General features: G+C 40.8%; 2 protein-coding genes across 4 annotated transcripts; one reads left to right on the top strand and one right to left on the bottom strand.

Annotated features, from left to right (window-relative positions):
- The first annotated feature begins 252 nt into the window (after positions 1–252).
- On the top strand, positions 253–68,348 carry LOC124133352 (signal peptide peptidase-like 3). 2 transcript variants are annotated; one of them, XM_046497727.2, is made up of 14 exons: positions 253–708; positions 35,041–35,096; positions 42,351–42,428; positions 50,990–51,087; positions 52,165–52,284; positions 55,259–55,337; positions 56,666–56,778; positions 59,037–59,143; positions 59,746–59,817; positions 61,376–61,464; positions 61,922–61,967; positions 62,141–62,291; positions 63,205–63,314; positions 64,075–68,348. In XM_046497727.2, exons 2-14 carry the CDS (start codon positions 35,059–35,061, stop codon positions 64,141–64,143), a joined length of 1,170 nt encoding a protein of 389 aa, XP_046353683.1. In that variant the 5' UTR covers positions 253–708; positions 35,041–35,058; the 3' UTR covers positions 64,144–68,348. The 2 variants fall into 2 exon arrangements, with proteins under 2 accessions (XP_046353683.1, XP_046353682.1); XM_046497726.2 differs by lacking the exon at positions 253–708 and adding an exon at positions 30,411–30,511.
- Positions 68,349–69,043: 695 nt separating this feature from the next.
- LOC124133351 (GTPase Era, mitochondrial-like) lies at positions 69,044–90,557 on the bottom strand. 2 transcript variants are annotated; one of them, XM_048401167.1, is made up of 11 exons: positions 90,422–90,557; positions 89,119–89,337; positions 87,672–87,799; positions 83,799–83,876; positions 82,550–82,596; positions 79,992–80,053; positions 78,868–78,980; positions 76,524–76,961; positions 73,342–73,491; positions 71,685–71,765; positions 69,044–69,962 (listed from the first exon to the last, which is right to left on the bottom strand). In XM_048401167.1, the coding sequence occupies exons 1-11, from the start codon at positions 90,507–90,509 to the stop codon at positions 69,744–69,746; spliced, it is 1,623 nt and encodes a 540-aa protein (XP_048257124.1). In that variant the 5' UTR covers positions 90,510–90,557; the 3' UTR covers positions 69,044–69,743. The 2 variants fall into 2 exon arrangements, with proteins under 2 accessions (XP_048257124.1, XP_048257125.1); XM_048401168.1 differs by lacking the exons at positions 69,044–69,962; positions 71,685–71,765; positions 73,342–73,491 and adding an exon at positions 73,517–74,179.
- Between the last annotated feature and the right edge of the window lie 53,622 nt (positions 90,558–144,179).

The following is a 144,179-nucleotide window of genomic DNA, read 5'->3' on the forward strand; positions in this document are numbered from 1 at the left end:
TCTGATACACATTGTTAACGATGCATCTCAGATTATTTATGTTTCGAATTTCTGCTTAGATTTTTAAAATTTTAATCTTATACTCGATTCATCCGACTTCCACTTGATCAGACAAATCTGACACACCATTAATTTTCTTTATATGTCTAATATAAATAATCACTTGAGGTGTGATATCAACCCTGAGACTATCTCGATGATGTCATATTTTCAGGAGCCAATCAGGCTCCAGAGACAAGAATTAATGCGCATACATTGGAACCGAGCTAGCATGCGTGTGCCGACATTGCGATTTCAGACGGAAAGGGAATTATAAGTAAGCTGTTCAACCTAGGGTTTACGTGTAGAGACTATAGCACCTCAATAACTTAAACCTGGGCAATGCGTGCGACAGAACGCACTATATAACGGCGGAGGAATACAGAAACACCTGCTCACTGTGACCTCGGGGGTGATTGTAAACAAAGGTGGATATTCGTATATTGTTGTCCTTCTTTCAGCGAGTGCATATGCAGTGCACGCGACGAATGTTATGTAATTAACACAAGCTCTTGATTGAATGATAGTTGGAGCGTCATTATATTGTTACCCAATTAACCCACACGTCGGAGCACGACAGTCTAAGCATCGCCAACTCCTGGAGCATACGACCTCATAGAAGCCGAATTACAGCCCATCTTCAGTGTATCTGCCGGCTAGGCACTAAATGTAAGTACATATTTCGGTTTTACATGTCGTGCGATTCAGTTTTATAGTTTGGCTGTGTGATTATACTCTGCGACCGATATGCAGTTTAAAGGCTTTTGACATTTCCTCTCTGGCCGCCATTATTTATTGAAATGGTATGGTGCGACTGACCCCCAAAATAGCCTGTAGTAGGAAAACACCTTCTTTCATTTGGTTTGTTGACTTGTGAATCAACTGGAAATGATACTATGGTAGCATTTTGTGTTATACCCCAGAATGCATTATAAGTACTAGTAACACGGACAATACTCGTATCAGCTGTTGGGGATCTGCGTACTATAACAATATTACTGTATGACACATTGTAACAGGCAGTCGTTGTATAACAGTCTATACATCAATTTCTATACTGTTTGACACATGCTTTGAGAACATTAACCAAACAATTATGTATACATTGTATGAGAGATCATTAAAGTTTATGGTCTCTGATGGTATCAAGCATTTTATTGATGATGCAGTCTTTGTTTTATTTCCCATGGTTTTCTGTTACACAGTTATTTGTCGCACTGACACTGGTTCTGGGCAGATAAGGCCACCAATATTCCCCTTGCTTGTTTGTGTCCACTATTCAGCATTGGGTTCTTACAATGTGTGGACCGCCTCCGTGGTCAAGTGGTAGAGTGTCCGCCTGGAGAGCGGAAGGTTCGGGGTTCGATCCCCGGCCACGTCATACCAAAAGATGTTAAAAGATGGTACTTGTTGTTACCCTGTCTGGCGCTCGGCATTGAGAGGCTAAAACAAGGACTGGTCGGCTCAGAGTCAGTATACTATGTCTGAGTGGGGTATTTATGCTAAATTGCGACATGGTATCTCAGTGGGTTAGCACTATAAATCGGCATCAGTCCGGACTAGTACAAGCTGCCATACACACATGCATGCACGTCGCTATATAAGTGCAATAATCTTGGACATGACGTTAAACCTCATTTCACCTCACCTTCACCTTACATTGTGTGGCTTGGCTGATTATGTCATGATTCAGTAAAATAATGTATCGGGACCACCTCCGTGGGTAAGTGGACAGAGTGTCTGCCCGGAGAGCGGGATGTTGGTGGTTTGGTCCCTGTCATGTCAAACCAAATGTTGTTGAAAAGATGGTACTTGTTGTTTCCCTGCCTGGCACCTTACATTAAGCTGTTAAAACAAAGACTGGTCGGCTGGGAGTCAGTATGCTGTGTCTGACTGGGGATCGATGTTAAACTGTGGCATCGTATCCAGTGGTCTAGCACTATAAAACCGCTGGCCCTTGACTACCACTAACAGAAACAAAACCACACACACGTGCCTGCACATCTCTATACAAGTGGCGTCATCAATGAATAACACAATTTTGGAGAAAAAACTAGACTCGATTATATACAGGCTGTTGGTGGTGTAGCTCGAATATTGTTCACAGCAGCATAACACAACATTTGGTGTTAATTTGAGCAAAATTTAAAAAAAACCTGTTAGTTTTTTTCACAAGGTTGACTCGTTTTGAAAATCAGTAGACTGATGTCCCTGATTGATAAAAGATTATTTCCATTGTAGCTGCGAAGCCAATTAATTTAATCATTAAAACCAACTGTTGTCTATTACTTCAAGGTTTATGATGTACAGTAATCTAGCAGTCGATTACACAGAGACAATGTTACTGTTAAAACATGGCACTAATTGCAGTGTTTAGACATAGCACCAGCCTGTCATCATGGTCGGACCTGGAGGAATCTGTTTGCCAAAAGACAGTGTCCAGTTTCACAAAGGAAGGGATTATATATACAGCTGTACAGTGAAACTCCATTGTGTCAATCTGATGTGTCGAACTTACGGTTGTCGATCTCTGATGTGTCGAACTTACGGTTGTCACAAAGTAAAAGCTTGATCCCTGCATATTCCTACTTTATTCATCATTTTCAGTTGTCGACTCTCAGAAAATGCGAAGTATTTATGTAGGTCCACCATGTGTTCACATTCGACACAACATTTTTACTGTACTGCTCAACAAAAATTAAAGAACACCCATTCTTTCATTTTACTATAATTAATCTGTCATGGCATGAAGTGGGGTGGTCAGGTAGCCTAGTGGTTAAAGCATTTGCATGTCACGCCGAAGACCTGGGTTTGATTCCTGAGATGGGTATGATGTGTGAAGCCCATTTCTGGTGTCCCCTGCCGTGATAATGCTGGAATATTGCTAAAAGCAGCGTAAAACCATGCTCACTCACTCATGGCATGAAGTCTTTGATAGGCATTTGGCAGATGGAAGGACATGAAAACATGACATTTTTTACCTATAACTTATTTTTGATACCCGGTCACATCATACCAAAAGACATTAAGAGATGGTACTTGTTGTTACCCTGCCTGGTGATTGGCATTTTCAGTGGCTATAACAAGGACTGGTCGGCTCAGCGTCAGTATACTGTGTCTGAGTGGGGTATTCTTGTTAAAACTGCAGCATGGTATCTCTGTGGGCTAGCACTATAAGATCAACATTAGTCCAGACTAGTACAAGCAGCCACACACATGTGCCTCTATGTCGCTATATAAGTGCAATAATCTTGGGAGAGACGTTGAACCCAATTTCACCTCACCTCCTACAGCTGGAATGCTTTTAATTGTAGTGTGAAATCATCGTCATTATTGACTGTCAATCACGGGGTGTACCATAGTAGGTATTTACTAGAGCTCTTACAATTCACTTGCGTATTCAGTGAATCGAACCGTATCCATTCATGAATTGAATTCGCTATTCGTGGCCAATAGAATCTAATATTTATGAATATGCAATCAGGTGTATTTACATACCCTGTACCTGTATCCATAAGAACATATTATATGCATAGATTTCTTTCAAAGACAACGCTCTTATAATATTTAATATGACAGTAATGTCGTCACTGGTCAGTGTTGCTCTAGAGCAGATACTAGTACCTGGACAAGTGGAGTATATAAATGTATAATTTATCAATAATGAACAAACCATGTCAAATAATTTGTTTTGTTATTGTTTCACTGAATATAATAAATTGCACATCAACTGCTGACCTGTTATTGTATTCGTGAATTAATATTCGAATTCTTTACCCTATATTCGTGATATGAATCGTATTCGCCTCATAGTGTATTCATGGCAGCCCTAGTATTTACCATATATGCATGTGGAAGAAAGTTGAACACCACTCCTTTCTGCAGAGTGTACAAGAACACTGCCTGTTTTTCCAGAGGTACACAAGTACTGATTGAGGCATGGGTGGCCCTGTCATCTAAGGTGCCACAGTTCGCTGGAGTTGCATCCCTTGGGCACACAGAAACCTATGATTGTGGGTTCAAATCCTGGATCGACCCGATTATGTTTCTATGTTTGTCAGCACCATACCCGTGCTCGTGGGTTTCAGAAAGTGCTAAGGGTCAGAGACCTGCATCACTTAAGGCTTTTCTCCCACATTAGGCTGACACGGTATAGGTATAACCATGATAACTGAAATACTGTTAAAAGCAGAGTTAAACCTCAATCACTCATTCACTCACAGTTGGAAGGGTATTAAGATAACTATTGCATTGGAATAATTACAAAATGTCATGGGGCAGTAATTTTAATTTTTGTATTTCAAATGATTGTGATGAAAAACAAGACTTATTACCATGATTAGTTATTATAGAAATTAATGAATTTGTAAAATAAAATAAACAGTAATCAGTTCGTGAACCTTTTCCATTGTCTGATATGGTTTCTATGGTAATCTGCAGGGTATCTACCATATTGCAACGCTTCTCTGATCGTCAACTGTCACTTGGTATTGACCATATTACATGGATAAGCATCGGTAATAATTATCAACTGTTTCCTTTGTTTTTAAACCATGGCTCCTTTGTCTTTGACCATGCACTAACTAACTTAACTGTTTCTAACATGTGGAGTGAGGTCTATTGTAGTCCCTCCCAGTCTTTGCCTATACTTAGCGAAGATTGGTTGTCTGTTACAGACAGTATGCAGGTGCAATAATCAGGTAAGGTAATGACAAGTTGTGTATTACAGGTGACTTGACAGGTACAATAAACAATCAACGCCTGTGTTGAGTTGTATCAATGCAGGTGGGATTTGTTGATTGTATGTTGATGGGTAACTGTCATGTATTGATTGCCTGGCCTTTGGGCACTTTCGTTTGCCCATCACCTTGTGTCGGCACTAGGGCTGTTACGATTCACTCGCGTATTTGGTGAATCGAACTGTATCCATTCTTGAATTGAATTCGTTATTCGTGGCCACTTGAATTGAATATTTATGAACATGCAATCATGTGCATTTACATAAAAATATCCTTAAGAACATATTATATGCATAGATTTCTTCAAAAGACAACACTCTTATACTATTTAATTTGACAGTATTGTGGTCACTGGTCATTGTCGCATTTGAGCAGATACTAGCACCTGGATAAGTGCAGTATAGAAATTTATAATATATTAATAATTAACAAACCATGTCAAATATTTTGTTGTTATTGCTTCACTGAACATAACAAGCAATACATCAACTGCTGACTTGTTATTGTATTCGTGAATTAATATTCGTATTCGTTTCCCTATATTCGTGATACGAATTGTATTCGTCTCATAGTGTATTCGTTGCAGCCCTAGTAAGATGATAATTCAATAAAGTAAATTTATGATGCCTCAAATTCCATTCGCCAAGTGAATGCCCATGTCATTTCATTATTACCCGGTCAAAAGATCAGTGTTCCCCCAATTTTCATTCTCAGCTCCCTGGGGAGCTGCCTGTGAGGCCCCAGAAGGTTAACAGTAACATCTCCTCCTCCTGGAATCACCCAGGCCTTTTTCTAAAAATCAATAATAATTTATTTGGGGTGATGTGCAATATGGTTTGGATGGACTTGAATTGACATCAGGGGTGTTCAAGTACCAGATTTCCTACTTTAAAATTACAAAAAAATGTCCAGCCTGATTTTCAACTTGTCCTGCTAAATCAGAGAAAAGAAGGAAACTTTAATTTGACAAGAAAAATGAAGCAACAGCTAATGGAAGATGTGCTGAATAGAAAAATTGACTAGTCAGGTACTTCATCTGCAGTTGACAAACACACGATGCATCTTCTAAGTTTTAAAGTTAATACCACTGATTTTCATATTCGCTTGAGGGCAACTAAAATATATTTTCCCACTTGCCCGGCACTTTGTTTTCACGGGTCAGGCAAGTCGGGCATCGTAATTAAACACCCCTGAACATTGGTAGTCATACGTAGTCGCTCTGTGTAATTAGGTTTTAAGACAGCTAGTCTCTCATTGAAAAATAACCAAATACCCCTAGCAGGTGTACGTTGGTAAGTCTAGATTTCTTCTCTGAGATTACCCTTGCACCTTTAAATTATGTACCCCTCAAAAAATGTTAAATAACTCCCAATTCTTTCATATCTCTATAGTTAATAAGTCGTGCATATACCATATTAGATGTAATAAGCACCCCGCTCTTATAAGCGCCCAAGGCGATATTTGCTCATATATTGGCTAATGAACAATCCCAAGCACCCCTTTCCGATTGATGAATGTACACAAGACATATTTATGCACCTATAATACGCACACGTGTGTTATATGCACCCTTAATTAATGGAAATTAAATTCTGGAAAACAATATATCTGTTGTACATAAACATTTCAGGCTGTCAGCTTAAACCACGAAATTTATCTTTCAACTCTGTTTTTTTCACCAAAATAATATTCTAAGAGACCCCTATTTCTAGTTTTGAGAGCGCCCTGGGCGCTTATGACGTCGAATACGGTATACCACACAAAAGAAGGTAAAGAACACCCGATTCTTTCATATTACTATTGTTGATCTGTCATTGCATGGCAGATCAAATATGGTAGTATGAAAGAATTATGGCATGGCATGTAATCAGAAATCTAAAGAAATCTTGTCTGGGTTTGTTTAATGAAAGATTCATCTCTTCTCAAGACAAGCCAGTGACCTCCAGATTCTTTCTTTGGTTGAATTTCCATCCATCATAGTACTGTTATTGTGTTCTCCCTGAGTTCTCTTCAAATACATGCACACAAAACTTGAACAGTGATAATGCCAGGTAATCTTTGTCAAACATCTCTCGAAACATATAATTAAAAATACATTTTGTGGACAACGGTTAAAGTAAAGCGTTTATTTAGAGTTGTATTGTTGAGAGTCCATGACTGACACTGAATGAGTCGCGCGTTTGTCAGTGAACAGCACATTGGTGGAAGGAAGATGTTGGTAGTGATGGTATGCAGGTCTTGTGCAGGTCAAGTTGACATGGAAACAGCTCAAGTCAGCCTGCACTGTGACCGGAGGTTCAAGTTAGACTAGCAATATTCATCATGTACAAGGAGCATGTCAATAGTAGCTGCAGGGTAGAGACAGGCTTTGGTGGAAAGATCTCTTTGTGGGTAGTCATGGTAATAATACTGTGTTTGTAGCAATTATTGTTAAATAAATAAATTGCAAGTGGTTCTGCTGCATTTGATTGGCAAACCAAGCAATATTTTTGGCATTTGTTTCTATAAACTGATTTTGTTTATGTCTACTAACTCCTACTAACAGACTAATGTTTCCTGATTGGCTTGTAATAGAATGAGGGTGGGTTTTGTTGCTTTTGTGTGCTGAACGAAGACACTGATTTCATATTGTTGTCTACATTTTGTGAGTTTTCAATGTTGACATATTTTTTATTAGAAGTGACAACATTTTTGTAGTTATTGATGAATGAAAAAATGTTTGCACAGGTTTTTAGGTTGAAGTCAATTCATAAATAATTCAATATGACATAAGATGTTATTTAACAAAGCTGATAATCTGTCCTTGCTTAATCATGTTTATAATTGTATGAATACATATTATTTGGAATGTCATTAAAAAAAAAATTACTTTTAAATTATAAAAAAAATTAATAACTATGACGATATTGTTTTATATGACATCAGTTATGTTCTATATTTTCCTAGGTTAATGTGGCTATATCATCTGATCAGCTGATGGAACATCTGGTATTTTATCCTGTTTGTTGATACCATTTGCTACAGTGTGTAATGAGGCTTATTTTAGTACCTCCCTATCTTTGACAGCCAGTTTTGGCCAAGGCAGGTAATTAAGTATATATTCTGATGGATCTGTTTTAGCCGCCAGACATAATGGGAATTTCTATTAGCTAAGCGCTCGATGTGTGAACCAGATCAAGATATTAAGTCTTCATGTTGATATTATGCTACTCAAAAGAAGTTGAGGAACACCGAATATTTTCATATTACTACAGTTAATTGGTCAAGGCATGACAGATTAACTATTGTAATATGAAAGAATCAAATGTTTTTTATGTTCTTTCAAGTAAATCAGTCAGGGTATACTGTATCAGACTTGATGGCCGATGCTGCCCATAGAGTACCCTGTTAGCAGGGGCTGTCAATCAGTCAGGGTTTACTGTATCAGAATTGATGGCCGGTGCTGCCCCATAGAGTACCCTGTTGGCAAGGGCTGTCAATCAGTCAAGGTTTACTGTATCAGACGTGATGGCCGGTGCTGCCCCATAGAGTACCCTGTTAGCAGGGGCTGTCAATCAGTCAGGGTTTACTGTATCAGACGTGATGGCCGGTGCTGCCCATAGAGTACCCTGTTAGCAGGGGCTGTCAATCAGTCAGGGTTTACTGTATCAGACTTGATGGCCGATGCTGCCCATAGAGTACCCTGTTAGCAGGGGCTGTCAATCAGTCAGGGTTTACTGTATCAGACGTGATGGCCGGTGCTGCCCATAGAGTACCCTGTTAGCAGGGGCTGTCAATCAGTCAGGGTTTACTGTATCAGACTTGATGGCTGATGCTGCCCATAGAGTACCCTGTTAGCAGGGGCTGTCAATCAGTCAGGGTTTACTGTATCAGACTTGATGGCCGATGCTGCGCCATACAGTACTGACTCAAACCCTTACACACACTGAATATATGCTATCACTTGCCTCACTCACTCATAATCGCCATCACTAACCTCTGGGTCTAGTGGTAGACATCTGCCCAGATACTTGTTGTTACCCTGCCTGGCGCTCGGCATTTTTAGAGGCTAAAACAAGAAGTGACAGACAGACAGATACCCCTCAGACACAAGTGCATGCACATCACCATAATAAGTGCAATAATCTTAAATGCGCCGTTAAACCCTGTTTCACTTCACCTCTTATCACTTTCAAAATAGCTCTCACTTACTCAAAATATTTTTCAATATCACTGTCACTCACTTATGACCATGCAAATTTCATTTCAAATGACATTTATTCACCTGCCCCGTACAATTTAGCAAAGGTAAGACCCATTGCAGCTTTTATCTAAAACTGCTTCATTAAAATTCTCACTTGAAGTGTGTGTAAATACTGCAGGGTACTATGAAGTGGTCTACTTGGTTGCAAATGACATATTTGCTAAGCACTTGTTTGGGTGTGAGACTGCGCCAACCAGTGCGCACACAATGGTTTTTTCAAACTCTTCAGCATGGTTGGATTCTCAGGTATAACTTAAACACTTAAGAAAGTCATAAAAATACATTCAATTGAGTTTGTAGACAAACTATTTCTCCATCGGAACATGCACAGAATGTCCTGGTTATAGATCGCTTTAAATCACCGTGCACCAATAAGGAAGATTTAGGCTGGCGTCATTCAACACGAAATTTGTTGACTTGGCTCAAATTTACTTTGATTCGAAATGGACCCGGTGTAATCCTGATAGTGTCATCTAATAAACCTGCGTCAAGTCTACATCCAGACAGCCTTAGCTGGTCCCTGATGAACTGGGAAGTGTCCAATTGTGAAGTAAATAGTTGCAGCTCCGTGAGGTGTGATAACTGGAGCCAATCAGATGCACTGGTCTGCTGGCTGGTCATCATGTGGACCAACTTGATTATTCTGATTACCTTGTGGACATCCTGGGGCAGAGTAGATCCTTGGTGTCTAGTGCTTATTGAAGGATTTGCGTAAATGTGTGACTTGTATGTCGTCGTATTCCGATCCTCATACTATCAACCACATGTTTGCCTGACCCAGACTTGATATTTAACAGGCAGCCGTGTGATAACTGGGATGTAAGCACCGGTCACTCACCTGTATATTGTGGCCACTCCCTCATACAGTAGTCAACATGGGTACAATGTGTGAAGCCCATTTCTGGTGTCACCTGCCTTGATATTGATGGAATATTGCTAAACACGGCGTAAAACCATACTCAAGCACTCACACAGTAGAGGGCATGGGTGGCCCTGTCGTCTAAGGCGCCAAATTTCGCCATGTAGAAATGAGATGCTCTTGGGTTCAAATCCCGGTTCTCTTTGATTATGATTCAAAGTTTGTCAGTACCATACCCATGTTCTTGGGTTTCACCAAAGTGGTAAACATTTGAAACCTGCTTCACTTCAGGCTACCTCCCACATCAAGCTGACACAGGGAATAACTGGAATAGTGTTCAAAGAGGCATTAAACCAAACTTACTCACTCATTCACTGTTTGGATTAAGAATGCGATTGATACACACATCTGTACAGTTGCCATGGTTTTGTGACTGATACATGAAAATCTCAAATTATGTGAAAAATAACATCATTTTTTTTATCTTGATTACATTTTTATCTCTCCCAGTGAAAAAGAAAAACATGTAATTCAATATTTCTCATGGTTAGCATTGGAGTTATTTGGGGGCTTTATCTGAAATTGCCTTTGTGGCTGCATGTTGACTTAGCTCTTCATGCTCTTGGCCATACACGTTTTAGATTTATTACCAATTAAGTTTAAGTTGTTTGCTCAGGTCAAAGGTCACACAGGTCAAGGTGAAGTAAGAAAAGGTAGCCATGGTAACACTGTTGTTAGTATTTGATATGTTCTGCGACAATAGGAAGTTTGGGGACGATATTCAGAATGACTGAATTTGGTCTGTTCCATAGAGGATCTGACTCTTTTCATATTGCTTACATGCCAACAGGGGACAAACAAGCAGACCAGTAGGCATTCCAGGGCCTAGTTCCACAAAGTGATTGTAGCGATAAGGTCATCGCAACTCCCATATTTTAACAGGCTGACGATTGTCATACAGTCGCTTTGTGGAAGGGGGCCCAGGCCTGAATGTGTAGGACTGTCACAGTTGTCTGATATGCATGTGCTTTGCGGGGAAGGGAGAGAAAGGGGGGCTCAGGGTCCAAGTTGTCGATGGCATTGGAAAATGCTCGGCAGAGTTTCATCTTGGGGTTTGTAGGCCTTTCAGCCAATGCTCATGGGGTTAAAATCACATAATCACCCTCATTATGATTGTCTTGTGGTCTCTCAGTTTGCAAGGAAAGAGGTCTTATTTTCCCCCAAAATGTAATTGTTTCATTTAACCTACTTAAAATAAGCTATTAACTAAAGAAGTCCTAGTTAGCTATGTTGCTCCATGCCGTGCCACTCCACTCATTAGAATTGCTTAAAGTTTTATATGAATTACATAAAAGTTACAAAAGTATTGTATTTTTTAAAGTTAAAATTCAAGTTAAAAATTGTTAATTTACAGATGGGATAACCAGTGATAGGACATTAATGATAACTCCACCAAAATAGTGTTGTCACAGGATAACAGGGGTAGACGCCATTGGTCATATCAAACAGTCTGCAGCTCTTTAGGTCTAGTGGTTATGTAATATAAACAACTAGTCCATCTAGATTTTCAATATTCTCGGACTAACAGGCTAGTGGCTGTGTCTCTACCTGTGATAACAATCAAGTCAGCTATTTCCAGCTCTGTTTGTTTAGTCCAGACTTAACATTACGCCCCTCTGTGAGGTGGAGCAGAGCTCGGACCACAAAGCAATCCAAGCACTACAACTGTTGTAAGTCTATGTTAAAATATAGGCGCTGCTGCTGCAGCCGGAGCTGAGGTCGCTTTGTGGAACGGGGCCAGCTGGCCACAGGTGTCAGAAAATATTGTTGTTTTTTATCCTAACTGGTACTACTGTGCAATGAGCTTAGCCGATGTGATGCCCCATGTGATAGACAAGATGGCAATGAACATGTTTATAAGGGCCAGGCATTTTAAGATGAAGGTAGTTTGACAGGCTTTTGAGTGATATGTAATGCCAGAGTCTTAAGTTTAAAGGAATATTCATTTAAAAAGGTTTTTTGAATTTGTATTTTGTTGAACATGCTGATGTTTTGCAGATTTTTTCAAGACTCTGATAACTTTTTGTGGGACAAGTAATTATTTCTGTGGCACTGGTCCTGATGCACAGATGATAACATTCATCAAACTTGTGGTTAATAATAAATTAAATAACATACTTTTCATTAACATGGTTAACATAAGAAATATCTACTAAAAGCAGAGTACAGTGTACAATGACTAAGCATGTTTCTATGAACCACTTTCAAATAGTGATGATACCAGGTGTCCGCGAAAACACATGCAAAGGCAAGTCAATTGTTCATCTGAAACAACACAGAACCATATGGTACAGGTCATATGGGGATTTGCATCGAGCATCGGTCTGTAACGGATAAGTAAAATTTAGAAATGACCTCCACATGTCTTCTATAAAACTGTTTGAAAGCTTTACTAAGGCCTGGAGACCTGTGTAGATCTGGGGTAGAATAGGTCTTCAGCAACATGCTTGCCTTAAAAGGCGACTGTTCTTGTCATAAGAGGCGACAAGGAGGATCAGTTGGTCAGACTTGCTGACTTGGTTGATGCATGTCATTGTTTCCAAATTGTGTGGATCGATGCTCATAACATCAATCACTGGATTGTCTGGTCCAGACTCGATTATTTACAGACCACAGTCATATAGCTGGAATATTGCTGTGTGAGGTGTTAAACAACAAACAAACAAACAAACTAAGGATCAACCATATTTTGTGCAAGAGGCGTATTATGTTTTTTGTGAATAGACCATGCTGAATACAGAGCTCCAGATAAGCTTTTGGTGTTGTGGTATTTTACCCATGCATTTTAAAATCATTGGGTATCAGTAATTCTATCTGCGTATTCAAATTTCTGTTACCCACTAGTTTTTACACATGTGGGTATTTAAGTGAAATATTTAAAAACACTATTCATCCAGTCCCTGCAAACTGGTGCCGTGTGGGTTTGAGAGCTTTATAGGACTCAAAAATACCACGATACTTCCACACGAAAGTGTGATGGCAAATGATCATGATGCAACTGTCATCGTGGAGTTTGGCAAGGTTGACGGAATGCCCGTTTATAATTTCAAAATAAGTTGCTGATTTGCTAATAGAATACGCAGGGTTACTTCACAATATTTTGATGAAACGCACAAGTGTTATTTTTGTAGCGTATCTGTAATGTTCGTTGCATATTTTGATACTCTTGGATTATATTTTACTGCGTATTTCTGCATTTCTGCTGCGTATTTCACGCAGATACGCAGCTTATCTGGAGCTCTGTGAATTGTTTTAAAGTGTAGTCACTAAAGGCAGGAGCGGTCACAACATAACAGAAAGGGTGAACCAGTCCCCTTGCTTGAGGCGACCAGTGTCCCAATAGCCGACTTACCGCATACTGACATCACCAACCAGGTCAGCTACAATCATGCAATAAGCTCTGAGCTTGCTTGTCCAGGCGCAAGGACCACATACCCTTGAATGTGCTCATCAGGGGAGATAATCTACTTAAGTCAGAAGTAGGGTACGGAGTGATCGACAATCAAGTAGGCTGTCTGAATCTGTGTCAGTAGTCACATGATATCTACAAAGCCTTTGATTTATGTGAGGGCAGGTGTAAGGGTTTCTTGTTCATCAACTGCACCTTAATACAGTAATCCGCTGTGCAGAGTTATTCCCCTTCAATGTGCCAGGATCTTCAGATTGTGGGTCAGAATCCCAGATAAGCCATGATTAAAAAGCCATGTTCATTAGTCACACATATCTAGGTTTGAAGGGTAAGTTTGTTCCCATGTGTCTAGGGTTGAAGGGTGAGCTTGTTCACACATGTCTAGGTTTGAAAGATCAGTTTGTTCACACATGTCTTGGTTTGAAGGGTGAGCTTGTTCACACGTGTCTAGGTTTGAAGCATCAGTTTGTTCACACGTCTAGGTTTGAAGCATCAGTTTGTTCACACATGTGTAGGTTTTAAGGGTGAGTTTGTTCACACATGTCTTGGTTTGAAGGGTGAGCTTGTTCACACATGTCTAGGTTTGAAGGGTGAGCTTGTTCACACATGCCTAGGTTTGAAGGATCAGTTTGTTCACACATGTCTAGGTTTGAAAGATCAGTTTGTTCACACATGTCTAGGTTTGAAGGGTCAGTTTGTTCACACATGTCTAGGTTTGAAGCGCCAGTTTGTTCACACATGTCTAGGTTTGAAGGGTGAGTTTGTGCACACATGTCTAGGTTTAAAGGGCGAGTTTGTTCACACATATCTAGGTTTGAAGCGCCAGTTTGTTCACACGTCTAGGTTTGAAGGGTGAGTTTGTTCACACATGTCTAGGTTTGAAGCATCAGTTTGTTCACACGTCTAGGTTTGAAGCATCAGTTTGTGCACACATGTCTAGGTTTGAAGCGCCAGTTTGTTCACACATGTCTAGGTTTGAAGTGCCCATTTGTCATGTTTGTTCACACTTGTTTAGGTTTGAAGCATCAGTTTGTTCACACATGTCTAGGTTTGAAGCGCTAGTTTGTTCACACATGTCTAGGTTTGAAGGAGCAGTTTGTTCACACTTGTCTAGGTTTGAAGCATCAGTTTGTTCACACATGTCTAGGTTTGAAGCGCTAGTTTGTTTACACATGTCTAGGTTTGAAGGAGCAGTTTGTTCACACATGTCTAGGATAGTCATATAAAATGCAGTTGATGTCACTTGATGTATATTTTGGCAAGAAAGAACTGCTTACCAGTAGTGGAATGAAGATGAAATAGATGGGATGGGATTAAAGGGTCCAAATTCATGTGCTCTCGATTACCAAGGAGTTGTAGTTAGAGGTGTGTGCGGAACTGAGACTATCTCAGTCTACCCTGCAAATTGCTCAATATTCCTAGAACATGTAGAATGTTATGCATAATAAAATTAGGCTTTCAAATAGAGGGTTTGAACAACTTGAATTAAGCTTGAGGATTTCCAGTTGGCCCGGCTTGCTCTTCATTCAGGAAAGACCCTCCACTGCTAGAAAACCACGAGGCAAATCATCCAACTTTGTTTTGTAAGCTGAATAAATAACTGTCAAACAAGTCATCAATTACGTCCGTTACATCTCAAACAAAGATGAGATACAGAGTTTGTTTTAAGTATTGATAAAACAGGGTGATATGACTGTTGATATTGAAATGGGACAGAACTTAGCTTCCGCGACACAGGATGGGAACATGTCCGCGGTAGGTCACACCGAAACACCCTGTTCGATCCGAGACCTTTAGTTTGGGAGTGTCCGGTGAAGTGTCTGTGCCACATAGCAATGCTAATGGGATGATGAGGCACGTGGGGGCTCCACACAGGGAAGAGCTGCTGAAACGGGGAGGAAATGACAAGCGGATTGCTACCGAAGTGTTGACAAGCTCAATATCAGGGTGAAGTTCATTTGTGTCAATAATTATGTTTGGTCAGCAGATTTAGCCAAGACAGCAGAGATAATTCTGAGAGTCTTTTTTTTAAATTAGCTTTTGTGTTCAAATCTGAAAGGTCAGCAAAAAGCGAAATAATAACATGGATAAGCCTAATTAAAGAAAAGTTCAAAAGGTTTTTTAGCTTGTCTAGTTTGAGAAAGAGCTTTGCTGTAAGTTTGTGGAGTGGGCCTGCTTTAGGAAAATGGTATTTTTTAATTAACATATTTTTAACCATACAGATGTATGTTTGTGTGTCAACAGGACTATACATAGCAAATCTTTCTTTGTTTCTAGAGCATTATTTGGAAAGCATGTTTTCTTGTATGTTCAAGTCATTTGGTGGACAACTATTATCCTGTGCACTGTTGTATCATCAGCTATTGCCCCATATTTTATTTTGCAGTCTGTCACAGCTGTGGATTGAAGTTTAACACAGTGCACATGATGTAAAATCATTCAGGACTTCATAAAAATATTTTATCTGAAGATGTGACGCTTGTATTTTCCTTTCAAAGAAGCCATGATTCTTTCCTTAGCACGAGGCCTTATCAACATGATTAACAGGAACAGGACGACTTGTTTTGTCAGTTTTCAGTTTTGTTTTTGAACAATGGTAGTATCACATTGTGAAACATTTCTGTCTATCTCGTCCTGTAAACAGTGTGCATGCTGTGCCGCCTATTTTAACTTCCAGCTAACCCAGATATAAGTATGGCTGCCTTTTGAGATTGAAATATATTTTCACCTTTGGCATTTCAACTTCCATAAAGTCTTTTGTCTAACATTGAACATTATAAACAGACCAAAAAATGTAAGAAATGTAATTCTACAATATTGCCTTGACCTGAAGGACGTCAGTTTTAACTTGTTCAGTCGTAATGAAATTAGAAACTATTCCCAATCAAGCCTGGCAATGGATTTTTCTCCTTATGATCATGCGTGAGTGAGTATGGTTTTACACCATTTATAGCAAAATTTCAGCAATATCACGGCGGGGGACACCAGAAATGGGCTTCACACATTGTACCCATGTGGGGATCAAACCTGGGTCTTCAGCATGACAAGCGACCACTTTAACCATTAGGCCACCCCACCGCCTCTTATGATCATGAATACTCTTCATGAAAAGGAAAGCGCCAATCATGCATTTAACGGAATGGCTCTGCGGATCCCTTGCTATGAACAGACCTAATTGTATACTACTTAAAAAAAGTAAAGAACACCTGATGTTTTCAGATGGCTATAGTTAATCTGTCGTGCCATGACAGATTTAGGGGCCAGCCGTTTATTATTCTGGGGTGGGGCCTGGGATTTTGTCATGGCATGACAGATTAACGATTGTCATGTAGTTATTGTAATTTTGTTCTGTAACTTCTTTTGAGAAGAATATTTCACAAAGGGATCTCACTGTAAGATATTTTGTTTTGTTTGTTGTTTAATGCTGCACTCAGCAATATTCCAGCTATATGGTGGCTTTCTGTTAACAATCGAATCTGGGTACGATGACACCCATTAACCAAGTCAGCGAGCCTGACAACCCAATCACGTTAGTCGCCTCTTACGACAAGCATAATCACTATTTACGGCAAGTATGGGTTGCTGAAGACCTATTCTAGGATGCCCAGATCTTCACGGGTCCTAACTGTAAGAAGACACCTTTGATGAATAACCATCATTCTCTATATAGGGCATACTTGCCGTAAAAGGGCGACTATGCTTGTCGTAAAAGGCGACTGACGGGATCGGGTGGTCAGGCTCGCTGACTTTGTTGATCCATGTCATCGATCCCAACTGCGTGGATCGATGCTCATGATATTAACCACTGGATTGTCTGGTCCAGACTCGATTATTTACAGACCGCCGTCATATAGCTGGAATATTGCTGAGTGCGGCGTTAAACAACAAACCAACCAACCAAATCTCTATATAGGTTAACACATCGTGCCGAAACTTGTGTTACATCAGACAGCGTCTTTGACACTTGATAGTGGTCATCAAAGGGAGACTGGTCTGAAGTTTTCAGATATAATGTTAGTTCTAGAAAAGCTGATAACCAAGAATCATTTCATACTTGTGAATTATTCCATATTATCCTGGTTGTATTACTGCTGCCTTGTTGGGATTCAGGGTTATAATAGGTCTCCAGCAAACTCTGCTGGTCATTAGAGGTGATGAAATGGATCATGGTAGATTGTCCGCCTGGAGAGTCAAGGTCTGTGGTTTGATCCCAGGCTGTGTCATACCAAAAGATGGTACTTGTTGTTACCCTGCCTCGCACTCGGCATTAAGGGGCTAAAACAAGAACTGGTTGGTTTGGAGTCAGTATACTGTGTCTGAGTGGGGTATTCATGTTAACTGCCGCATGGTATCTCAGTGGGCCAGCACTATGAAATCGGCATTGGTCCTGACTAGTGCAAGCAGCCACACACACATGTGCATGCACGTAGCTATGTAAGTGGAATAATCTTGAACGTGACGTTAAAACCCAATTTCACCTCACCTCACCTCACCTCACCTCACCTCACCTCACCTCACCTCACCTAAATGGATCGGGTGGTCCGACGTTGGAATGTTGCAACTGTACACTACACCAACAGGCACATACTCACAGTTCTGGAACCACCAGATGCACAGACATTTGGGCACTGGAATTTGTCATGAGTTGCCTCCCTTAGGCGTGCCAGAAACCTATCATGACGTATGGTCAGGGGTTTGAATCCCCAATTCGCCATCATAAAGTTTCAAGATTTGTCAGCTTAAGTAGACCTCTAAGACCTGCATCACTTGGGGCAAGCTGACATGCAATGGCGTGACAGAAAGCGCATGGTTAATGTAACCTTGTTCACTCACACAAATATGTTAACATTTCGTTGATAAAGGTACACAGAAAGCCCCTGTCACCATGGAAACCCAGTTATCTTGTATACCACACACTGTCGCAAACTTCCTAGTTTTGCTTCAAGTGAAGTCTTGGCTTCAGCCGACCAGTGATAGCAAACTATGTCAGCAGAACTGTTGTGATTGATGACAGTGTTCAAAATGAACTAGTCTAGGCTAGTGTTCCAGGGATATATCTACACCTGCTCAGAGGCTGATATTCAGCCCCATATCTGCTGCTAATGATGGTAAAAATTTCCAATTTGAATTAATTAATTCCCAATTCCTCAGAATTTACGAAAATAAAAGAACATTAAAGGCGCATTGTATGGAATCCTAGATACATCCCTGTATTCCAAGACTTAAGTCACAAGTCTCTAAGGCAATAATTATTAGTTTAAATCATAACTTCTAGATTATGTAAATAATAAGAACAAGTTGTTCATTTAAGTGACTGGTGTCCTTAGTCCACATATCTAGACTTGCCCATTAGGAGGATAGAATTACTAAACGTCCATGAACTTAAAGCAAGGCTATCTGTGACTTGAACTAGAGAAATTTCCAGTGGACTACAGTGCAGTGAGCTAGATAGCAACTCTGTAGCAAATATTTTTTGGGACTAGCTGAAATAAGAATAACGTCTGACCCCGGTTTCTGGCGTCTAGATTGGACATTTATTGGCTAAAGAAATATGAGAACCGGGCCTGTGTTCTACAATCGCTGCACCACACTGGAAACTGGACTGATATCAACGTCCAATTTGAAACAATTATGTGCCATTACCGGAGAAGGATGGGCTAATGCTTCCAGACTAATATAGAATGAAACTAATGTCATATTTGGATTGCTTGTATCCCGTGTACATGGTGAATCAGGTCCATCAAATAGGATCTGGTTCAATCTGTCTTCATAATGTGCATATGCTCCTAGCTTATGGGGTAGCCTAGTGGTTAAAGTGTTCGCTCATCATGCTGAAGACCCGGGTTTGATTCCTCATGTGGGTGCTATGTGTGAAGCTCATTTCTGGTGTACCCTGCTGTGATATTGTTGGAATATTGCTGGAATATTGCGAATATTACTCCTCACTCACTCCAAGCTTGTGTTTCTCTGATCCAATATCAAAATGATTGCCATGGCAATGTTGAAACTTGTTAATGACCATTATTCAACCATTTGTGCATGTCATAACTCATTTTTGTATTTGTATTATTTGAAGCACAATATTAGGAAATAAAAGTCCATACTTTAACCCTATGAAATAAAATCCACGTTAGAATTGGTGTTCACAACCCATGCTTGTCGTAATAGGTGACAAACAGAATCAGTTGCATCCCAAATACGTGGATTGATGCTCTTGATGCCAAACACTGGATAATCTGGTCCAGACTCGATTATTTACAGACGTCATCATATGGCTGAAATATATTTCGGTGTGTGGTGGCAAACAGAAAAAATATTAATTGAAAAATATATGTCATCAGTTCTGATGGTGAGTCAAAGTGTTTGGTACACTCAGACTGTTTTGGTCAGACTAAGCCTGGCCCCTTCTAGAACCCAACTCACTCACTCGCTCTAGAACTGGTGTATATATGCCTGCTGACGTGCCATTGTGAATTATTTCCTGGCACAAGCGAACTCCCAGAATTTGAAGACGTAAATGCTGTGAAGAGTGTGTCCTGTTGATCCAGAAACAGACAGCATACCGTGTCAACAGAAGGCACTTGATGTAACGCATAGCATGTCAAAGTCCGAGCTGGAGTATGACACAGCACATTCATCCCAGTGCTCTGACAGTAGTCAATGAGGGGTTATGACAAAGAGGATATAATGGCTAGGTGAACATTTTCAAGTATTTGCTTCCGGAACTTTTCCATTGAAAAGAATTGCAGATTTTAGTTCATGTTGATTCCGATATGCACATTTATCTGTCAGTGGCTTGACAAGTGCTCCTTTGTGGAAGTCTTGTTACAAATGTGTGTATTGATTCCCTCACTTATAAATCACTTAAGGTTTTATTTGTAGGCCTGGAGAGTTGTGTTGAGGTTTGTGTTGCCTGATTGAAGACAGCTGATTCATGTGTTGAAGTGCTGTCTGTGCTGTTTGTGTCCTGACCTTGCTTTGTTGAAGGAGCTGATAAATTAGGATTGGGTGGTTACATGGTTAGAGTAGGTCACTATGCTTGTCGTAAGAAGCATCTAACGGAACTGGGTGGTCAGGCCCCTGACTTGGTTGAAACATGCCATCGTATCCCAGTTGCGTGGATTAATGCTCATGAGAGCCTAAATAAAAAAAAATTGTAAAGCATCTTGCATCAGTGTCTTTTTGGTTGCAGAAAAATTTCCTGTCGGTTTTGCGGTCGTCTAAAGCATATTTCTTTCAAACAATTTCTAGGGAATTTTGTATTTTTTTATAAATAAATTGAGAATAAAATGATGTGAAACATGCAGTGTATTGACCTGTAACAGCTCTTGTATTAACTTATCAAAAGGATCTTCTTTAGTCTCTAGGTAAATCAATTAGAAGCAACATCTGGTCTTATCCCCAGAACCACCCCACATCAAGGGAGATTACTCTACACAGTTCTTTTGTCTGTTAATGACACCTGAGCACATAAAGTCAGTTTCAGTATACCGTATATCGCTGTGTATAAGGCGAGTTTTTCGTACCTAAAATGAGGGGGCTAAGAAGGGGGGTCGTCTTATACACGGAGTCGAAGATCTCACATTTTTTTCCACTGGCGATGTCAACCGGCGTCCGATAGCCAGCCCAGCATTTGACAATAAAACTTCGCATTTCGTCCTAAATAACTGTTCCAATAACTATTTCAATACATAAACATGTTTTGTATCTCTTTTCCTTGAATAAAGTTTAATAATTTCTGCAAATAAAGTTGAAATGACCCTCGCCTCGATGCAGATTGTCAAACCACCTGACACGGTAAAACAATCAACATCCGTGAGTAGAGAGCCGGAAGTACCGGTAAGCATTTGCATATTGCACATGTGACCTAACATGTGATAACCGGTGAAGCTGAAATCAATTCCCGCTGTTTTTACAGTTGTATTAACAAGTGTTGGAGACGGTGTGTACAAGTGATTGTGGAATAAACACGCTGAATGTGAAGCAAACATAAGCCTAGTTAGATACAACATAGTTAATTGGCGATTAAATTACTCACCATTGTCTTTTATATGTTATTACTTCATAAATGAATTTTATTTTACGGGCACCAATTTGGTGTCGTACCGTGTAAACACAAAATGGCGACGTGTGCTGGAGTTACACACGCGACGTATCATTGTAGAAAAAAACAACAACGCAAGATAAACATATTTTTATTTTGTGTGTGCACTTGTGATGTCCGTGTGCGAAATACGCTACAGTCGGAAAGCGCACGTTAAATCTTCTATATCAATCATACTTGTGATGTGTTTCAATTCAGGTCGCCTTATACACGGAGTATAGGATTTTGGGTTGATTTTTAAGGCGTGTACAGGGGGGTCGTCTTATACGTGGGGTCGCCTTATACACAGCGATATACGGTAGTTTAATCCATGCAGTCAACACATGTTGAAGAAGCAGGCAGCAGGTGCTTGCCTGATAGTATTTAGTAACATCTATTCTGTTGCAACAGCTTTGTGGTCGTATATTCATCGAACCATTGCCATTGTCCCTGCCGACCGCCTCCGTGGTCTAGTGGTAGGGCATCCACCCGGAGAGCGGAAGGTCCAGGGTTCGATCCCCGGCCGCGTCATATCAAAAGACGTTTAAAGATGGTACTTGCTGTTACCCTGTCTGGCGCTCCGCATTAAGGGGCTTAAACAAGGACTGGTCAGCTCAGAGTCAGTATACTGTGTCTGAGTGGGATATTCATGTGAAACTGCGGCATGGTATCTCATTGAGCTAGCACTATAAATTGGCATCAGTCCGGACTAGTACAAGCAGCCACACAAACACATACACGTACATGCACGTCGCTATATAAGTGCAATAATCTTGGACGCGACGTTAAACCCCATTTCACGTCACCTTTGTCCCTGCCATGACTGCCACAATAGAGTGTCTGCATGTGCTTGTGTGGTGTTTCTAGGGCAAAGTCAGTCTTTTAAGTCACAACTGAATGGGTTGGTATTTATAAAAGAAGAGGGCCACTCACTGTGGTGCGCGACCCGTGAAGATTCCGCGGTAGAATAGGTCTTCAGCAACCCATGCTTGCCGTAAAAGGCGACTGTACTTGTCGTTAGAGGCGACTAACGGGATCGGGTGGTCAGGCTCGCTGACTTGGTTGATGCATGTCATCGATCCCAATTGCGTGGATCGACGCTCATGATATTAATCACTGGATTGTCTGGTTCAGACTCTATCATTTACAGACCGCCGTCATATACCTGGAATATTGCTGAGTGCGGCGTAAAACAACAAACCAAACCAAAAATTCATTGTTTGCTGATCATAAGAAACTATTGTCGCCATCTTCCCATAAGAAACTATTGTCGCCATCTTCCCATAAGAAACTATTGTCACCATCTTCCCACAAGAAACTATTGTCGCCATCTTCCCCATAGCTGGTGACAGTTCGTTCAGGCCCTCCTATCTATTTGAATACAAAGTGTTGAATTGGTTTAAAATGAAGGCGTATTGGGAGCTTAGCTTTCCCATTGGAATTGAAAGCATTTATTTGCAAACGAAAAGAAACTATCTGATTTGACAGTGGTCGGATGTGGAATTCTTGTACAGATGCTATGGGAAACTCAAATGTATCGGAATAACCATGGTTGTAGTCATAAAAAAAACAATCGTAGTTAATTGACATCTTTTCCGAAATGAAAGTGTCCGAGAAATGGTGGCGATAACCAAATAAACGATAAGTGACATAATTTCTTTTGGTTATTCTGACTCGAAGTCTTGACTATAAAGTATAAAATCCATGGCTTTGAGCAATGAGTATTCTTCAGCTTCAAAATTTGGTATGTAAAGATGGAGACATGTCTTCTTGTATCCGTTATCACAGATAAATGGGCAGGACTCGGTATCGTCTCCGTTATCATGTTAATAAAATACACATTAATAAATATTTTTGTTTTAAGTGGGATCGATGCTCATAATGTCAATCACTGGATTGTCTGGTCCGTATTTGATTATTTACAGACCGCTGTCATATAGCTGGAATATGGCTGAGTGCGGCGTTAAACAACAAGCAAACAATACAAACCTTGTTCGAGTATAAGTTAGTCTTAATTTTCTAATGTTAATAAGTATGTCTTTGTCAATTCCACAGTTCTTCTATGTCACTGTGGCAGAAGACTGCCTTTGTTAGCCTTACAGACTTCGCAGGTTTGAATCTTGCCGCTTGTTGATTATAGCAGCATCTTGTTTATGTTTCTGAACTAAGCTTCTGAGGATTCCGGGTTAGAAAGGGTCCCCATCAACCCCAATCTCATTAAAATCAGACTTCAGTTCTCGCTACCGCTAAACAAAGATCTGAGGACATCCCATTAGGAGTCACGTCAGAACGACCTTTCATCCGACCAATCAGAGCGTCGCTTACCAGATTATGAAATTGATAATCGGAATGTTATTTCTAATCATCCAACCTCAAAAACTTTAACACAGGGTATTCCGAACGATAGTTACGGGTTTAACGACTAAATCCATACAATCTAGACCATCTATTAGCCATTCCAGAATGTTCTTTTGTTTAGGTTTCAAATTTTTAATCGAGAATTTGTCAAAATATATTTCGAAGCATAGACGCCAATTTGAAATTAGTGCCGTAAAGCACAAGAAAGCTGCCTTCTGTTTGGTCATTCCATTGGTCGGTCAAAGTTCGCGCAAGGTCGTTCTGAAGTGACCCGTAATGGGATGTCCTCAGATCTTTGTTTAGAGGTAGATTGCATCAACCCATGCTGGTTGTAAGAGGCGACCTAATGGATCATGTGGTCAGACTCTGAGACTTGGATTGTTGCTCCTAATATCATTCACTGGTTTGTCTGGTCCAGATTCAATTATTTACAGGTCCTGTTGGATCTCTACTGGTCCTGTTGGATTTCTACTAGACACAATGAGAAACCAGTCAAGAAGGTAACCATTGTGTAGGTTGCTCGTGTTGCTTAGAGCTCAGAGTTCATCTGTTGCTGATTTCAAAAGTCGTACAAACTTGAATTACTTTGTTCGTCCCCAGAATAACACCAGACCACCTGACCAGAATTTTCATTTTACTGATCCTAAAGAAAATATGCTAGACTTGGACCGGTGGACCAGTTTTATTGTGGAACACTGCTGAATAAACTCTTTCAACACCGTAGGCCAGTATACCAGCCAAGAAGCATTGAGTCCCCAGACACCGTAGGCCGGTTTCCCGGCCAAGCCATAGTCACGTCAAAATAGTATATATTTTTATGGACCTACCTGTAATATCATTCATTTATTAAATCTATTATAAATAAATAAATGCATTATTTTAAATAATGTGAAAAACATAACTTTCATATTTATAAACCATAGGATCACACCTTTCAAATGGTGTATAACATGTAGTAGCAAATATATTTTACAAGCAGATATTTTCTTTGATAAATGTTGGTTTCATCTATCACACAAGAGTCTCTGGGAACTTGGTGTCCCAGCAGAAAACACTTCTGGTTGACTGGTGTTGAAAGACTTAATATGACCATGCTAAAAGTGACCCATGCCGTGAAACTTATTGCTGAATGTTAGATGAGGTTCATCGGAAGCAGCAGTTACGGCCTCCAAGTGCCAGGGTCATTGGCCCATGGATATGATGAATAAAACATGACTCTGTTTGTGAGTAATTTAGGTCACCCAGCTTTATAATTCTGTAGCCAGTTGTCACCTGGCTCCTCGTTTATACAGATTTTGTGCTACTTTACCCATAAGGTCAGACTTGTTTTAAACTTGTTATACGAATCCTCGGACTCCAGACAATTGACATGTGAAGAGATATAGAATAATGAAAAGCACTGTTTTTTATTCTGCAGACCAGAAATAAGTAATATGTTACAAACACCTCATTTACTGTTGCTTTCAATATAATTATGTTATATAAGTTACTGTAATTTAAACCTGTTCAAAATTTATCTTAAAAACTTCAAAACATTATGATGAGATGAAATTAACAAAATACAGTAAACTACGTATAAAACCAACATGCTTATAACGAACTGACCGATATAACAAAGTTATGTTTTAGTCCCAGCCATTTGCTGTATGTATGCTGTATATATGCTTATAACGAACTACGGTTATCACCAACTAAAATTAGTGGTCCATGTGAGGTCGTTATAACTGAAGTTAAATGTATTTAAAATTGGAATTTGTATGTGTATATATTTTTTACCAACAAACCTGATTTTTGTGCCAAATTTAGTGGAAGTGATAATGATAAAACTGATGATGATGACGATGGTACACACTGTGCATAACATTCCACCATGCATAACATTCCACCGTGCATAACATTCCACCGTGCATAACATTCCACCGTGCATAACATTCCACCGTGCATAATATTCTCGCTGCCAAATCCTTTGTTTGTTGTTTAATGATGACTTATTATTGGCATAGCTATATCCGGCTACATAATGTCGGCCTCCAATTAATCACGTCTAGACAAGACTATACAGTGACAGAAATATGTCACCCTATGGAATCTGTTTCGGCAGTTTTTCGAGGCAGCTGTTAGAAATTAAATTACTTGAATTCAGAGAACACCATGTTTGGTTTGGGGAAATTATCAGTGTGTTTTGATATGTCGCTGAGTACAATATTAAACATTTTTGGCTTGCCTATTCTGGACAGTAGACAAATTTGCAGCTTTTATCAAAGAGCGATGATAAGATGTATTACCGTATTCGACATAATAAGCACCCTGCTCTAATAAGCGCCCATGGTGATATTTGCTAATATATTGGCTAGTGAACAATTAGCTCCCCTTCCGGTTGATCAATGTACACAAGACTTATTTATTCGTGTATAATATGTGTGTTATCACATTAAGGATGGTTATATGCATTCTTAATTATATATCTGTCGTATATATACATTTCAGGCTGTCAGCATAAACCACGAAATTTACAATCTATCAACTCTGCTGTTTTTCACCAAAATAATATTCTAATAAGAGCCCCCTATTTCTAATTTTGAAAGCACCCTGGGCGGTTATTATGTCGAATACGGTAGTTTAAATAGCCTAATAATAACATTACAGCTCGATGAAAAAGCTTGTCATTTATCATGTTTATAGTGCTTAAGGACCCGCCTTTCGGTTTCTTTCTAGCTTACAGACAGCATGGAGCCACAAGCCATGACTGCTTGACAATTCAAAGTAATATTAATTTTTCAGTCCGAGTGTTTGAGATAAGCTGTGTATTTGCTTCAAAAGCACAAACAAAATCACCATTACCTAATTGTTTTCCAGTTGCCTCAGTACAGATGAGTATGAAGACATTTGGTAACCCAATTGTATAACAAAACTGTGCATATTCACTCAATATAGCTTGTGTAACTTGTGTAACTTGTGTACAGTTCTTTTCACTGATCTTTTGTGAACCACATATACATGACCTGGAACGCAGTGGATAATGCACAGATGTGCAACACCTTGCATATTGTAACTTAGGTATGTATCCCTGAGGTTATGCAACATGTGTGTCACTAGGGTGAGCACACGAACACTTGCGGATGAGAAGTTACCTGAAACAGCCTAGAATTGGAATTATTTTGTTTAAAATGTCTACTCATCGGTTTACAAAACCTAATAGATTGGACCCAAGAGAGTAAAAATAAATTGAATACCCAATGTAAACTATCACTACTTAATGTAAACTATCACTACCCAATGTAAACTATCAGTACCCAATGTAAACTATCAGTACCCAATGTAAACTATCAGTACCCAATGTAAACTATCAGTACCCAAAGTAAACTATCACTACCCAGTGTAAACTATCAGTACCCAAAGTAAACTATCACTACTCAATGTAAACTATCAGTACCCAATGTAAACTATCACTACCCAATGTAAACTATCACTACCCAATGTAAACTATCAGTACCCAATGTAAACTATCAATACCCAATGTAAACTCTCAATACCCAGTGTAAACTATCAATACTCAATGTAAACTCTCATTACTCAAAGTAAATTTCAATACCCAATTCCTTCTCGATTTGCAATGAATGAAAGAAGAAAAATTAACTGGCAAAAAATCAACAAATACAATTGTTGAAAATCTCCAAGATAAAATAGACTGTACAGCTCTGGCCACTGGAATAACCTAATAATGAAAGCTAACTCATGTTATGTAGGTAGTATATACACAAGACACCATTTTGTTTCCCTGTTAAAACCACTGATGCACATAATGTCGGTTCAAACAAACGACATTCAGATACTCTGGTTACTCTCCATCAGCTTCTGACTTACACCCATAAATTGTTAGCCCTAAATGAGGGCTGCACAGAGTTAAAGTGTGACTTGATATCCAAACTGTTTTTGAAAGCAGTTCATGAAATGAGGCTTATACACATCCGCATTTAAACATCAGCTTAAAATATACTACTCAAAAAAAGTTAGGGACCACCTGATTCTTTCTTAATATGAAGAATAGGGTGGCCCTTAACATTTCTGGTGTAGTATATGCATTATATATTAAATTATGTTTAAATCCCCATGACAAGACATATTCATTAATAATTGTAAGGCCTGGTTCAATTCCCTGAGCCCTGATAGTGCTGGAATTTTGCTATAAGCGATGTAAAACTCACTCACTCACTCACTTACTCACTCACCCAAAACCTACTCACTCACCCACCCAAAACCCACTCATTCACCCAAACCCACCCACCCACCCACCCACTCACTCACTCACTCACTCACTCACTCACTCACTCACTCACTCACTCACCCAAAACCCACTCACTCACTAACATACACACATTCAAAGATAATTCACAAACTGAAAATAAGCATAGACCTTTTTGTTTTGCAAGTCATGGTTTATAATTTACCGAAAAGTTCAATCTAATCTTGTGTCCTTTGACAAGAGGACCACCAACACAAACAAGTGTGCTAAGTCATTTATGCCTGGAAGCATGTGCCCCTGTCAGCATCTGCTGTTTATGTGATGACATTTTGGTTGGCTTTGTGCGACCGCCATGACAACTGGTCATGTGTCATCCCCACATGGTGCTGTTAAGGCTGTGTTCCTGTGGCAGACAGTTCTTTGTCGCCTGCAGACACATCATTGATCTTATTGACCTTGGGAGCTGCTAAACTTGAACTTACCCTGAATGGTGTGAGCAAGTTGCTTGTGATCTTGTAAGGAGTTGGGCATTTGTTCTTCATTGCTGGCCATCTGTCTGTCTGGAGCTGCATCTGTGACGTAAAGAACTGTTGGTAGTCTTCAGGGAAGTAGTGTACGTAGTTCATCATAGAAGTAATCTTTCATGGAATAATGGGGAGGTTTTCATAAAACATGGGATCATTCAACATGAATTAAGGGACCTCTCTTCATTAAATAAATGGGCGGTCTGGTAACCTAGTGGTTAAAGCATTCGCTCATCATGCCGAAGACCTGGGTTCGAATCCCGACATGGGTACAATGTGTGAAGCCCATTTCTGGTGTCCGCCGCTGTAATATTGCTGGAATATTGCTAAAAGCTCACTCACTCATTAAATAAATAATCTTTCATGAAACTGTCTGCAACTTGTGAAGATCTGGGTAGAGAAATGGTCTTCAGCAACCCATGCTTGTCATAAGAGGCGACTAACGGGTAGTCAGGCTCGCTGACTTGGTTTATGCATGTCGTCATATCCCATTTGCGTAGATTGATGCTCATGATGTCAATCACTGGATTGTCTGGTCCAGACATGATTAGTTACAGTTGCCGTCATATAACTGTGTCTGAGTGTGGCATGGTATCTCAGTGGGCTAGGCACTATAAATCGGCAGCAGTCCGAACTAGTACAAGCAGCCACACACACATACACACGTACATGCACGTCACTATATAAGTGCAGTAATCTTGGATGCGATGTTAAACCCCATTTCACCTCACCACCTCGAAAGTCAGTGTTTGTTTGGATGGTGTAGGTACAATAAATACATTTCATAAAAGCATTAACATGATTGCATTCAGTCATTCCAGAGCAATTTCTTTCACTCACTTCATGATAAAAGAGTAATTAAAGTATTGTTCCTTGTGCTGACTCTTTTCATCCAATGAAAATAGAGATATTTGACCTAACCCAAATTGATTTGGCATGTTAAAACAGCGTTATACAGTAGAAGTAAGTGTTAACTGATCATATTGTTATATTCATGATGTTAAGGTTGATATGAACAACTCATACAACAAAGGAGTGTGTTTTCTTTCAATATAAATTATTGATTAGCATTCGATTAACTAAACTTGAAGGAAAGGTTACCATTGTACAAACTGAGATCTTAAACATCACAAAGAAATGTCACAGATATTCAACATTCAGCTTTCTGGACTGCAATTAAGATTATTGTATGATAAAATATTTATTTTAGTAGTTCTACCCAGGTGACAAGTTCAATGACAGTTATAAAAATGGCAGATACATTCTTGTTTGAATAGCAATCTCTGAAATTGACTATCTACCTTGATCTGATAACTTAGATAATTGTCCCCTCAGGCCACTCCGGGGCTGACCCTTGGTACATACTTACACAAAGACAATTCCCAGACACAGCTTAGGGTATGCCCCATGCTAGAAAGGCTGGCTAATCATAAATGTGTGAATATGCCCTAGGTAACAACTACTTTGTTTACTAATCCATCCCCCTTGTCAGTTTTGGGGGGCTTATGTTTCTATTCATGAATTAATCAATAGTTTGTCATGCCTATTTATTAACTAGACAAAAAGGAAGAAATTGAAGTGCAGTCAGGTCAGCTGTTACAGACCAGTTCATGTCATTTTCAAAGGGGTGGAAGGATGTTCATCACTTGAAGAATGTTACATTTTGAAGTAGTTTATTTATAGTTTTATCATTAGTACTTAACAGTGTAAATATACTTTGTTCAAGTAACCCTCACATTTATGGTCTGGAGTTTGTTATTGAAACCAAGTTTGTTTTTATTACCCTACACCCCTTTAGTTATTGGACTCAACCTTTAGCTAAATATAGATTACCCATAATCCCAAGCCTGTGTAGCACATGGAGGGCTGCAGTGGTCTTTGTTTACCTACAAGTCAGGAAATACCTCTCTCGTCCAGCGCATATATTCAGTGAGATCTGTTAGTATAGATCATGGTAAGTTCATTTGTGAGAATATGTATAAAAACATTCTGTGTGCAACTGTGCATTCACAGAATCCCACTCTCCGACTGTTGACAGTCTGTGTTTTGGTCATATGACTACATTGACCCATTTCTCAGTGTTGTGGCTAAAGGAATGTAGCACAGCAGATTTGTAAAGGTAGCGTGATAGATTACCTACATGTATCTTCTTATTGCTGTACCTATGGCTCATTTATATATTTATCGTTTATTTTGCATTAGGTGTTCTTTCCTGAAGCAACAATCCCTATGTTGACAAGATGGCTTGTTCATACTGAACATACTTGTTTTTTTAGACATAATTTGATTTATGTTAGGATATATGATCAATAATTGGGGACAGCTGGACAGTAATATGGATTTCTTTGTTTTCAGTATAATGTCTTCTTTGTTAGATGTAAGACAGAGCTGCAACAAAGCGTTGCACCATCGCTGCAACACAATATTTTGTGCCTGTGTTGTGCGGTCGTGTATTGTTACTAAATGATATGTGTATATTTATTGATGGCATGTAATATGAAACTATGTGGTACATACATTAGTTCCCAAGCAGTTATTAATTCAACAGACAGATTCACCAACTAGTTTTTTTCTCATTGTACATTTTATGATGGGCAGGTGTCGAGTTTTCATAGATTACATTGTCGATTCTTACCGGTAACAATAGGGAGAAAGTGTCTTGTAACTATGTGTTACCTCAGTTAAGAGAATGTTGTGCGGCTTCATATGGTAATATGACTATTCTATATATAGGGATTCTAGAAGTCCAAACTAAGTGCCCTTGGAAAGCAAACTTGAAAAAAATGTTATTTTGCTCAAAAGAAAATTTACAGCTCTTATTTCCTAAATTCAGAGTTATTTTAACATTGAATGCTAACATTGTAGTCAAGGTAATAATGTTAAGCTAGGCATGAAAGCCTTTTTCTCTACATTGGTCCTGTTATCGGTGAATACAAATCACCGTACAATGCTGTAACACTAGTTTTAAATGTAACAGCATGAATTGGTTAATGTTTAGTTCCAATTTGGGACTTTTCACTGACATTTGCTGCCGACTTGGGGCTGAAACTCGGCCTCTGTGCAGGTCTAGATAAAACCTTGTATAACTATCGTCAGTGTAAACAATCAAGCTGATATGCTATTTCCAGCGATGACCGAGTCGGTAGTTGCCAGTCCTGTTTTGTCACTTCCTACTAGATTCCTCGATGTAACTTCTACCAGTGCTTTCAACTCTTATCATTCTACTCTCATCTGATGATTTTACATAGGAGGCTTGCCTGATTTATTTGGAAGAAATATATACCGTGTATGTGTGTGCACGGTGCGCATATATGAATGTTTTAAGAAATTGATTTATTGAGAATGCTAGGTACACAGATGTTTGTTCAATTGTTGTTTTGGAAATTCTATTGGTGTTGGCAGCAGGAAATGGTGTCAGCTGGGAGATAGGTATCGCCATTGATTGGTCAGAAATCCAAATGTGTTCATGTGCTGTGTTCTTATGTTAAGATGTGCAGAAGTATTTTATGAATACTAGACATGCACAACATTCTCAGAGTGTGAATTTTAATGTTATGCTGTAATTTCATAGAGATGTTTAGAAATATTCTGTAGAAAGCTGGGGGAAAAAAGACACTTTATTATAATAATAATAATAATTATTATAATTATAATTATAATAATAATAATATTATAAATAAAATAATAATGATAGTAGTAGTAGTAGTAGTAGTAGTCCATTTGTATTGCGCTTTTTCCATTCTAAATATCATGCTCAAAGCGCACTATTATTACCCCAGACAAATTGGATCAGTGTGCACTCGATTTTCTGTCTCAGCTTATAGAGAATTTGTGGTCATGAACACGACAATGTAACAATTTATTTCCATTCTGTAAATCATACATACACTGAAATAATAAAAGGATTAACATTGAAGTTATAATACACTAAGGATGCCATGTTTCTTGTTCTAAATCAGAATTTATGCAACATGACAAAGCTATCGGTGATCGCTTAAAACAATCCACATGGTCCAAGCCAGCTGAGAAAACTTTGTGACCTGAGACTTTCTATCGCATGCAACTTACACATCTAAAAATGTGTATGTCAACAGTTGTTTGAGACTTAATACAGTATTACAGAGTCAAGTCACACCTGTCTGCTTAGCATGTCAAGAGCTTGTCTCGGGCCCAAAGCCTTGGTTATAATCTTGCCTTGACCTTGGTGTATCTAGATCTGTGAGCCCCTTCTATTGTGTGTGTGATGTGTATCGTGGAGTAGTCACATGTATTCATTCCATGCATGCTGCTAGAGCATTATTTATAACTGATAAAGAAGGTGGCAATGATTTGATCCAATCTCGTATTGTGCTTATGTGTGCTTATGTCCTGTGATTTGAGAATGAAAATACTGTAACCAGGAAGTGACAAGTTTGGAGCTTTGAGTTGCCATGTTAAGTGCTAAAGCTGTGCCTGTGGTTGGAGTCAGATGTTATTTCACATTAGAATATTTGTTAAAGTTTGAAAAAAGAGTCATGGAGAATTATACTTTTCAAATTAGTTTTCATTTTTATGAACTTTTGCATATGTTTTTTTTTTTAGCATATGATACCAGGTTTAGGGACAATTAGTTTTAAGAAATTATATTTTTTCGTAACCATTATCTAATAATGCTTATGTTGAGATAGCACTTTGTATCGTCTTAAGAGGTGTATCTATTTATAGATTCGGCAAAGAAATGGTGTATGTCGTAGGCCAACATGAAAGCCATTTTGTTGTGTTTTTGACAGTGGTTAAATAGTGATTGTTGAACCTCTAATCTTTAACTTTTTATAAGACTGGCATCTGGCCTGGCAACAGACAAATTACAAATTTGATTTTAAGGAGGGTTAAAAAGATGGCAACAGCACTAATATTGTGTTGTTTACAGTAAGTGGCCTTATGTGTCTCCATTGGGTCATTCACATCAGAGGTCTGACCTTGTGGGGACTTGGGGTTAGAATTGGTCCCCCGCAATCTATGTATGCGGTAAGAGGCACCTGAATTTAATGAGTGGTCAGGCTCTGTGACTTGGTTAACTGCATGTTATATCCCGAAAGGGGCGGTTGGGTAGCCTAGTGGTTAAAGCGCTCGCTCGTCACCCTGAAGACCCAGGTTCGATTCCCGACATGGGTACAATGTGTGAAGCCCATTTCTGGTGTCCCCCCCGTGATATTGCTGGAATATTGCTAAAAGCGACGTAAAACCCTACTCACTCACTCACGCACTCACTCATATCCCGAAAGTGTGGATCGTTGCTCATAATATCAATCACTGGATTGTCCGAATCAGAGCTGATTACTAACACAGGCCACCGTCATATAGCTGGAATATTGCTGAATGTGGCCTTTAACAATATAACAACACACACAAAGACTGGTTCACAAAGGGAGGCAATCCAAATGTTCAAGATTAGACCTGTAGGATTTTCATCAGATTTGGCCACTTGATCGTATCGACATGGTTCATTCATTTATCAAACCCGTTATATGTGTCCTTGATATAACTGGAATATTACAAAGGGTGTACACATACATTGTCCATATACATGTTCTGTAGAATGGACCGCCTCCGTGGTCTTGTGGTAGAGCGTCCGCCCGGAGAGCGGAAGGTCCAGGTTTCGATCCCGGGCCGCGTCATACAAAAAGACGTTAAAAGATCGTACTTGTTGTTACCCTGTCTGGCGCTCGTCATTAAGGGGCTAAAACAAGGACTGGTCGGCTCGGAGTCAGTATACTGTGTCTGAGTGGGGTATCCATGTTAAACTGCGGCATGGTATCTCAGTGAGCTAGCACTATAAATCGGCATCAGTTTGGACTAGTACAAGCAGCCACACACACACATACATGTGCATGCACGTCGCTATATAAGTGCAATAATCTTGGACGCGACGTTAAACCCAATTTCACCTCACCTCACCTTGATATAACTGGAATATTACAAAGTGTGTACACATAGAGAATCTCACCCGAGTGTCTTTTGATATCAAATATGTCAACACGAGTTGATAAAAGTGGAAAAACCCGAGGCTTGCCGAGGATTTTTGCCACTTTTATCAACGAGTGTTGATATATTTGATATCAAAAGACACGTGGGTGAGATTTTATTTATCAGCCAACATCATTCTTTCAATTTTTTCAATTTGTAGACAGTAATTAGCAGTGTCTTCAGTGTAAAAAGTACTGCAAACAGCTTCAGTAGCAGAGCCATTAGTGATGTCATTTGATTGTGACATCATGGTAACCAGTGACGTCACAATGGTCTGCAAAGCATTGTGATGTCATTTCATTGCAGCAATATCTACGGTGTAGATATCGCAAAAGCGATATCTACAGTGTAGATATTGCTTGATCTCATCCAAGCGATATCTCCTGTGGGAGCCAGTTTTGGATGATAAATACATTGTCCATATACATGTTCTGTAGAATGCCCTGACATTGATATATGTGAATCTGTGTTTTGCAGGAGGTGGTGTCTACCAACATGGGTGAAGAACAGTTGACAGAGGCAGCCACAATATCGTAAGTTGCACATCGTTAACATCCATGAAGATCCAGGTTAGAATAGGTCTTCAGCAACCCATGCTTGTCTTAAAGGGGAAGTGTACACGCAAAAATCACTTTCTTTCTTTTTCTAAACAAAACGCAATTTTAGAATTAGTTAGTATCTGTGTTTGAAAATATACACTCATTTTTTTCACAGTGAAAGTAGGAAGCTCACAATAGTGTTAAAATAATATGCCGTTATGAGGCCTCCGTTTTACGAGCGAAATAGGCCTGAGTTATCCCCCTTAGATTATGACGTAATTGGTGCCAATTCAACCGGGTCCCTGTCTATTCTCAACGCAAAAGATATCAAGGACCAGTTTGCGGTAAAACAACATGGTCTACGACACACTCCGGCGCAGTGGTGAGTCAGCATAACAAAATTCTGGCTGGCATCTGAGACGCTAGAATCACAAAACTGTACCTACACCACGTGAAGCGGCTCTAACGAAGCATGATGACGTCATAATGTTTATCAATTGGCACCAATGACGTCATATTGCAAGGGGCATAAGCCATGGTGTTTTTGTTATGGAAATAGAACACTTGGTTAATGTGAAAAATATAAATCGTTTTAATGCAAAAAATATGTTAATTAAATATGATGTTTTTATATTTTTGTCTATGACACTTCTATGTTAACACTTTTAATGTGGAAAAAGTACAAGAAAAATTGGTTCATTTCCGTGTGAACTTGCCCTTTAAGATCCATGAAGATCCGGGTTAGAATAGGTCTTCAGCAACCCATGCTTGTCTTAAGTGGCGACTATGCTTGTCGTGTGAGGCGCCAAACGGAATAGGGTGGTCAGTCTCGCTGACTTGGTTGATGCATGTCATTGTATCCCAATTGTGTGGATCAATTCTCATGATGTCAATCTCTGGATTGTCTGGTCCAGACTCAATTATTAACAGCTGCTGTCATATAACTGGCATATTGCTGAGTGCGGAGTTAAAGAACACTCAAACAAACAAACAAACAAACAAACAAAGCGCATAGTTAATGCTATCATGTAAAATTCTTCCCCAACAAAACAGTAAGTTGAACCTATCCCACAGTGGGGTAGCCAAGTGGTTAAAGTGTTGGCTCTTTACATGGTAGACATGGGTTTGATTCCCCACATGTATGCTATGTGTGAAGCCCATTTCTGGTGTCATGAAATTTGTTTGGAGATATGTTCATGAAATTGTGTATTGTCTTTTCTACGAAAAATGTCCACCCAAAATTCATAATCCTTAGCTTTTTTTTGTTCAATATGTGTAGAAGGCTTGTTATTTTAGAAAAAAACAGCATAATACCGGGCAAACACACTCAATGGGAGGAGAAAGTTTAACAATATCTGATAAGCTCTATATGGTTTAAAGTTGTGGCTTTGCATTCTTCTGTGATAACCAAGAGCTTTAGTGGAATAGTGATAACTGTATGCTCTTGGTTCTATAAGAAAACTACCAAGAGCTTCAAGTTTGTTTGAAATAATTATGAGTGACCGTCTCACATAACCATGGTCTGTGAAAATAATTGACAACCAGATTTGCTCAGAAGCATGTGTGGGCCAAGTTTGTTCCTAGGATTAATGAACCAGGTCCCATGACAATATCAGGGCTGATAAACCATCATAAACAATGGTGGTTGTCACTTATTTCGGGAATCGTGAAAGCCATAAACAAGGCCTCCTTGTGAAACATCAGATGGGCCATCATTAAAAATTACCTGTTTTGGGCAATGTGACCCAGTTGTATGTACTGTTCAGTGATAGAAACTGGCACTGGTCCTATAGCTCTTGCCAATCTGCCCAATAATTAAGGTATCATAAGCACTAGTAGAAATGTGCCATTTTTAAGGGATTTGCTAGATGTTGTCATAAGGACTAATGGACTGAAAATGATTGTTTCTAACGCTGTTTTTAAATTGGTAGGTCTTGATGATTGTGTTTTTGAAATATGAACTGCTTGCAGATGTACACACACAAATGCTGATTGCTATTTCCAACTCAATTATGTGCAGGGCATTCATCTAAAAAATAAATTTTGAGTACAGGCTGAAGCAAATTTACCGACAAAGACCTTATACAATGTGGCCTTATATTTACTAACGGCATAGATCCCTTGTGAAAGTGCACTGTGCCCCATGTCATGTCAACCTGTGAAAATTCAGGTTAGAATTAATCTTCAGCAACCCACGCTTTTCGTAAGAGGTAACTAATGGGATCGGGTGATCAGGATCCCTGACTAGGTTGATGCATGTCATCGTGTCCCAATTGCTTAGATCAATGCTCTTGGTGACAATCACTGGATTGTCTGGTCCAGACTCGATTATTTACAGAGTGCTGTTATATTGCTGGAATGCCTCTCAATACGGAGTTAAGCAACTAACAAACAAAAAATGTCTGTAGGTTCCCAGTAACACTAGAACAACCAGTTCACCTATTGTCATGCTGTACAGAGTTGTGTCCCTTAGCTGGGAGGGGGAGGGGAAGGGGTCAATGCAGATCTTTGGGTCAGCCAAATTATTATCTTTTTTATTGTGAGCACCAAATTTTAAAATCAACAACATGTCTCACATTGAGATTTTTTTGTATTAACGACACACTCTAATATTCCATGCATATGCAGAATATGATGGCAGCCTCTGAGTTACATGGACCTGTAGCCGGGTGTTATAAATGAATATGCCCTGTCAAATCTTTAACATGTCTGTACATTGTTTTGTTTGTTGTTATTCCACAGTTGGCAATATTCATGTGTTATAGACATAGCATATTTACAGTTCATGGTTCACTGTTCACTGAACATAGTTCTTCACCCACAGTGGGAGCAAAATTCTTCCCAAATCGAATATTTAGCACATGCTATATCATGGCTGCTGTATACATTGGAGTCTGGACTAAGAGTCTCAGTTGCATAGTGTCCTGATTCCATGAGCTGAATTGGATTTAATTGAATTTAGAATGATGGAAATGATAAATGAAGATTAATGAATGAAAGAAAGAGATATTTAAATCCCTAGTTTGCATTAAGGTAATATTTCATGCTTAATTCAGTTCTATGAGACATCACGATAAGGTCGAAATAATTCAACCAAATATAATGCTTTAATGTGAGGCGGGGGCTCTTTGAAGCTTTGTGTGGTTGTATATGAGTTTGTGGCATTCTGTCAATAAATAGTTGAACCAGGGTTGGGTTTGAAATGTTAATTGCAGTGATGTCATCGAGGGTTGCAAGGGACACACATTTCACATATTTAGAAATTTGCAATGCTTGTATTCAGTTAGGATTAATTTCTTAACATTGTTGAATTGTTCATTTCAAACCAAGTTTGCAAATTGAATTGAATTAAAAGTGAAAATGAAAGGTTACATTTTATGATGCATGTGTTATGTTCTGTAATATTTATTATCTTATTATCATGCTGGATTATCATCCTGCAGACCCTCATGATTGACAGGTTTAAGCCACGATTGTACTTCAGAAGTGGCAGCTGGTTTTCGACATCTGAACGTTTGAATCATCCATTTCATTCAAAATAACAATTGATTACAATAATAAATCTCAATGCAATCAAACTACATGTTCATGTTCTTGAGACATTGTTCAGTAAAATTTTAAAATGAGCAAAAAATTAAGATCCGGGGTAGAATAGGTCTTCAGCAACCCATGCTTGCCGTAAATGCTCGTTGTAAGAGGTGACTTACAGGATCGGGTGGTCAGGCTCGCTGACTTGGTTGATGCATGTCATCGTATCCCAACTGCGTGGATCGATGCTCATGATATTAATCACTGGATTGTCTGGTCCAGACTCGATTATTTACAAACTGCCATCATTATAGCAGTAATATTGCTGAGTGCGGTGTTAAACAACAAACAAACAAACAAAATGAACAAAAAAAGCAAAGAGAAATATTGTCTTTAACTATACGAATTGCTCTGTGAGACTTTTATCATAACGTTCATCAACAGTCTTCAAAATCACTTGAAAAGTTTAGATGTTAATAATAAGCACAAGATCCATTTGTCAATGGCATCCATTTATTATTTTCAACATTGAGCATGTCGAGAGACATAGGCGTTAAATTTGGATACTACATAGAGTGAGTTGCTATCTGCATGATCATATTAAAACGGTCCGGTGATTAATGTGCTCAGCTCTTGGGAAATTTATGAGGCTGTTTAATTGCCACTGTTGGATTGTATAACCAGACAATCTGACATAATCAAACGACATCACATTGTCCTTGTAATATTTTCAACATTGAGAGACATAAGCATAATATTTGCATAATATAATGACTTGCTTTCGGCATGATCATATTCAAAAGGTCGTGTGGTAAATCTGCATAGCTCTCTGGAGATTTATGAGTCTGTTTGGCGGGAGTAGAAAACAGGAAACCTGTTTATCATTTTGCCCAGGCTAGCTTGTGTCTGTTGTGCTGGCTTAGCTGAGGCCCATTGAGTCTTGCACTACAGAAGTAGCTGTTGGAATGGGGTGAGGTGAGGTGAAATGTGGTTTAACGTCGCGTCCAAGATTATTGCACTTATATAGCGACGTGCATGCACGTGTATGTGTGTGGCTGCTTGTACTAGTCCAAACTGATGCCGATTTATAGTGCTAGCACACTGAGATACCATGCCGCAGTTTAACATGAATACCCCACTCAGACACATTATACTGACTCCGAGCCGACCAGTCCTTGTTTTAGCCCCTTAATACCGAGCGCCAGACAGGGTAACAACAAGTATCATCTTTCAACATCTTTTGGTATGACGTGGTCGGGGATCGAACACCGGACCTTCCGCTCTCCGGGCGGTCGTTGTTGGAATGGAGCTGTCCACTATCATGTGTTGAAATGATGTTTTTGCTCTGATGTGATAAACTGTATATTTTTCGAGCTATATATCAGATATGCATAGTTTTGTTTAAACATCAGACGTCCATATTTGATTTTTCTTAGGGATCGGTAAGTTATTATTGGGGTTGGGGTTTCAGAGGGAATGGGGAGGTCACCAAAAATGTATACATTTTTTAGGAGGATCGTGAACAAATAGATATTATATACTTAAATATGAAATTGTTGTTACAATTTGTCTTTAGAGAAAGGGTCATGAAAAAAGTGTGCAAGGACATGGGGAGGGTCATCCAAAATGATGACCAGCATTAGGGGATGGTCATTACTTTCAGTACTTCAGTACATTAAAAATCTCTGACCCTTCCACACCTGTAATAAATGACTAGTCCCTTGTGGCCCTAGTTTACATTTAGGGTCTTAAATAATTATCATTGTCATTTGCCTGACTTCTTTTGGAAACAAAATATGTAGAAAGAATATTTATGGAACTATATGTTTAATTGACATTTTATATGAAAAACAAAATTATCATAAATTTTTTCTTTTGTAAACAAATGAATATGTATTATCCAAAAGAGTTATCATGATCTGATTCAACAAATGATTTCTTTGGTTTCGAATAATTAGGTGAGCTATCAGCATGATTGGCAGCCTTTTGAGTTTTAACAAGTTCCGTGTACACAGAGCTGTATCTAGAATTCCTGACTATTAACTCCCTTGGCAAGCAAATTGGGAGAATTAGTGGGAAATAGTTGTTTTGTTTTGTGTTCTTATTTTTGTAAATTTTTAGGATTTTTTAAATTCAAATTGGGAGTGTTTACTGTCAATTGCTGCAGACTTAAGGCCAAATATCAACCTCTGAGCACGACTACATGAATCCCTGCTACAGGACATCCAATTCATATGACAATGAGGACATATTTTTCATAATGAATAATGATTCTGCTGTTAGCCATTTAAGACAGTTATGATCAAGTTTAATATGATTGATTTTCGTCCTTTCGGTGTCGAGCTGAACAAATACAGATACAACACATGGGCGGATACAGCTTTTTTGAAAAGGGGGGGTGCACAATTAAGATCTATTTATTGTCTTGGTGGTAATTTATACAGAAATAAAGAATTTTTTTCGAAATAAAAAGGGGGGGTGCACACCCCCCCCCCCCCTCTGTATCCGCCCATGCAACACATCCAACTCTTGATACTCACCCTTTACCACTACAAACAAACTAAAACCCTATTTAAACAAACGTCTTCCGTCACATCCTTGAAGGAACAGCAAAGTCAGGAAATGTTAAAAATTTGAAAACTTGGCCTTTTATTTATATAGGATATTTGTTTGGCTAATTGCTTGAAGGTGTAAACTTCTGGTCAATGCTCCATTTGAAATATAAGGCAGTGGTCCATGTTATTGTGTTGCCAACAGCCTGTGTACTGACTGGAATATTGTTGTTTCCATGACAACGTTTGGACTGCCGCCTATTTTGTTGGTCCTGATGACTGTGAGCTATATTGATTTTGTATATAAATATCTTTAGACAGTGGAGACCCTTGTTTTCATCAGAATGGTGTTCCATGTTTGGTGTCTTTCTAATATAGTTACCAGAAAAAAAACCTAGCTTAACAATCTCTGGAGTATATCTTTACTTACTCCTGTGCATTTCGCAAGGAATGCTGCTATCCAAAAGGATCTTGGTTAGTAATAAAACTGTCATCAGTTCATCAGCAGTCACTAGCCCATGGTCAGCAGACATGCCAATGTCCACTCCCCAATTCACAGGTCTCATCTTACTATAAACAAACAGCTGAACTCTAGCTTGGTGGAGCTGATTAGCCTTGCTCCAAGTCTGTACTGAACGATACATCGGTGGATGTTCAGTCATTCTGTCCTTAGAGTTGGCACTACTCAAAACAAGCTGATGAACACCTGATTGTTTTCATGTAACTAAAGTCATCGCTGGTGGGTATTGCAACACAGCCTTCTAAGTATGGGTGTTCTTTAACTTGTTTAGAGAAGTGTACCATTTACATCATGATTGGGGGCGGTCGGGTAGCCTAGTGGTTAAAGCGTTCGCTCGTCACGCCGAAGACCCGGGTTCGATTCCCGACATGGGTACAATGTGTGAAGCCCATTTCTGGTGTCCCCCGCCGTGATATTGCTGGAATATTGCTAAAAGCGGCGTAAAACCATACTCACTCACTCACTCACTCACTACATCATGATTGCTTTTTTAGTGTAACAATGTATTGAATCGGTAACGTCAGCTATAACATTTGTTTCAAAGAAGAATTGAAATGAGGTGTTTCTTAATTACCCCAAATATCAATATGCCTGACAGATTTAAAAAGTGGTTGTTGACGATTAATTATATTTGTTCATTTGTTGCAGTGCCTTTTCAATTGTGGATACGTCCCGCCTCTCAACATTTGTCATCTCCATACTACTCATCGTCTATGGCAGTTTCAGGTAGGAAATTATTATGATGATGATGATGATGATGTACCATGATCTCGTATATACCATGATCTTCATATGCCATGATCTTGTATATACAGTGATCGCTCGCTATTGCGCTACCAATGGGGTCCAAATAATTGGTGGGCGTTATAGACGATGAGCCGTTTAACCGAGGCCGAGGCGGGGGAGCGCGCTCGGCAAATCTCAAATCATCAATAGGCCTATGTGTTTATCTCACGTCACGTCAAAATAGTATATATTTTTATGGACCTAGATCTACCTGTAATATCATTCATTTATTAAATCTGTCATATTTCACAATGTCTGAAATACGTATTCCATTCTAATTTATCATTTTTTATCAATAAATTAAAAAATTATTCACTATTTCCCGCGATGTTATTGAAAATAAAATTCTCGGACACACATTTCGACAACGGGTCCGCATCGAACATGTCAAAGAGCAAAATAATGACTATTTTAAGCAAATCTTTAAATATATTATACAAAGTGATAAATAAAATCAACAAAAATATATCTAAAAGTAATCAAACTTACATCTAAGTTATTATTTCCATCGTTTCGTGCGATCGCGTGTAATGTAAGTCAAATGACATCTCGGCTTTCGTCGCCTTGAATTCTTGGCTCGGACACAAGGTTTAATGCAAAAATATATGCATGAAAAATCTTTGTCACAGCTCGTAACCTAGCACGATACATTCGCAAAGTTCCATATTTTTAATATATATCGTGATTTCCTGCTTAAAACGTTCAGAATAACACGATTTAACAAAAAATCTTTCGCTAACTTCTGAAATTTATCAAACACGAGCTTTGTATCACAGCTTGATTGGCTGCCTGAGGTCACGTGCTCAAAATTGACCAATCACGAAACTTGTAGCAGATTTCGGCAAGAAAGCGTCATTAGAAACAAATTTTAATCCAATAAAATCGCTTGTTATAACTACGGGGAAAAAACAGGCGATGTTACGAAAGCGCGATTACGAAATGAATGACCGCCGTGTTGTGACAGCAACTACATGTGTGTGACAGTTTAGCCTTAAATTGGATTGCCCACTAATTAAGAATATAAACTTCACTTGTGGTTCTCTTTTATTGCATGCATGCGCTTCTAAGATCAAAGGATGTATAGTGTGAAAAGTTAACTAGTAGAACAATCGTATTTCCGGGACCTGCCGCGGATGTTTTCAAACAGATTATTAGAACTCCATTCAGCGATAAACCGTTGATTATGCAATGAGAAGCGTTATGTGCAAATAAACAACGAACAACAATACAATAATGTCTGTGTAAAACTCTCAGTATTAAAAGTGTACATAAATTTTGGGAGCCATGCGTTACCGCGCGTAATAACCGAAGTAGCGCTTTATCGAAGAGCGCAATAGCGAGCGATCATTGTACCATGATCTCGTATATGCCATGATCTTGTATATGCCATGATCTTGTATAAACCATGATCTTGTATATGCCATGATCTTGTATATACCATGAACTCGTATATGCCTTGATCTCGTATATGCCATGATCTTGTATATACCATGATCTTGTATATGCCATGATCTTGTATATGCCATGATCTTGTATATACTGTGATCTTGTATATGCCGTGATCTCGTATATACCGTGATCTCGTATCTGCCATGATCTAGTATGTACCATGATCTCGGATAGACCATGATCTCATATATACCATGATCTCGTATAAATAATGATCTTGTATAGACTATTATCTCATGAAGACCATGATCTTGTCTATAGCATGATCTCATATCTAGCATGATCTCGTATGTACCATGATCTTGTATATACCATGATCTCATATATTCCATGATTACATATAAACCATGATCTCGTTTTGACTATGATCTCATATAGACCATGCTCAAATTCCGTACAGTACTGAAGGTGTCTGCTACAGGGTATGTCACATGTCGCCAGTGTCGCAGGAACCAAGATTTTTATTATTGACAAGCGTACATTCGTCACATCAAAGTTTGACATGGCTTGACTGCACGTGATGTACCAGAGATTGAAGATACAAAAGGTGCACAAACCAGATAAGCTGGTTTCACATGCTGTGTTAACTTTTTTGGCCTTGTGACAACAATGTTTTGTTTGATATGAGGTAACATCTGCTTTCACGCACCAAGGTTATACAGCAACGTGTCACCAATATGTACTTACTGATGGAGCTCATGTATCAGCACCGTCTCATTTACTACTCTGAATAGTGAATCATTTATGTCACGCAGTGCCAATCAACCTTTAACACAGTGCTGGTGAATACATTATTTATACCACATTGCGAAGCCAACCGCAAGTCACCATTAAATCCATGCTATCTGTTAAATCATTTATCCAACACTGTGCTGGTAAGCACGGTAAGGCTTTATATCCTGCGCTGTGCCAGGCATTCATTATGGACAATGTGTTGTGTTTGTCTACTTGATCAATTCCTGTTTGTGCAGCCTAGATGAGTTTTAAACACAGGTAGATAATAAACCTTGTGTGTTTATATGGATGTATGGCAGAAGTGTTTTGTGTTAATCGAACATGTTGTATTTGAAAGGTGTTAAATGAACTGTTAAAATGTAAACATGATAATTTTCTGTCTGGTGAGAGCTTTTTAATGTTTATGTACATTGTACGAATGTATCTTTGCAGCTTTAGAATCTGAAATGAATGTTTGCAGTAAGATATACGCCTGTGTGGTGGTATTACACAATGTGTATTACAGCTGTATGTTTATTAAACCGGTGATCTCTTCATGGGCAAGTAATAATAGAATTTAACAGCCGCTTGACACTTTCATAACCTCTGAAGGATTAGTGCTCTTAATATCATGCTGTGTATAAAATTCCCAAAAATTTCAGTCAGACGACCTGACTGGCAACATTGCAGCGTTACTAGACCAGATAAAATGTTGCTAGTCCAGTATTTTCTAGTCTAAGGATCAAATGTAACAAAAGGATAAACATAAGAATCGTACAGGTTAATATTAATTCTCAGAAAATAACAAACTGGTGGATTGTCAACTTAATAAGTTTAACCCCCGACCATCGGGCGTGCAACTTTTCAAAACTGACCATTAGTCAGCAAAATAGACTCTCGGACTGTTGGACAGGTGGGTATTTTAAAACACTGCTTCACATGATGTGTTTGAAACCTAGTCCTAAAATAACATTATGTTTCCTTTACCTCATGTAGAAGTAAACAAATCTGTCCACTAGTGCATACAAATGCTGTTATCATGGTTATGTGTCCTCCAAACATACATGATTGCGATATTTCCAGGAGCGTGTAATTTGCTGTGCGGAGTTGCGTCCCTTAGGCATGCCAGACGCCTATGATTGTGGGTTCAAATCACCGTTTGCCCCGATTATGTTTCTAGGTTTGTCAGCACCATACCCGTGCTTGTGGGTTTCACCGAAGTGGTAAACGTCTGAGACCTGCTTCACTTCGGGCTTTCCTCCCACATTAAGCTGACATGCCGTGATATGACTGGAATACTGTTAAAAGCGGCGTTAAACATAACTCAGTCACTCACTCCAGGTGAATGTCACTTTCTGTAATATGCTCTGACTGAAGTACATGAGGTTAGACCTGTCTGTGCGGTATTTTCACACTCCTGCGATTATAAGACAAGAAACAACACAGTTCGGCTTCAGGATTATCTGTTGAGGGATTTATGTTGTAAAGCCAGAGCCTTGGGGTGACTTACGTGTAATCTTGCCATCATGAATGAATGCTGTAAGTTCAAGTGTATGAGTAGGGTCTTCTAGATATAAACCATTGTCATTGGTGATATTACCCATTGTTCTGTATGCAATGCATTGTCATTGTACAACAGTGATAATATTACCATTGTTATTCTCTTTATGAACATGATAAACCATTATTACCGGTAGCCATTATCATGATTATCATTCTCTATATAACCAGTGTCATTGATAATATTATCCATTGTGAAAATGTGGAAAATTGTGTGAATTGTCAATCTTACGAATAGGGGTGTCACGATAAATCAAAATATCGTTACATTGCTATTGGTAAGCGCTTAAAGTCAATAAATCGATTGTTGAATCAGTTTCCGATCAATAGTATTGATTTCAGTTAGGAATAACGATAGTTTCGATTGTATTTACCATATCATTAAAATACATGCAATGCTGTTCAGATTTGTTTTCTTTTTATCATGAGTGGTAGTAATTTACACATGGTACTGTGGAAGTTTCTTTTTCTTAAATTATTATTATTTATGGCAAGAGTTGCTTGCAATATCAATAGTTATCACAAAAGTTTCTTTCAATATCTATAGTTATCGCAATAGTTATTTCCAGACAATAGTCACCCCTACTTACAAATAAACCAAAAGAAATGAAAGCTGTATTATTGCTGACTGTCATTCTCATTTGCTCTTTCACTTGACATGCTTTGAGAATTTCGACCGGAAACATTCTCTGTTATCCATTTATGATGCTGACTAGAGGCTAATTTGGCATGTATTTTTATTTATATTTGATGATGTTTAACAAGTAAACAAAAAGGTTTTTTTAAGCATAACATCGTTCTAAAGAGGACATGTCAGATATTGTTTTAGAAGTTTAAGGGGCAGGTATCTCTGTCTCCTTGTTCAGAATATTTACCGTTGGCACATGTAATAAAAAATAACCACACAAATATTTACATAGTTTTAGCACGTATAATCATGGACATGAAATGAATGACGGCTTTGGCAAGTCTCGAGGATTAACAACACGATACTGAAATGCCCAATAATGAGTTATTTTGACGGGAAGGAGTTTGTTTGTTTGTGTGTTGTTTAAAGCAGCACTCGGCAATATTCCAGTTATATGACTGTGATCTGTAAGTAATCAAGTCTGGACCATCAATCCAGTGATTGACTTCATGAGCAACGATCTACACAATTGGGATATGATGACAGTGCATCAGCCAAGTCAGTGAACCTGAAAAGAAATGACAGTTGAGTTTAGAGATCCCTTAACAAGTGTGAGGATTCCGTGTATCCGACGCTGAGAACCTGTTGACAGGGGAACCTTCTCAGTTATTGTGCAGGTGTTTCTTTGTGAGAAAAGGGTCTGTCTGTAGCTAGTTGGTGGGAACTTAGTCTCCCAGCAGGTTAATAGCTATACATGTATGCGGTTGTCACAAACAGGTGTTTACTAAAAGCTTATAAGGGATCCTTTTTGTAAGCTTGTTTTAGCTAGGTCAGCTTATCTGTTAAAGAGAAGAAAGATCATTTCTGCTTGTGTTCGGTATTACGAATTGCCATTCAGGTAAAGCGAAGTGTTTTTTGGTCTGTCACGAACTGAAACATGATTCCTGTTTTACAGCTTTTAATGTGGAAATGAAGTTTGAAACTGTTATTGTATGTTGAAATATGTTTCAGGGAATAGTGTTCCTTGTGTCCTCACCACACTGTCAAATGAGTTAACTCAGGTCTTGATGTGTACACAATAAGAGAGATCTTTCACAGTACAGTAGAACACGGATATAACGAACACGGATAGAGCGAACAAACGGATACAACGAACTGTTAAAACATCCCTGATTTATCTCCTATATATCCATATATAATTTATGTATATAACGAACTAGCTACAGCGAACTAACAGATATAGCGAAGTGATGTCTGATCACCGACAAGCCCATCTACCACTAATTAGTGACGTGTATAGCGAACTGAGAAATCTCACTCAGTGTCAAGTGTCACTGACAATTGACTGTACTCAATCAGACGCGAATCAACACAATTACTGATGACAATTCAACCTAGTTAAACTTGCATTATGTTAATCTTAATTCTGATCAAATAATGACTTCAGATACAAATTCGTCCGACCATTGCATTAAAATGTTGGTACTTTTTAACTGAATCACTGGTAGATGCGTGAGGAAACGTGTATGTGTATTGTATTTTGTTTTAGCCAAGATGGCAGACGTTTCCGAGTGAAAACGTGTATAACGAACAACGAATATAACAAACTGATTTCTCCGGTCCCTTGCAGTTCGTTATATCCATGTTCTACAGTATTTAGGTAAAAGTGTGGGAGGTTAGTGGCTAGCGGGGTACTACTTAGGTCAAAACTGAGTTTGAATGTTTTGTGTTTAACATCACTCTGCAGTGTTCAAGCTATATGACTGCCATGTAACTAATACAGGTTTGCTGACTTGGTTGGTCTGCCTCGAACGTGTGTGTACTCCCGAGTGCATGATCTTAACCCTTTAAGCACTGTGGAGTCCTGTTCCCCTTCTCCAGAGTGTATGATCTCGTTTGATAGGCATTACTTAGTAGTTGATAGGTGACAAGGTAGACACAATTCTATGGATAACAACTTCTTTAATACTGTAAAAAGCGACGTTTCGGTATAGATCCTTATACCGTTGTCAAGCAGGATTGAATGAAGGACTTCTTACTTACTTATATTGGAGATTTAACGTGCGCTTCCCGACTGCAAGCGTATGTCGCACACGGGGAATGATGACAAAGTACAGAATATATATAGTGGGTGGAGGATTAACGGTAGAGGATTAACAGTAACAACAATTGCATACAAGAGTGGGATAACAGAGTAAATGTTGACAACAGAAGGATAAAACTCAAGTATGCATCTTCTATTGTTAATCCTCCCTACTATTTATATACTGTACTATGTCCCTCGTTCAGTCCTGCTTGACTACGGTATAAGGATCTATACCGAAATGTCGCTTTTTACAGTATTAAAAAAGTTGTTATCCATAAAATTGTATGATCTTAACCCTTTAATCACTGTGGAATCCTTTTCCCCTTCTCCCGAGTGTATGATCTTAACCCTTTAAGCACGGTGGAATCCTAGGAATCTACGTCTACCAGTATTGAGTAATCAAAGTGTACTACATTGAAGATGAACAAGATAAAACGTCCCGACCCCGAGACTGATAAACACGCTGAATGAGTTTAACCCATGTCTTACATCACCAAGGGCAGCTGGCTATTGATGCAGGGAATCTACCTGATTGATGTCAGCCATTGACAGGGGTCACATGGTGTTTACACGGAGATCTGAGTAGATGTAGGGTTCAGCTTAATCACTGTGCATGTCACTAATTACTTTGCCAGCAGCACATGTGAAAGCGATTTCACAGGTTGTGGATAGGAGGCTGTCCTGCCTTGACACTGGTCACTCACCACGTGCTCTCTCTGTCCTTGAGTGCTAGATTCAGTGATTGATAGTCTGGATAGTCTATGAATATTTCATTTCAATTTTGTGGGTAGGTCAACAACTGATGAGTGCTGCCTTTTTTTTTTCCGGAGAATGAAGTTATGAGGCATATATTACTATTTTAAATGATATTTACTACTCAAAAGAAGATAAGGCTTAAAAAAAATAAAAGAATTAGTTGTCAGGCAATGGGTTTTTTAAAATATAGTGTGTGTAACCAAATAAACAGTTTTTTACAACCAACCTGGGAAAGGGCCTCCCTAAATAAATATATTCCTTGATGATTAAAATACTGGAATACAGAATTTGACTACCATTGGACTTGGACTATTTAAGGATTTAAAAAAAATAAAATTTAAAGGGAAATAAAAACGATGTGTGCGGTGAACTTTATGTTGATTTCGGCAGTGCCTGAGTACCAAGACTCTCTTTTTTTTATCCTAACAAACCAATATTTTTCATTGACTATAATTAATCAGTCATATCATGCCATGCCAAATTAACTATTGTCGTGTGGAGAAATTGTGTCTTCTTTGAAAGAACTCAACTATGTAATAAAAGTGAAAGTACTTCTTTCACTTTAACTATTACATAGTTGAGTGTGTTTTTGTGTCTGTTTGGGCGGTGGGGTAGCCTAGTGGTTAAAGTGTTCGTCACACCAAAGACCAGGTTCGATTTTCCAGATGGGTACCATGTGTGAAGCTTATTTTTTGTGTTCACTGCCGTGATATTGCAGGAATGTTGCTAAAAGTGGCATAAAAACCCCACTCACTCACTCGCTCACTCGCTCTGTGTCTGTTCGGGACGGTCGGGTAGCCTAGTGGTTAAAGCGTTCACTCGTCACGCCGAAGACCCGGGTTTGATTACCAACATGGGTACAATGTGTGAAGCCCATTTCTGGTGACCCCCGCCGTGATATTGCTGGAATATTGCTAAAAGCGGCGTAAAACCATACTCACGCACTCACTCACTCTGTGTCTGTTCTCATTTCTCTCATGGCATATTTTCCCTGTTGTTTTATAGTCATGAACCATTTTAGACTGGTCTAATAATACTGACTATTTAACATGATCCATAAACAAATTTTTTTTAGATCCTGAAAAAAATTAGTTGTGGGTCCAAAGTAAGTTTATGACTTGAAACCAAGACGGAAAAATATTCTGTCTCCCCCAGCAATATTAGAATCACACATAAGTCAAATTTATTTTGCATCTAGTTTATCATGAGGGTCCCTTGGCGGGTGTCACCTGTATTAAACTATTTTACCTGCATTGACCGAGATGTTAACATGGTTGCGTGTTCATCTCTGTGATATTTTTTCTTCAGGTCGCTCAACTTAGAGAAGGAAAATAAAGAAAAGGAAAAGGAAAAAGACAAGAATGGCTGCTATGTCAATCAGCCAAATGGGGTGGAGGCAGAAAGTCGTAAGTGAACCTCACATCACCCCTTTCAACCCTCCTTAACAACACTGGTTGCCATGGGGACACAGGTAGTCCAGACTTCAAAGCAATTATTGTAGAGGGAAACCTTGTTTGTCCTGGGCTTTGAATCTTGGTATTACTCTCCATGAAATTGATGGCTCTAACATGTGCTTTGTTGTTGCAGGAATGGGATACAAAGTTTATTGATTTGTGTTAAATATATTGGGGAATGAATAAGTTAGTCATGTTACTTGTCACATTTGTTGGATAGGAGTTCTGTTACATATACACAGTGTCATTATTGAGTGATCACATAGATAATAAGAGATAAAAGTTATTTAATAACGTCAGATTTTCAATTTCCTTGAGTGCAGTTCAGTTGCATCTGGAATGAACCATTTTATACCCACATTGACAGTTACTTGTCATGCATCTGCACATGCATGGGCCAAACCACTGTTTGCGTGCAGCATGTATTTTAAGTACCCAGTCCATCACCTTGACGGTTACTTGTCACGCATCTGCACATGCATGGGCCAAACCAGTTGTGAAGTTGTGGTACCGTATTTGGCCTTAATGAAGACAATGCATTTCTGAAGAGAAAATAATTGTTTCAATATATTGTATTGTAAAATATAAAAAATATACAGTTTATCTATGGTCTAAACATGCAGTTTTTGGAAGCTGTGGGGGTGATCAGTGGGGGCTGAAAAAAGGTTTGCTCCATTTTGCATGTTTAGACCACATTAAAAAAATTAATTGTCAAATTAAAATGCTATTCTTGTTTATATTTAATATAATCATCTGGCCGATGTGTCATCGCACACGAGGGTACCTTGCTCATACTGTCAGTCACTGGTTGTCTGGCTCTGACTTTGTTTTGTCCTTGAGGTGTTCCGTAAAACAGCTGAATATTGCGGACTAATGTCAAACAACTAACAAGCAATCATGATATCGAGCAGCGGTTTGTCTGGTCCAAGCTTGATTGTCCGCTGCTGTCATATACTGAAATACTGCTGGCTGTGTTAAACGACATTTAGTTATTCAAACACTTATATATGCCTGTTTGTTTCTAAACAGAGATGCAGACCATCGACACGTGTCAAGCCATGTTCCTGCCGCTCGGAGCTTCTGCCTCGCTGCTCATCATGTTCCTGTTCTTTGACTCGCTACAGATGGTGTTTGCCATATTTACTGCCAGTAAGTTGCACCTGTTCTTTGACTCGCTACAGAAAAAAAAATCCCTCAAAATTCTTGAAAACAATTATTTGGCGTCAGACTGGTTGAATTACCATTGTCAAAATTACATTGTGGATGCAAGGGGTTTTTTTTAATAAAAATAATTAGGCTGATAGTTTTCCTTTTAAAAATATCTAGTTTTGTATGAAGCTGTAGATGTCTCGATACAAAATCTCAGACAAACAAAAATTTGTCATATGGTAAATCCTTAGTTGACTTGTTCTTTGACTCGCTTGAGATTGTGTTTGGTGTACATAGGGTTAACATTATTACTTTCATTGACTCGCTAGAGAAGGAGTTGGCCAGTTAGTTGCACAGCATGGGGTACATAGGGTTAACATTATTACTTTCATTGACTCACTACAGAAGGAGTTGGCCAGTTAGTTGCACAGCATGGGGTACATAGGGTTAACATTATTACTTTCATTGACTCGCTAGAGAAGGAGTTGGCCAGTTAGTTGCACAGCATGGGGTACATAGGGTTAACATTATTACTTTCATTGACTCGCTAGAGAAGGAGTTGGCCAGTTAGTTGCACAGCATGGGGTACATAGGGTTAACATTATTACTTTCATTGACTCGCTAGAGAAGGAGTTGGCCAGTTAGTTGCACAGCATGGGGTACATAGGGTTAACATTATTACTTTCATTGACTCGCTAGAGAAGGAGTTGGCCAGTTAGTTGCACAGCATGGTGTACATAGGGTTAACATTATTACTTTCATTGACTCGCTACAGAAGGAGTTGGCCAGTTAGTTGCACAGCATGGGGTACATAGGGTTAACATTATTACTTTCATTGACTCGCTAGAGAAGGAGTTGACCAGTTAGTTGCACAGCGTAGGGTACATAGGGTTAACATTATTACTTTCATTGACTCACTACAGAAGGAGTTGGCCAGTTTAAGTACTCATGGAAATGAAAAAAACCTGTTTTGCTGGATTTAATAATTGACACAAAGCATTACGTAGATGTAAATACGAAATAACAAAACAACTGGAAAAGTACTAGTCTGGATTTGCTAGTTTTATCTCAGTGCTCAATACAAAATGTACTTTACAGGAGGTAATTTGTAGGCACGTTCAACATTCAAAAATAAAACTAAGTCCAAATTGACATGGCAGAAACAGGCTATAGGCATTATGCAAATTAGCCTGGAAAAAATAACAGCTATGTTTATGTACATAATACTAATGACATGTAAGTTGTTGTTTGAGAAGGGAATATGTTACTTTTACATTGTGATATTTTGACGATGATTCACTATCCCACAATGCCACTCACAAAACACTAACCACTGACAAATCACATGGACATGGGTTTCAAGCACCTGTTTTCACCTGTCGTCAAGGTGTCATAGGTCATGGACATTCACCTTGATCTATTAACACCTGGTTATGCTCAGTTTCACAATAGTCTGCTTTGTTCATATTTTTACACACTTTTACGTGTAAAAAGACATAAAACCTTTGATACGCTGTATTTGTGCCAAGGCCCAATTAGTACTAATTGAGCTGTTTGAATGTTTATATATTAACTGCATTTATTTAAAATCTGAGATCGAAAAAACTTTTTTTTTTCATTTCCGTGAGTACTTTAGTTGCACAGCATGGGGTTAATAGGGTTAACATTGTGGTAGTCATGTCGGAGACATCATGTGACGTCACAAGAATTCTGTGAGTAGGGTCACAGATGCCACTGACAATAAGTTGTTGAAAGTCTCAGCTGTCACAGGGCTGTTTCTGTAGGATTGGCGATGACAAAAATTGATTTTGGTAATTTTGACCCCTTTTTCCCAGGTGATGATTTGATTCATAACCAGTTGTTATAGATGGGTATTGTTGACCATGCAGGCTGCTGTACAGGACCACATTGCTCACAATGGCTGTCGTATTAATCCTTAGTAACCGACTCCAGATGCTTGACACTGTGGTCCTGTTATGTTGGGGATTATTTGGCCACAATGAGGCTGTTGGGTAGCCCAGGGGTTAAGCTTTCGCTCATCATGCTGAAGACCCAGGTTCGATTCCCCACATGGGTACAATGTGTGAAGCCCATTTCTGGTGTCCCCCTGCTGTGATGTTGCTGGAATATTGCTAAAATCACACTCACTCACTCACTCACTCACTCACTCACTCCACAATGGCATAGGTCATACAAATTCATCATGCTTAGTATTGGAGTTATTTGGGGGCTTTATCTGATTTGCTCTTGGCCATACACGTTTTAGGTTTATTATCAATTTAGTTAAAGTTGTCCGTTCAGGTCACAGATCACACAAGTCTAGGTGAAGTAAGAAAAGGTAGCTATGGTAATGCACTCACTTGGATCATGTAATGAGTTTAGGTCATCACCTGGTTTACCTGCTCCAGGCTGTATGACCGCTGTCTTCTCAATTGTACTAACAGAGGCAGAGCTCCAGATAACTTTTTGAAAATTGAGTTTTTTACTCAACATGCTCAAGAGTTTCTATCTTAATTGGGTTATTACATTTTTCACTCATCTGTTCATCACTCTATCAAATTCCCAAATTAGTGATCAATTTAAGATTTTTAAAAATATAATAATGTTTTTGATGTATATAAGTGTTCTAAATATATGACTCGGAAAATAAATTAGCTTGTTAATGTGTTTAAGAAATTAGCTCCTTTGTATGCATGCTGAAAAAGCTTTATTGGGTATTTATACATTATGGGTTTTTCATTTAATACATGTGCTTCTCTATGCAAGTTTATTGAAAGTAATTTGGTTTTGAATATTTTTAGACGGGGGTCAGACCAACAATTATTAGGGTGGATGGACATGGTTTTCGTTTTTTGCTGATGTATATTTTGCTATTTCCTGGAACCTGCACCACATTGGGCTCTCTTCACGCTAAGGGTAGGCTAGTGGATGAAGTGTTTGCCAGTCCCCCCTAATGTGACTGTCTTTGTTTCAGTCCTTGCCACGGTAGCCTTCGCCTTCCTGCTGCTGCCGATGTGTCAGTACGTCATCCAGCCCTGCTCAAGTGGACAGAAGTAAGTCAAGGCTCCAGGACTCCTCAAAAAAAGATGCAATATCGCTGACTGCACTCTCCATTGCATTAGGGTTTCACCGAAGTAGTTAACTTCTGAGACCTGCATCACTTCAGGCTTTCCTCCCACATTAAGCTGACACGCCGCGATATGACTGGAATACTGTTAAAAGCGGCGTTAAATCCAACTCACTCACTCACTCCATTGCATTATCACATATATATCATGGACATATTCACCCCCATTGTTTCATTTCGGCGACTGGAATACTGTTAAAAGCGGCGTTAAATCCAACTCACTCACTCACTCCATTGCATTATCACATATATATCATGGACATATTCACCACCATTGTTTCATTTCGGAATTGATGCCAGCAACTTTTCACAAACTTTGCACAAAATTTCTCTTTTCTCATGAGCTTGAAACAACCAGTTGACACACTTTTTTATCGTGACTCTTTCGAAAAAGACTGCTGCTTTAAACAATATTCACTCATTCAAATTAGCCTCTATTTAGGAATGATCACTTGCTTGCTGAATTAGTTGATGCAGGTCATCGTATCCCAATTGCGTAGTCACTGGATTGTCTGGTCCAGGCTCTATTATTTACAGACTGCCGTCATATAGCTGGATTATTGCTGAGCGCAGCATTAAACAACAAACAAACATATTGTGAAAAACAAAGTGATGAACAAATTCTCACAATAGTTAGCAGTGTAATTTTTATGTCTATGATAATTAATCATCTTGAACAGTTAAATATTAGTAGCATGTCACAAGCATGTTAATCAGTGAAATACCTTGTCAAGTACTGACTACTTTGTTACACAGCAGTTTTTGCTTGGTTATATGATCTCCGTTATCAGTCTTAAAGATCCACCATCCCAAGGCCCCTCTGTATAAGGACCAGCACTGAGTCTGTTAATGGAATCTCATTTTGTAAATGGGGGCACGGGTGGCCCAGTGGTCTAAGGAGCCGCGATTCGCTGTGCAGAGTTGCGTCCCTTGGACACGCCAGAAACCTATGATTGTGGGTTCGAATCCCGGTTCGCCCCGGTTATGTTTCTAGGTTTGTCAGCACCATACCCGTGCTCGTGGTTTTCACCGAAGTGGTAAACGTCTGAGACCTGCATCACTTCGGGCTTTCCTCCCACATTAAGCCGTGATATAACTGGAATACTGTTAAAAGTGGCGCTCAACCCAACTCACTCACCCACTCATTTTGTAACTTGAAAGTCCACACTCTCGCCTCAGATCCGAGCACATTCTGACCACTGGAGGATATAGTATGACGGGAAGTTGGATTAAGTGTTGTTTGTCTACTTTCAGAATTTCATTTGGGTGTTGTGGTCGGTTCACGGCCGCGGAGATCGTGTCCTTCTGCATGTCCTTCTTCATCGTGTGTGTCTGGATCCTCACCGGGCACTGGCTCCTCATGGACGGTCAGTACTTCCTTCGTTATTTGGAACTCCTACTCTGATACTGCTCTATCATTCACTGACATTACAACAAAAATAACAGTATATTGCCTTTTTTTTCTTTTGTTATTACAAAATTAGTCACTTTATTGTCTGCTACTTGCTTGAAACTTGCCCTAATATGGCTTGAATGGATGTAATTAAAATTCACTGCAGTAAATAGTCAGTGAATGGACCTGTTAGTTAATGTTTGACAATACCTTCGCAGCGAATGGACCTGGTAGTTAATGTTTGACAATACCTTCGCAGTGAATGGACCTGGTAGTAAACGTTTGACAATACCTTCGCAGGAATGGACCTGGTAAATGTTTGACAGTACCTTCGCAGTAAATGGACCTGGTAGTAAATGTTCGACAATACCTTCGCAGTGAATGGACCTGGTAGTTAATGTTTGACAGTACCTTCGCAGTGAATGGACCTGGTAGTAAATGTTCGACAATACCTTCGCAGTGAATGGACCTGGTAAATGTTTGACAGTACCTTCGCAGTGAATGGACCTGGTAAATGTTTGACAGTACCTTCGCAGTGAATGGACCTGGTAGTAAATGTTTGACAGTACCTTCGCAGTGAATGGACCTGGTAGTAAATGTTTGACAGTACCTTCGCAGGAATGGACCTGGTAAATGTTTGACAGTACCTTCGCAGTGAATGGACCTGGTAAATGTTTGACAGTACCTTCGCAGTAAATGGACCTGGTAGTAAATGTTCGACAATACCTTCGCAGCGAATGGACCTGGTAGTTAATGTTTGACAATACCTTCGCAGTGAATGGACCTGGTAGTAAACGTTTGACAATACCTTCGCAGGAATGGACCTGGTAAATGTTTGACAGTACCTTCGCAGTAAATGGACCTGGTAGTAAATGTTCGACAATACCTTCGCAGTGAATGGACCTGGTAGTTAATGTTTGACAGTACCTTCGCAGTGAATGGACCTGGTAGTAAATGTTCGACAATACCTTCGCAGTGAATGGACCTGGTAAATGTTTGACAGTACCTTCGCAGTGAATGGACCTGGTAAATGTTTGACAGTACCTTCGCAGTGAATGGACCTGGTAGTAAATGTTTGACAGTACCTTCGCAGTGAATGGACCTGGTAGTAAATGTTTGACAGTACCTTCGCAGGAATGGACCTGGTAAATGTTTGACAATACCTTCGCAGTGAATGGACCTGGTAGTTAATGTTTGACAGTACCTTCGCAGTGAATGGACCTGGTAGTAAATGTTCGACAATACCTTCGCAGTGAATGGACCTGGTAAATGTTTGACAGTACCTTCGCAGTGAATGGACCTGGTAAATGTTTGACAGTACCTTCGCAGTGAATGGACCTGGTAGTAAATGTTTGACAGTACCTTTGCAGTGAATGGACCTGGTAGTAAATGTTTGACAATACCTTCGCAGGAATGGACCTGGTAAATGTTTGACAGTACCTTCGCAGTGAATGGACCTGGTAGTAAACGTTTGACAATACCTTCGCAGTGAATGGACCTGGTAGTAAATGTTCGACAATACCTTCGCAGTGAATGGACCTGGTAGTTAATGTTTGACAGTACCTTCGCATTGAATGGACCTGGTAGTAAATGTTTGACAATACCTTCGCAGTGAATGGACCTGGTAAATGTTTGACAGTACCTTCGCAGTGAATGGACCTGGTAAATGTTCGACAATACCTTCACAGTGAATGGACCTGGTAAATGTTTGACAGTATCTTCGCAGTGAATGGACCTGGTAAATGTTTGACAGTACCTTCGCAGTGAATGGACCTGGTAAATGTTTGACAGTACCTTCACAGTGAATGGACCTGGTAAATGTTTGAAAGTACCTTCGCAGGAATGGACCTGGTAAATGTTTGACAGTACCTTCGCAGTGAATGGACCTGGTAAATGTTTGACAATACCTTCGCAGTGAATGGACCTGGTAAATGTTTGACAATACCTTCGCAGTGAATGGACCTGGTAAATGTTTGACAATACCTTCGCAGTGAATGGACCTGGTAAATGTTTGACAATACCTTCGCAGTGAATGGACCTGGTAAATGTTTGACAGTACCTTCGCAGTGAATGGACCTGGTAAATGATCGACAATACCTTCGCAGGAATGGACCTGGTAGTAAATGTTTGACAGTACCTTAGCAGTGAATGGACCTGGTAGTAAATGTTTGACAATACCTTCGCAGCGAATGGACCTGGTAGTTAATGTTTGAAATCTTCCCCATGTTTCAGCACTGGGGATGGGTCTGTGCGTGGCGTTCATCGCCCTGGTGCGGCTACCGAGTCTCAAAGTGTCCACGCTGCTGCTCGTCGGTCTTCTAGTTTATGATGTATTCTGGGTAGGTGGAAAAACCGAAACGCATTTGGATTCTTCGTAGACCATCTTCCCGAGGCAAGAGTGTCCATAACCTATATCAAGGCCTATAATTTCTACTCTTGTTATTTCACACCTACTTTTCTTGGCTCAATCGCGGTGCCACGAGTTCTTTCATATGACTGTAGTTAATCTGTCATGCCATGTGATTATCCATGGTAATATGAACAAATTGGGTGTTCCTTGACTTCTTTTGAATAGTATATCATAATGTAATGTAACCGAGTACTTTTCATGGCGCCTAGAGTTCTTTCATGTTACATATTGCCATGACAAATTAACCATAGTGATATAAACAAATCGGGGGGTCCTCAACTTTTTTTGAGTAGTATATGATCATGTAATATTTCCCGAATACTGATGATGTTGAGGGGCGGTCAGGTAGCCTAGTGGTTAAAGTGTTCGTTTGTCACGCCGAAGACCCTGGTTCGAATCCCAACATGGGTACAATGTGTGAAGCCCATTTTCTGGTGTCCCCCGCCGTGATATTGCTGGAATATTGCTAAAAGCGGCGTAAAACCAAACTCACTCACTCACTCACTCACTGATGATGTTGCTCTGTTTCAGGTGTTCTTCTCTTCCTATATATTTAGTGCCAATGTTATGGTCAAAGTCGCAACCAGACCCGCTGAAAACCCAGTAAGTAGACTGAGACATCTGCTCCAAATTATTATATTTATCATGCGCCAAATCCACTCCCTTAAACATGCTGACAGTGCTACATTATTTCCCTGGTCAGTGGATCGATGTGCACTCAATTTCATTCTCAGCTCCCTGGGGAGTACACAACCCAAACTGCCTGTGAGGCACTAGAAGGGTAAGGTCACATTACCACCTCATCCTACCAGGTACCCATTCACTGCTGAGTGAACAGGGCACATTTCGCACAAAATCACTTGCCGGAGGAGATACCACGTGTGTTACATGTGCTTCAGCGTTAGGCAGGGCCTAAGCCCGAGAAGACCCGTGAAAAATCCGGGTTAGAATAGATCTTCAGCAACTGATGCTCGTCGTAAGAGGTGACTAACGGGATCGGGTGGTCAGGCTCGCTGACTTGGATGATGCATGTCATTGTATCTTAATTGCGTGGATCGATTGTCATGATATCAATCACTGGATTGTCTGGTCCAGACTCAATTATTTACAGACCGCCGTCATATGGTTGGAATATTGCTGGTTGCGGTGTCATACAGCAAACAAACAAAACTGAAATATTTGATAAAGTGACTCTCAAACAGTGTTACTACATCTTAATAAGCTGTGGAACTCTATCTAGCAACCTGTTTGTTGTATGAGGTGACAATACAAAGAGTCATCAGGAGTAGGCATAGTTCTGAACTCAATTTTGCCTTTAGTGTCTGTGTGTCCATCCTGTGACGATTCAGATTTAGAACACAGTCCCAAGCAGCCTGTACTTGTCGTTAAGGAGGGCGAGATGGATCGGGTGGTCAGGCTCCATCACTTGATTGTGTGTCATTGTACCTTCCTTGGTGTCTTTGTTAATAAGACACAAGTGTCATGTACAGGGCACAGATTCTTAAGGTAGGGGGGCAGTGGGGTAGCCAAGTGGGTAAAGTGATCCCTCGTCAAGTAATCGATTCCCCACATGAGTACAATGTGTGAAACCCCTTTTCTGGTGTCCCCTGCTATGATTTTGCTAAAAGCAGCGTAAAACAATACTTACCCACACTCACTTTTAAGGCCCTTGAACTTTTTAATGTTTCGAGCCAATTCAAAACACTTTTAATCACTCATCTTGCAATCATATTACCCATAATGCAGTAATGAAGTGAACGTAAGAAATATATGTACAGAATAATAGTTTGTGAGGCCAGTGTTAGAGACCTTGTGTGTGTGACGGGTGGCCCAGTCATCTAAGGCGCTGTGCAGAGGCTGCGTCCCTTAAGCACGCCAGAAACCTATGATTGTGGGTTCGAAACTGGGTTCATCCCGGTTATGTTTCTAGGTTTGTCAGCACCATACCCATGCTCATGGGTTTCACCAAAGTGGTAAACGTCTGAGACTTACCTCCCATGTTAAGCTGTCACGCCGTGATATAACTGGAATATTGTTAAAAACAGCGTTATTTAACCCAACTCACTCACTCGATTGTGTAGGGATAGCACATTGTACATGTTTTAGCTGCATGTTTTAGCTGACCATGAACCTTGTCGTTCATCTGTGATTCTGTTTGCAGGTGGGCCTATTTGCCAAGAAGCTTCACTTAACGGGTCTGGTTCGAGATGCTCCTAAATTGTCATTGCCCGCCAAATTAGTGTTTCCAAGGTAACAGCACTGATTGCAAGACTGGTATTATCATAGACTGGCACTGGCTCCATTTGTCATTATAATATACCTGCAAGGCTGTATAATAATAATAGTTTAACTACAGTTTTAATAACAGTTTTATGAAAAAATAAGGTGAACAAGTCTAATATTATCCATATTTATCATGTCATTAGATGTGTATAGCAAGCATTTTGTCATTAGATTGTAATAACAAGCATTTTGTCATTAGATGTGTCATAACAAGCGTTTTGTCATTAGATGTGTAATAACAAGCGTTTTGTCATTAGATGTGTAATAACAAGCGTTTTGTCATTAGATGTGTAATAACAAGCGTTTTGTCATAAGATGTGTAATAACAAGCGTTTACAATGAATTATACAAATATATAGTATACAGTGTGAATACATGTCATTGATCATGGTTGTAGTTTACATATCAACATTTTTCCTTTCAGCACGCAAAATTCTAGTCATTTTTCAATGCTTGGCCTGGGAGACATTGTAAGTATTGACAGTAGGATTGTGTAAAAGTACAAATGTCAGTTCTGGAATGAATCTGCTTTTATTATCTGTCAAGGACTGTGGCATAAAAAAAACCTGAAACAAAAGACATTTTGTCTACCCTATCTAACAGAAATTTGTCAGCAATGTTGTAAAATGATCTGTTGTTGCAGGTGATGCCGGGCTTGTTGCTGTGTTTTGTTCTTCGATACGATGCATACAAGAAAGCCCAGATCAGTTCGGCAGAGGCTGGCGTGCCGCCCCCTCCCACTTATGTGCAGAAGATCACCTACTTTCACTGCTCCCTTTTAGGATACTTTTTAGGTGAGTTGACACCCCACCTTTACCCCATTATAACACTCTATCCCTTCCTTGATATAACGTCCCTCCCCTATCTCTATATGCCATCCCACCTTAAACCCATTATTACACCCTATCCCTTCCTCCATATAACATCCAGCCCCTACCTTGATATAGCTCCCACCTTTATCCCAATATAACACTGTCCCTTCCTCGATATAACGTCCCTCCCTCGATATAACGTCCCTCCCTTAACACAACATAACACCTTGACCCTTCGATGAGGTGACACCCCAACCCTTCCTCGTCATGACATCCATCCTCTGAGACCTGCATCACTTCAGGCTTTCCTCCCACATTAAGCTGCGATATAACTGGAATACTGTTAAAAGCGGTGTTAAACCCAACTCACTCGCTCACTCACTCCTTTACCCTGGTATAACTGACCACCCATTCCTCATATAACACCCCACTCCTTCCTCTTTATAAGACCAAAACCTTACCTCAGCAGGACAACCCACCTTTCCTGGATCTAAGAAATTGGAGACACCTGAGGTTGTCCCAGTTATTGTGGAATCAGTGCTTGCAGTACCTCAATATACGGAGTTGCCTCCCATTAGTGTAACAGCATCCTGTGATTGTGGGTTCAGATCCAAGATTGCCCTGATTGTGATTCATATGTTTGCGGGCACTCATGCTTCACCGAGTGAGAACTTTTACGATTTGTAACCCTTTGTTGAGTCTAATTCAATTTATTATTATGCATGATTATTTTATGAATATTTTGTTGGTATTATATGAATATTATTTGAATATTGTTTGAATATTTTAAAAATATTTTTTTAATATTATTTGAATATTATGTGAATATTATGTGAAGTGTTAATATTATATGAATATTATGTGAATATTATATGTTATGTTTGTGTACATTCAGGATTGTTGACGGCCACTGTGTCCTCGGAGTTATTTAAGGCTGCCCAGCCGGCTCTGTTATACCTGGTGCCGTTCACTCTGCTTCCACTACTGTGTATGGCATACCTGAAGGTAAATACCACAGGGAAATACTGCTCTTAGTTGGCTTGTTTTGTTTCTTTGCTGTTTAACGCCGCATTCAGCAATATTCCAGCTATATGACGGCAGTCTGTTAATAATCGAATCTGGACCAGACAATCCAGTGATTGACATCATGAGCATCGATCTACTAAACTGGGATAAAATGATGTACATCAACCGGGTCAGCTAGCCTCTTATGACGAGAGAAATTGAAATATTGAAATATTCCTAAAAATGGCGTAAAACCAAACTTGCAATACCTTATTCGACGTAATAAGCGCCCAGGGCGCTCTCAAAATTAGAAATAGGGGGCTCTTATTAGAATATTATTTTGGTGAAAAAACAGAGTTGAAAGATAAATTTTGTGGTTTATGCTGACAGCCTGAAATGTTTATATGCGACATATATTTTTCCAGAATTTAATTTCCCATAATTAAGGGTGCATATAACACACGAGTGCGTATTATACGCGAATAAATAAGTCTTTTGTACATTGATCAATCGGAAGGGGTGCTAATTCGGATTGTTCACTAGCCAATATATTTGCAAATATTGCCGTGGGCGCTTATTACGTTGAATACGGTAATTGATTCATATCATTCAAACACTGCATGTTGTCTGCTATCACAAGGTGTTGGTTTCACACAATGCACTAAGTACAAGGTCTAGACTAAGAAATATAAGCGGGCAACTATCCATTGAGTCCTGTTAAACAAAAAATGTAATATTATGTTTTTGTCTGCCATTTCAGGGGGACCTGAGAAGGATGTGGCATGAACCGTTCATTGTGTCTGTGCAGCCCAAAAACATTGAAGTATAGTGGGATCACCAGCTATTCATAATACATATATTCATTAATGGCAGTCGCCGTCATACAGGAGGTGACCTTCTAATGGTACATTAAAACAAGAAGGATTGTTAAAGACTGAAAGAAGATGAGCGACACCTTCATGTGATGAAGCTTGCCAAGAGTGGCCAGAATTCAAATGGTAGAAAATGCAAAGGGAGACAACTCTCAAAGAAGGGGAGTAACTCTTGCATTGATGTGAAAATAACCACAGAAATACCAGAATGATCTGCGTTGTCATGCCAATAACTCATGCTGTCTTTTAATGGAGACACATTTATCATATATCATCCTCCCATATTGTCATGTGAAAAAAGCATTTTACAAAGATAATATTTTAGAGAGAGTTTTTTTCACATGGAGATCATTCAGTCCCAATTCATGCTTTCATATTTCATTTTGGGCATTTTGAGGAGAAGTAAGACAATCCATTTGATAGTTGGATTTTAATATTTTAAGGATGGTACCAACATACAGCGGTTTGGAATGAAGTCATTTCTTGAGACATTCAGTAAACTGTGAAATTGAAAGACTATTTGTGGCGGATGGAGACTGATGGGACTTATATAGCTGGTCGTCATGGAGTGCTGAGGGACTGCCTGGAGTAGATGGCTTTACTTGTTTATTTATATTTATACGACTCCAACACAACTGTGTACAAGAGACAGGACTCTTTATGGAGTTGTTTCTTCCACTCGACATTCAGTGTGTTTTGTGTTGTGGCCAGTTACTAAGTTTATTTATTTGTGTACCTGACCCCCATACTTCGGAAGTGGAACAGTCCAACCATTGTGTGAGTGGATGGATGTTGGAGGATTCCATTTTGTGTTTCAGGGGGGGGTTAAGGCCGAAATCATATAAAATGGCATGGCCCTTGTTTTTGGATGATATCATCAAAGCATCAATGGCATTGTTACCGAAATGTCTTCCTTAAAAATGGAATGGTTTGTCTCTTATGGTTTGGGTAGATGATTTCATTACATGGAAGAGATCATTAATGCATAACCATACAGCAGAAGATTCCATTCCATTTAACAGAGGTTATTCAAGAAAATGGAACAATGGATCTCTCACTGGAATATGGGCAGTGGAAAAGTCCATGACTCTTGTTTTGCCCTGAAAGACCAAACTGTGGAAATGTGTACCTGGTTGGAAGATTCCACTGAATGTAAGGGCGGACAGGCTACCCAGGTGTGGTTTTGTCTGAACTGGGAATAATTCAGCTGCATATTGATGCTGTGACTCCTGTTAATGACTTCCAGAATGTGACGATTCATTACGGATCGTGTGCGGACATTTCATTGTGTGTAGAACTACATGGAACAGGGTCACCTTTCAACCTGTATGTACTCGAGTTGGCCCACTGAGCAGGCCCTGAACATGGATTGGAGGGAGCATAGATCACATGACAGTCATGTGATAACATCCAGTTGGACACCATCAATATTAGTTACTTGAAAGTCTGTAAGGGTTTGTGATCTGTTTAATGATCTTTCTGTCATTGCTGGGAGGCAGTTTTCTATCAGAGAAGTACACATGTACAAAAAAAATGGACTTTGCTTTTGACACAGTAAGGAACCTTTTTAGATGTTAATGTAATTAATGCATGTAAAATACCAAACTTTAAATCAAAAGCTTATTAAGGAAAAAACAGATAAAACTTTTAAAGAGAATTACTTTTGCTAAGGATAAAAGATTTTGGACAGGTAGCTGACAAGACAAGACAATAGTCCTCGGACTCTCCTCATCCAGGATGTTATAGAAAGTGGGAAATAAGGGCAGACTATTTTTAAAACTTGGTTTACAAACTTGGTTCTGCTGCTCCAAAAATTGAATGGTTGAAAAAATGGACAGCAAGTGTTTGTTTTTGTCTGCCGACCAGAAGTAAGTGAAATGTTAATTTTACCTGAATTTTGGACCAAAGATCAATTTAAAGGTAAGAGAGAGAGTCTGGCCTATTATCAAATATCACATTTCTGTATCCAGTCGAAGGAAGACTTATTTTCAGATCAGTAAACACATAAAATTATCCCTGTCTTCCATCTGTGTCAAGGTGTAGCTATTTTTTCAGCAACAGTTGGATTTGTAACAGAAACTGAAGATATTCTATAAATTCACCCAGCAAATGTTCCGTGAGGTTTTATTACTTTGCATCTTGTTGTGAGGTGAAATAAGTGATGCACATTGTCTAAAGTTTAAGTATCAATGCGTTTGTAATCTAATGAGTTTAAGTTAAGTCAACCCTCCGTTGCCAATATGATTGTATCTCTGCTCCCTCGCAAATATACCAACATTCTTCGATGAAGGATGGGCTCTCTTATTAAGTGTGTAACTAGTTGTGAATGTTGATGGTTTGTGGGAAATCTGGGCTCACCGATTCGTCTCACCCTGTATCTCACCCCGTACTTCATTTCGTATCTCACCTGAAGAAAATTGTTTACTTATTCTTAAAAAAAAAAAGAAACAAGAAAATATATTAATTCAAAAGGTTTTTTAACAAAATGCATTACGAAGCAAATGTACCTCCAGGATTATTATGTAACCATGGTATTTGCAGTAATACTGCTATAGACATCAGTAACCAAAGAAGTTACAAATGTATCAAGCTAATTTTTTTTTTCTCAAGTAATTTACCCAAATAGCACACCACACCTCGCCAAGTTTCATTGTATTAAAATATTAGTCCCCATCTGTTGAAGGTTTAATTTGTTTTTCTCACGAAGGAAAGTATTTCAGATATGAACAGTTTCAGATTAGGCGGGCAAGTTTAACAGGGGAGGCAACTCTGTAAGCTCAATGAAGCAGGTGATGGACTTTGCTACTTGTATGGTTGTATGCAGTAATTGTATTAAAATTTCACGCCAATACAACAATGGGCAATTTGGCCATGTTTAGACTAAAGTAATTCGGCAGACATGTTTTTTGTGAATGTGGGTGGGGCATCATTTTAGCATTTTATACTGCTAATTTTGCAGACTGAGGATTTCTTTACCTCTTAAAATAGAGAAATTGAATTTTCAAGATGGGAAGAAATTTTGGTATAATTACTGAAATCAATGTGTTAACGTGTATGTCGATGGATCAATGTTTTTATTTAATGTCGAGAAAAAAAACAAATATTTTATGATAACCAATTTACAAACATCATCAGACTTTTAAATACAAGTAAAAAACGTTCATGTGGTTTTTATGTTTAAACAAGAATTGACTGGATTTTGGTATGTGATATGTTTCGTTGCTCAAGTGTAATGAAATTAGAAAACTAGTGCTTCAGTAATGTGCACAGCTGAACAGGAGGTTCAGCAGAAGAGGGGGAAAGTGGCTGGTCAGGGAGGGGTCAATTACTGAACTGTGATCAACACCAGAATTAAATACTTCATATTTCAGAATACAGTTTCACTTTGGAATGAGAGAAGTCAATTTTAACTGGTTTTCATTCAATTTAGGTTAAGCAATCGTTGAATGTGATTGCCTCTACTGTTTTATACTTAAAGTTAAGTATCATTGAAAGACTTTAATGCCGATTTGATTACCTTCAAACATGTCTTGAAGAGGTAGGGTTTTTAAAGAAATTAACTATTAATTCTCTTGATACACATTTTATGAGAATAATAGAACCGTTTGAGAAATCTAAAAAAATTCATAACAATCTAATTTTTTTAGGAGCAAAGTATCGTTGGAAACTTTGTGCAAATAATGAAAAAATCATTTATAGGTGAAATGTAACTTGAACTGAATGGTTACTCAAACAGTAGTTACCTCCCTTTGTGAGCAGCCATATTTGAATCTTCCATTTCGGCCGGGGCTGCTGAAACAGGTGGTGATGCAAATGTTGCTGAAAGGCAGAGTCTTGATCACCTGGAGACTGCAGGATTGTTTTGTGGTTGCCAAAGTTCAGCATTAGTTATCTTATCAGTTAAGAAATAAATCTACACAAACGTGATTGGAGTATGTTTTAGCTCGTATATTATGTTTAGTCTCACTCTAGTTTTACAGCTCTAGATAAGTGTTATTGATGTATATATTTGTAACATTTATTACGTATGACACCCTCGTATATTTAAGATTATACCTTCTATATATTGTATGAATGAGAAAGATGGACGTTCTGAGAGAGGCCATGTTCAGGGGATTTTGCCGTGTAGGCCACAGGAAAAATAAAACTAATTTTTTTCAAAGCAATGTGTTCTGTGTTTTGGTTTTTTTATTAGGATTTTGTGCAGTATTCTAGCTATATCCCAGCTGGATGTACATGTTCAAGTCCGGACTTGGCAAACCAGTTGTTGATAACAGAGGACTCAACTCAGGAGTGACGTCGCCATCTTCATGCCTCCTATCAGAAACTTTGCATAGAATTTCTCTTGCCCATGAGGGTCATTTGATTGGACGAATATGATCCTCATTTCAGACCTAAAATGAAGCTGTGGTTGCGAATGGGCCTAGGTTTTTTAGTTTGTTGTTTAACGCCACACACAGAAATATTCCAGCTATATGACGGCGGTCTCCAAATAAACAAGTATGGGTTGCTGAAGACCTATTCAAACCCAGATGTTCATGGGTCACCAAGTCACTGAGTCTGACCATCCCATCCAGTTCAAGTCGCCTCTTACAACAAACAGGGTGCAGCGTGGAGACTATTTCTGACCTGGATCCTCACCAGGTTCCACCGCTTATTCAAAGCGAGTGAGTATGGTTTTACACCGCTTTTAGCAATATTCCAGCAATATCACTGCAGGGTACACCAGAAATCGTTTTCACACATTGTACCCTTGTCGGGAATCGAACCCGGGTCTTCAGCATGACAAGCAAACGCTTTAACCACTAGGCTACCGGCCGCCCCGCTTATTCAAAAGTTCCAACAACTGTTAGGATGAGTGAATATTGTTTTAATGCCACTCTTAGAAATATTCCAGTCACAATGGGCTTCACATGTGAGCATGGACAAACCATCCACAAGGCTCCTGCACTATCCCTAAATAACACATAAGCGACCTTAGTGAAAAGATGATCGTAACTCTCAAACTTTGACAGAATTACAACATTCATAGCGATACGATTGCGTTGTGAAATGATGCCCTGGTCCCCTTTCCACAATGTGAACTTAGCGCCAAGACTTTAACATTGAAATATGGTTAACGTAATGCTAAGATCGCTTTGTGGAACACGGCCATAACTCGAAACAAACGCCACACTCAGCAATATTCCAGCTATATGATTTGGGGGTAAATAATCGAGTCTGGACCTGACACTCCAGTGATTGACATGTTGAGCATTGATCCATGCAATGGGGATACGGTTACATGCATCAACCAACCACCCAACACATGTAGCGTAGTGAGTGACAAAGCAATAGTTCTGTCATATCACGTGGACCTGTAATTAACCAAGTCTTAGCCTGGAAAACCAGTTTTTGACGGGCTATGATCCATGACGTCCCGGTACGACAACATTCTATCAGCCAGGCCACACATGGTAACCATCAGATGTCTCATATAGCTGCTTTGTCTCTGCAAAAGTCGGGACAAATGCCCCCAAAATACAAGAAATGTACAGCAACATCACAAACTCGAAAATTAGGGTTCTGGTTGTCCGTCATATCCCGAATGTCTTCCCCTGCTGAATGGCCGCATCTGTCGCCGGGGTCTGCCTTGTCGCATCTTGGCCTGCAGCTTGGAGCCTATCCTGGCCTGAAGATGGAGGCGGACATCACATCGGAACACGTTCATGATTTCCTGCCTCGCCTGAGCTGTGATCAGTCTGATTGTCTCCCCTCTTCTTCCCACCAGGGAGCGCTGCCCAGAACATCAGACAAACATGACATATAAGGGACCAGTCAATTATTACAGGGGTGGGTGGGTCAGGTTATTGATACTCCAATGTACAGAAAATAATACCCTCCCCTTACGCTTGTCACAGTTCTGGATGACCCTCCCCTTATGCTTGTCACAGTTCTGGATGACCCTCCCCTAATGCTTGTCACAGTTCTGGATGACCCTCCCCTTACGCTTGTCACAGTTCTGGATGACCCTCCCCTTATGCTTGTCACAGTTCTGGATGACCCTCCCCTAAAGCCTGTCACAGTTCTGGATGACCCTCCCCTTACGCTTGTCACAGTTCTGGATGACCCTCCCCTAATGCTTGTCACAGTTCTGGATGACCCTCCCCTTATGCTTGTCACAGTTCTGGATGACCCTCCCCTAATGCCTGTCACAGTTCTGGATGACCCTCCCCTAAAGCCTGTCACAGTTCTGGATGAACCTCCCCTAAAGCCTGTCACAGTTCTGGATGACCCTCCCCTTATGCCTGTCACAGTTCTGGATGACCCTCCCCTAAAGCCTGTCACAGTTCTGGATGACCCTCCCCTAAAGCCTGTCACAGTTCTGGATGACCCTCCCCTTATGCCTGTCACAGTTCTGGATGACCCTCCCCTAATGCCTGTCACAGTTCTGGATGACCCTCCCCTAATGCCTGTCACAGTTCTGGATGACCCTCCCCTAAAGCCTGTCACAGTTCTGGATGACCCTCCCCTAATGCCTGTCACAGTTTTGGGTGACCCTCCCAATGTCCTGCATTTTGTTTATGACCCTCCTGAAAAGCCAAAATGCAAAATCACTTCATATTTTAACATGAAATGTCCACTTTTTCATGACCCTCCTCAAATATGTGTATCATTTCTTATGACCCTCCCCAACAGACTGTCATATTTTTTGATTACCCTCCCCTGATTCCCTCTGACCCAGGCCCCTCTATAATAGATGACCGGTCTAACAACTATCTGCATCAACAACATAGTTGTCTTTATGATAAGCCACGTAGGCAATATCCCAGCAATATCATGGCAGGGGACACCAGAAATAGGCTTCACCCCATTGTACCCATGTAGGGAATCGACCTCGGGTCTTCGGCCAGACAAGCGAACACTTTGACCACTGGGCTACCCCGGCGCCCCCAAGTCAACAGTGAATGTCATTAAGGGGTCATTCAGACCTTCAGGCCTTCTCTTTGAAACTAGGACTAAATCTTTAACATTATACAAATAATTACTCTTGACAAGGTCCATACGCAAAAACAAGGACCCGAGAACCCGATCCCTGAGGTAGTCAAACAGCCTCAGAGGTCAGGTCCGAGGGTCCATCTTTTCGTATACTGACCTCGTCAGAGTAATCATTCGTTTTGTTATACCGAAATTCTCTTGAAAGTTTATGAAGCCTTTAAACCTTCCTCTGTTCCATTACAGTAACAAAGCTGCAAACTGTCATATGTTTGTATACCAGATGCCATCTTGTTTTCTAGCAGACAAGTCTATATTAATCATGTGACAGGTCAATATTGGAGGTCAAGGTCAGTCACATGATTCCAGGGTTTTACACTGAAATGTATTGTTTCACCTCATAGTAGGAATTAACCAATGGAAGTACAAGATTTGTAACAGAGGTATAACACTAATGAGTCATTAGGGTTATGACAAGGACTGTTTTACTGCATGCTTAATTTGAAACACTGTGTCAACATACCAAGTGATACGGCCGCTGAGTCACGATGTCCATCGCAATGTCCAGATTCTGGTGTTCGTCCACCTCCCACACGATGATCTCCTGCAGGAAACACACACGGAGTCAGGACATAACATTCTTCACTTGAGAATTGTGGATGATGTGGATGAGTATGTCAGGAATTTCATTTGAACTAACTGACTGATTGACCGACTGATTGACCGACTGCAGTCAGCAATATTCCAGCTAGACTAAGCATCCTGGAAATAATCGAGTAAGGATCAGGCAAATCTGTGACTGAAAGCATGAGCAATGATCCATGTCATTGGGGAGTGAGTGAGTATGGTTTTACGCCACTTTTAGCAATATTCCAGCAAAATCACAGCGGGCGACACCTGAAATGGGCTTCACACATTGTACTGATGTCGGGAATTGAACCCAGGTCTCTGGCATGACGAGCGAATGTTTTAACCACTAGGCTACCCGACCGCCCCCTATGTCATTGGGTTAGGGAAACATCAAATCATGAAGTCTGTGCATCTTGAGTTTTCCTGCAGCAATACCATACATGATACATGTTTTATGTATCTATCCAAGTCGATATACTTGCTAAAATATATTAATGGCACTTACTACTCGTTTAAAGACCCCCAGCATTTTTGTCAGTCAAATATTGCAAAAAGTTCACTTCTAAAAATAACTTGTGTCTGCGACTTTTGAGAAGTTTCCATGTGATTAGACGTAAATATGCATATTGCGAAAAATATCGTATTGTGACTGATGTATCGCTATATTGTGACCTTGCTGTATCGTTTCCCCCCTTCCTTACAACAAAAAGTGGTACTGGGGTTTATTTCAACCAGGAATCTTAAACTGTTATCAGCAAACTAATGTTCAGGGATTCGTTCAAACGCTATTCATAAACGCTTCTACATACCGGGTAGAGCTTGTACATACCGGGTAGAGCTGGTACATACTGGGTAGAGCTTGTACATACCGGGTAGAGCTGGTACATACCGGGTAGAGCTGGTACATACCGGGTAGAGCTGGTACATACCGGGTACAGCTGGTACATACTGGGTAGAGCTGGTACATACCAGGTAGAGCTGGTACATACTGGGTAGAGCTGGTACATACCGGGTAGAGCTGGTACATACCGGGTAGAGCTGGTACATACTGGGTAGAGCTGGTACATACCGGGTAGAGCTTGTACATACCAGATAGAGCTGGTACATAGCGGGTAGAGCTGGTACATACCGGGTACAGCTGGTACATACTGGGTAGAGCTGGTACATACCAGATAGAGCTGGTACATACCGGGTAGAGCTGGTACATACCGGGTAGAGCTGGTACATACTGGGTAGAGCTGGTACATACCGGGTAGAGCTGGTACATACTGGGTAGAGCTGGTACATACCGGGTAGAGCTTGTACATACCAGATAGAGCTGGTACATACCGGGTAGAGCTTGTACATACCAGATAGAGCTGGTACATACTGGGTAGAGCTGGTACATACCGGGTAGAGCTGGTACATACCAGGTAGAGCTGGTACATACTGGGTAGAGCTTGTACATACCAGATAGAGCTGGTTCATACCTGGGTAGAGCTGGTACATACTAGGTAGAGCTGGTACATACCGGGTAGAGCTGGTACATACCGGGTAAAACTGGTACATACCGGGTAGATCTGGTAGGGTATTTCGTCCGGCAGATTATCCAGCAGCTTCTCCCAGACACAGGTCCTGGCGATGTGGAACGTGTCATCCTCCGTGACCACACTGCTGTGATACTCCCAGTCCCCCGGTCCCGCACACGACATCAGGTAGTCCTGGACAAACACACACAACATCAGGTAGTCCTGGACAAACACACATGACATCAGGTAGTCCTGGACAAACACACACACATCATCAGGTAGTCCTGGACAAACACACGACATCAGGTAGTCCTGGACAAACACACACAACATCAGGTAGTCCTGGACAAACACACATGACATCAGGTACTCCTGGACAAACACGCACACATCATCAGGTAGTCCTGGACAAACACACGACATCAGGTAGTCCTGGACAAACACACACAACATCAGGTAGTCCTGGACAAACACACAACATCAGGTAGTCCTGGACAAACACACACAACATCAGGTAGTCCTGGACAAACACACACAACATCAGGTAGTCCTGGACAAACACACGACATCAGGTAGTCCTGGACAAACACACGACATCAGGTAGTCCTGGACAAACACACACAACATCAGGTAGTCCTGGACAAACACACACGACATCAGGTAGTCCTGGACAAACACACACGACATCAGGTACTCCTGGACAAACACGCACACATCATCAGGTAGTCCTGGACAAACACACACAACATCAGGTAGTCCTGGACAAACACGCACACATCATCAGGTAGTCCTGGACAAACGAACATGACATCAGGTAGTCCTGGACAAACACACACAACATCAGGTAGTCCTGGACAAACATACACGACATCAGGTAGTCCTGGACAAACACACACGTAAGCATGATCTTGTTCTCATCATTCAAGTCCTATCCCTTATAACCCAAAATCTCCACAGAGTGATACTGGCAATAGAAGGGTATGTTGTGAACTGGTCACAAGTAGGAGTAACCACTTGAACAAAACTAGCCCTTACAAAAGTTTACTAGCCCTCAAATATATTGAAATACCACAATGTCTCTGTTAAGGTGGAATACTTTAACAACTATCATAAGTCTGTGCTAAGGTGGCCCCTAATGACGATTACTGTCAGTCTGTGCTAAGGTGGGGCCCTAATAACGATTACTGTCAGTCTGTGCTAAGGTGGGGCCCTAATGACGATTACTGTCAGTCTGTGCTAAGGTGGGGCCCTAATGACTATTACTGTCAGTCTGTGCTAAGGTGGGGCCCTAATGACGATTACTGTCAGTCTGTGCTAAGGTGGGGCCCTAATAACGATAACTGTCAGTCTGTGCTAAGGTGGGGCCCTAATCACGATTACTGTCAGTCTGTGCTAAGGTGGGGCCCTAATAACGATTACTGTCAGTCTGTGCTAAGGTGGGGCCCTAATGACGATTACTGTCAGTCTGTGCTAAGGTGGGGCCCTAATGACGATTACTGTCAGTCAGTGCTAAGGTGGGGCCCTAATAACGATTACTGTCAGTCTCTGCTAAGGTTACTCCCTAATAACGATTACTGTCAGTCTGTGCTAAGGTGGGGCCCTTATGACGATTACTGTCAGTCTCTGCTAAGGTTGCTCCCTAATAACGATTACTGTCAGTCTGTGCTAAGGTGGGGCCCTAATAACTATTACTGTCAGTCTGTGCTAAGGTGGGGCCCTAATAACGATTACTGTCAGTCTCTGCTAAGGTTGCTCCCTAATAACGATTACTGTCAGTCTGTGCTAAGGTGGGGCCCTAATAACGATTACTGTCAGTCTGTGCTAAGGTGGGGCCCTAATGACTATTACTGTCGGTCTGTGCTAAGGTGGGGCCCTAATGACGATTACTGTCAGTCTGTGCTAAGGTGGGGCCCTTATGACGATTACTGTCAGTCTGTGCTAAGGTGGGGCCCTTATGACGATTACTGTCAGTCTGTGCTAAGGTGGGGCCCTAATAACGATTACTGTCAGTCTGTGCTAAGGTGGGGCCCTAATAACAATTAATTACTGTCAGTCTGTGCTAAGGTGGGGCCCTTATGACGATTACTGTCAGTCTGTGCTAAGGTGGGGCCCTAATAACGATTACTGTCAGTCTGTGCTAAGGTGGGGCCCTAATGACTATTACTGTCGGTCTGTGCTAAGGTGGGGCCCTAATGACGATTACTGTCAGTCTGTGCTAAGGTGGGGCCCTAATGACTATTACTGTCAGTCTGTGCTAAGGTGGGGCCCTAATAACGATTACTGTCAGTCTGTGCTAAGGTGGGGCCCTAATGACTGTTACTGTCAGTCTGTGCTAAGGTGGGGCCCTAATGGCTATTACTGTCGGTCTGTGCTAAGGTGGGGCCCTAATGACGATTACTGTCAGTCTGTGCTAAGGTGGGGCCCTAATGACGATTACTGTCAGTCTGTGCTAAGGTGGGGCCCTAATGACGATTACTGTCAGTCTGTGCTAAGGTGGGGCCCTAATAACGATTACTGTCAGTCTGTGCTAAGGTGGGGCCCTAATGACTGTTACTGTCAGTCTGTGCTAAGGTGGGGCCCTAATCACGATTACTGTCAGTCTGTGCTAAGGTGGGGCCCTAATGACTGTTACTGTCAGTCTGTGCTAAGGTGGGGCCCTAATCACGATTACTGTCAGTCTGTGCTAAGGTGGGGCCCTAATCACGATTACTGTCAGTCTGTGCTAAGGTGGGGCCCTAATCACGATTACTGTCAGTCTGTGCTAAGGTGGGGCCCTAATGACTGTTACTGTCAGTCTGTGCTAAGGTGGGGCCCTAATAACGATTACTGTCAGTCTATGCTAAGGTGGGGCCCTAATAACAATAACTGTCAGTCTGTGCTAAGGTGGGGCCCTAATGACGATTACTGTCAGTCTGTGCTAAGGTGGGGTCCTAATATGGTGCTAGCTCACTGATATACCATGACAAAGATTAACATGGATACCCCACACAGACTCTGAGCTGACCAGTCCTGGTTTTATCCCCTAAATGCTGATCGCAGACAGGGTAACAACAAGTACCATCTTTTGACATCCTTTTTTATCGGGGATCAAACCACAACCTCCTGCACACCAGGCAGAGGCTCTATCCACTAGGCCACGGAGGCAGTCAGACATTCAGACAACATCCGCCTATTGACTCTCACACTATTCTCGTTCTGGAAGACCAGCTGTATCATCGTCCTACCTTGACCTCCTTGATACCATCTCCAGTCTGCGCGGACACCATGAACACGCGGTCAAAGTGAGGCCAGCCTCGAGACTGACGGATCTTCTGTCGCATTGCCTTATTTGGCAATCCATCATCGTCCTTGACCTCTGACCCTAGAGGCAGGATGTGACGTTTCTTGAACCGTTCTGACTTTGTTTTCCCTTCATCGTCCTCAATGTCCTGCTTCCTGACGCCTGAGTCCGCATCTCTGTTGGAGAGGTCACCTGTCACAGATGGGTCTGCTCCCCTCTTGATGGCATCCCGTTCGTAACGGTCGAACATCTCCTTTAAGTTTATCCCCTCCTTCTTGGGTTGTCTCATTGGTGTTGCTTTGATTGGTGTACGGTTCACGATCCCCTCCGTCAAACATCGCGTACACTGGAGGAGCGTCTCCTTCTCCTGTACACTGTCAATCTGGGGAGCACAAGTATCGTCATGACACTTCAACTTAAAAGCTTGGCAACACTTTTCTTGCCCTGACCACTGGGAGTACAGTGTACTTGACTTTTAGTCACCTAATCAATAACTGTGTCTGTAAATGCAAAACAAAACTAGATTGTATATAAATAGAAAACAAAAAAATCATTAGGTGTTCTGATCAAAAGAATAAACAAATTACACAGCCAATTAGTCAGGACCTTGTTAGTCAGGACCTTGTTAGTCAGGGCCCTGTTAGTCTGGACCTTGTTAGTCAGGACCCTGTTAGTCAGGGCCCTGTTAGTTAGGACCTTGTTAGTCAGGACCCTGTTTGTGAGGACCTTGTTAGTTAGGACCCTGTTAGTCTGGACCTTGTTAGTCAGGACCCTGTTAGTCAGGGCCCTGTTAGTCTGGACCTTGTTAGTCAGGGCCCTGTTAGTCTGGACCTTGTTAGTCAGGACCCTGTTAGTCAGGGCCCTGTTAGTTAGGACCTTGTTAGTCAGGACCCTGTTTGTGAGGACCTTGTTAGTCTGGATCTTGTTAGTCAGGACCCTGTTAGTTAGGACCTTGTTAGTCAGGGCCCTGTTAGTCAGGGCCTTGTTAGTCAGGACCTTGTTAGTCAGGGCCCTGTTAGTCAGGACCTTGTTAGTCTGGACCTTGTTAGTCAGGACCCTGTTAGTCAGGACCCTGTTAGTCTGGACCTTGTTAGTCAGGACCCTGTTAGTTAGGACCTTGTTAGTCTGGACCTTGTTAGTCAGGACCCTGTTAGTTAGGACCCTGTTAGTCTTGACCTTGTTAGTCAGGACCCTGTTAGTTAGGACCTTGTTAGTCTGGATCTTGTTAGTCAGGACCCTGTTAGTTAGGACCTTGTTAGTCAGGACCCTGTTAGTCAGGACCCTGATTTTTAGGACCTTGATAGTCTGGACCCTGTTTGTGAGGACCCTGTTAGTCTGGACCTTGTTAGTCAGGACCCTGTTAGTCAGGACCCTGTTTGTTAGGACCTTGTTAGTCAGGACCCCATTAGCCAGGACCCTGTTAGTTAGGACCTTGGTAGTCAGGACCTTGTTAGTCAGGACCCTGTTAATCAGGACCCCCGTTAACCTGGTTCCTGTTAGTCTGGACCACGTTAGCCAGGACCTTGTCAGTCTGGACCCTGTTAGCTGCAACTCCATACTCAGATATACTTGAACTCCCACACCACACCACAGACTTGCAATAGCTGTAGCTAACACCCGTCACAACACAGACTTGCAATAGCTGTAGCGCTAACACCTGTCACAACACAGACTTGCAATAGCTGTAGCGCTAACACCCGTCACAACACAGACTTGCAATAGCTGTAGCGCTAACTGCCGTCACAACACACATGCAATAGCTGTAGCGCTAACACCCGTCACAACACAGACTTGCAATAGCTGTAGCGCAAACTGCCTTCACAACACACATGCAATAGCTGTAGCGCTAACTGCCGTCACAACACAGACTTGCAATAGCTGTAGCGCTAACACCCGTCACAACACAGACTTGCAATAGCTGTAGCGCTAACTGCCGTCACAACACAGACTTGCAATAGCTGTAGCGCTAACACCCGTCACAACACAGACTTGCAATAGCTGTAGCGCTAACTGCCGTCACAACACAGACTTGCAATAGCTGTAGCGCTAACACCCATCACAACACAGACTTGCAATAGCTGTAGCGCTAACACCCGTCACAACAGAGACTTGTAATAGCTGTAGCTAACACCTGTCACAACACAGACTTGCAAAAGCTGTAGCGCTAACACCCGCCACAACACAGACTTGCAAAAGCTGTAGCGCTAACACCTGTCACAACACAGACTTGCAATAGCTGTAGCTAACACCCGTCCACCCACACAACCACCACCACTGGTGCCACGTACCTTGTTGAGGATGAGGACTGATGGAACGTGTGGGCGGAGGTGGAGATGCCTCAGCACAACCGGGTCCAGGCGGTCTCTCTTCCAGGCGTCTGACACGTCCACCAACACTCCCACTGAAACACAGACAACTCACTGAAACACAGACAACTCACTGAAACACAGACAACTCACTGAAACACAGACAACTCACTGTACTCAAGTGTACATTGACAGGGGTAATGATAATTTTTTGTTTGTTTGTTTGTTTGTTGTTTAATGCCACACTCAGCAATATCTCAGAAATATGACTGCAGTCTGTAAATAATAATAGTTGCTGACAATATAAGGATAATAATTTGGTTGACACTAGGATCTTGCTGTCGTAGTTTTACTTGGAACCTAGAGACATGTTTTGTTTGCTTGTTTGTTGTTTAATGCCAAATTCAGCAACATTCCAGCTATATGACGGCGGTCTGTAAATAATCGAGTCTGGACCAGGCAATCCAGTGATTACTAATGATGCATGTCAACAAAGTCAGTGAGCCTGACCACCCGATCCCGTTAGTCACCTCTTACGACAAGCATGGTCGCCTGTTCTACCACGATCTAGACCTACTCTAATCCGGATCTTCACGGGTCATAACAATAAACACCTGTGAGCAAACTAGCTGGAACTCGGCACTATATAAATAGGTTATTACTTTCATTTGTTGCTCTTTACTAGGGTTGGGACAGGTAACTCGGGTACCCGGGTCGGATCGGTGCTGAGTAAGACCCGGGTACCCACAGGACTACCCTGACCCGTGGTTAGTCACGTGATATATTGTTTAATGACAAAACTTATCTAAAACTCTATGGTTACACTTCAAGTCACTAATGTTCCCATTTCTTTCTGACTATGCACCCATTACTTCTGACTTTTATAGGTTTGAATAAAGACAAAATTTCATGCAATAAACTTCAGTGTTTGCATGACCAGATCGTTTTATACGTGTATCTTAATACATTTTGCCAGGGCAGACTTTTCCAAATCGGACATTTTGTACCTTTCTCATTGAGACCTACAGCGGGTACCCGGGTAGGGTCGGGCAATAGAGTGGGTACTCGGGTAGTACATTTGGACTCGTCCGAGCCCTACTGTTTACCTAAGTCTGCCTGCTCCAGACTCCGGGCTGGGTCCAGGAAGTGGCTCTTCTCAAGGCCGTGTCTGAAACAATCCCAGTTCCAAGGTTAGCAAAACACTAATAAAGACTCAACAGTATTGACATTCCTCGTCCTCAAGCAGAGGCGGATCCAGGAGTTTGAATACGTGGGTGCATATAATACCCAAGTCACAAAGTGATGTGGCCGAGGGTGGAGTTACCATGAAAGGTGTCTGAAAAAAGGGGAATGCACCCCGCTCTGAATTCATCAGTATCAACACCCAACTACATCAGTGAAATGTGTTTCCATGACGAGGAATATTTCTAGATAATATGATTGAGTGAATATTGTTTTTTGCTTGTGTCACCAATATTCCATTTATATCACTGTTGACAGGAATAAAATAACCATCTGCTTTGCTGTAATCCAATACACAATGTGTCCAACTGATCCCAATCTCATTGAAATCAGATCTTAGTTCTCGCTATTGCTAAACAAAGATCTGAGGACATCCCGTTACGGGTCACGTCAGAACGACCTTTCACCCGACCAATCAAAGTATCGCTTACCAGATCATGAAAGAGACAGTCGGATTGAGTTTTCTAATCATGCAACCTCGAAAAGGTTAAAACAGGTTATTCTGAATGACAGTTATGGCCCGTACGACTGATTCCGTAAAAATTATCGTCTATCTCTCGCTTCCGTGGGATACACATTTGAACGAAGGAGGCATTGCACAGAACGTGGGAAGCATTGCCATACAATCGCAACCATAAGACATTCCGGAATGGTCGTTTGTTCAGTTTTAATATTTTTAATAGAGAACTGTGACAACATAGTTTTAAAGCAAAGTCTGAAATGGAAGTCGCCAGATTGAAACGAGTGCTGTAAAGCTCGAGAAAGCTGCTTTCTCATTGTTATTCATTTCAGTGGTCGGTCAAAGTTCACAAAAGGTCGTTCTGATGTGACCCGCAATGGGGCGTCCTCAGATCTTTGTTTAGCGGCAGCGAGAACTTTAATTATTTTCTTTGTTTGTCAATTTGAATTTCTGTTTCATTACAACTGTCATGTTTCTTATAGTAAGAATAAAGGAGATGTTGGTTGACATTTTCCAATTCGTCTGCAATCTTGAACCAATCCAATCAAACAAACAAAAAGGTAAATTCATCTGGGAAATATGGTCAGTCGGAACCCTTTTCAAAAATAACTGTGACGGCATTTCAAAAACATAATCAAAAGTATAAACATTACTACATTTGGGGTTAGAGGGCAAGTTTCAAGATTCTTGTAATGGCCGCTTCCACACTGGTGGCAGCGATGTTACCGAGAGTGTAACGGTGTCACATGCTAAGGAGGAGCTTGGCAACAGGACGACCAAGGGAGGTTACCCTGAGCAACACGTCACATCCACCTCAGGATGGACCAGGTTCTAGAAGGCATAGCAGGCCTAACATGAAGAGAGCAATTCGAGTCCTTCTTCTGACCTGACATTTTGTTTGATCTACTTGCCAAGTGGGGATTAGATGCGTATTTAGAACACCCAATTCCTGCCAGCTGCCTACACTATACCAGATTGTTTGATAGGCATTACTTAGAAGTTGACGGATGACAAGGTAGACACAATGTTATGGATAACAACTTCTTTAATACTGTGAAAAGCGATGTTTCAGTATAGATCCTTATACCGTTGTCAAGCAGGTCTGACACTATTCCAGATTCATGAACAGAGGCAGACCTGCTTCAAGACATTCGACAGTGACTATATTCTGGACATTCTAGAGCACACTTACAGTATTCATAGAGCCTGTTACTTATTGCTGCTGCCCCGTATCTGACACATTGTATTGCTTTAATCTTAAACTGAAAACTTGTGTTTGAATATTATTTATTGGTTGGTTGGTTGGTTTGTTCGGGCTTTCCTCCTCAGCAATATTCCAGCGATATGACGGCGGTCTGTAAATAATCGAGTCTGGACCAGACAATCCAGTGATTGATATCATGAGCATCGATCCACACAATTGGGATCGATGACATGCACCAATCAAGTCAGCGAGCCTGACCACCCGATCCCGTTAGTCGCCTTTTACGACAAGCATAATCGCCTTTTACGACAAGCATAATCGCCTTTTACGGCAAGTATTATCTTATTTATTGATTATTCCCTGATCTCATGTGGCTGTTTTCGCAACTGAGTTCTGTACACAGCAACTTCTGGGATAACCTTTGTGCTTCTGTTTGGAAATCACTTCATTACAGGAGTGACCCGTGAAGATCTGGGGTAGAATAGGTCTTCAGCAACCCATGCTTGCCGTAAAAGGCGCTATGCTTGTCGTAAGAGGCGACTAATGGGATCAGGTGGTCAGGCTTGCTGACTTGGTTGATGCATGCCATCGTATCCCAGTTGGGTGGATTGATGCTCATGATGTCAGTCACTGGATTGTCTGGTCCAGACTCGATTATTTACAGACCACCGTCATATAGCTGGAATATTGCTGAGTGTGGCGTTTAACAACAAACAAACAAAACAAACATTACAGGTTTCACATCTGTAGTGACGTACCTTTTCTTCTCCATGGGATGCATTATGCCAGGTGTGTCGATGAACACCTGTAATCAATGAAACACTCAATTACAAAGAAAGAGTTGAATTTCTTTTTGGATTTAATATCATCTTACACTCAGCTTAACGAAACAAGACAGACTTAATTCAAAACTTTCTTTTAACAAGTTTTAGAATTGTGACTTCGTGCAGGAGACATAGTTTCTTTTGAACAGCATCCTCGCTCCATCCCCAACACAGACAGAATTGTTCTTAATTCCCTGTTCAACCGTGTCTCACCCAATTATTCCCTAGCTATTCAACCATGTCTCACCCAACTATTCCCTATCTATTCAACCATGTCTCACCCAACTATTCCCTAGCTATTCAACCATGTCTCACCCAACTATTTCCTATCTATTCAACCATGTCTCACCCAAACTATTCCCTATTCAACCATGTCTCACACAATTCCCTATCCATTCAACCATATCTCACCCAATTATTCCCCTATCTATTCAACCAGACCTCACCCAACTATTCCCTATCTATTCAACCATGTCTCACCCAACTATTTCCCTATCTATTCACCAGTTCTCACCCAACTATTCCCTATCTATTCAACCAGACCTCACACAACTATTCCCTATCTATTCAACCATGTCTCACACAACTATTTCCCTATCTATTCAACCATGTCTCACCTAACTATTCCCTATCTATTCAACCAGACCTCACCCAACTATTCCCTATCTATTCAACCATGTCTCACACTATTCCCTATCTATTCAACCATGTCTAACCTAACTATTCCCTATCTATTCAACCAGACCTCACCCAACTATTCCCTATCTATTCAACCATGTCTCACCCAACTATTCCCTATCTATTCAACCAGACCTCACCTAACTATTCCCTATCTATTCAACCAGACCTCACCCAACTATTCCCTATCTATTCAACCATGTCTCACCCAACTATTCCCTATCTATTCAACCAGACCTCACCCAACTATTCCCTATCTATTCAACCAGACCTCACCCAACTATTCCCTATCTATTCAACCAGACCTCACCCAACTATTCCCTATCTATTCAACCAGACCTCACACAACTATTCCCTATTCAACCATGTCTCACACAATTCCCCATTTATTCAACCATGTCTCACACAATTCCCTATTTATTCAACCATGTCTCACCCAACTATTCCCTATCTATTCAACCAGACCTCACCCAAACATTCTCCCACCCACCTATTCCCCACTTACTATCTGTGTATTTCCTTCTGTGTGGACGGCCATTGAATTCCTTCGTGTTGTGTGAACCTTCTTAGACACAGCAGAAACCTGTAAAAACAAAAGTATGAAAAACAGTTTTTAGTCCAGTGTAATGCAGCTTTCAGCAGTACTGCAGAGACACAATGATGGCCACCAGTAACTGGCTTCACACATTGTACCCATGTGGGGAACGAAGTCAGGTCATCAGCATCACGAGTGAGTGAGTGAGTACAGTTTTACGCCGCTTTTAGCAATATTCCAGCAATATCACGGCGGCGGACATTAGAAATGGGCTTCACACATTGTACCATTGTCGGGAATCGAACCCGGGTCTTCGGCGTGACGAACGAACACTTTAACCACTAGGCTACCCGACCGCCCATCAGCATCACGAAGCGACGCTTCAACCACAAGGCTGCCCAACCGCCCATTAGCATCACGAAGCAGCGCTTTAACCACTAGGCTACCCGACCGCCCATTAGCATCACGAAGCAACGCTTCAACCACAAGGCTGCCCGACCGCCCATTAGCATCACGAAGCAACGCTTTAACCACTAGGCTACCCGACCGCCCATTAGCATCACGAAGCAACGCTTTAACCACAAGGCTGCCCGACCGCCCATCAGCATCATGAAGCAACGCTTCAACCACAAGGCTGCCCGACCGCCCATTAGCATCACGAAGCAAGGGTTCAACCACAAGGCTGCCAGACCGCCCATTAGCATCACGAAGCAACGCTTTAACCACAAGGCTACCCGACCGCCCATCAGCATCACGAAGCAACGCTTTAACCACTAGGCTACCCGACCGCCCATCAGCATCACACCGCAACGCTTTAACCACTAGGCTACCCGACCGCCCATCAGCATCACGAAGCAACGCTTTAACCACTAGGCTACCCGACCGCCCATCAGCATCACGCCGCAGCGCTTTAACCACTAGGCTACCCGACCGCCCATCAGCATCACGCCGCAACGCTTTAACCACTAGGCCACCCGACCGCCCATTAGCATCACGCCGCAACGCTTTAACCACTAGGCTACCCGACCGTCCATCAGCATCACGAAGCAACGCTTTAACCACTAGGCTACCCGACCGCCCATCAGCATCACACCGCAACGCTTTAACCACAAGGCTACCCGACCGCCCATTAGCATCACGAAGCAACGCTTTAACCACTAGGCTACCCGACCCCCCATCAGCATCATGAAGCAACGCTTCAACCACTAGGCTACCCGACCGCCCATTAGCATCATGAAGCAACGCTTCAACCACAAGGCTGCCCGACCGCCCATTAGCATCACGGCGCAACGCTTTAACCACTAGGCTACCCGACCGCCCATTAGCATCATGAAGCAACGCTTCAACCACAAGGCTGCCCGACCGCCCATCAGCATCACGCCGCAACGCTTTAACCACTAGGCTACCCGACCGCCCATTAGCATCATGAAGCAACGCTTCAACCACAAGGCTGCCCGACCGCCCATCAGCATCATGAAGCAACGCTTCAACCACAAGGCTACCCCACTGCCCCGACACAACATATCATGGGCTCACCAAACACTGGTAAACATGCTGCGTAAACAAGAAATAAACGTGGAAGTTGTTCACAAATTTGTGTCCTCCTTTTCATCACTCAAGGGCGGTAGGGTAGCCTAGTGGTTACAGCATTTGCTTTTCACGGCGAAGACCCAGGTTTGATTCTCCACATGGGTACAATGAGTGAGGCCCTTTTCTGGTGTCCCCCGCCGTGATATTGCTGGTATATTGCTAAAAGTGGCGTAAAACAATACTCACTCACCACATTCACATTCCCACAATCTTGGGTTTCACAAATAGAGTTTGTTCATTCCCGCAGTCTTAGGCACTTTCTCACTAACTCATTCAATTAGTGTCAGTCACTCTCCAATCTCATTAAAATCAGATCTTAGGGCTCGCTAAACAAAGATCTTAGGACATCCCATTATGGGTCATATGAATTACCGGTCCAAGCCTAATATTACCAGTAAAAAATGGGTTACAACAGGTAAATGGAAACACTGTCCAATCACTCTCACTCACTCTCTCACTCACTCCCTCTCAACTCTCACTAGCCAGATTCCCCCACTCTCAATCACTTCCTCACTCACTCACTCACTCACTCACTCACTCCCTTCCCCCTCCCTCTCTCCCTCCCTCCCTCCCTCTCAACTCTCACTAGCCAGATTCCCTCACTCTCATTCACTCCCTCACTCACTCACTCAATCATTCACTCTCTCCCTCCCTCTCAACTCTCACTAGCCAGATTCCCTCACTCTCAGTCACTTCCTCCCTCACTCAATCACTCCCTCACTCACTCACTCCCTCCCTCTCAACTCTAACTAGCCAGATTCCCTCACTCTCAGTCACTTCCTCCCTCACTCCCTCACTCACTCTCAACTCTCACTAGCCAGATCCCCTCACTCTCATTCACTCCCTCACTCACTCACTCAATCATTCACTCTCTCCCTCCCTCTCAACTCTCACTAGCCAGATTCCCTCACTCTCAGTCACTTCCTCCCTCACTCAATCACTCCCTCACTCACTCACTCACTCCCTCCCTCTCAACTCTAACTAGCCAGATTCCCTCACTCTCATTCACTCCCTCCCTCACTCACTCCCTCACTCACTCACTCCCTCCCTCACTCACTCACTCACTCCCTCTCAACTCTCACTAGCCAGATTCCCTCACTCTCAGTCACTTCCTCACTCACTCACTCACTCACTCACTCCCTCTCAACTCTCACTAGCCAGATTCCCTCACTCTCAGTCACTTCCTCACTCACTCACTCACTCACTCAATCTCAACTCTTACTAGCCATATTCCCTCACTCTCAGTCACTTCCTCCCTCACTCAATCACTCCCTCTCAACTCTCACTAGCCAGATTCCCTCACTCTCACTCACTTCCTCACTCACTCACTCCCTCCCTCCCTCTAAACTCTCAATAACCAGATTCCCTCACTCTAAGTCACTTCCTCACTCCCTCACTCACTCACTCACTCCCTCTCAACTCTCACTAGCCAGATTCCCTCACTCTCAGTCACTTCCTCACTCCCTCACTCCCTCACTCACTCACTCCCTCTCAACTCTCACTAGCCAGATTCCCTCACTCTCAGTCACTTCCTCACTCACTCACTCACTCACTCCCTATCAACTCTCACTAGCCAGATTCCCTCACTCTCAGTCACTTCCTCACTCACTCACTCCCTCCCTCCCTATCAACTCTCACTAGCCAGATTCCCTCACTGTCACTTCCTCACTCACTCCCTCACTCCCTATCAACTCTCACTAGCCAGATTCCCTCACTGTCACTTCCTCACTCACTCCCTCTCAACTCTCACTAGCCAGATTCCCTCACTCTCACTCACTCACTCCCTCTCAACTCTCACTAGCCAGATTCCCTCACTCTCAGTCACTTCCTCACTCACTCACTCACTATCAACTCTCACTAGCCAGATTCCCTCACTCTCACTCACTCACTCCCTCTCAACTCTCACTAGCCAGATTCCCTCACTCTCAGTCACTTCCTCACTCACTCACTCACTCACTCCCTCCCTCCCTATCAACTCTCACTAGCCAGATTCCCTCACTGTCACTTCCTCACTCACTCCCTCACTCCCTATCAACTCTCACTAGCCAGATTCCCTCACTCTCACTCACTCACTCACTACCTCTCAACACTCACTAGCCAGATTCCCTCACTCTCAGTCACTTCCTCACTCACTCACTCACTCACTCACTCCCTATCAACTCTCACTAGCCAGATTCCCTCACTCTCAGTCACTCACTCACTCACTCACTCACTCACTCACACTCTTATCCTACCAAACATTCAGTAACTCACTTTCCATCCCATGAGTCTGTTGGTGAGCGTGGACTTCCCAGAGTTGGGGACGCCGATGATGGCGACCCTCAGCACCTTGGCGCCCGGCGGTTGATCTGGCTCCATGAGGAGCCTCCAGTGCTGGCCATCTACACAGGACATGTCCACAGTGAGTTCAGGTTTTAATATCAAGTCAAATATAGCGTGTGATGATTTGTTTGCTGTTTAACTCCGCACTCAGCAATATTCCAGCTATGATGCGGTCTGTAAATAATCAAGTCATTCGTCACCACTCGCCCCTTTCCGTAACCTGCAAGAAGACTCGTCCCCCTATCGATGAATGTTATGTGCGAAAATACGACAAACCAATCAGAATGCGCGTAAGTTCTTCGTCAAAGAATCCCTCAGAAATAATTTTGATTTTACATATGTTTTGCATCTATATATATACCAAAGACACAGTTAAATGTGTTCAATCATAGTGTATAATTCCGCACGTTCCAAAATGCTTTAAATTGCATCTGAAATATATATATTATATGGGGAAAATGTGTGAACCATTACACAACGAGTTGACAATTGTTTTAGGTATGCCCGTTTGGGCTAAGACGGAACCCGGTCGCAAAAATGGCCACGAAAGGGGCACGAGTCGCTATTCGGCTTGTCCCGGAATAACACGAGTTGGTCACGAATGTAATCGAGTCTGGACCAGACAATCCAGGGATTGACATCATGAGCATCGATTCATGCAAATGGGATACAATGACATGCATCAACAAAGTCAGCTAGACCTGACCACCCGATCCTGTTAGTCGCCTCTTACGACAAGCATAGTCGCCTCTTACGACAAGCATAGTCGCCTCTTACGACAAGCATAGTCGCTTGGGTTGCTGAAGACCTATTCTAACCAGGATCTTCATGGGTCGCTTGTGATGAGATTAGTGATGCTGATGTTCATAATCACGTGATGAAGCTGAAGAGTTATGTTAACATTTATACTGGGGCACTTTTGAACTGGAGAATACATGCGACAGCCAGCATGGCATCCATGGTCAATGGATCAGTGTGCACTCGATTTACATTCTCAGCTCCCTGGGGAGAACAGTAAGTGAGTAAGGTTGAGCGCTGCTTTTAACAGTATTCCAGTTATATCACGGTGTGATGTGGGAGGAAAGCCCGAAGTGATGCAGGTCTCAGACGTTTACCACTACGGTGAAACCCACGAGCACCGGTATGGCGTTGACAAAGCTAGAAACATAATCGTGGTGAACCAGGATTCGAACCCACAATCATAGGTTTCTGGCGTGTCCAAGGGACGCAAATCTGCACAGCGAATCGCGGCGCCTTAGGCCACCCGTACCCCGCCTGGGGAGAATACAACCCAGGCTGGGTGAGACGCTAGAAGGTTAACAGTCCCCCTCTCATCCTACCGGGTACCCATCAACCGCTGGCACTTGGTACTTCCTACCTTTCGTCATGCTAACATCCCGTTGTTGTTGTCCTGACGTCATGTGATCTTTGGCTTGCTGAACATCAGGAATGTCGCTAGGCCGCGGTGACTGGTTTGGTGCGGTTGAAGCTGCAGAATCGGCTATCGCAGATGTCGGTGTTAATGATCCTGTCCCTCCTGCCTGGGTTGTGAGATGTCTCCGTGCATAGTGATACTGCATACAGCACCATGTCACAGCTGAAATAAAGACAACAGTCACGTTTTAACATATTACTTGCATTAGGGGATTCGGGGTTAGAATAGGTCCCCTGCAACCTATGCTGGTCATAAAAGGGGACAAAATAGGTTAGGGGGTCAGTCTCAGTCAGTCGGTGGCTTGGTTGATTGTGTGTCATTGTACCCCAATGTAGTGGTTGTTTCTCACACTATCAATCAGTGAGTGAGTGAGTGAGTGAGTATAGTTTTACGCCGCTTTTAGCAATATTCCAGGAATATCAAGGCGAGGGACACCAGAAATGGGCTTCACACATTGTACCCATGTCGGGAATCGAACCCGTATCAATGGACTGTCTGGACTTGATTATTTACAAGTGTGGCATTAGACGACAAACAAATAAACAAACATGAAAGCTGGCAAGCAAGCAACAGTTTGAACATTTCTGTTATATGACAACCCACCCATCCCAACCTTAATATTTTGGGGAAAAGAGGAGGGTGGTCCAAATGTATCACAACTATCTGGGGGAGGCAATAAAAATGACACAGTTCTAAAAGCTATCTTATTTTTCCTGTCACCCTGAAATGTAGGTCTACATTCAGAAGAGGTTGATCTGTCTGTCTGTCTTGACTCCTGAGTGTCTACTGTCATCAGGGAGTAAAAATGCTACATTGCCGAGATTACCATGATGGTATGGATTGAGTTTTGAGGTGATTTCAATATTTTCACAATACAACATCCCTATGACTGACACAAGGTTACCAAGCCTATATATCTCAATATTTTGACTACGATAATCTGATTTTACGAGCGCTTCATTGATGATCTTGTGGAGTATAACGGATACACCATGTACTCGCCATAGGCTGTGTTATGTTAATTTCAGTTCAAGTGTCAATTCTTCTCCACCAATCGTATAAAATCGCATAGTAAAACTACGCCTGGCTGATAAACTATGACGAGATAATATTCCGTTCGTGAAAATCACCGCAGAAAATGACCAAATCTACTTATGTCTAGCTCAAGGCTGTTTAATTTTACTGTATCTCAAAACATTAGGTACATTCAGCTATAATGAACACGCTAACGAGGTCAGGGACTTACATCGATTTATACATACTGCAGCTTCTACTGAAGACAAAATACTCGTCAATCTACTTCGCACTACCATGCTTCGCATGGGCGCCGCCATCTTGAAATATTGTCATTGTGAGTTACCCCCCTTTGACCACCACCACCACATCACATGGTAATTTACGTGTAACGATCAAAAAATGCTACCAGACGCTCCAAACATGTGGCATAGATGTTGTTTATATCAATCGATCATTGGCCCACGTTATAGTTTATTCATTTCTAGAAAGGATTTGTGTGAAATCAGCCAACTAAGCTCTTCCTAAGCCCTTGTCATGAAACAAGCAGACGGAAATACATCATCTCCACATGTGACATAAGGAGGCGTGAAGTCCTCCATCAACCACTGCTTATTTCTTGTATATTTATTTCACAGTAGCGAAGATAATTTACTCAAGTGTATAGTGTACCAAATGTTACCAGAATAATTACTGGTTGAATGATAAAGCAATAAACCAATTTGCAAATACGTAGAGTGAGTGAGTGAGTGAGTGAGTGAGTGAGTGTGTGAGTGAATACATGCCTGCGTAGATGAGTGAGTGAGTATATGACTGCGTGAGTCAGTCAGTCAGTCAATAATGTTTCACGTTGCCGTCAGCAATATTAAGGCGGCCTGTAGACAATATAACAAAATGATTATTGTGAAGTCACCATGCCCCACCCCCCATACAATTTGCATCCGGTACAGGGAGAATATTCTGAAACGGACAAAGAATGCCATTAGACCTATTTTTTTAGTTGTTTTACAAGACCGAACCCCCACCCGCCGAAAACACTTTAAATTAGTTTTTAAAGTACTTTCGACAATTCTACTTTGACTGACTCTGTTTTACAATTAGTTGAAATGAAAATTACCACGGGTTTTATTCAACGCTGTTCGTAAGAAATTATGAATAATATTTATTAAAAACTCTATGCTAACAATAAGAAAAACAATCAATCATAATTCAGTATTAGTTTGCAATCGTACTTTCGTGATTGTTTTTCATTCATAAGCAGCAGTTCTAATTTGGAAGTTTATAATTATAACCTACATTGTATTTTAGGCCAATCTTTTTGTAAACCAAATAATACAAACTAAATGTCTCAAAAGAGAAAAGTACAATGCACTATATAGTTTATAAATTGACCTCGTATCTGTTAGAGTGAGTTGGTTACATTGTATAGCGTTTTTATCATTAACCCAGCCACATGACGATGGGGCACCCAGCCTTGAACCCATGCTGCATTGGGGGCGAACTCGACTGATTTGAACAACCTTGCGTAGTCGTACATAATAGAAGCAAGCCATTTAACCGTGTCGTTGCCGTTGTTGTAGTGAGTGAGGGAGTGAGGGAGTTGTGTTTAACGCCGCACTTAAATGTATTCCAGTTATATCACGGCGTGTCAGATTAATGTGGGAGGAAAGCCCGAAGTGACGCAGGTCTCAGACGTTGCCGTTATTCTCGATGTAGATAACGCAAGCGGAAAGTTTCAAATTCAAATGAATAATCCAAGGGCTTTTTTGCTTTCATTTGCTTCACGGACATCTCATTTGGGGAATAAATTATCTTTTTAAGAATAATTTGTTTTCTCACATCCCAATCCGTTAACAAATTGCAATAAAAACTCCCAAGATGATTGATATGATCACATAAACTTGTGACACCTCTCCCTTCACCGTATCAGTCCCAGGATACTCCTTCGGTTTAAAAAACAACCTCAATCGGGTTTTTTTCAAATTTCAGCTGCCGATCATACTTTCAACAGTTTTAAATAGAGTTATTTACCAGTGTTTAAATAGAGTTATTTACCAGGGTTTAAATAGAGTTATTTACCAGTGTTTAAATGGAGTTATTTACCATTGTTTAAATAGAGTTATTTACCAGTGTTTAAAAAGTTATTTACCAGTGTTTAAATAGCGTTATTTACCAGTGTTTAAATAGAGTTATTTACCAGTGTGTCAATAGAGTTAATTACCAGTGTTAAAATAAAGTTATTTACCAGCGTTTAAATAGAGTTAGTTACCTGTGTTTAAATATAGTTATTTACCATTGTTTAAATAGAGTTATTTACCAGGGTTTATATAGAGTTATTTACCATTGTTTAAATAGAGTTATTTACCAGTGTTTAAATAGAGTTATTTACCAGGGTTTATATAGAGTTATTTACCATTGTTTAAATAGAGTTATTTACCAGTGTTTAAATAGAGTTATTTACCAGGGTTTAAATAGAGTTTATTTACCAGGGTTTAAATAGAGTTATTTACCAGGGTTTATATAGAGTTATTTACCATTGTTTAAATAGAATTATTACCAGTGTTTAAATAGCGTTATTTACCAGTGTTTAAATAGAGTTATTTACCAGGGTTTAAATAGAGTTATTTACCAGGGTTTATATAGAGTTATTTACCATTGTTTAAATAGCGTTATTTACCAGTGTTTAAATAGCGTTATTTACCAGGTTTTAATAAAGTTATTTACCATTGTTGAAATAGCGTTATTTACCAGTGTTTAAATAGCGTTATTTACCAGTGTTTAAATAGAGTTATTTACCTGTGTTTAAATAGAGTTATTTACCAGGGTTTAAATAGAGTTATTTACCAGGGTTTATATAGAGTTATTTACCATTGTTTAAATAGCGTTATTTACCAGTGTTTAAATAGCGTTATTTACCAGGTTTTAATAAAGTTATTTACCATTGTTGAAATAGCGTTATTTACCAGTGTTTAAATAGCGTTATTTACCAGTGTTTAAATAGAGTTATTTACCTGTGTTTAAATAGAGTTATTTACCAGGGTTTATATAGAGTTATTTACCATTGTTTAAATAGCGTTATTTACCAGTGTTTAAATAGCGTTATTTACCAGGTTTTAATAAAGTTATTTACCCTTGTTAAAATAGCGTTATTTACCAGTGTTTAAATAGCGTTATTTACCAGTGTTTAAATAGAGTTATTTACCTGTGTTTAAATAGAGTTATTTACCAGGGTTTAAATAGAGTTATTTACCAGTGTTTAAACAGAGTTATTTACCAGTGTGTAAATAGAGTTAATTGGTTTAAATAGAGTTATTTACCATTGATTAAACAGAGTTATTTACCAGTGTGTAAATAGAGTTAATTAGTAATTAACTCTATTTACACACTGGTAAATAACTCTATTTTAACACTGGTAATTAATAATTACCAGTGTTAAAATAGAGGTATTACACCTTTTAAAGTGTAATACACCAAATAAAGTAAAAAGGTCAAACGCCTAAAGAGTCAATGTAGTGAGGTATGTTATCATGTCGATCACCTACCTTAGCTATAAAGAAAATCATAAATGATAAAAAGATCCACCACCTCTCGACGATTGATAAGATGACACATACTCCTTAGATATTCCTAAGCACACAGCCAACCAATGAACATACATCGTGTTTACATGTATATGTGTGACCCATACTTAAAGGGATTTGTTTGGTTGTTGTTTAACGCCGCACTCAGCAATATTACAGCTATATGACGGCGGTCTGTAAATAATCGAGTCTGGACTAGACAATCCAGTGATTGACACCATGAGCATCGATCCACGCAATTGGGATGCGATGACATGCATCAACCAAGTCAGCAAGCCTGACCACCCAATCCCGTTAGTCGCCTCTGACGACAAGCATGGGTTGCTGAAGACCTATTCTACCCCGGATCTTAATATTTAAAAACGGTAGCGGTCTAGGGTATTTATCAAAATAGAATGGAAATTTAATAATCGAGAATGGCCTCAGTGATGTCTTTCAATACTGTATAACACACTGTATTATACTTAACATTTAATGACACTTTACATTTGATAAATTTTATACAGTTTGTAACAACACTTTGTGACAGTTTTTGGTAATGTACACTTTACATTTAATAACTGTTACAGTTTATTTATCACCGACAGTCGTACATTTCTCATTGCCTAAATAAAAATGTCTAACAATTGGGACGTCTAACTAATGAGACGTCTAACTAATGGGATATGACCAGATGGGTAATAGGATGCGACACGTGTGAAATTTAAAGAAATTATAGCATTTTGTTTGGTCTCTGAAATAAAGAGACCTGGGCTCTTTTACATTATACACAATCTTAACGAAACAATCTTAAAAAATATTTTCATTTCAGAGACGTAATGTTAGTTCTGTCTGTATACTTTGTAATCATCTAAATGACGGCAAAAAGAAAGTATACACTTGAAAATTGGATTTGATTAAAGAATTGCTTTGATTGTTTTCATCCTAGGAGGGGCCACGGGTGGCTCAGTCGTCTAATGCGCCGCGATTCGCACTGCAGAGTTGCGTCCCTTGGGAACGCCAGAAACCTATGATTGTGGGTTCGAATCCCGGTTCGCCCCGATTATGTTTCTAGGTTTGTCAGCACCATACCTGTGCTCGTGGGTTTCACCGAAGTGGTAAACGTCTGAGACCTGCATCACTTCGGGCTTTCCTCCACCATTAAGCTGACACGCCGCGATATAACTGGAATACTGTTAAAAGCGGCGTTAATCCCAACTCACTCACTCAATTCATCCTAGTAGGGGCATTTTATAACGTTTGTTATATTTTGGTCATATCCAGTTTTCAAGTGTATATTTAATTCGGCCCGGCAGTATATTACGGTTACTTTCTACGTTGCGTGGCAACATATTAACTGACGGCCAATAGAAACTTTACCACTTCCAAAAAGTCCAAATACAATAGTGCACGTCCACGGCACGGTTTTTTATTTGTGTGTAGAAAATGCGAAAAAGTGAAAAACACGTGCAATAAGGGTATATGGATGGATGGTCAGACACTCACACTGATAAAAAACCCAACACCACCACAGAAAGGCCACGGCTGACACCCGAACAACGCGAGCGGGCCTTGGGTATGATACAGATGGGGGCCACCCATGCCCACATTGCTAGAGCTTTTGGGTGCTTCCGTGTTGCTGTCACTAACCTGATGCAACCTTACAGACAGACCGGACAGACATCAGACAGCCCACGAACAGGCAGACTCAGGGTAACTACGCACAAAGAAGACCTATACTTGCATACTTTGCATCTCCAGAATCGATTTCTGACAGTGACGTCATCAGCGACGAATGCCTAAGGGTATATGGTTAGTTGACAGACAGTGGCCAGGCGACACAGGGTTCAAGGAATTAGGGCTTACAGACTTTACAGAGGACAGTTATTGACAGCGAAACATCGTCGTCAGAGATTGAGATGGGCCCGAACTGTACGTCGTTGGCAGAGACGTCACTGACAGAGGGTCGTCTTCACTGATAAAAGCCGGTTCTGTCTGTTCAGAGCTGAGGAAAGACGGCATGTTTACCGCCGAAGGAAAGACGAACGGCGGCATGTTGCGTTCAGGAGGTCGTGCCGTATGGTGGAGGGGGTGTTATGGTGTGGGGAGCAACTTGTGCTGCCACGTGGTGTCCTTTATCAGCCCGAATTGTATTGAACTTCCTTGCAACCACCAACGTCAACGTGTTGCCGTGGCCGGCACGTTCCCCAGACATAGAACATCTCGGGGATGTCATGGACCGTCGTGTTCGACAGCCACCACATTCTCCAGCCAATCAGCAAGAACTGATAAAGACACTCCAAGAAGAATGGCGACGTATTCCACGTGACGTCATCAGACGACCGACTTATTCTGTGCGCTGGAGAGTCTTTGCGTGTCTTCAAGCAGGGGGTGGTCATACACGCTATTAACGTGACGTGTCACTGAACTTGAGCGATTTTAGAGGTGTGTCTTTTTTCAATTACTTTGAAAGCTTGTCGTTGCTTCCCCATCTTAATTCTGGCTTCTGTCGTGTCGACATCGGATGCTGTATGGCCGTCATTTCAAATGTTGATTTCATTGAGATTTTGATCTTTTCAATACATGTTACTTCATGCAGCTATCTTTTGTGTTGTTTTTAAACGAGAATTATTTAAAACTATAATAAAGGTTCTTTTGGCCTTTAGTTAATATGCGGCAATTATTATATACATGAATATGATGTTAAGGACCCTTTCACTAAACTACGGAAGCCTTTTAGGGCCATTTGGTTTTGGTTTTTTATTTTTCGATACTATCTTGAAACTTCCAGTTGAAATTTCAAGATGTTAAGTTGAAATTTCAAGATGCTATCTTGAAATTTCAACTTCTGTATCTTGAAATTTCAACTTAGTATCTGGAAATTTCAACTAAACTAAACTACGAAGGCCTTTTAGGGTGAGTTTTTTATATATTTTTCGATACTATCTTGAAATTTCCAGATACTAAGTTGAAATTTCCAGATACTAAGTTGAAATTTCAAGATATTAAGTTGACATTTCAAGCTACTAAGTTGAAATTTCAAGATATTAAGTTGAAATTTCAAGCTACTAAGTTGAAATTTCAAGATACTAAGTTGAAATTTCAAGATATTAAGTAGAAATTTCAAGATACTAAGTTGAAATTTCAAGATACTAAGTTGAAATTTCAAGATACTTTGTATTAGATTTCATCTTAGTATCTTGAAATTTCAACTTAGTATCTTGAAATTTCAAGATAGTATCGAAAATTTTTTTAAAAACAAATGGCCCCAAAAGGCTTCCGTACTAAACAACCTTAGCACTAAGGTAATCGTATATTACGTACATTTGAACTTTAGACATTTAACCTTAGACCTTTGTTTAACGAAACAACTTTACCAGAGCTTAAACTAAGTTGCGATCAAGTTCCAAAGTTGGTTCGACCCAACCTTAAATCAGTGAGGTTGACATTATGTGTTTAATAATTTATATTTTTCAAATAAAGAAGTTTATTTTCTTATAAGTATCTATATTTTCGAACTTAGCAGTAACATAGTCGGGTGTATCTACACTTACTTCATAATACAGCCCGTAGGGATATCTGAAAGCACCCGATATGTGAGATTGATGTAAAAACCTGGGTTGTATACTCCCCAGGGAGTTGAGAATGATGACTGAAATGCTAACGGATCCACTTGTCGGGGAACAAATAAAACCGCATTTGAGCAGATACTAGTACCTGGATGCCTGCGGTATATAATTGTATACTATTAAAAGCCATAATGTTTTTTAAAATATCATGTAAAAAACACGATAAACAACAACCTAACCTGAGAATAACCCAGACGGGCGACAGGTTTCCTGTGACTATTTGCATAAAGGTCAACACCTTGCACCTCATCACGTGACAAGCAAATGAGTGACAGTTGCATGTTGATTAATTACAGGTAAATTAACATTCAGGTGTTAAATTATCTTCTCTGAGGGTTAGAAATGTCGGCACAGCATTAAACATCAAAGTCCCCTCCCCTGTCGAACAACCTGAATAACCGAGTCTCAAGTTTCATCGAGGTGAGGTGAATTTGGGTTTAACGTCGCGTCCAAGATTATTGCACTTATATAGCGACGTGCATGCACGTGTGTGTGTGTGTGTGTGTGTGTGTGTGTGGCTGCTTGTACTAGTCCGGACTGATGTCGATTTATAGTACTATCCCACTGAGATACCATGCCGCAGTTTAACATGAATACCCCACTCAGACACAGTATACTGACTCCGAGCCGACCAGTCCTTGTTTTAGCCCCTTAATGCCGAGCGCCAGACAGGGTAACAAGTACCATCTTTTAACGTCTTTTGGTATGACGCGGCCGGGGATCGAACCCCGGACCTTCCACTCTCCGGGCGGACGCTCTACCACTCGACCACGGAGGCGGTTAGTTTTATCGAAATCAGCGACTTCGGAGACCATGAACCCAGGGAATGTAACGAAAGGTTGAAAGATAAGCTGTGATTTCTTTGACGTTAATATTCTCGTACTTTTAAAGGTTGGGACCAACTTCATAAAGATGGCTTAGCGTTAAGATAACGAGGAGGTTCAAAAGTCTCTTTATGCATCCGTCCGTGTCACTTTCTACACAAGTTGGTTGTCCTGATCATCGTATACGCAAAAGGTCGGGTGGTGTTAGGCGTTGATATTCGCCGTGTAGAGTTGCGCCCCCTTCGGTGCAAGGATCCGATTGCGTGGGTTCGAACTATGCTCCTTGCTTTGTCAGCACCAAACCCGCGCTTGTGGTTTTCATGAACGTGGTAAAAGGCGAAGTCCTGCATCACTTTTCCTCCCACATCAGCTAACAACCCCTGATATGACTGAAATACTGTTAAAGCGGTAAATCCAATTCAATCAGCCGTACACGAAAAGAGCGGTGATATATCAGAATGTGAAAATGAATGTACTTACCTGACCTACGAGCCTCTGCATAGCTTATCCTGGGTTAGTCCCTGGGTAGAATACGAAGTGAAAACATGGAATTACGTGGATTTCTTGGGTATGACGTCACATTGGTCAAACGCTCTTTGACAGGAGATTCCTCAGCGAGAGATGACCTACAGTGTTCAATTTCCTATGTTGACAAATAATTCTGGTTCCAAATTTTGTTTATGAATAGTCGAAAAGACTTGAGTTTAGTTTTACTCATTAATGGTTTTTGAACTATGAAATAGAAAAATTATGTCCATCCAGTTAGCCTTCAAATTCATATGACGATTCCTTTCACAAAATCATTCACACAAATGAACTGCTAAAATACTTTCTCTTTATTTTAATTTCAAGGCTGACTTTATGTTTCTAAAAAGTTTGAAAGTATAAGAGTGTACAAAACCCTTTTCTCATTTCACTGTTTCAAGAAGGACAAATAACCTTTAACCTAAGGGAGATAACCGCTGACCTGTCAAAACATATCCCGCGACTATCGTGAGCGATACTCTTCAAATTTCTTATCGGGGCCATCTAAACCTAGGTGACCAACGGTACAGGTGTTCCGGAATACAAATAACCAACAAACCAACGAAACGTGTATATCAAAGGGAAGTAACTGCTAGCGAACAAAGCAATGTTTCTAAAACTTATGTTCAGGTGGTCGTGGCGATGCGAGTCTCGGACCTGATTTCACCCGAACCTGATTCGAATGCTCGAAAAACTGTCACAGCCTTCTCTAGGTGTTTGATTAAGCTCTGAATGAATGGGGAAAATAACGAAAGCATTGTTATTTCATCAAATGCTTTGCGATAGGAGGCTCTGATTTGACAGCATGAAGCCGAGATTAATCTCAGACCCTCGTAGATAATGTTTGATAAGATCAGTCGTATAATTGATTTATTAACCTTCTCAATCAGGTCAAATCCCGCTTCAGTTGACTGTTTTATTTCCTTGTTTTATTTTAGTAATCCGAGACTGGAGCTTTAATAATTTAGTTTTATTCTCGATAAGACTTCTTCGAGAGCGTCAGCTGATTGGACAGGGTGAAGAATGCAGTGAATCGCGCGGAGATATTTTTCAATCATTTTTATTTGTAGGACTTTCTTCTCGTCGGTATTATTCATTGATAATAAGGACTCAGGTTTTCCTGTCTCCGAAGATCTTATTTGGGGTTATTTCGGAACCATGTGTTCTCTCAAGTTAAAACTTAATTCAAAATGTTGAACATGTGCCATGGAATGAACTTATCTTCGTTTTATGGGGTGGCGATTGTGTGCCGATCTTTATTTTTCACGCAACATTTGTATCTAAGGTCAGGAACCTTCTTTTCCTTGAAACCAAATTTTTTATTTCGTTTGTATATTGTATTGTCCGTGTGTACTTTGAATTAGTTCATTTCGAGCCCATAGAGTGTTAATATAGTATCTGGTTCATTCCACTGGCATTTTCTATATAACCAATTTACATTTTGTTCCGGCTGATCGGCAATGTTCTTGTCCATTAACCAGTACCATCTGGGGGTAGGGTAGGGTGGGGTGGGGTGGGGTAGGGTGGGGTGGTTAATCACTAAGTGTGAAATATAAAAACGAAAGAGGCACCGATACCGGTTCAGACGTAATGTGTAAATTAAATGGGGGTGTTTATTGTGTGTTTTCTTTCGTTTGTTGTTATTATTGGGTTTGTTTGTTTTTTGTTCAGCTGTTGTTGTTTGTTTTGTTTTTGTTGTTTTTGGTTTGATTTTGTATTTTTGGGTTGTTGTTTGTTTTTTGTTTGTTTGTTTGTTTTGTTGTTGTTTGTTTTTGTTTTGTTTTTTTTGTTTTTTTTGGGGGGGGGTTGAGGTCGTGGATTACAAGACTTAAAATTAACACGCAGCCGTGCTGTAGCGGGAATATTGCTGATTGGGGAGTTAAACAATATTCACCACGCAAACATTCACTTTAAACGTACCATTTTAATTAATTTATTTAAACACTGCCATTTATATATTTTTTCCCACTTCAGTTTCGTAACCATATAAGTCACTTGTTTCAATTAATGTTCATTAATTTATAGCAACAAGACTGGAAGATAGTACTTGTGTGTTGTTACGTAACATAAACAAATATATTTGGGGCACTTGTTCTGGAAACAAACAATATGTAGCGTACATGTAGTATACAAATAGATAACCGCCACAACTAAATATTAAGGTTTTGTTCACCTACATTACACCATGACCCATTTATTACCAAGGGAGCACGTATGATCCCGTCGCGCATGGCGCCGGAATTCTGTTTGCGGGTTGCGTCCCTTAGGCGTCCCAGGATCCCATAAAGTTGGGATGGGAGCCAGACTCGCCCTGATTATGTTCCTTAGTTTGTCAGCACCATACCCGTGCTCGCGGTGGTGGTCAACAGCTATGACCTGCAGCATTTAGGGCTTTCTCCTCACTTGAAGCTTCCACGCCGTGATATATACTGCCCAAAGGAAGTTCAGGTACACGCGATTTTTTCATGTGACTCTAGTAAATTGTCCTGGCCATGACGGGTTAACTCTAGTCATGTGGAAAAAAACTTCCTTTGATTATTATCCCCCGCCCAACAAAGTTGGCGGGGGATATAGAAACGGGCTCCGTCCGTCCGTCCGTCCATCCGCTGAACCGGTGCCTTTTGCTATTTAGAAATTTGTAGAAATTTTTATTTTTTACGTTTCCATGGCAACAAGATGGACTTAGGTTCCAAACTCTTCTTTTTTGACAATTTCCATGACAAGTTCCGCCTCGGTTAAAAAAGGTTTGGGTTTGTTTAGATTTAATTATGTCATAAATTCTGCAACAGGGGCGGGGGATATAGCCACGTTAGCGGCAAAATCTTGTTGTAACTGAAATGCAATGCAGCGTTGGATCACTGCACTTAGTACCAAACAACAAATTAATATTATTATTCATAAAAGGTGCACTTCGCTCCATGGAGCTGTGCCCATTTTCATATTGGTATCATCCTCGATTATCAAGTCCATTTTCTATTAACACTCCTCTTTGGCTTTTTGAAGTCAGTGTTATTACTCCATCGTTACACACCCACACACACCCACACCCCCCCCACACCCCCCCCCCCCCCCCCCCCCACACACACACACACACACACACACACAATTCACACACACACACGATACACACTGATACGCTGTGGTATAAATGAAATATACTTTAAAACGGCGATAACACCCACATACCCAAATACATTCATTTGCATTTGCAATTAAGGTTAAATTCAAATACCACTTTCGATCCATAAACTGTGAAGTCGGTGACTTTTGGAAAGTTAAGACTTCAAGATCGATTATGCAGACGATGACACCACCAAAACGTACACCGCTAGCAAACAACGAGACAGGTTTTTATCGCGTCGTCTCGCGAGCACGTTTAAGAAGTGAGAATTTGTAAGCGAGGGCGGAAACGTCCCTGAATTACAACAATTACGCCAGGCATTTCAGCCGGGGGCTATCATTAAACAAACGTAAATTATAGGGGTTTAATTCGCAAATAATACAGAACTACAGAGTAAGAAGAAAGATTTTATTTTTTTAATCAAGTAAATCTTTTGCAAATTACGTAATGATTGACAAGCTAAAATAGCTAATTATGATCTTTCTTGACCAATTTTATCCAGAATTTTGCTCTAACAATGTCTGCTGGGAAAGCCTGGGACCCAATTTGTTACAGAAAGTCTAAATTAGCAATCTCGCCCCTTTTTTATTGTTCAGCGACGGTATCGCTTACCTTCCCGAAATCTGTTGTTTACATTCTCTTAACGAAATCATTAAATTTACCTTAAACGACCGTATTCAATTCACTTTTTTAATGTGATGAATTCGAGCGAAGTTGATTTTTCGTCGAATCGACAGGATTGTGAATGTTATCAAACCGCACATCACTAAAGTTAACAGTAGTGAAATAAAGCTAGGAGATTTTATCAAGTCTTCACCGCACTGATTGAAATACAAATACTTAGGTGTAATTATTCGATTTTTTAGACAGATTTTTAACACTGGCAGATGTTGCACATATTTTGAAATTAGTCACGTGCATCGGAAGTGACCACAGCTTGGTGAATTTTCTGAACGGATAAACTGTTTCAATTTCACATTTTCATATTTTGTATTTTTTGTATTTTTTATTTTGTTAAAGCTTAAAACGTATTTACCACATAAAAGCCGTTTCATGTCGAATGATCGAACGATTAAAATGCAGGAAACCAGTTTGTTGAATTAAATCAGTCTACATGTGTTGACGGATAGCAGTATCTTGAACAAATATGCCATATTTGTCTGAAACTTTTATATCTTTATTTTGTATGAGACTGAATGGCGCAGCAAAAAAAAAGAATAATTGTGTTCCATTCTTGTTCATAATAATATGGAACAATATGTCAGTGGAACCACTTTTTCATTGTGTTAATTATGAACAAATAGCACGCATGCATGCGCTCACACAGACGCACAAAAGATGAAACAATATATGGTTGTATAATTAATGTACAAAATAGAACGCACACGAACATACACACGCACATTTTTGCTTATCGTGTTCATGGAAATCTGTAATATAATTCTGGATGTTTTGAACTGCATCCGGGGATGGAATGTGTCCCCCGGACCTATTGCAAGGCGGGAGACTCGACAGAAAAGTCATAGGGAGTCCGGGTTAGAAATGGTCCCATGCAACGTATGCTGATCTAAGAGGCGACTAAGGATGGTCAGGGTCTGTGGCCCTGGTTGATGGTGTGTCATCGTACCCCGACAGCTTGTATCGTTGTTGATAACATCAATCACTGGGAAGCCCTTGGAAACTGCAGTAAGAAACACACATCTGCATGATTTTGCATGACAGGTCCAACCATCATCACCCCCCCCCCACACACACACACACACACACACACACACACCTGTCTTATGTATATATGTACTGTGTGTTATGTAATACAGCATGTATTATCTCACATCCAAACCCAAATCACTGGTTTGTCTGGTCCAGACCAACTGGAGTATTGCCGAGTGTGGCTTTAAACAACAAACAAACCAAAAAAACATCCAAACCCGCTTTCGGTTAACGCTTTTTAGCGAGTCATGCGTCTACGTACACTCAGCGGAGTTGCCTCCCTTAGCTGTGCCAGGATCCTTAAAACGGCCTGATTATGACCGATGCAGCACAATATTAGTGCTTGTTGGTCTCAGCAAAAGGGTAAACGTGTGACTTTACTTCAACATTAAGCTGACACATCGTCATATAACTGATGTACTATTCAAAGCGACATTCAGGTTACCTCACTCACTCAAATGTCCCGAGATTCGCCTCTAACTCTTCTCAACTATTACCAAGCTTTACTAGAACGACACAGTCCACATGGGCGTCGTATGCCGCCTACAGCCGGGATATTGTACAGTGGTGCTCTCACAGTGTGGATAAACGGTGACTCACGGCGAGAGACAGAGAGGAGAGCAAACAGCAAAAAAAAAATCAAAATGCTCAAGCTAAAGTAAAATGGTGTACCCTTGTGATAAAAAGAGAAATAACATATCCAGAAATAACAAAGCATCAAACTACATCAGACCACACCTTCTACCCTTGAAGACCCAGGGTAGAATAGGTTTTCAGCAACCCATGCTTGCCGTAAAAGGTGACTATGCTTGTCGTAAGAGGCGACTAACGGGATCGGGTGATCAGGCTCGCTGACTTGGTTGATGCATGTCACCGTGTCCCAATTGCGTGGATCGATGCGCATGATTCAATAACTGGATTGTCTGGTCCAGACTCGATTATTTCCAGACCGCCGCCATATAGCTGGGATATTGCTGAGGAGGAAAGCCCGAAGTGATGCAGGTCTCGGACGTTTACCATTTGGTGAAACCCACGAGCACGGTATGGTGCTGACAAACCTAGAAACATAATTGGGGCGAACCGGGATTCGAACCCACAATCATAGGTTTCTGGCGTGTCCAAGGGACGCGACTCTGCACAGCGAATTCTTTAAAGGCCACAGTCAGGCGCATGAGCCCAATAGCGTTGGAAAAACCTACCCGGGTTTCTAGGACACGTATAACTGTGTCTACCTATTTCTGGTCAGGATGTGTGCTCTTTGCTCTAACTGCTGTCGATGTTCTCACAGTGCCCTTGGCCGCCGCATGTGGCGTTAAACAACAATCAAACAAACAAACAAACACAGTGCCGTTAACGATTTCCAAATGACGTTTCTAAGTCAGTCGTGTTACAAACACATTGATGATCATGTCAGTGTTTAAATATTGGGCTACCTACGATGCGCGAGCCGTTACGTTAACGCCCTACCCTTCCCCGTCACCACCCACGCCCGTTTCCTCCCACCATGGCTGACGTGGTACGCATGTACCCCATTTTCAAAAGAATTCGAACCTTTTATATCCACGCATACTTCAGCCCCTGTACAAGAGCAAAAACACATTCTCTGAAATTAGTAATTTTTACAACACCAAACGTTTCAAATTCCATCCCAACTTCAAGACTGTTAGTTATACTTCTTGCACAATTTCGACCAAACTGTCTGAGATTACATGAGTGAAATAATCCCGCCTTCCCATCCTAGAGCCTTGCGTCAATATTCAAAAATTAATTCTTCAAAAATAGAGTATAACAGCACGGGCGATCTCAATAGCGCAGATTCAATCCGTGCACAGTCTCATTTTCTCCTGGGGGGATTCCAAAGCTATGAAATATTGACAACCTTATCCGTGGCCATCTTGGGAACCCATGAACAGATTAACTTGTAGACAGCGATCGCCTAATAAGCTATGCCGTTTGAAGTACTTTTTTTCGGCACTCGAGATTTTGGTCTTTCGACACGAGCTTAGAGTTCGGGCAATCACCGAAAGTCAAATTAAACGCTCTTGTGCGCAAATCTGGAACGCAGGGTGAGGAATTTTACCTAATTCCTCTCACCTTCCGGGGAATATTCCTCTTCCGGCGTAATTAATATATACGAGGAAAATTACCCCGTAGCCCCGACCTCATTATCTCCCTTGGTTTAGCACGTGAGGCGGCAAGGAGCCCGGATGGTGTGAATGAACCGGCCGCACTTTCGACATTGTCACCGTGGGTGCGCGTTGAGGCTCACGATTTCTGGCAATCCGCGACTGTGCCTACCGGGTTCAACACGGGGATATGTAATTTTCATCGGATTGAGCGATCGGATCAATGTTATCCGACACGGACCCAGATTAGCTCAGATTAGGCAAGTTAAATCTATGAGCGTTCATTACTCTCTATCAAGTTTCCAAAATGAGACTGTGCCAGTTGCGGTATGCATGGCTCGGCTTGCAGACACCACGACTAGCCGTCGATGTCAACATCCACATGACTAGCTGTCGATTTCGACAGCCATGACTAGCCGTCGATTTCGACACCCACGGCTAGGCGTCGTCAACGAATAGTCATTCTTATGTCAGATAGACCAACGATAAGCCATTGAATGTGTTAGAGACACCCAAAACTAGCCATAGGTTTCATCACAAATACACACAACTAGCCATAGATTTCAATACAAATACACACAACTAGCCATAGATTTCATCACAAATAAACACAACTAGCCATAGATTTCATTACAAATACCCACAACTAGCTATAGATTTCATCACAAATACCCACAACTAGCTATAGATTTCATCACAAATATCCACAACTAGCCATAGATTTCATCACAAATACCCACAACTAGCCATAGATTTCATCACAAATACCCACAACTAGCCATAGATTTCATCACAAATATCCACAACTAGCCATAGATTTCATCACAAATACCCTCAGCTAGCGTGATAGATGTCATTACAAATACCCACAACTAGCTAAAGATTTCATCACAAATACCCACAACTAGCCATAGATTTCATCACAAATACCCACAACTAGCTATAAGTTTCAACACAAATACCCACAACTACCCATAGATTTCTTCACAAATACCCACAACAAGCCATAGATTTCAACACAAATACCCACAACTAGCCATAGATTTCATCACAAATACCCACAACTAGCCATTGATTACATCACAAATAACCACAAGTTGCAGCATGTTTTGCCACGGACACCAACCACAAGCCATAGATTTCGTCTTCGACACCTTCGACTATCCATCGACGTCGTCTCCGACACCTTCGACTATCCATCGATTTCGTCTCAGACACCCACGACTTGTCAACGTATCTGTAGATCAGACACCCACGACTACCCATCCATTTTGTTAAATGCATCCGTGTCTTGCTATTGATTTCGTTACCTTCAAATAAACGTGCCCTAGCAACGTAAACAAAAGGTTGATAGAATATTACTACGATGACACAATCCATCACTTCGCATACTGCAATGAGACAAGAACGGATACAAGAAAATATTCTGCCTGAAATTCCCAAAAGGACGTTTCACCAAAGCGACTGTAGCGCCAAAGAAACAAGGGGTTGACAGCATTAATCCTATGACAATCTATCAATTCGCAGACTGTAACGAGATCAAAACGGATTCAAGAAGATTTTCTGCCTTGGATTTCCCCAAAGGACATTCTACAAAGCGACCGTACTGAAACGTAAACAAGTGGTTGATAGAATATTACTTCGACGACACAATCCATCAATTCGCAGACTGTAACGAGACAAGAATGGATACAAGAAAATATTCTGCCTGAAATTCCCAAAAGGACGTTTCACCAAAGCGACTGTAGCGCCAAAGAAACAAGGGGTTGACAGCATTAATCCTATGACAATCTATCAATTCGCAGACTGTAACGAGATCAAAACGGATTCAAGAAGATTTTCTGCCTTGGATTTCCCCAAAGGACATTCTACAAAGCGACCGTACTGAAACGTAAACAAGTGGTTGATAGAATATTACTTCGACGACACAATCCATCAATTCGCAGACTGTAACGAGACAAGAATGGATACAAGAAAATATTCTGCCTGAAATTCCCAAAAGGACGTTTCACCAAAGCGACTGTAGCGCCAAAGAAACAAGGGGTTGACAGCATTAATCCTATGACAATCTATCAATTCGCAGACTGTAACGAGATCAAAACGGATTCAAGAAGATTTTCTGCCTTGGATTTCCCCAAAGGACATTCTACAAAGCGACCGTACTGAAACGTAAACAAGTGGTTGATAGAATATTACTTCGACGACACAATCCATCAATTCGCAGACTGTAACGAGACAAGAATGGATACAAGAAAATATTCTGCCTGAAATTCCCAAAAGGACGTTCCACAAGGCGACCGCAGCGCAAGGCGTATCGTGACGCCAACAGTAGAAGCGGCCAGCAGTACCTATGTGTGGTATATCATAATAGCTGTAGTAGGGACATCCGGGTACCCAGGGTCATCCGTCAAAACCGATGTAGTTGGTGCATCATCAGCAACACTAACGTTATTGCTTACAAATGTCTTTTACAGCTGCACGTGCATGCCAGGCGGTTGGAGGCATTGGATGAATTACCGTAATTAACCTATCGGAAAACAGAAATGATCAATTCAGTTTTAGTATCGTCACAAATTAAGATAAATTGCTGCTCGTTGGAATTAAAGCGGACTTTATACTCCATGGTGGCAATGACATATTACACTACAAAAACACAATTAGTTTAAATATTATGTTTAACAAATTTAAATCATTCGGAAAATTTACGAACCGGGTACAATGGTATCCGCATGCATCTAAATTAATATTGCTAATTTTAAACGTTATCATGTTTAGCATCGCCGGGTTGCTAATTTTTATTATGAGCTATTTACGACAGGTAACCATTTCTTTTGAAGTTGGCCGCCGCGAAGTTGATGGTCCATTTGGTAACATGCGAAAATAGTTTTTGCAGGTGATGTTTAAAAAAGAATAAATCGACTAGCATGTTTACATCACTGTAAACGTAATCGCTGATAACGTCATTTGGTTCGAAAAGACACTACTGCGCATGTTTCGCTTGACTTGTGACAGCCTCGTAGAAGGACGTCTCAAAGAGAAAATATTCCATTGTTAAAACAGGTTTGGTCACAAGCAGGTCGGCATGCATATTGGTTTAGGGGGTTAATTTAAAGGTGGGAAGACTTTGTAGGTATGGAGTATCATTTTAAGTTTTCAAACACATAAGTTGAAAGATTCTTCAAGATACTGCTGACGAAAGTTTTAAAATACACTGAGACCTTTTGACACAACCCCTTACAGGTGAGTGATTTTAATTACACCATTAGTGCGGGGAGTAGCAATGTTGAACACCTTGTGGGTCGAGGGATCACTTAAAATCGGCGCATATGCTATGATTGGTCGCTGTTGCTCGTTTGTCCACGAAATCGCTGGTGCGTTTCCGTGGATATAATATCTTCGGCCCCTACATATGTCGACAGACTATTATGGTAATTAGATCAACACAACATCGTTTTTATGTCATGTAAATTAGGTGCAAAACGCAAAGATGTGTTTGAATTTACCTGCTAACCTCGGAGCAGGTCAGGCTAACATTGGGCGCCACAAAGGACTTACCCACTCAACGTTCGCTATATTTTAGCGTTGAGATTTAGTGTTTTGATTTTCAAAACTTTCAATTTAAATGCATATTTGTATTGATTTTAACAAAATTTTGATTATTTAGTTTCCTAGTTGATATTGCCAGTTCGTTTTGTTATGGAAACATGTGGTCTTAGCCTCAGGGCCTTGTATATCTGATTTTCTTTAATTCAATCTTTGAAAATTCGTTTGTAGCGATAAAAATTCAAATTTGAGAGAAACGTAGATTTTTTACAGTAAAATAATTGCATTTCTTGCAAATATTCGGATTCTCCCCCGCGGGGTCGCAACATGTTGCCAACCCGAAACTTTTGGTTTGCACTTCTAACAGTGAGAGGGGGTCGGGTAGCCTTGTGGTTAAAGCGTTCGCTCGTCACGCCAAAGACCTGGGTTCGATTCCCGACATGGGTACAATGTGTGAAGCCCATTTCTGGTGTCCCCCGCCGTGATATTGCTGGAATATTGCTAAAAGCTGCGTAAAACCATTCTCACTCACTCACTCACTGCTCGCAGTGAACTCCGTTTATCAGGACTGTTCTAGTGCAAGGGAAATCGTGCGTGTTGACAATAGGCCGGATTAAGCAAATCATTGTGACACAGTTATGTCCCTTTCGTAAGCTTTTGACAGCTGCGACAATGATGATAGTTTTTGTTGTTGTTTAACGCCTCACTCAGCAACATTCCAGATATACGATGGCGGTAGGAAATCGCCTGAACCCGACAATCCAGTCACTGATATTAACGATCCACGCCATCATTCAATTCACCGAGCATACCCGTGAAAATCCGGGGTAGAATAGGTCCTCAGCAACCAATGCTTGCCGTAAAATGTGACTATGCTTTTCGTAAGAGGCGACTAACGGGATCGGATGGTCAGGCTCGTTGACATGGTTAAGGCATTTTATCGTATCCCAATTACGTGGATCGATGCTCTTGATTTCAATCACTGGATTGTCTGGTCCAGACTCGATTATTTACAGACCGCTGTCATATAGCTAGAATATTGCTGAGTGCGGCGTTAAACAAGCAAACAAATGAAAACAAAGCATGGCCAGGTGGTACATTTAACCGCCTCTTACGACCAGCATAGGTATAGCTAGGGTTTAGCTTTAACCTGGAACCCCACGGGGTGACAATGGTGAGACTACCGGCCTGGGTTCCACTACATATGTTTTGTTTGCTTGTTTGTTTGTTTAACGCCGTACTCCGCAATATTCCAGCTATATGACGGCGGTCTGTAAATAATCGAGTACTGACAAGATAATCCAGGGATTAACATCATGAGCACCGATACGATTGGGATACGATTACGTGCATCAACCAAGTCAGCGAGCCTGACCACCCGATCCCGTTTGTCGCCTCTCACGACACGCATGGGTTACTGAAGACCATTTCTAACCCAGATCTTCACGGGACCACGGATCTGCATCATGGCACAGGGTAGAAGATAATTTTCGTTGCGTATTGGCTTCGGCTTTCTCCCAATCAACGACAAATTGAGTCCTAAGTTCACCCATGCGTGAGTTTGAACCATACCACTAAGGACGGTGATAAATGATAACTTTTGTTTACAGTAAACTACGGTTATAACGAACTCTAGGGACTACTAATTTTAGTTCGTTATAACCGTAGTTCGTTATAAGCATATACACAGCATGTTTACAACAAGTGGCAGGGGGAAAAGTTCGTTATATCCGTCAGTTCGTTATAAGCGTGTTCGCTTTTAACGTAGTTTACTGTATTTTGAAATGAAGCTTGAACAGCCATCAGGTCTCATCCTATTCCTCCCGGGGTGGTCGGGTAACCTATAGTGGTAAAAGCGTTCGCTCGTCACGCCGAAGACCCGGGTTCGATTCCCGACATGGGTACAATGTGTGAAGCCCATTTCTGGTGTCCCCCGCCATGATATTGCTACAATATTGCTAAATGAGGCGTAAAACTATGCTCCCTCACTATTCCTCCGACATTTCCACATAACAGATGTGTCCAATTTATCCCCACCCGGACTCTGTGATTCTCCCTAGCACCTATTGAGTAGTATATCTACATGGAATGCTCTTCAAAGCAGCGTTAAGCCTAACACAATTGTACATTGTACTTGCAATTCGAGTGTACGGTCCAATATATTTAAAATTAAAAGCAAATCACAACGCTAAATGCTTCCTCTGACATGTTTAATTCGCATCACCAGGATTCTCCCTGATGTTACGAATGAACCCTGTCCTGGGTAGTATTCAGCGCTGCTTCGCTTAAAATTATATATATATATATATATATTTTTAATCATGCTTCGATTAGTGCTATATGATATATTATAACACACCTCCGTACAAGGTGAGGTGAAATTGGGTTTAACGTCGCGTCCAAGATTATTGCACTTATATAGCGACGTGCATGCACGTGTATGTGTGTGTGTGGCTGCTTTTACTAGTCCGGACTGATGCCGATTTATAGTGCTAGCTCACTGAGATACCATGCCGCAGTTTAACATGAATACCCCACTCAGACACAGTATACTGACTCCGAGCCGACCTCGTTTTAACATTGGTTTTAGCCCCTTAATGCCGAGCGCCAGACAGGGTAACAACAAGTACAATCTTTTAACGTCTTTTTGTATGACGCGGCCGGGGACCGAACCCCGGACCTTCCGCTCTCCGGGCGGACGCGCTACCACAAGACCACGGAGGCGGTCCCTCCGTACAAAGTTAACTTAAGTTCACAATATACACTTATATAAACTTTTGCTCCAAGTCGTCCCCCAAAGCGGGCCTTTGTTCAGGTCAGTCTTCCAATGCCACGGACCACTCATACTGGAAGCAGTCATAAATGTCAGTCAAAATCACAATAAACACATCATAAAAGTATACCAATGCTTTTGTAATTTTCTTTAACGATCTATCAGTAACCGAACTTACTCAAGGGATGACCACGGGCTAATTATAATTAAGAGAGCCAAACTGTACATATCTAAGCGGCAGTTAGGGCCATCTCCAAATGTGAACTGCCATCATAAATACTCAGCCAACTTACTGCATTCAGTCTTCGGTTATGATGGACGGTCAGAAATTCTTGCCCCTCCACACGCTAACCCCACATATAATTACACACAATACTCCCCAGCCCCTCCCTTGTAATGTAGCGCAGCACGATAACTGCTAAAATAGCTACTTGGGGTATTGACAGTAATTAAAGGGTGGGTGCACGTTTCTAGCGATGTCTTGAAACTTGAAAGCGAGAAACATTAATCGACAAAATGTCCACATCATGGGTAATATTATATTTTAGCTGTGAAGTATTTAATGTGAGGGAAGGAATATTTGAAGTTTGGTTACGCAATTGCAAAGTTGACTTTTGTGTTGGTTTGTTCGGTCAAGCGTCTTTTCATGTGGCCTCAAACGCTGAGCCGGAGAAAATGATTGACATGTGAGCGTGTTCAAGTTCACGTGCTTGTGTATTTCAAATGTAGGTCGGTGTGAGTTAAAAGTGATCGATGCAAATACGGAAAAGGTACTTTTTGGCAAATAAATTTTAATCTGTGTTGGTTATCAAGTAGAGTTTATTTATTTTTCATCTACTTTTCTTGTACCATGCACACCGTGATATTGATGGGATATTGCTAAAAGTGGCGTAAAACCTCACTCACTCTTCCATACAGGTTTCCGGATGAGCGAAAAGAAAAAAGTGGATTAGAGGCCGACTTAGTGGGGATTGTCTGGTCAAAATGGTCCTTGAGTGTGAACAGAATCTGGTGGTACCATATGGATGATCTATTAACCTATCAAATAGTTTTGTATTGTTTGAAGATAGTGAGTGAGTGAGTTGGGTTTGACGCCGTTTGTAACAGTATTCCAGTTATATCACGGAGGGTCAGCTTAATGTGGGAGGAAACCCCGAAGTGATGCAGGTCTTTGACGTTTACCACTTCGGTGAAACCCACGAGCACGGGTATGGTGCTGACAAACCTAGAAACATAATCGGGGCAAACCGGGATTCGAACCCACAATCATAGGTTTCTGGCGTGCCCAAGGGACGCAACTCTGCACAGCGAATCGCGGCGCCTTGGACGACTGGGCCACCCGTGCCCCCGTTTGAAGACAGGAGGCCAGGGCTCAGTGGTCTCCGGGGCAACAATACGCTGTGTGGAGTTCCGTCCTTAGCTGTGCCAAGATCTACTGGTGGGTTCGATTCCCACATTCTCCCTGATCATGATCTCCAGTCAGTCACCATCATGCCATGCTGTTGGGTTTCACAAAAGGGGCGGGGCGGTGGCGTAGCCTACTGGTTAAAGCGTTCGCTCGTCACAATGAAGACCCGGGTCATATACCCACATGGGTACAATGTGTGAAGCCCATTTCTGGTGTCCTCCGCCGTGATATTGCTAGAATATTGCTAAAAGGGGCGTAAAACCACACTCACTCACTCACTCAGGGAAAACGTCTTGGACCAGCTGCATTAACTACCTCGAGATATTTAAGAACCTGTTTAAAACAGTATTAAAACCAATCCTATCACATTCATCGGGATACCTCTCCTCCAGGGCCCCGTTCCACAAAGCGATCTTAGCGCTAAGGTGATCGTAACTCCCATTCTTTAACACTGACTTAGCGCTAAGATTGCTTTGTGGAACCGGGCCCTGGCGTAAAACACAAATATGACGGCGGTGCTGAGCTATCCGCGCGGAGCTACTGACGTACTGGTGTAACGCAGCGTCTCTTTGTTGGTTCCGGTCGACAAAGCAAAGCTAGCAGTGAAGATACATAAAAAGTAAATTACAGACTCGTTCAAAGAAAAAATGTTCAAACAACATTGAGAAACAAATGCCAACAATTGAAATTAAATTTCAACAAGATGTTACGATACTGCCGTGATGGAGAGCAGCCCTTGAAGCTTATACAGTATGTAGTCAAATTGTTGTTTTCATTTTTAGCTTGTTTTGTTTCCACATCAAATTGAGCAACATCTTGATTTACGAAACTTTAAGATATGATTACTGACGTAAAAAACAAACAAAAGAAAAGAATTGTAGGCCACTGCGGCGAATACATCCATTGTAGGCGGAGGTTTAGCAGTGCACATGTGCGCGAATTACGTCTGCTTTTAAAGGGATGATTAAACATTAAAATTCGAAAAAGAGGTCCCTTCAGCTGATATTTTTATCCACGTTGTTTCCTCTTCTTTTGTGACGTTTATATCGTTTTTGGCTAAATCTAATCCGACCTTTCATTAATCTGAAACCCGGTGTTTACAAAAATATATATTACAAAAAATTGGCGACTATGCTTGTCGTAAGAAGCGACTAACGGGATCGGGAGGTCATGTTCACTGACTTAGTTGATGCATGTGATCGTATCCCAATTTCGTGGATCGATGCTCATGATGTGAATCACTGGATTGTCTGGTCCAGACTCGTTTATTTACAGACCGCCGTCATATAGCTGGAATAGTGCTGAGTGCGGCGTTAAACAACAAACAAACAAGTCGCCTTTTTCGACAGGCATGGGTTGCTGAAGACCAATTCTAACCCGGGTCTTCGGAATCGACTTGAATAAATGACTGACATTATTAATCCTATTCAAGGGAAATATCGTCCAGTTTTACGGTATATCAGGTAAGAAAATATATTCCTGTAACTGTCTTCTTAAAATTAGTCCATATTAACCGTAAACAGTATAGCCTTGATGGTTTTAAAGAGTTGTTTTAATATTGCCACAGACGCAGTTTCTCATCTAAATTGTGAAATATTTCCCATCTACATAAGTGTGTTATATGTAAGGATAATTCTATTTCACGTATCGTGGTAGTTCAGTAAAAACGTACAACAAACACAATGTGCCACTGTGGTTATATATGTGCTCAGGCATGTTATAACCCGAAACTAGAAACATTTAGAAAGCTTTCACTTGAATTTAGTTAATTCTAGGAATAGACATGAATTATAGATCAGAGATATCTATCAACTATCTACACTCGCATCAAAATGTTTACCGGACACGCTTTTTAAAAGGCCCAAGCTTTAAACTTTCAAAACGCCTCTTTGTTTTATTTGGTTTGGAGTCTTTCGGTCGAGTTTAAACATTTTATACCGCGGTGAAAGTGAGGACTGTTTCGATAGCTCGGCCATCTGTCCACTGAAGCCACAAATTTGGCGTCGATTGACTGTCGAAGATTTGAAACGCCGCATAACATCCAACGATATAACGCGTTTAAATGGATTTTTGAAGTTGCAATATTCCCCGCGGAAAGTGAAAAACTGGCTAATGGAGCAAAAACCTCAGAGCTTTTGAAAAATTCAAAATCCCGGTAGATCAGGTTTCCGAATTACCATAGTTAGCGGGAAAAATCCAAACATACGGTTTTACGATAAAATCTTCTAAGTAACAAGTTGGCTGTTTGGCTACCCGCAGACTAGGCAGCGTTACTTGACCAAGTCACACGAGATTTGGCAGTAATGGCGGTTTGTCAAGTGCCCGGATATAACCCATCTCGCGCAAAGAGCCGAGATCCCACGAGAGTTCAAGAAGTGGGAATCCGAGGCACTCCTACATGAAGAAACAATTAAGCCTAAGTGCGGTACACTGTGACTCTATGTTTTCCCTTCTAAATATCCTATCGCCAGAGATCTCAGGAGATCTATGGACCACATGCGCAATGAAATTAGCTTCTGCTAATGACTTTAAATGTATCGTCAAAACAGTACATATTGTAGTCTCGAACAGATTTACGCTGCGAATCTCCCTCTTGTCCGCCTTTGTTGTCTCGGTGTTTTTAAGTGTTTCTATTATACTTCTTCACGAGCGGACACAACTCGCGTATCTCGCAGCATCGCAAATCGGGCGACGGCAAAGATATTAACTTCGTAAATTTTGTCATTAGCCAAACTTTAGAGGCGCGAAGTCATTTCTCCTTTGCGTTTTGGGTGTAAAAATAGCCAATCTGTGTTTCCTAACCTTTAGAATGTGAATACCAGTACTTCTTTAATGTCCGTTTGGAGTGTTTAATGTCTTGTATCCATATGGCAAGCCTAATGCCACATTAACTTCTGCCGCTGATCATCTGATGCAGGGACGATAAACACGTGTGTGAGTCCTGCTTTCAGATCAAAATTCGCCGCGAAGTGAGAAAGATGGCATAACTCTGACCGTTTGCAGTGCCTGATGTTGCCTTCGTTAAAGGTTATGGTATTAAAGGGTAATATTCATATTGTAATGGGTAGTAATTAGATTCCACTTTATTCCAAAATTTGTATGAACTTTTAGCAATTCAAGTTTTGCTGTTTCAGTAAAAGGGGGATAACTCTAAAAGGGTTCGATCTTCACATTCGTGACCAACTCGTGTTATTCCGGGACAAGCCGAATAGCGAGGTTACGGAAAGAGGCGAGTGGTGACGAATGCGATCTTCAGTGCCACACAGTAAAGACATTGTCCTTTTTAACCATTTACATCAAGCAATGATACTGGAAGGTTACAAAAGACATTGGTGATGTATACAAACGAAAATATATAAAGTGCTAATGTTACTCTATTGAAAGTAACCATATTTGGTCATTTGTCTGATAAATGTTTTATCATAACAAATTCATTGAGAAGAGACAGACCTTGTAACAGGAGACAAAGACACGCCCTAAAATAGAGGTTCTGTAACAATTCCGTTAACAATGTCAATATCGGGTGTAACTACATTTGCGTTGATACAGGCGAGGCTGCGGTGGCGCATTGAAGACACCAGATGATTTAAAACAGCCTGGGGGTTGTTGTTCCAATGGCAGCTAAAGATTGGGCCAACCAAGCTTGCGTTACCGGCTGGTTCTGATCCTGTCGTAGGCATCGATCCATCTCATCCCAGACATGTTCTATGCCCCTAGGCGCCTGTTGACCATTGCACGACCATCAGACCTGTCTAGATGCAACCTGGACACATCTGTGAACAGTATACTGCTCCAGTCTTGTCTCCTTTACCTCAGATGTTGTCTACACCAACCTTGGCGTGCCTGACGGTGACGTGGAATCAACGTGGGCGTCGGGGCCAGATGTTGTGCTACCTCAACCGGTCGCATACGGTTCTGCCACTAATTAGTCTCAACCCAGGAATTGTCACAGCTGTTAATGTGACACTTTGGTACCGATTCCGTAGATGCACCAACCGAATAGGATTGTCTTGTTGACGTGACGTCACACGTGGACGACCGGTCCGTGAAAAGTCACAAGCTTTGCCCTGCTGTAGTTAACGTCGTCCAAGAGATAATATTGTGTTTCGCTGAAAATTAAAATGTCTGACAACTTCGTTTGGCGTCATTACAGTTTGCAGCACACCAACGGCGCGCAGACGTTGATTTTCAGCAAGCCGTGGCATTGCGTAAGCGTATTTACGGTTAAACAAAGTGAGCATCTGATATCTAAAGAAATATTGTGTGCTGTTTAAATTTAAAAACCACGTGTGTGAATAATATCCAAATTGTGCGACGTGCATTCACATGTGCAAACTGTGACTCACGACCTTAAAGTCGAGATGTCTTCGTGAAAATGATTATAACTGGTTGTATTAATTAATATCAGTTAGTTTGTGTACGTTGACATATATCGTGAACAAATCGCCCGTGGGAATGCTACCTTGAGTGAGTGAGTGAGTTGGGTTTGACGCCGCTTTTAACAGTATTCCAGTTATATCGCGGCGTGTCAGCTTAATGTGGGAGGAAAGCCCGAAGTGATGCAGGTCTCAGACGTTTACCACTTCGCTGAAACCCACGAGTACGGGTATGATGCTGACAAACCTAGAAACATAATCGGGGCGAACCGGGATTCGAACCCACAATCATAGGTTTCTGGCGTGCCCAAGGGACGCAACTCTGCACAGCGAATTGCGGCGCCTTAGACGACTGTGCCACCCGTGCCCCCTCTACCGTGAGACAGTTACACAAAATAGCCTTGAATCTACAACTGAGTGAGTAAGTGAGTGAGTATGTTTTTATGCCGCTTTTAGCAATATTCTAGTTCTATCATGGCGGGGTACGCCAGAAATGGGCTTCACACATTGTACCCAGGGGGAATCGAACCCGGGCCTGTGGCGTAACGAGGGAACTAGAGTTTTACTGAGAGATCGTAAGTCTAACGAATGATAATTCGTTATTGTTGACACAAAAATATTCTCCAATACACATTTTCCTTAAAACATATTCCTCACATACAAAAAAAATACCATACTCATCCTCAACGTGGGACTTGCATAATGTACAAAGTTGTAAATGTTTAGGACTGGCCTAATATCGGCCAGAATTAATAAGCTAGCAAAATTCGTTAGACCAAGTCTGAACCTTCTGACTATATTTCTTAATTTCTTAAATGTTAAGGAAGGAAGATATTTTTCTGTTGCATGTTGACCTTTAAATGCATCATACCTTGAACTATCTGCTATATAGAGCTCCAATTTTGATAAAACATGTCTATGGGCTTTTGTCGAAAAATATCTTGGAAGGCCATGTTGTGTAACCAATACTATCATAACGAAACATCATATTGTATGACTTTCTTGGTAATCGTTAACCCATTTTCAAAATGCGAAGCCAATACGCTTTAAAGCGGACATTAGAGTTTATATATAGAAGAGAGAGAGAGAGAGAGAGAGAGAGAGAGAGAGAGAGAGATTAAATGTTAATCTGGACAAAACTAACATTGTTGTATTAAGGAGAGGTGGTCGTGTATCGAAAAGTGAAAATTGGACACATAAAGGTGTTTCCGTTAATTTATCCGATGAGTCTGAATACTTTGGAGTTCAATTTAGTCATACCCTAAATTTTGAAAAAACAAATATTTCAACAGTTGTAAAAGGTCGAAAGGCACTACTTGGGTAACCTTTTTTCGATTAGAACCTGTGCCACCTAAGCTTTATTTTTAAACCTTACAATTCACAAATTCTACCAATGATTTTATATGGTTCTGAAGTATGGGGCTTTCAGAGGTGGGTCCTTTGAAAACATACATTTACTGGCATGTACAAATTTCGTAACGTCGGTCTACCGACCCCAAATAACATGGTGTATGGCAAATGCGGTAGGTTTCATCTATATATAGGGGCGGTCGGGTAGCCCAGTGGTTAAAGCGTTCGCTCGTCATGCCGAAGACCCGGGTTCGATTCCCGTCATGGGTACAATGTGTGAAGCCCATTTCTGGTGTCCCCCGCCGTGATATTGCTGGAATATTGCTAAAAGCGGCGTAAAACCATACTCACTCACTCAATATTAATGTTAATGTGATAAGCCATAAGACGTTTTCTGAACATATGTGACATATAGTAAAGTACGGTTATAACGAACACGCTTATAACGAACTGACGGATATAACAAACTTACTTTTTTGTCCCTAACATTTGCTGTAGTTATGTTGTATATATGCGTATAACGAACTACGGTTATAACGAACTAAAATTAGTGGTCCCTTTGAGTTCGTTATAACCGTAGTTTACTGTATCCACATTCCAAAACAAAGAGTTCATAACATCTGTCACCAGAGTGTAGATCTCAAGCAAACTGAAGGTCCAAAACACAACTGTGATACCCACATCAATAGATCACCATCGAATAACTATTTCCTGTTTTATTTTATACCACACTCAAACAGGGACGCTTGCACTGATGCCGATTTATAGTGCTAGCACACTGAGATACTATGCCGCAGTTTAACATGAATACCCCACTCAGACACAGTATACTGACTCCGAGCCGACCAGTCCTTGTTTTATCACCTTAAATGCGGACCCGGGGTAGAATAGGTTTTCATCAACCAATGCTTGTCGTAAGAGGCGACTAACGGGATCGGGTGGTCAGGCTCGCTGACTTGGTTGATGCATGTCATCGTATCCCAATTTCGTGGATCGATGCTCATGATGTCGATCACTGGTTTGTCTGGTCCAGACTTGATTATTTAAAGACCGCCGTCATATAGCTGGAAACAACAAACCAACAACAGCAACAACAAAACCTTAATTGCCAAGCGCCAGACGGGGTAACAATAAGTACTATCTTTTAATGTCAATTGGTATGACGCGGTCGGGGATCGTACACCGGACCTTCCTCTCCCAGGGCGGACGCTCTACCACTAGACCACGGAGGCGGTCCTAAGTAGCGTAATGTTTAGTGTACTACGAGCGAGTGAGTGACCTGTTTGGCGCCGTTTTACCAACAGTCCAGTCACATCACGACGGAGACCAGTGAGGAATCGAACCAGGGTCTTTAGCGTGACAAGCCAACGCGTGTACCACTTGGCTACACCCACAGTCTTCTGCTCAAGGAGCTATAGGGAAATCATGATTGTGAATCTGTTTGGCCATGACAAGAATGATGTTCACTTAATTTTGACAGGACCGCCTGCGGTCGAGTAGAGAGTGCGTCAGCCCGGAGAGAGGAAGGTCGGTTGTTCAATCCCCGGTCGCATCATACCAAAAGACGCTTAAAGATTGTACTTGTTGTTACCCTTCCTGGAGCTCGGCATTAAGAGGCTAAAACAAGGACTGGTCGGCTCGGGGTCAGTATATTGTGTCTGAGTGGGATGTTCATGTTAAACCGCGGCATGATATCTGGATAAAACAATATTTCATTTTCAACCTGCCTATTAGAAGACCCTACAATTAAAACATACTCATATAATACACACTCATAACACACAGTATATGATAAAAGGCGTCATGGTATCTCAGTGTCCGGGGTAGAATAGGTCTTCAGCAACCCTGCTTGTAAGAGGCGACTATGCTTGTCATAAGAGGCGATTAACGGGATCGGGTGGTCAGACTCGCTGACTTGGTTGACACATGTAATCGTATCCCAATTGCGCGGATCGCACACGCACGCACGGACACACACACGCACGCGCACACATCGCTATATAAGTACTATAAACGTTAAACCCAATTTCACCTCACCTCACCCATATGTCGCAACATGGTATTGTTTAATGACGTAATGGCTGCTTTCCCACGTTTAACTAAACCGTGGTATCTACTGAATCTATTTGAATTAACAATAATTCATCGGAGTTTTGTACATGACAATCGCATCTGTAACGCCGATTTCACACCGAAAACATTCAGCCACAGCTATTTAACCAAACACAAAGACCTCTTCCTGGTTAACACACCAGGAAGTTAGGCACAAAAAATGCTATCTTTCTAATTTTTTTTATCAATTTGTTTGTTTTTCTTTATAAGCCTGGGTTGGGTTTGTTTGCCACAATCCTGAATGACTACTCATAGTGGTGTAGCATATGTTCGGCTCATTCGTGATAGTTTGATAAACTGTACCATGTGTTTTGTATTATATGCATTTTATTGAAATTTGTGGAAGCTTTTGTGTCTCTTTTTCTTTTAAAAGTAATCCAACCAATTCTTTCGTGCCTTTGAAAGATATTACAGGACATTAACCGGATCCGTGTAGCAGACTGCATGTTTTTTTGTACGAATCATCACCGAGAAAAAGCAATAATTACATAACCGAAATACACAACCCCTCCTGAAATCGATATGGCTATTAGCAGGCACGTGCAAAAAACGACCGACAGGCGTGCTTGCGGCTAAATATTGGGAACTTCTCACCTAACTCGACGAAAATGAATTTTCCCACGACGAAACGAACATGACGTCATTCTTTAAGAAGCGACATCGAGAACTACGGGTGTTTTGACAGTGATATATGCGCCCGTCATTCTGTCGTCAGTTCGGGCCCTGTGATAATTATCAGTGAAATTGACAACATATATCGTGATAATTGCAATTTTCGTAACGCTGTTTGTTTTCACGTGTTCCAACGCCACCTTGTGGTCAGAAGCCACGCACGTGACCATCACCTGACCAAAGTCCAGCCAGCAGCCATCATTACGGCGCCGTGACTAATTAGGTACCGCATTACGCGTGGACGTGTCAAATTAGACCGACGGTCGGGGTTTAAACAAGTTAACCGCCGTCGGTCCAAACACCCCAGGTTATGAAAATTGTTTATAACAGACGAATCAATGGCGCTATGGGTAGCCTGGATGTGAAAATCAAATCGATTAAGATAGACAGGTGACATGGTGTACATTTCAACAGATCCGACACCTGGCCATGTACATTTCAGTGGGATAATGACGTACGATACAATGTACAGTGGCACCTGTCCTACTGCCCTGGGGCTCTTGAATAAAAAAAGACAGGTGTCAGTTGATTTCTGTCTCTAATGCTGATCATGCTGATTTGTTTAAACAATGTGTCGGTCTTAAAATCATCTTAGAGAAGAGCCATGATTTATAATTTGTACGTTTGCTGTACGACTGTGACGTATAACAGTCAGTCGTGGAAATGTAGATTGCCCCCTTTAAAAATACTCAATTTTATTTAGTAGACCATGCTTGTCGTAAGAGTTGACTAACGGGATCGGGTGGTCAGGCTCGCTGACGTGGTTGATGCATGTCATGGTATCCCAATTGTTTAGATCGATGCTCATGATGTCAGTCACTGAATTGTCTGATTCAAACTCGATTATTTACAGTTGGTTGGTTGGTTTGTTGTTTAACGCCGCACTCAGCAATATTCCAGCTATATGACGGCGGTCTGTAAATAATCGAGTCTGGACCAGACAATCAAGTGATTGATATCATGAGCATCGATCCACGAAATTGGGATCGATGACATGCATCAACCAAGTCAGCGAGCCTGACCACCCGATCCCCTTAGTAGCCTTTTACGACAAGCATAGTCACCTTTTACGGCAAGCATGGGTTGCTGAAGACCTATTCTACCCCGGAATCTTCACGGGTCGGATTATTTACAGACCACCGTCGTATAGCTGTGAAAGTGCAGCGTTAAACAATAAAAAACAAACTATAGAATGTTGACACGACGTGAATAAGTAAGTGAAAAAAAGACGAAAACAACTTCGCCGTAGTATGTTCATATTCTACAGAAAGCAGAAAACTTTCCAAGTTATTTTCATATTTTTGTATTCAGAGAAGTTAAAGAACCCCTAATTCTTTCATATTACTCAAGTCAATTTGTCGTGACATGTATGATATTTTTTGTTTCGATTGAAACAAACTTTGGGGCTGTGGGGTAGCCTAGTGGTAAAAGTGTTTGCTAGTTGCGCCCCTTTGGCGTGCCAGGATCCGGGTTCCAGATTACCCTGATTATCATCCTTGGTTTGTCAGCACCAAACCCGTGCTCGTGGGTTTCACCAAAGTGGAAAGACCTGCATCACTTGAGGCTAGCCTCCCGTGTCAATCCGACACGCCGTGTTATAACTGAAAAACTGTTCAAACAGGCGTTAAACCCAAAACACGCCTTCCTAAAAAAAAAATTTTCATTACTTCAAATAATATATCTTAATTAATATATAACTGTCGTAGTTGATGGTGTCCATGTTCCGAAGCTCAACTACATTCGATTTTAGCTTTTTATTATGGCAATAAAACGTAAACCATGACCTTCCTACAATGGTAGGTTGGTTACGTACTGATGTTTTCTTCAAGGTTACTAGATATTTTATATCACCATAAAAAGTAAGATACGCCTGTGTCCTGTAATTTGACACTGCATCAAAGAAACACGTACGTTGGATGCCAATTTGATCCGAGTCTTGAGGCGCCTCAGTCTACGATTTGGGATAATCATTGAATGTTTGTGCGCATGTTATAAATATGAGATAATTTATGGCACAAGTGTGTCAAAACTATGGTAACCTCGTTAATGCATTTAGTTTCGTTTAATTCGGCAATAAAAGTCACAAAGATTATACATTTAATGAGCACAACATCCGCTGTATCACGATCCAAAAAATAACCAACGCCCTGATCGTGTATACCATATTCGCTATGACGATTTCAGTCATGAATCCCAAGTGATATCCATGATCTGGATTAAGTTAGAATGTACGTTTGGTTACTTTTGTACCTCGGGTTTTGTAGAGAAAGAACGTATCCCAGTCGTATTCTAGTATTGATATGGATATGGTATTCTCGCAGCGCAGGAACGGAAGCTGTTGGTAAGAATCCAAAGTGATTGGCAAGGTTTGCAATGAGTTGGAATGCACCTTTGGCTACTTTTGTAGCTCGGGTTTTGTGGAGAAAGAGTGTATCCCAGTCTTGATTTGGATACAATGTTGTCGTAGGGAAGAACTGTTGGTAAGAACCAGTTTAATCGTTTCTGATTGTTAGTGCCATGGTGACCAATTAGATCAAGGACCATCTACTAATTATGTTTGTTTGTTTGTTGTTAAACGCCGCACTTAGAAATATTCCAGCTATATGACGGAGGTCTGTAAATAATCGAGTCTGGACCAAACAACCCAGTGATTGAAAACATGAGCACCATATACGCAATTGGGATACGATGACATGCGTCAACCAAGTCAGTGAGCCTGACCATCCGAACCCGTTAGTCGCCTCTAGACAAGGCACGACGAGGCACAGTCATTCGCCTCTTATGACAAGCATGGGTTGCTTGAGACCAATTCTAGCTCGGATTTTCACGGGTCTACTAATTATGTGTGCGTATGTACATTTTTGGACGGTGTGTGTGTGTTATAGAGTGAGTGAGTGTAAAAAAGCTAAAACGACAGACCAAGAATGGTGAACAGGGTGAATTGGTATTCGAACTCACGATCAGCTGACCCTGGCACTGCTAAGGGACACAACGCTGCATCGTTAGTTGCGTTGCCCGAGACCGCTGGACCACCCGAGCCCTCTAATGTTCATGCGAGGAGTGTTAAGTGATGTTTTAAGTGGACTGTATGGAATTGGTCTTCAGCAACCCGTGCTTGTCGTAAGAGGCGACTAAAGGGGCCGGGTGGTTGATGCATGTCATCGTATCCCAGTTGCGTGGATCACTGGATTGTCTGGTCCAGACTTGATTATTTACAGACCGCCGTCATATAGCTGGAAGATTGCTGAGTGCGGAGGTAAACAACGGTAAACAACAAACAAACAAACAAAAACAAACTTATTTCTGACAATCCGATACATGTTACTAATCTGAGGGGTTGATTGGTTTATTATTATGTTTATTAGCATGTTTTTCAATTACTAACCATCCGACACCTCTTTTTTTAAATCAGGGGGTTTAGAGTAATACACACACAAAATATGACCCCGTTATTCATCGATGCCTGTCCACGATACAGTGGACGTATGTGAATTACTGACCATGCGGCCGCGCGTACGGCCATGTGAAACTAGCCATCTAGTCCCAAACACTAAAAATGAAATAAAATCGAGAATAATAAATTCATTTTAAATGCTACAGGATCGAACTTTTACTGTGTCTGAGAAACGTAGAAAGATTGGATTTCCCCTAAAACTGTTTATGATTCTAGCGGGCCGAAATTCAGCCTGTAATTCAATATACGTGAATAGTTAAGCGACGGGCTTTATCCCTTTGAAGTTGCCGCCTACAGGGTAACACGTTTTGTCATCTAATAGGATTAATTCTTTACCTTGTAGTAAGCATTCTTGAATTTTAACAGATGCATTACTTCATCTTGAGTTTTGATTGTTTAACGTATCGAGGGAGAGGCTGACCCAGCTGCAGATTGTACCGCCATCAAACATAATTCAGTCAACCCAGTGGATGTCAACAGACACAGAAAGAATTTTTAGATGTGGAATAGGAAATTATATTATTGAGGCTGTTGACAGTTACAATACAGTAAACTACGGTTATAACGAACTCAAAGGGACAACTAATTTTAGTTTGTTACAACCGTAATTCGTTATAAGCATATATACAACATAACTACAGCATATAGTCGGGACTAAAAAGTACGTTATATCCGTAGTTTACTGTATCATCAAACACAGCAGGGCCCTGTGCCAACAAGCGATCTCAGTGCTTAGGTGATCTTAACTCTCATACTTAAACATAGGCTTACGATGACCGTAGCGCTAAGATCGCTTTGTGCAGCGGGGCCCTGTCCTTGAGGCAGAAGCGCGGGACTTGCGGTGTCCGGAAATAGTGAGTGAGTTCAGTTTAACGCAGCTTTGAACAGTATTCCAGTTATATCAAGGCGTGTAAGCTTGATGTGGGCGGAAAGCCCGAAGTGACTCACACTTTTACCACTTTGGTGACACCCACGAGCTGACAAACCTGGAAACATAATCTGAGCGAACCTGGATTCGAACCCACGATCATAGGTTTCTGTCACGCCTTAGGGGCGCAACTCTGCACAGTGAAATGTGGCGCTTTAGACGACTGCCCCAAACAGAATTGCATGTATGTTCCAATACATATTTCATAAACGTGATTCATAATATGTACGATCGTATCTGAAATAGTTTTGAAGTTATGTTACAATACTCTCTTTCTAATCCAAGCCATTTGTGGCGATTTTGCGCCTCGGTAATCACCATCAATCATTTCGAAGACGGTTTGGTTTTCAGGGCCATTTTTTGTTTGTTCGTTTGTTGTTTAACGCTGCACTCAGCAATATTCCAGCTATATGACGGCGGTCTGTAAATAATCGAGTCTGGACCAGACAATCCACTGATTGTCATAATGAGCATCGACCCACGCAATTGGGATGCGATGACATGCATCAACCAAGTCAACGAGCCTGATCAACCGATCCCGTTAGTCGCATAGTCGCCTTTTAGGGCAAGAATGGGTTGCTCAAGACCTATTCAAACCAGGATCTTCACGAGTCTTCAGGGCCAATTGTGGAAACACTGTGTCTAAGAATAAGGCCTCTTTCCTTCAACCATTTCTTGTAGAATAGAAACCACATCAAACTAACTTGGATTTCTATGTCCACTACAGTAGCGTTATAATAAACGTAGTATGCTCATCTACACGCAATAACGAGCCTTTAATCTACAATGATCATTTATCATCATCTAGGCGAGTCGGAGTTTTATTATTCATGAGTGCCCAAAAAGGATTTTCGCATTACGAGATCTGTAGATGTAATCAGAGATAATATGGGTGCTGTATCGAGATCCTGATTTGACAGATACTGCGGACAGTCGTGCGCTGACGACGATTTGTAGACGGGCCCATGGTACTGCAACAACCGCTAAGCAGGGTGGCGTCCTGAGTCGAGTCGTGCGCTGACGACCCTTTGTAGACGGGCCCAGGTACTGCTACAACCGCTAAGCAGAGTGGCGTCCTGAGTCGAGTCGTGCGCTGACGACGCTTTGTAGACGGGCCCATGGTACTGCTACAACCGCTAAGCAGAGTGGCGTCCTGAGTCGAGTCGTGCGCTGACGACCCTTTGTAGACGGGCCCAGGTACTGCTACAACCGCTAAGCAGAGTGGCGTCCTGAGTAGAGTCGTGCGCTGACGATCCTTTGTAGACGGGCCCAGGTACTGCTACAACCGCTAAGCAGAGTGGCGTCCTGAGTCGAGTCGTGCGCTGACGACGCTTTGTAGACGGGCCCAGGTACTGCTACAACCGCTAAGCAGAGTGGCGTCCTGAGTCGAGTCGTGCGCTGACGACGCTTTGTAGACGGGCCCATGGTGCTGCTATAACATCAATGCAGAATGGTAGAAGTGATTGAAGTGAGGGGCGGTCGGGTAGCCTAGTGGTTAAAGGTTCGCTCGTCACGCCGAAGACCCGGGTTCGATTCCCGACATGGGTACAATGTGTGAAGCTCATTTCAGGTGTCCCCCGCCGTGGTATTGCTGGAATATTGCTAAAAGCGGCGTAAAACCATACTCACTCACGACAGAAGTGAAATACTATTCATAGTGGCGTTAAACCCAGCTTAATCACCCACCTTTCATTTCTTGAATCGCCCTCTTTGCCATATATGCTGAAACAAAGAAATATGGGAACAGTTATAAACGTACTCTGTTTGGCCTGAAATTTCCCATGTTACCCTATAATTTCATGATCGAACAAGGAAGTCAAAGTTTGCTGTATTTCCTTGTCGTAAGAGGCGACTAACGGGATCGAGTAGTCAGGCTCGCTGACTTGGTTGATGCATGTCGTCGTATCCCAATTGCGTGGATTGATGCTCATGATGTCAATCACTGGATTGTCTGGTCCAGACTCGATTGTTTACAGACAGCTGGAATATTGCTGAGTACGGCGTTAAACAACAAACAAGGAAGCAAGCGAAATATTAGGGCCTCGAATATTCCAAGGATATCGTTTTTTCCCCGGGCATATATCACAACTAGACTGACTTGCTTACTTGCACATCAACCCAAATACACCCGGGTCACAAATACCCTAGCCAAAGGTATCATTTCAGTTTAATATCCCCAAATGTAAATTTGTCGTAAACCTGATTATCGTGAGTATTTACCAAAGACGAGTTAACAAAGAATACAATGAATTCTTCGTCACTATATAATCTTCAACACACACGAAAATGGGCGGTTTTCAAATAATACGTTTTTATAAATAACGCGATCCGTAACTATTTTGTTAAAAAGAAATTGTAAAAATTCGCGAACATTTGTGCCAACATAAGCTTATGGTGGAGAGGTGTGTAGAGAAAGAAGATTAACAGTGGGATATTATTCAAATACCGGCCCATTTGTATTAAAAAAAATTACATTTGCATGTTACGTCCTAAAATCCATAAACGCCAACCGAATTTGAATCGTTTTCGGTGGCTGAATCGGTTACTAATTACCAAAAAAATACTAAACATATTTCAGGGATATGAAGACATGCAGGTCTATGGTGGAGAAATGGTGCCTCAATACAAAACCCCTGATAAAGAAGCACACCCCGACTGTAGCACCTCGGCTTAAACTTGTGGCAAAGTTAGCGTTAGGATAATGGCATTGCGTTATCAACATATGGAAGGGGTTAAGACAAGGTGTGTTCTGGCCATATATAACGACACATCGCTACTCGCCCTTTCACGAATTGGGGGGGGGTGGGGGAGAATTGGTGAATCTCCACATTCATTCGTCCGACCGTGAAGCATGCAAGGCGATATGCTGAACCCGCATGGTTTTCAGCCCGCGGGACAATTTTCTCAAATTTGGGCGATTCGCTTTGCCGTCATTCCCTCCGTCTGGCCACTTTGAAATCTCCGTGTACAGTCCACGCGGCAGATGTTGGTCTAATTCACCATATCTGCCGAGAGAATAAAGTGCCCGACCATGATATTATGCTGACGACAAGTCAGCCACGTTCCATTCATCTAATTTAAGGTGTGGATAGACACTTCTGTCTGTGGATACATCATCATTCTCTCGAGAGTTATCGTCCCTGATGGGCGTGAAACCACGCCCTTCAGTTGTCATTTTGCCGCCCACGTTTGATGCCCGCTCAAATGAAATAGTTGCTAATTACAATATGATTCAATGTTCCGGTATCAAATTTTTGAAATCGAATTAACAGGATTTATTGTAAAGTGATTTTGTGTAAATCTTCAGAGCGGACGGGACAATCGCCTGTGTCTATTAATCCTACTAATAGAAGGGATCTGGGTGGTTCAGTAATTACTCGAAGATTGATTACATTTGTATCTGTTATAAGTAACGGGTTCAAGGGCATGCTAATGTTGCTCCCCTCCCCTCACTCCCGGTAACACAAAGCATGGGCATATGGGGCGAATTGTTCACGACCATTCACCGTTATATTGATTCAACGCTTCCAAACCAAAACAGAACTAACCAATCATTTGTATTTTTAAGTACAATTGTTTTGAAAACATTGCTACTTACACATATACGTATTAACTGTATGGTAGCAGATTTCGGTAAATATTTGTTTAATTTAAGAAGTACTCGGTCTCTGTGCTCTGTACATCTGTCTCTTTTAAACCATTCGCATAATATGCAACATCGGTCTAAGTTGCAGATTCGCGTCCCTTAGCCCTGATGGGATCCGGGTTCGAATCCCAAATTTCCCCGATTATAAACATTGGTCAGACAGCGCCATACAAAATCCTGGATTTCCATACAGCTGATCAAGTCATATTCAAACTGGCGTTATACACATCTCAATTTGGGTGACTCACTGAAAACATATCACAACGTTTAAGGTCGAATCAAAATGGCATCGAAACGATACGAAAAAGCAAGAGTATCCGAATGAGATAACACAAAAAATAAACCGACATGTTACATGTATCCATGTTTTAAGACGTTCCAGTGTTTCCAATAAAATCTGCAGTCCATCAGGGTGTTATTTGTACTATTGAACACTGTTCAATCCAAAAGTATCCTTTGTAGTAAAAAATCAAAATTAATAAAATCAACGCCCGAGTGAAATCACGAAACAATAATGTTTACAAACGTTTTTTTAATAAATGAGTACGTTTGAGTTGAAACGCGCATCTGAAAGATTTTTTTAACATTTCATTGGTATCAATTCTTCCGATTGTTGTCTTCAAAATGCACAATTATCCGCTTATTATCCTCCTCGCTGCTGATGTAATGTATTTTAGCGTTTACGTGCTTAAATACAAACGATATTTGTATATTGTGTCTCAGAGGCCACGTTGATCGGGCATGTACATTAAAAAATGTTATGCGTAAATTTATTTGCATGTACATCGTGTGACACGATAATAAAATGATCTTTTTCTTTCTTCTTCATCCTCTTCTTCTTCTTCTTCTTATAATAATAATAATAATAACAATAACAACAATAATAATAATAGTGATGTTAGTAGCAGTTGTTACAGGTACATAATAATAGTAGTAGTAGTAGTAGTAGTGGTGGTAGTAGTAGTAGTAGTAGTAGTAGTAGTAGTAGTAGTAGTAGTAGTAGTAGTCATTGGTAATATTTATTGTTTTTTCTTTTTCTTGTCTTCTTCTTCTTCTTCCTCCTCATCTTCTTCTTCTATACTGTTGCTGCACTAGCATCTGCTGAACATCGCCATCGGGCGGAGTCAATTATGACAGGATGTCCATTTCACGCTGAAATCAATTTGCTATTGACAAGGATGGGCTCTATATCCACGCGACAGAGGGTACCTTCTGTGTTAGTGGCCCATCAATGCGAACTCATTAATTGTATAAAAGGCGCGTAATTAAGACAATCACCGCCGTGAGTCAACAGCGAAGGGAGGGGAGATTTACGGGTCACGGGGGGCTACGGTGAGGTCGACCAGGGTCGGGGTAGGGGGTTGTACATTAGGGTTCACGGGAGGATGCGTTAAACCGACCAGGGTGGGGGAATTGTTAGTCACGGGAGGCTAGGCTAGGCCGGCCAGGGTGGGGGTAGGGGTAGTTGTAGGGCCTGGGGTGGGGTTGGGGACATTTACGAGTCAAGGGGGGATAGGTCACTTAGCATATATACGCTGACCAGGGGAATCAAAATTAGACCATCCCGGGTAGGGGGTAATGGGTTGGCGTAAGAAGGGGGTGAGGATAGGGGTGGGTGAGAGTTAGGGGTGACACACGCGTACATTTGACCACCCAGGATTAGAGTGAGGGGTGTGGGGATTGAGGGTAGGACAACCTACATTACGCCGAGGGTTGATAGAAGGACGTCTATTTATTTGTATTTATTACGAGAGGCTACACGAGACTGAAAGGGTTGAGTAAAGGGGGGGGGGGGGGGGATTTACGAGTCACGGGGGATTGCACAACATGTCCACCCAGGATAGGCGTAACTTGTCACTACATATGGTTGACCAGGGTGGATAATTTACACGTTTTCGGAGATGGGAGGTGAATCAGTAGGGGATCGGGGTTACGACTAACAGCTCAAGTGGAATGAGTTCTCTCTATCATAACACGTGGAATAAACACCCCGATAAACGTAGTAAGTAACTGTTCATAATTGTGTATGCTGCACAAGATATTTCATAGTGGTACTTAAAAAGAGTGAAGAAAAAGACTAAAATTATTAATCAAATACCGGCAGCATATGCGGATCAGGGGTTGGTGGTGTTGAGGGCTGGGGGTGAGGGTGGGGGTGAGGGTGGGGGTGAGGGTGGGGGTGGGGGTGGGGCTGGGGCTGGGTGGGTGTGTCCAGGGTGTCCGGGCACCCCCACCCTCTTTTTCATGAAAAAAACATAATGTAGTATTTTGTAGAAAGTAAAATGGAACGAGAGAGGATCTTCATATATTGGACCCCTCCCTTTTAAAAATGCTGGATCCGCCCTTGGTTGGCAAAAGATACTCGTAGATTTATATTTTAATTTTCACATTTGGAGCTTCCACGCAGATGCGCCAACGTCATAATGTCCCGATGACGTTCTAATGAAATACTAATTAAATTAAAATGAAAAGAAATATAGTTCTTCCCACCCGTGAAAATCTGTAAAATGTTTCCTCGAATAATGAATGTTATTGTGCATTTTCCTTATGATTTATGAGTGAGATTGCAAGTCTCAAACTACCCTTACGCAAGTTTCTAAATGTCAGCCTCATTTTGACCGTCGGTGCAACATTTGGCTGACTATTCTGTTTCATTTGACATTACAGCTCAATTACCTACGCATAAACGGCCATATTGCTAAAAGTAAACAGCTCTCAATTAGGCAATGATTCTCCGTCAAATTACCTGCCTTGATTTATTAAGGCCTAATTCGTCCACGGGGTGGCGCACCCCGATTACCCTACATGCATAACGCCTCCTGATTCCTCTACCCGCTGTCGACTGGTTGTAATTTCGTCATTTGGCTTTATAAAAGTTTACCGATTATGTCTAAAATCTGTTATCCGCGTTCTAAAACACATGTGCCGGCCCTTAGATTTTCATCAAAATTAATTCAAATTGCAATCAAAATAAAGGACAAACACTTACAGCAATGAGGGGAACTGCACATATCCCTGAAATTGCAGTTATCAAATTAGTAATTCATTGGGAGTTGAAAGAGATACTTAGACTTCCGTAAACGGTAAGGCTGACAGTCCGCATGCTAGCAAGCCGCCATGACACCTCCCTTGCACGTGCTGCACACGCGTGCACGTGGAGCTCGTGCCGCAAATCTGTCATCTCTTCTGGCTGAGGAGCGAGCGGTGGCTCACGTGTATCGCAAGCGCACCCAACTTGTAGCAATTTGTCGTTTGTGGTTTCAACAAGTTGAGCCCAATGCAAACAATGCAAGCAGCCAGACTGGGTTCTTTCTCCGCATATTGAACCGTGAAGCAGACGACCTCCTCTATAAGGGCTTCTACAAAGTACGATAATACGCGTCGATAATATCCCCGTGTTCGCCGAGGGAGGTCTGTTGAATGAGGGGAGAGTTTGGTATTGTTGTTTTGTTCTGCGATCCTTTCTCAGCGTTGTAAATATTCTTGTTGTCATTGAAAGAGTTTGTATTTCAGGGTTTAAGTTTGACCGATGTTAATTTTAGTTATGCTTTGTTTCGTCCGTCTTTTCAGAAAAAACTCATTTATTTTGCCGCATGCTTCTATATAACCAAAAGAGAAAAGTCGCTAAATGTCGGGTTTCGTAACCTGCTTGAATGGGCGCATTTATAATTAAATATCTAATCATATTTCCAATCTAATAACCAAACTGACTAATTTGAATTATGAAAAACACTGTTCAATATGGCGGAAAGGCTTTTTTCCAACCAGAAGATGGCTACCTCGCAGTTAACCCAGAGGTATGTTTCTAAGATATAACATTATGTACGTTCCGAATGACCATGGTCATACACTATAACATGTTTTTAGCAAATTATTCATGTTTATTATCAACAAAAGATACAATGGATAAAATAAGTGAGTCGTAAGCAGGTTTAAGGGAAATACACAACGATCGATAGTATCATTCGGTACCAAAGGTGGAAACGTTTAGTGTGTTTTTTGTCGATTTGTAAACAGCTTTTGGTTCTATCCATAGAAATACGCCATGGATTATTTTACTCGAACATGGTCTAAGTTAAAATATGAGTAAACTGTTGAGTAACATGTATGTGGCTTGTGTTAGAAACAAGGGAGAATTATCTAAAAAATTAACATTGACCTTGGTGTTATACAAGGCTTTATATTAACCCCCTTTTTATTTCAATTCTTCATTAATGAACTTGCATTACAAATCATGACAATTGTGACAATCGTACACAATTAAATCCAGACTTTGTGCAATTATTCTTGTAACTATTTGCTGATTGTATTGTATTTGTATCAAGTACTATTTCTGGTTTACAGAAACAAACAGACCGACTTGAGCGTTACAGTGATGAGTGGAAACTGCAAACCGTAGTAAAACGGGCGGTCGGGTAGCCTAGTGGTTAAAGCGTTAGCTCGTCACGCCGAAGACCCGGGTTCGATTCCCGACATGGGTACAATGTGTGAAGCCCATTTCTGGTGTTCCCCGCCGTGATATTGCTGGAATATTGCTAAAAGCGGCGTAAAACCATACTCACTCACTCACCGTAGTAAAACGAAAGTAGTTGTTTTCAAAAAGGGCGTAAATTATCTAGAAATTAAAAATGTTTTTGTTTCTTTATAAAAGTGACATTTTAGACATGACATCGTCTTATAAATATTTGGGTGTATATTTCGCAAGTATACTGTCCAGGTCTACCCATGCAAGACAAGACTCCACTTAAGCAGAAACATATTATCACAAATATTTTAAAATTACACACGTTTTTGGAGAACTTGGCATTAAAGCATTCTTTAAAGTATTTGATATGAAAATAATCAAATATTAGAACATGGGGTTCACACAAATTTGAGACATTGGAAAAATTCCATTTATATGCCTGTAAAAGATGTTTGCGCGTTAAGACAAATACACCAAATGTTATGTAATATGGTGAATGTCGCAGGTATCCTGTCTACCCTTATATTAACATTATAAAATATTGGCTACGAATATTGAATGACACCCACGGGTCATCCAAAGTTGTGTTATAATTGGATGTTAAGTAAAGTGAATGAGTGAGTGATTTGGGTTTAACGCCGCTTTTAGCAGTATTCCAGTCATATCGCGGCGTGTCAGCTTAATGTGGGGGGAAAGCCCGAAGTGATGCAGGTCTCCGACGTTTACCACTTCGGTGAAACCCACGAGCACGGGTATGGTGCTGACGAACCTTGAAACATAATCGGGGCGAACCGGGATTCGAACCCACAATCATAGATTTCTGGCATGCCCAAGGGACACAACTCTGCACGACTGTGCCACCCGTGCCCCCAAGTAAAAAGTTTTTAGAATAACTTGTGATTATGGCTGTGTATGGAAAGAACAAGATGTAAGTTCTAAGTGTCGTTTTATAATCTCTTTCACACAAGGTTAAATGTTATGTACTTTTTTATGTCAATCTTTATCTTCATTAAAAAATGCCTGTGTTATAACATGTTAAATACACATATTGATGCAGAACAGTTTATGTTTGAAATTTAAGTACAATAATTTAGACATGCTCTAACATAATTTAGATGTTCCTCACATGAGCTTTTGATTCAAGTTGGACGATATACTGAAATGCCAAGGAATTCGAGAGTATGAACACTGTGTCACCTTAGTAAACTTAAAGATGGGTGTCATTTTCTGCTTATATGTCTTTCTATTTTCAGTTTCGAGTTGCGTTTCTACCATCAAAATACATTGTACATTCCACCCCTGAAGATCGGGTGGTCAGGCTCGCTGACTTGGTTTGATGCATGTCATCGTTTCCCAATTGCGTGGATCGATGCTCTTGATTTCAATCACTGGATTGTCTGGTCCAGACTCAATTATTTACAGACCGACGTCATATAGCTGGAATATTGCTGAGTGCGGCGTTAAACAACAAACAAACATTGTACATCCAAATTTATGTTTGAATTAAACGCCTATGCCTTAGGGATTTACATTATCTTATAAATTTCAAATTACGAAACTAAACTTTGAAATATATTTATTGATAACAGCTGATGTTTTGTGTACAATAAAATTGGTAAATAAAGCGACCTGCTTTGGAATATCGCATATTCATAAAATTCAAAAGAAGTGTTAAGCTTTTCAAAGAATTCTACCTCAGCCATCCTACACGACCCGTGAAGATTCTGGGGTAGAATAGGTCTTCAGCAACCCATGCTTGCCGTAAAAGGTGACAATGCTTGTCGTAAAAGGCGACTAACGGGATCGGGTGGTCAGACTCGCTGACTTGGTTGATGCATGTCATCGATCCCAATGGCGTGGATCGCTGCTCATGACATTAATCACTGGATTGTCTGGTCCAGACTCGATTATTTACAGGCCGCCGTCATATAGCTGGAATATTGCTGAGTACGGCGTTAAACAACAAACAAGCAAGCAAGCATCCTACACAGAGTTCGAACCCCGTGAAGATCCGGGTTACAAATGGTCTTTAGCAACCCGTGCTTGTAAGAGATGACGAACAGGATCAGGTGGTCAACTTGCTGACTTGGTTGATGCATCCAAATAAGGTAGATCGATGCTCATGATGTCAAACACTGGACTGTTTAGTATAGACTCGATTATTCACACATCGCCGTTGTATAGTTTGGATATTGCTGAGTGCGGCGTTACACAACAAACAAACAACAGAGTTCGAGTGTATGGGCTACATTCTCATCAGTTAAGTATAAACTGAAGTAGAATTCCTTTGTAATGAGCTGTTGTATATATTCTGTAATTGTAAAGTCAAAAACACAAAAACCTATCTGTTTAGTCGACATCTTGTCGCTAACATTTAAATTCTTGAATTGAGGGGAAATGCCACTTGTATGTAAAAAGATGATTAGTTGTTAGGAATAATTCCAAGAATCAAACGAAAATTACGTATCCTGGTGAATACGTTCCGTGTGTTTTATAACCGCTGATAATACGCTGATAAAGTGCTTGTCAAGAAGCCACTAAAATAACGAACCCGATCGTCAATTGAAAATGATGGACAGAAATATATTACCATAAATTTCACCCCAAATTTTATGTTGACAGATTAATCAACCCAAAGTTGGTAGAAAAAGTTCAACGCGAGACTTACGAACACGCAAACAATTTATCACTTCCGTGATGACGAACCGTAATTGTATGCAAAGGGACCCAGTTTTCGCACCTTCTACGGAGTAGCTGTCTTTATTTGACCCCTGATGCTCTCGCACAACCTTATCTCGTTATTTTTCTACACTTTATGATCAAAATATGAGAAGGGAATAAATAACATGCAAATTTCATCGCAAAATGTCCCACACGCGAGTCTTAAAGGGAAGCCTTTGAGACCAAGCCGAGACTGGTGGCCCCGCTATCTTGGATTCTAGCGATTCAAGGTGCGAGCTTGGCAGAGCCTTCGACCTCTTCAAGATCCTTAAGAAGAAACATGGCCAATCGTATCGTCCGCCTCGACCAAGGCACTTAGCTCAGTCTATTAATAATTTCTTAGCTGACACTTTTAAAGTGTATCGCTTTGCTAAAGAAAATGGAATCAAGGCCAAGTAATGACGCCCGTCGCCAATGTTTGGCCCAAAGGTGTCGTCTCAACACTCGTACAGCTCACAACCTTAGGAACAATGCACTTCTTTAGGAATAATGAAAGTCTAATTCCTAATCCACCGCTTCTTTTAACGTACACAACGCGAGGGTGCACGCGTGCAAGCGATGAGGCATGCGTTCTGACCGACAGACTTCCGCTTTTTAATCCGTTCATTCGCTAAAACAATAAAACGAGGAGTTTCTTTCCTCTTCAGCAACTCATTGATTTTCGAGTTTATTTTCTGTAGTGATGAGCTCGCATCAGTTTAGCTTTATTTTGCAATGACGTCATTGTTATCTTAATCACCTTTCAACATCGTCTTCAGTATATTTGACATCATCTTAAGAAAATGCATTTAACGCGGTTGATGTTTTTTACACAAATAATCAACATTTTCTCCTTGACAGTCGAGCGGGTTAACAATCGCATGTTTTGTTTTTAAATTTCGGTCGACAGGTTATTGAACATTTAAATCTATTCAAAGTCTTTACAATTAGGTTTGGGTAAATTGCAAATACGGATTTTATTGAAAAGGCAGTATAAAAGTTAACTCAATATTATTCATGTATGTGTACTAAAAATACAAGCTTTAAAACACACACAGACATAGGGCGCTATGAGAACCTACCAGTTGAAGAGAGAATTTGCTCGATGGCCTGCGGTAATTGTATTGAAGATGAGTGTCATGATGTACTTAACTGTCCTATATATTCAGACCTACGTTTTTAACTTACAATGATTAGCAATATATTTTATTGACGAATATGATGTTTTATCGCATGTAAACAGGTTCTGTTTTTAATGTCTAACAGGGACGAAACGGTTAATACATAACGGTTATATTCTAATACTTATGCAAGTAAATATGTTATGTTACAATGTATATATACATACATCGTCTCCCGTGGTTTGCTTGGGAACGGCTTGTGTACTCTTACCCTTTTTAAAGTGTATAAATCGTTTTACATCAGGTGAGACTTTAATTAAATATATGTCCGTCTGTCTGTTTACATAAACCTAAAAATATCTGGAGTTGAACCTGGGGTAAGGTGTGTAGTTTGAAGAACTCCTAGTCCACCATCTTGACGAAATCTACTCTACACAGATTACATACGGAAAGGCAAATTCAGCGTACAGTAGGTTTTCTCTAATTGTAATGAAACTAACGATAATAAAATACAGTATACATATATATTCCATTGTAACGTTTTCTCTAATTGTAATGAAACTAACGATAATAAAATACAGTATACATATATATTCCATTGTAACGTTTTCTCTAATTGTAATGAAAATAACGATAATAAAATACAGTATACAAATATATTCCATTGTAACGTTGTCTCTAATTGTAATGAAACTAACGATAATGAAATACAGTATACATATATATTCCATTGTAACGTTGTCTCTAATTGTAATGAAACTAACGATAATAAAATACAGTATACAGATATATCTAAATTCGCCGGGAGTAAAGGTAGTTTAATGTATATATTGTCTAACTTCGCACGCTAGGAAACTGGGTAAGTCCACAAGAAGCTGAACTGACATCTCGTCTTTGAAGTATTTCGTCTAATACAACTTAATGTATGAAATTTGGATTTAAACCTTAAAACAATTATCATTTTCAAATGATGGAGGTCTTGTAGAAATAAGCCACACGCCTTGCCTCGATATCTCACTCGCTTTTGCGTAAAGACGAAGGCAAATATAGCCCTCTATGTCATACAAGTAGTGCCCCTTGTGTTTTAAGTAGATTTGATAGCAACTGTGTATGGTCGTAAATTAAATATATTTTATGTTTTGTTTGTTTAGTCAAAAGTGAATGAGGAGCTGGCGTATTTTGGTTTTGTTACAAGCAAACTCCTTATTATTTGTATAAATATAACAATATTCTGGTTATACCTATGTTCGCATAATGTACTAGTATTCAACATAGTACAAGACAGGATATTATCAAGATTTTTCGTTTTTCTAAACACAAACTAACCCTTTTCAGCGAAGCATGTCATGTGTGCCTTTTGATATTATTATTTTTTAAATCAGAATAAAAAAATCATGTTGATGTGCTTTTATAATTTACGTCATTATTTAATATTTACTGTTAACAATAAATGGCTTCCACCTGGCTGAAAAAAAAACATCATTAAGGAAAGAATCGATACATTTGACAATTACTGTGAAAGTGACTTATTTTATCGTTTACAAAATAACTCACTGATCATTTATTTCCATAAGGCTGTACATCTGTGGCCGGATCAGATGGGGTCGTACGGAACAAACAATTGCACGGGTAACATTTGTGGCAAGCCCTGTGTCCGGTAAAAAAAACTGTCTCACTTTTGTACCAAATGAAAACAAAGCGACGGATCCACACGGAAACATTATTTAAATTGTGGGATAACGATAGGTTGAGATCGATATGTCGTAGTTACTATTATTCCGTTTTGTCACGGTTACTGTGTATCGAAAGTTTTGTTTAATCAAAAACTTTGCATGAGTATCGTATTATGAAATATCAATATTAATATAAATATGGTTTTGAATGTAACAATAAGCTTATATCACCTGGTTTTGATTTTATGAATTATTTTGAAATTTTGATGGCAATTGCAGTTACTGTGTTCATGAAACGAGCTGTCATTACGCCTGTTTAAAAATATTATATTTATACTCTGTATGCATTTAATATTATATTTATACTCTATATGCATTTTAATTTTATATTTATACTCTATATGCATTTTAATGTTTTATTATTTGTGTATAATGTAATTTGATTTACTTACAAATATTAAGTATTGTAAAAGTATAACTAGAATACGATATGAAGTCATCATTAATTATTGCATAAAGTATGTATTTATTTATTTAGCAAATGGCATTGATTTTAACACTAATGAACTTTTCATCCAATTTTAACTTGATTTTATCAGAAGTAATTTTAATGAAAATGAATTTGCGTGAAACTGATTTTATTTCAGAATATCAAAGCATAAACAACAACCTACCAATTTCCCTCCCCCATGTCGGAATTAAACAGAGGGACCTGTTTGATTTTACGGATGTCGCCAATCTGCTCCAAACTTGATTTCTCCACAATTGAAATGCATCACACTTGTCGGCAACGTTTCATCACACAAATCTAACTGTAAATTCGAATTGAGCAAACGCCCACGGTAACCTATAACCAATGATGAAGATGCTATCAGTAGATCCGGTTCGAATTAATCCTCTGGAGTCCGTAACGATGGAACTGTCATTTATCATAAACAATCGACATCTGTGCTCACATCAATATCGTCATCCCAACAGTTTTCCGCTCTGTTCATGCAAACGTCCCATCCTCCTGTGGATCTATCTATTCAATCTGGTCATGTAGTTTCAAACGTGCAAACTTATCCGCAGCTGGCGGGGGAAGGGGTACTTGAAGTGACAGCCTGGCTTCACGCCATGGAGGGTCGTATTTTTCTAGTTACCTGGGGATACCTGTTGGCGTTTATATGTCACATACACCTGTTGAGCGTCGCGTATTTGCATGGGGTCGAGTAGGCGCGTGCAGAATAACGACTTCGGATCTAATTCATGACAGTACTCGAAGCAAGATTGAGAGGAACACGAGCCATGAGCTATTAAAACGTATATAGCCTTTTTCCCTATTGTAAAATATGAATGTATGTGTAATGTTATAAATTGCGCGCCTGTCTGGAGTGTAAATCAAATAACTTAAACAGGTTCTAATAAATTCTTCTTTCAGTTTATTTATCAATTAAATGGAATGGAAAAAATATTGAATATTTCAATGTATAACACTTACGCTCTTTCGTATTTAAAAATGGATATGTTGTTTAGAAATGCTTGATCTAAATTTAGATGTCGACTGTCGGGTTATTGAAGTCAAATTTAAAATTTGTTTTAACAATAATACAATGATTTTTCTAAACTGATTTTAACTAAAGATTGTGCTTTACGACTGAAGACAAAACATACATCAAGAAAAACGCAACAAATCGTCAAGAGAAACATGTTAATACGAATATTAGTGATATATTTTGGATTAAAATATATTCTAACTGTTTTTATATCAAATAAACACATTTGCTTTTCGGATCCTGTGCTGTCTAAGTGCAGGAAGCCCCAGTCATCCTGACAACGGACGGTCAGTGTTTGTAACACGTAAATAAATTAAAGCGACATTACAAAGTAAATCAATGATTCGTTAAACCGAAACAGGGTTATTTCGTACGAGTCACTGTGAATCGTACACTGTCCGGTATAACTGGGTTTTGCTGAAAGTTTGTTTATTTGTTGTTTAACGCCGCACTTATATATAGTACAGCTATATGACGGCGGTCTATAAATAATCGAGTCAGGACCAGACAATCCAGTGACTGACTTCATGAGCATCGATGTGCGCAATTAGGGTTACGATATGATATGCACGTCAGCGAGCGTGACCACCCGATCCCGTTAGTCGCCTCTTACGACAAGCATGGGTAAATGTATACACGAATTTGTTTGAAACTGATTTTATTCAAGAACATCCAAGCATGAACAATAAAGCTTTCCAATATCTCCCATGTCGGAATATATATATATATATATATATATATATATATATATATATATATATACTTTTTTTAGTACTACATAAAGTATTAACAAATTGTAAAAAAATGCATTTTGCGTATTTAAGATACAGTTGTATATACCGTAGAACGGCAATTAACTGGCAGTCAGTGCTAATCGATAACATATCACCCTTCTCTTGTCACACGTGCAAGGCACGCGCGATCGCTCATGCAAATAAATACATAATGGAAACAACATGATGTGCAGTCAGGCCTATGTACTTACTTTTGTATATTGGTGACTTCCTAATTTCTGTTATTTTGTGTGTGAATTTAATCCTCTTTGTCAGAAAACGTTTGTTTATTTGTTGTTTAAATTGGAACTCAACAATATTCCAGTTATATGACGGAGGTTTATAAACAGTAGAGGCTGGACTAGAGACAATCGAGTGATTGATATCATGAACATCGATATATCTTAGGATACGAGACATGCATCACCCGAGTCACCGGGCCTGACCACCCGACCCTGTTAGTCGACTCTTACAACAAGTATGGGTTGCTGAAGACCTATTCTAAACGAGATCTTCACGGGGGTCAGAAATCTATTGTCACATCATAGTCATGGCATGTTTGACACACATTATGACATTGTTGTCAGACGTTCGTACCCCCCGCCGCCTGTCTGTCAGCGTACATTACAGAGTGGGGTGGTGTTCACTCTGTGTATGTGGCCGGGAATATTACTGCGGTGTAAAACAAGATTCAATCCCCTCGTCAGTCCTATAACGACGAAGGGGCGGTCGGGTAGCCTAGTGGTTAAAGCGTAAGCTCGTCACGCCGAAGACCCGGGTTCGATTCCCGACATGGGTACAATGTGTGAAGCCCATTTCTGTCGTCCCCCGCCGTGATATTGCTGGAATATTGCTAAAAGCGGCGTAAAACCATACCCACTCACTCACTCACTAAAGCGACGGATGCCCTACACAAACAGGGCCTCCTACACAAGCGATCGACAGTCGTAAGTCTATGTTAAAGTATAGGAGTTACGATCGCCTTAGAGCTACGAACGCTTTGCGGGACAGACCCCAGATCTTTTATTAGACAGGTTTCAATGTTTTGCTCACCAGGGCTAAAGGGACAAGTGAACTTATGTAAAAGTGCTTTGACGGCCGGGTAGAGATATGAGTGAGTATGGTTTTACGCCGCTTTTAGCAGCAATATCACGGCGGGGGCCACCAGAAGTGGGCTTCACACATTGACCATGTCGGGAATCGAACCCGGGTCTTCGGCGTGACGAGGGAACGCTTTAACCACTAGGCTACCCGACCGCCCCCTAGAAATATGAGCCTGTATCTCTCGCAGGATGGACCCAAATTAGTTCCTGGCCTTTAAAATATAGAATTGGTAGAAAATCAACCTTTAAATAATGTTTCTGAATTGTATTTTCCGAAACCACAAGAGCTGAAACATTACGAGGATACGTCGGGCCATACTATGACAGATATGTCAATGACACGAGATTGAACTTTTGGTTATTTTAAATTAAAAAAATATTCTATTGTGGAAAATGTTTCAGTGTTGTCTTCTCAGAACTTAATAGACACATACAGGCTACATTCTGTTAAGATACATGGCACTGCCATGGGGTTCAAGTCTATTAATTAGGGCATTTATAGAAGAATTCAATTACTTTTTTAAGTAAATTTTTAAGTAAATCATTGTTTAGAATATCACGGCGATTTATTCCGGAATCTGGTAGACATCATCTGTGCTCAAATGTGGCCAATATTGATCACAGAATCTGCTTCTCCAAATGCGGTGATACTCACATTTTTTGTTAACCATTACGAAGTTGAGAGAATATTACGTTTACAAAGCCAATTTACAGCCGTACTCTTCATATGACATGGCCAAATATTTCCTTTTTATGTATTTTTCAGTTGCGTTGAGAAATTTAGTATGTTCTATTGTCATGTTCCTTTAATTCGATGACATGAAAAAGTGAAAGTTTACGTGTAGTATCCATTATCAGAATAA

Source organism: Haliotis rufescens, unplaced genomic scaffold, assembly GCF_023055435.1.
Source record: "Haliotis rufescens isolate VD_foot unplaced genomic scaffold, xgHalRufe1.0.p SCAF_21, whole genome shotgun sequence".
Taxonomy (NCBI): Eukaryota; Metazoa; Mollusca; class Gastropoda; order Lepetellida; family Haliotidae; genus Haliotis; species Haliotis rufescens.

Bases quoted from the DNA above. Each gene is read 5' to 3' on its own strand.
- LOC124133352 (XM_046497726.2), top strand. The intron at 55,338-56,665 runs GTAAGTCAAGGC...GTCTACTTTCAG, and splicing joins CCCTGCTCAAGTGGACAGAA to AATTTCATTTGGGTGTTGTG. The intron at 62,292-63,204 runs GTGAGTTGACAC...GTGTACATTCAG, and splicing joins CCTTTTAGGATACTTTTTAG to GATTGTTGACGGCCACTGTG.
- LOC124133351 (XM_048401167.1), bottom strand. From the start codon at position 90,509: ATGGCGGCGCCCATGCGAAGCATGGTAGTGCGAAGTAGATTGACGAGT. The intron at 87,800-89,118 runs GTAGGAAGTACC...TGTCCTGTGTAG, and splicing joins GGATGTTAGCATGACGAAAG to ATGGCCAGCACTGGAGGCTC. The intron at 82,597-83,798 runs GTAAGTGGGGAA...CATTGATTACAG, and splicing joins CAGAAGGAAATACACAGATA to GTGTTCATCGACACACCTGG.